At 46.9% G+C, this 144,179-nt stretch overlaps 1 protein-coding gene across 2 annotated transcripts; it reads left to right on the top strand.

Moving 5' to 3' along the window:
* Positions 1–37,245: 37,245 nt before the first annotated feature.
* LOC126540441 (uncharacterized) lies at positions 37,246–88,832 on the top strand. Of its 2 annotated transcripts, none has more exons than XM_050187257.3 (5): positions 37,246–37,787; positions 54,604–54,985; positions 82,675–82,889; positions 86,267–86,603; positions 88,561–88,832. In XM_050187257.3, exons 1-5 carry the CDS (start codon positions 37,730–37,732, stop codon positions 88,787–88,789), a joined length of 1,221 nt encoding a protein of 406 aa, XP_050043214.1. In that variant the 5' UTR covers positions 37,246–37,729; the 3' UTR covers positions 88,790–88,832. The 2 variants fall into 2 exon arrangements, with proteins under 2 accessions (XP_050043214.1, XP_050043215.1); XM_050187258.3 differs by having other exon boundaries at positions 37,249–37,787; positions 54,609–54,985; positions 88,561–88,830.
* The last annotated feature ends 55,347 nt before the right edge of the window (positions 88,833–144,179 follow it).

The following is a 144,179-nucleotide window of genomic DNA, read 5'->3' as shown; positions in this document are numbered from 1 at the left end:
CATTATGTGAATGTTTGTTGGCATTAAGTGTGATTGCAATAAATACTATGAAAGAAAAAAAAGTCATTCGTGGTGTGAGCAGAAATGTGTTCCGTAGTTCGAATCGTGTGTTCGATAAGCTTTCCTGTTCGTTTTATCTAATAGCATAATAACATAATTTTACTCTTTGATTTCTGCAGTAGTTGTTCTTTACCTATACTTCACCCGCAGGTCTGACACGGAGTGTTCCTACTATGGGGAGCGAAGCGACCCGGCGTGAAGCGCGTGTGCAGGGAAGGAGGATGCCGGTTAGGTCGGTGCCGCTTTAGGCGGCCGCCGACCAGTGCATAATGATAAGTTGTTCCGGCAAATTCCTTTTATTGTAAAATATTCATTTGCAAGTTACACTTACGTTATTGTTCATGGCTTGGCGGCGCGTACAGAGAGCGTGCCCATGTGGAATGTACTCCTCCCGTCACCGACGACTGGGTCACTGTCAGAGGGCCGAAGACGCGCTGCGGAGCGGCAAACTTTTTTCTAAGTGCGTCATAGTGACAAGTTTGTCGTCACCCATTGACGATAAGCTGCTCTTCGCCATTACGAACTCTGTATCGGCCGTTATGTTCCCGTTTAGACGGATGTTCAAACGGCGCTTTAGGGGGATCGAGCAAAGCGCGCTGTCCCCTGTAGAACGTAAGCAAACCGGCATTAGAAGCAAGAGACTTCGCTAAAATGTCCCCAGATGTCGCGAATGACTCCAGTTAGAGTCCACCGATGTCCTACTAGCGAATAGCGCATGCACACGACGCTCAGGCAAATAAGAAAAAGAGGCTCTCGTTACCAACGACAACAGCCGCACATGACCTCCTACATATGTGTGTATGCGCTCATCCGTGCGTATGCGTGCGTATGCGCTCATCCACGTGAACAGCGATCCCAGCGTCTTCTGTGCGCAGCCACTGCCGAGCTAGAGGAGGGCACGTACGCTCAACCCCCGCCTCATATAGCCACGCTAGTGCATAGACGCGTAGGCGCTGGCGTCGCTCCTTTACCTGGGCTGCGCCTCACCAAGATCGCCTTCGATCACGTGACCTCCAATATTGAGGGCGCGGTAAGTCGGATCGCGTCAAGTCACTATTACGACGATCACATGGTAGAAACAGGAGGTGGTGAACGATTTCGCATTTTGTGATTGCCCAGTGAATTCCCTCAACGAAGGAAAGAGGGAAATAAACCGGAAAGAAAGCGGATCTGGAGTGCGGTGAAGGTGTGCCGCAGCTTGCAGTGGTGCGAGCCCTAATCAACTCGCACGCCGCATTTGTGTGCGTTCCATCCACCGCGTGTGCGCGTGCAACTAGTACAACTTACGGGTGTTTTCATGACCACCGCGCATGCTCTCTCTCCATGTTCGTCACGTGAACGGTGAACCTTCGAGCGCTTCTTCTAGGCGCCTCTCTCTCCTTTTGTTGGTGTGTGGTGCGCGCACGATCGCAGACGTGCCATGACAGACTTCGCTGCACCAAACAAGCACGCTCCCCGGGCCAGCCACCGACGTTCGTTTAGCGCTACAATAATCGACGTGCCGCTTTTCCTCTGCCTCGGTCTTTGGCGACGCGAAGCCACGGAGGCGAGGTATGCGGAAATAGTGGACGAGTGGGTCGCGAAGCGCGCTGCTGCAGCCAAGGCTACGACGACTGCAGCTGTCGTGCCACCCTAAGACATCCCAACCGCTCCCAGTAATGCTGTTAACCAGCCGGAAGCTCCCACCCAGGACCTCTCGCAAGGCTCGTTACTCTCCTCGCTTCCCCAGCCGCTATGGACTGCTGATCCCCCCGCACCTGCCTCCGCGGAGTTCCACTCGAGCTCTGATGAGGAGGACATCGACTTCTCTTCCACACGGAAACGTGGCCGTGACAGCGATGACGAGGGCCAGGTGCCAGAACGGCTGTTGGGTTCCAGTGCCCTCCCATAGAGCAAGAAGATCATCTTCTTGCGCGAGTGCCTCTGCCTCATAGCTGACGACCAGACTACAGCCCCGACAGCTCCTGCGAGGAGCGGCGCCCGCACCTTCCTTTCCTCCGGAGATGCTGTGACTGCCGGCACAACTGACACACCTGTAGGCAGTCCTGCTGAGCCCACCGCGGCAGCCGGGCTCTCTTATCGGTTTCTCCACGAGTCTCTTATGCAGGCTGCCCCCGGGAAAACACCTGCAGCGAAGACGGCAGGCGGCAAGCCACAACTTGGCGCAGCTGCTTTGTAGAAGGGCGCTCCAGCGCCTCCAACAAAGCGCCTTGCTTCAAAGAAGAAGAAGGAAAGGGGTGGCGACGCATCCTAACGGGAAACGCGCAGGCCGTGGCTCGTACAGCGAGCACCTCCTCTGCTCCTCCAGTTGCACCATAGGGAGAAGCAGCCGATGTCAACACCACCACTCGTAAGGCCCTGCCCATGGATCCTGCACCATCTGAGAGCAGCGACCCAGCCATAGACGGCTTCATGGTGGTCTGCTCCAAGAACGCCCACCGGCGTGCCAGGGCTCTTGAGGAGGCCACGGTCATCCCGTCTGTTCCCGGAGCCGTGGTGACGGCCCTGTTCCGTCCAACTGCACGGGGCGGCGCCTTCCAGTGTGGGTCCCGCCTGGCGCTGGCCTCTGCGCTCTCTGCACGGACAGGTGTTGCGACTGTACGAGTCATCACCGTACGGAACACTGTGGCTGCAGATACGACATCACAGGCATGCTTGGAGGAGCTCCTCACCATCACCGAGCCCAAGGACATGGAGCTGCTCAAGGCAGTCGGGTCCAGCGTTCCTCTGCCGTCTGCATCCCGTTCGGGCAGCACGGTGACGCTTCGCTTCGCCGGCAAGTTTCCCCCAGAGCATGCGACCATTCAAAAGCAGCAGTTCTGGATGCGAGCTGCGAGACCGCGACCGCTGCAGTGCCAGCAGTGTGTCCGGTACGGGCATGTGACTGCCACTTGTTGCAGGCCCACCAGCTGCCTGCACTGTGACAGGTCCCCACCAGGAGGGGGAGAGCTGACCCAACACGCATCACTGTGTCAACTGTCGTGGCAACCACCCTGCAAACACTCTTGCTTGCCCCAAATGGCAGGAGGAACGCAGAAAGGCCGCCTTCATGGCATCAGCCCCTCTTCCACTGTTTCGCCATACAGTCCCGACATCAGTCCGCGAAGAGACACAGCAGACGCGTGCCTCTCCACAGGTCTCGTACGCACAGATCCTAACCGGCCGCTCACAAGAGAACTAGCAGTCGGCGATGGTCCCTCCTGGCCAGCCACCCAGGCCAGCCCCACGGACCCTTCGAGCCCGACCACCTGCTGCCTACTACCACCACGGAGGCACCACCCACACCAACTGTGCAGGCCTCTCCAGACCACCCCGACCAACCGATCACGAGCCTGCAGTTGATGCTGAAGGCCATCGAAGAGATGCTGCCGTCTGATAGCCCACTCTGAGCCCTCTGCCTCCAGGCGGGAGGCGTGCCATCAGCCCAACACCACCGTGGCTCGTATTGTGGGCATTAAAATCGGCAATCACTATGAAGGGCTTAGGCAACTCCGATATCAAGCTTTAAAAAAACGATCCTATTCAATACGTAATCAGGTGGAATATATAACAAACAGAGTGTCACGACCTTATTAAGCAATGTCACGCCGATTGTCACAGCCTCAAGCGGAGTCTAATGTCGCCTCTTGACAGGCGATCGACCTATCAGTAATTACCGCAATGCCTCCTGATGATGGAAGAGTACTATCACGATATTTTCTAAAAATTACGAGATGTTTAAGAAAATTATATGATGAATTCAGATGTGTTTCTTGTACACAATGCATTATTGGCTGAGAGTGACAGATCAGTTCTTTGATGCCATCTAGGTTGATAAGACCTCTGACGTCCCATTGCAAGCTTTGCAGAGCCATAATAACTGAAAGTAAAATGAATACTCTCTGTACAAAACAAGAGATTTAACCTATACAGCTGGCTTTTTCGTGGAGCAGTGATTTGAAATTTGCTATTTTGGCGCGCTCAAGTGAGCCATGGCGTTCCCTCTGTGCAAAAGGCGAAGAGGCACCAGGAGAGATATCCATCACCTCTTCCATGTCTGGGTTTGCCCTTCCCCGGAACACGTAGGAGAGTTTGTCAGGCCTGACTGCTTGGGTTGGGGCCTAGGAGGCAACAGGCTCGCAGACCTGCAGGCCCTTCTTAGGCGAGGGTGGAGCAGCGGCAGCTACCGCCACCGAGGAAGCAAAAGTAGCTGCTGCCGGCACACTGTGCGTGCCGGCAGCCACGCGCGCCGTATGGGCGTAATGTTGCATAAGAGAAAGTCGCTTCCTTGCTTCATTAAATGAAAGGTTCTCTTTCACTTTTAGAGACACGATCTTCGCTTTCTTCGACGCAGGGCAAGAGCACGAATACGCAGGATTATATCCATCACAATTTGACCAATGCTGATCAGATGTGCAATTTTCAGCTGCGCGTACATTTTGCGCAGGACAATCGGAAATAGCAGCTCTGTGAGCTATGATCCAACATTTGGCACTAGAAGCACTTGTGATATTAGGAATAGAAGGTCTGACGTATATTTATGTAGCCTGCTTGGATAGATTGTGCGGCTATACTGGAGCCAATTGTAGCGATTAAGTTATTTGTCGGTATTTCCTAGTCCTTGCGCATTATCTTGATTCGCTGAACTTGGACAACATTTTGATCTTTCCATCCACCAAGAAGTTCATTTTTGGTGCGATTCAAGTCTGTCAGATACAACGCCATTAACTGTGTTCAAGGTGCGGTCTGTGGTTGCGGTTATAGGTGGACTGCTAAGGAATACGAGGGTGTTCAGCTTTACTGAGCCTTGTTTTGACCTACTAGGAGAAGGTCTCCGCTAGCCATTTTCGTGCCTTTGTAACCTGGTCCAATTGCGTCCATAAGAAACTTCGAAACGAGGAAAGGTTAGACTAATCTTACTGTCATTTGAAGCCATTCAGTGTGGAACCGTGCAACCGTGGAACCGTGGAAAATTGGCCATGTTTGGAACCGTGGAAAATTGGCCATGTTTTTTGCAGGAAACTAGAAGGTTTCATTGGTAAGCCCTCTTTTAGAAACAACACGATCGGGGAGGCATTGGAACGATGTCGAAGCCATAAAGGATTAAATATTATTTGATTTTGGTAGAGACACCAGCCGCTCACCACCGAGCGCAACAAGGGGACGCTACGAGACCCGGAGGAATCGCTCACGCCAGCTGTACGCAACAACTATCACCCAATATAGCACACCCACGGTTGGATACCATACACTTGCCCCTTGCGGTCTTAGAAATTCGAAGTAAAAGGAAGTGCGAAGACAGGAAATATTAAACAGGAGAAACAAATACGAAGGTTGGAAAGAGACGAGAAGGACAGGAAAACGCAACTACGAGTTTCTCCTGGATGGGTAAGTCCAGTGCTGCCGTCTAAGTGAAGGGGTGGCCAAAGAAGTGTCTTGCCTCCGCCGTCGATCAGAAAGGTCCAAATACTCGGCATCGCCTCAACCCCCAGGATCTTCTCCTTCCCGGACACGGCTAAGCCGTGCACGTATAAGCGCGGGAGGGTCCAACCCTTGTGTGCTCGGGTCCGTGGTGTCGCAACCACCAAACGCGTGTTGACGCAGACACCCCTGTGGTGGCTGAACACACACGCTACTTAACCCCAGCTGCCTTCATATAGGTGGCCATTCAACAGCATATATCAATGATTCACAAACATCAGTGACATTCACGCTGGCGATAGTACTCAACAAAGGCTCGTAACTATCTAACATCCTAACTATCTAACATGCATCTTCCAACTTGCACGTCTGTAGAATGTTCAGGTTGCACATACATCATGCTTTCAATTTCAAACTCGTGCAGCCGCTGTTGTAAAAGAGAGACTGAAAAGTGTTCACACAACGAGCTCTTATGATTATCGGTACGCTCCTACTGTCCGCTTCCATTTTCTTCAGCACCAGCCTGAATCAAGCTTTCAGCCTCCTAAAGCCGTTATCGACAATCCTCCCGGACCTTGATAAATTATAGGTATAGTGCCTCTGCCAATCGTTCTCTCACAAGCTCTTGAAGCAGGGGCGTAGGCAGGAGGGGGGGGGGGGGCATTATGAGGCTCTAGCCCACCCCCACCCCCTCGAAATTTTTCGTGCTGTCATGCATCGCCGACCAAAACCCCGGGCGCCGAAAATTATTCTGGCTTTTGTCTAAAATGTCTTATTCACGCTCGAAAAGAAATTTCAGCAGGAACATTGCAAACTCGGGCTGGATTTCGTGGTAGCTCCCACGCACCGGGAATCGAATAACGCAAACAGCCCCATCCTGGCACAAAGTTTCAAAGGAGTTTTGATGGCAAGCAGGCTCGTCTTGGCATCTCGCAGAGACAGCGGAATCTACGGAGCGCATGGATTTCAATTCCGAAGCATTGTAGGTGTAATGTTCTCATAAACGTTTGATGCGAAAGGCGCCTCAACATTTCCAATGTCGTGCTTTAGATTTTCTGGGTCTGGGTCTGGGTTTAATGCTGTTATAAACATTTGACACGAAAGGTGCATTAACATTTCTAAAGTCATACATCGGACCATACAAGGGGTAAAGGCAAAGCAACACACTATCAGACAAGTTAACAAAGCACGCAGTGAGATTCGATCACACGAAGCGTCGTGGCTGTTCATTTGTGCCGTCATGTCACAGAAAAGAATATCAACCTTTCACCTACGTCAAAGCATCCATGTCAAGATACTAAAGCCAGCAAAGGTAACTTCGTTCTTACTTATTTTTCTACTTTGACTTTTATTAGTGAGGACGTATTGACCCTTTTCACTTCTCATGTTCTCGCTACCCGCGGGCTGCCAAAGCCAGCCAGAGCGCATGCGTTTTTCTCGTGTTGCCCCGACCACCGGGAGACGCCTTTCGGTGCGCTTTCGTTTTTGCCTGGCCGGGTGTATTTTTGCCTGGCAGAGTTATGGACACTTTCTGAATATCATACGAGCAAGCGAAACAATGGTCACTCGCTGCTATCGATGTGGGGACTCAACGAATTGTAACGCGTTCGCTTGAGCGTAAATCTCCGGAATTTCTTGTGTCGTCAGTGTAGGATACCTAGCAGTATGCGTATGGTTTTTTATGGACCAAGCCTTTCGCGTTTTCTTCGATATTCCTTAGGTAGCCACAGTAGGCGCCCAAAGTAGCCATTCGATTGTGACCTACGTACTTTCTTTCACGTTTCTTTTTTATTTCAGTGCTCCGGCCCCACAAAAGAAAAATATATTGTTTCGGCGAGGCGAATTGCCGCATGGTGAAATTTCGATTTCGTTACTTGTTCTTTTGCGAAAAATAATGGGCCACGACACGCTCCAGTTGCCGGATGCTATTAATATATTATTGCAATAGCAATTATATGTACACTCCAGACGCATTCCTGCCGTAGCCGTCGCCCTCATGTTCCGTATAAAGTCCAAGGGCAATAACATCATGACTGTGCGCCGCATGCTGCATGTGCGAGTGAAAGCGTGGGGAGGGGGGGGGGGGGCGGCATGGGTGAGCCGACGTTGGTGGCTCGGCCTTGTGTGCACGAGGTAGAAGAGCGGGGAGGAAGGCGCGACGCCTTCCGTCGCGCTCGGTACAACTCGGGAAGTGGAGGTATAGGGGGCGGGCCTTAGTATTTCGTGATCTGTGATTGCCTAACATGTTTATTTGCCTTGTTTGACGCATTATATACAGTGACTTTGTCCTAAATATGTAGATTTATTGGACACTTATACGTATATTTAAATATCTTGTTGCGAGGTTTTGTGTACATGTGCATGGAACTTTGTTTTCAGTGACACTTCTTTGTCCTTTATCAAGTTGTATCTTCGAAGTTGTATATTCCATTGTATCTTCACATTTCTCATGTACGAGGGTGAGTAAAATGAAAGTTAGCCAACTCACCCCGCGCAATAATGGCTCGGTTCATTATCTGCGAGGCATGCGCCCAGCACACAGGCATCTCTCATTTACAAAAGTGGCACGCAGGTGTGAGGATAAACGTTATTTATTGCTCTTATACACTGGATTGAACGTGGTTGCGTGACATAATGGACGCTCCAAAAGTTGAACAGCGTGGTGTCGTGAGGTTTTTGACAGCTGAAGGTGCCCCCCCCCCCCCCCCCCCGAAAAAAAAATTGTCGCCGTGTTGCTGCCGTGTACGTTGAACAATGCATTTCATTGGCCACTGCAAAGCGTTGGAGCAAGCGGTTCAAAGAAGGACGTGTAGATTGCAAAGACGATCCAACATCGGGCCAAAGCCACCTTGCAATCACCCCCAACACATTTGCAAAGGTTGATGAGCTCATGAGACAAAAACGGAGGATACGCATCGATGAACTGGCAGAGCGTGTGAACATCAGTCACGGTTCCGTTAACACCATAATTTATGAACCTCTCGGCTTTCGGCTCTTGTGTGCGCAATGAATGCCCAATATTTTGAACCACCGCCAGAAGACAGAGCTTCGGCGCTGCCTTGACTCATCTGATCCGGTATGACAATGTGGGTGACGAGTTATCTGCAGTTTTCACCGCGGACGAATTATGGTGCCAGTATTACGAGCCTGAAACACGACGGCAACACTTACAGCGAAAACATTAGAATTAACCACCCCCAAAGAAATCAAAGGCCATCATTTCCGCCGGAAAGGTGTTGTGATCTTTTCTTTCCATCGTCAGGGGCCATTACTGATCGAATTTGCTAAAGCTGGAAAGACTATCGATCGTTTCCGATATTGCGAAGCGCCAGTTCGGCTGCGTGTCGCAATCAAGAACAAACGACGGGGAAAATTGAAGGATGGGGTCATCTTGCTGAACAACAATGCCTGTTCCTACGTCGTTGATGTTGATACAAAACTGGTTCAACGATTCAAGTGGGACACGTTGCAACATCCGCCATACAGCCCGGAACTGTCGACTTGCGAGTTCCTCATGTTGGGGCAACTGAAAAAAACAGCGCAAGGGAACGAGACTCGTCGAACCATGGCGTGAAATAGTCAGTTACAGACATTTTGAAGCAGCAACCCAAGGAGTTTTTTTGAGACGAGAATCACGCCACCCGTTAGTGAGTGGGAGAAAGGAAGGAAGGAAGGAAAGAGAAAAGTAGAAGGCAGGGAGGTTAACCAGAATAACGTCCGTTTGGCTACCCTACACCGGGGGTAGCCAACCGGTGTAGGGTGTAGTGTAGGGGGGGCTGGGTGAGGCGTCGGCTACTCCCGCAGTGAGTGGGAGAAATGTCTAAATGCTCATGGAGGCTACTCTTAAATAAAGTGCCCCGTTCGTCATATATTCGCATTGGCTCACTTTCAGTTCACTCACCCTGGTATACATTTCCGAACTCCTGCTTTTCATATGTGCGCTCTGTTGCGACTATAATTTCGGTGCAACTACTCACAATACCCGACCGGTGACAGCTGCGCCTGCGCAATACATAGAAACAAAGGACAGCGTCATTGAGATTTTTCCCTGGCCGTTGCATATGTACAAAAATGTAAACAAGGTTCTTGAACGAAAACGTTTCAATAAAATATTTGTCCTCATCTTGTTCATTTCACGGCCTTTACATTTTTCATATCAGCGGCATGCACGGATTTCGTGGTTTCGAACTGATATAGTTCCAAAGTTCGTGTGATATTTTCTTTACTGATTGACAAAAAGCATAGAAGCATTGATATCAGTTACTTCGAGCATATTTGCAAATTACAATGCAGTTATTATTCATGTATTTGATCCCTCGAGAAATTCACTAAGGAGGAAGCCGAGCTGCAACGCGAACCATTCTTCGTAGCGACGACAGGCCCTGGCCAGTCGCCGAACTGCGCGCGCGATGAAGCGAAGGCCGCAAGCAAGCAGTTGTTGGCAGTGAGACGCCGCCGTATATCTCTCCCCTTTTAACGCGACAGCGTTAAGGGCCCCATATCGCACAAAATCCAGCGTCGGACGTAGCTTCGGCTCAAGTAATTTCGAACCACTCGTACCCAACCACGCAGGCCCTCGATGTGGCGCAAGGAAATTACTGAACTAATTGAATATCTCTAGATAAAATACGTACAAAAATCGTAAAGTTCGACTTACAACCTGTAGACATCGTAACGTCGAATTGTACCTTGAATATACGAGAAAGCATAATTCTGTTATGTGAAAACTCAGAAACAAACCTCTTTTAACGCGATGGCATTCTCCAGCTGCCGTTTGATGTCTGTCTTAATAGGAGTGCCGCGGCCCCCATGGTTCCTTATGCACTATCAAAAAAAAAAAAAAACCACAAAGCTCGTCTTCGTGCACAGCGTTCGCCGCCAGCGTTTCCCGGTTAACATTACGGCTACATAAGCTACCGTCAGTTAATGTTATCTAATTAATACCAAATAATTAAACACTAATCATTGCTAACAAATTAATGTAATTATTGCTATCGCGTTCCACTCTTAAAGGCGAAGCTTAAGCGTCCTCCAAATTTTTTTTATTTTGCCTCGACGTCTATTTCTAGCAATGAGACTGCAACAATTACCAGTGCTCATCGTTGTCACTCACCTTCACAATCGCTGCTTTTAGAAAACAAGCTGAGTACACCAACCAAAGCAACTTAAACAAAGGCAACAACGAATTATCGACGCCAACCTGCGCCAATACGCGGTGTACGAAGCTGCACGCATGGTGGCCATCTTTGCAATACATATTTCGGTATTTGTTAAGGTAACGTAATTACAACGCTTACATTTTTTATGCGTCAATCTATTAGAATAAATCGATGCCGTTTTTCTGCAATATTTCTTCTTCCTAAGAGACATTCGGGGCGACATCCTTATTGAATTTTGAGGCGATGGCAGCGCTAAGGATACGTTGCGGTTTCTGTTGAAAACCTCAACGCAGACCATCTGGAGACCGCGTACTACTGACACATATGCCTTGAAATAATGTTCCTTTGAAAGCTATGTGCTCCTTAACTTCAAAGGACCTTTGGCATGCCGGTGTGACTGGAATGTTACACAGCCGTTTTCACGACATTGAAGGTGTTCTATTGGGATGAAAGATTTTTTAACAATTCCTGAAAAAACAAATTTTCGCACAACGACCCCCTTTAGACAGACTTCACTATAGGCCAGTTATTGCGACAAGGAATGGCATACGGCACAGTAACCTTTTTAAAGTTACGCTATGTGCCACTGCACAGCGCTGAGCTTCTCTTCTTGCATACCATTCAAAACTGGTATAGCGCAACATAGAAAGGAAGAAACAAACCGAGCCGGCCAGATAAAGGAACAGAGCGCTGACTTCCAACTGGTTTATTGGCAAATTGCACGAAATATACAGCTACAAGAAAGCATCAGGACATGTCGTCACAACACTTAACAAAGCGCCACACCGATAGAAGACTATACCATCATGAGTCACAGATCGCGCAATTCTATCATGCAAGGTTGGACTGATTAAGAAATCTTACTTCCTGTGGAGATATGCACTAAGACGGCGCGCTAACGCCCGCACTGCTAGCCCTTGCTATGAGATCAGCTTCAATAATCTCCCGCGTAAGTTGTGATCGGTGACTATTTTAGCACTTCATACCGATAAAAATTCGGCTTACATCCACAGTCGCGACAGTGAATTCATAAGTGTCCTTCTATAGGTCAGTGCACATTGTATTCATGTTCTTTTAGCCTTTCATTAAGGTAGCGACCAGTTTGGCCTATATATCTCTTACCGTATGATAGTGGCATTTAATAAACAACCCCAACATTCCAAGACCCAAAACGCTTCTTGTGCACAGTCGAACAGACAGTAGTGCAAGTATGGCGCGCATTTACGACACTAAAGAGCCTGCTAAGCGTGACCGGTGCAGAAAACACTACTTCCACGTTACCCTTGCGGCCAATCTTTTTTAATCTGAGACAGACATTATGCAAATATGATATGACTACCGGCCTCTTTAGTTCGAATTATTTCTTTTTTGGGCTTCCGTGTCACCGTCCTTCTTTACCTGCTTTAATAGCTTTTGAGCTATGGCCGACAGTAGTGTGGCCGGCTACCCGGCACACAACAGTCGATCAAACTGACCTGCAAAACTGCGCTGCATCGTATGATGACAGGATTTCCTGAGAGTATTTCCTGAGGGTATTTCCTGAGGATTTCCTGGGGGATTTCCTGAGGTAAGACAAAGATTAGTGATGCTTCTCTTAACGAGCTTGGTTTGTACATCCAGCATACATGGTCACGTGAAAGAAGCAAAGGGAGGTCTAAAAATCATAAGCTGTTGTCAGTGGGCATCCCATGGGTGAGCACAAGCGGATTAAAACAAATGTTAAGAGGAAGCTTTAGCTCGGGGGCTCCAATCTAAATACATGAATTACATGTAAATACATGTAATTCGTTTTTCTCGGCAACCTCTGCACCAAACATGACGAGGTGTGTCGCATTTAAAAGAAAAAAGTAAGATCTAGTGACTGTTGGTTTCCAATGTTTGATTTAGATCGTAAATTTTTTATTCAAAATTGGCTAAAATCTGAAATTTTCAGGAAAGGAAACTATCAAGTTTACGACTCCGTAACTCAGCAACAAAAAATGATAATACTATTCTGTGAATCGCATCTAATAGTACATTTAAACGGACAAAATTTATATGTTATACATAAATCTCAAAAATTTAGTAATGCAGAAATACAGGTTTTGCAGAAGCCTTGTAACAACGTGACAAATTCACGGAAGATGTAAAATTACATATCAAATTTGTCCACTTTCAATGTTCTAATGGATGCCATTTGCAGAAATGCGATATCTATTTTTGATGCAGAGCTATGAATCTGTAAACTTCGTGCTTCTATCTTTTAAACTTTCGAATTTTTGAAACTCGTTCTAACAAAATAAAGCCCTAAATGAAAATTCCGCTTCCAACAGTCACTATAATTTAACTTTCTCTCTCAAATGCAACACATTTCATTAAAATCAGTCCAGGGATAATCTCAGAAAAATGTTTTTGCGTTTTACATGTATTTGAATAGGCCGCGTTGGAGTTGGGTCCGAGATGAAGCTTCCTCTTAAAGGTTTTCACGATTTCGTCTCATGTGGGCTGGAAAGCAGCGTTGTCGCAATCTACAAGGACCAAAAAATCATCTACAAAACGGCATACTTTGACGATACTTCATTTATCTAGCATGCTCAAAAGCAGCCGGCCATGCTGAGCAAGGTAGATGTCACTTAGGAGAGGGGCCGGGCACGAGCCAATGCACATATCACTGTTTTGAATGTATGTCCGGTCATTAAAAGACACAAAAGTCTATTCTAGGTAAAACGATAAAAGTTCAGTGAGGCTGCTGTTATGAATACCAGTGCGATTCTGGAAAGCTATTGCACCAAAGGAATTAATGGCGTCCTCATTACACTGCAACAACTTGTCATGCGGTAAAAAAATAATATAAATATTTTATGTCTACTGAAAAACCTTGTAAATCCTTGTTATTCTCTTTGAGAAAGTTTGTCAAGGCGTCCGATTTCCTTATTAAAATAGGGTCACCAACACTAACGAATTTGTTTCTCTTGTAAAAACAGCGCCACAGATCTTTGCCACGTCCCTCTTTCTGTCACAATAACCACCAAGGGCCAGTCAATTTTATGTGTCTTCGCCGTGAAAAACATGTAAAGACTCAGTTTCTTGAACTTGTGGACTGCTTTGGGCGGTTTTTCGAAACCCAACGCGTTGCACAGCTTTTTGGCTGCGGATTTAACTTTGGGCAACGAAATGGCCACCACGGGTCGAAATACAGAATCGACGGCAGTGCTAGTTTTCGTGAGGAATAAAGAATTAGACAGAACCACACATCCACCTTCTTTGTCTTAAAGTAAAAGAGCACTCTAAAAAACTTTTTAAAGCAACCCGCAACGCTCTTGATTGGAAGCTTTTTGCAGCAGCAAAAATAATCACTAGCTGCAATTTCACTTCGGCTGGAAGTATCTTGACTTGGATATAGTGCGCGAAAGACCGCGCACGACACACAGCGAGGGCTATTAGGTTAGCAATTAAAGATGCACTTGAAGAAGCAGGAAGGAAGGAGCCCGATGTACAAGAAATTAAGTTCACTAGGGTTGAGGAGTGGGCGAGTTGGTATTGCATTCTAAAACTGGTACAGCGCAACATAGAAAGTAAGAAACAAACCGAGTGGCCAAATAAAGGAAGAGAGCGCTGACTTCCAATTGGTATATTGGCAAGTTACACGAAATAGAGAGCTACAAGAAAGCATCAAGACATGTCACAACACTTCACAAAGCGTCACATCGATCGAAGGCTACATCATCATGAGCCACAGAACGCGCAATTCTGTCATGCAAGGTTAAACTGATCAAGAAATCTTACTTCCTGTGGAGATTTACTCCTGTGGAGTAAATTGAGGTCTAAAAATCGTAAGCTTTTCTCAGTGGGCATCTCATGGGTGAACACAAGCGGGTGAAAGTAACTGTTAAAAGTTTTCCCGATTTTGTCGGATGTGCGCTGGAAAGCAGCGTATACCATAGTATGCTTACAAAGAACGAAGGGGCAACGATGTAAGAAATCCTGCCCTGGAGTACATTACGTGCAGCCACATTACCATCAACGATACTGGTGTAAACCATAGATAGACGGAAAGGTTACAGAGCTGTAAATTTCCTATAATTTCGCTTGTGCCTAAAGTAATTGGTTTTTACTATCTTTCATCAAACGGATAATATCATCACTTCCTGAGTACGACTTTTCGATATTACACGACTGTTAGCTTTCATGGACAGTTTACCTGGCTTCGCTTTTTTGTTTTTTTTGAGCGAGCTAAAGGCATTTTGTAAAGTGAACATTTTCATAAAAGCACACTCATGAGCATTTGTGGCGACTTCGTGCAGGCTGCCAACTTATTCTCTCAGCTGATTTCTAATGATGTTTTTGGTGCGAAGTGATTATTGTGCACGCGGCACGCCATTTCATTGTTGGAAAAACCGGTTGTCAATGTAACAGAAGCAGTACCCGTCAACGTTACGCCAACACGATCACTCAGTTCATTTGTCGCAACACCCTTAGCGCATATATTAATTGATTATTCAACAAAATCAAACATTCAGGAAACCATAAAGACTACAGTACATAGCGACCTCCAAAAACTAAGCTATATTACTCGTAGAAATGAAGCAACTGCTACATCAGGGCCTTATAAACATGTACTATCTCAAGTAAAACAAATACGGATGATGCTAAAGTATTCCTATGTTCGTTTCTATGCTATTTGCTCTTCTGTACTCTATATTAAGACACCTGATTAGACATTTCATTCAAGACAAATGATGTAACTAGCAAATGCCATTAGATGATAAGTGGAAAGCATATACAAGCTTCCTATGTATATATCCACACATATATCTGACTGGGAAACGACCAACGCCAAAGCGCGGGGACGCGGCAGAAAAAGGCTTTCTTTACAAGAAAATAAGAGAGCATGGTTAGAAGGTTGACGCTTCACTTTGACATCGCCTCGCCAGGCTCCTAGCATTGGAGCTAGTGTAACTATGCGCCCCCCCCCTCCCGAATCGGCATCTGCGCTGTCCGCTAAATGTATTTCCACAGACCCTTTTCGGCCAATTAAAACATACTTACCGACAAAAAATATCCTACAGGCTTCGTTTGCGGTTGCAAACGAAACAAGTACTTTGTTGCGACGTGCTCAGCAGCGGCTCTTGCTCGAACAGGTGCCCCTGGGTTTTGTCATATGTGCACTTCGAGCCCTGCTATCTGAATATCGGCACAGATTTCCCCTCCGGGAACATGTGCTTTGTTTCTTTGTCAGTTAACGTCGTACGGCTGTTTAGTGGGTGCGGTGCAGCGCCAGAGCAGATTACCATATTTGATTTCTCGTTGAGCTGAATGAATGAATGTTTGATGTCTAATGGCGCAAGAGCCAGGTATAACCAAAGAGCGCCATGCTAGTGTTAATGAGTTCGTAGTGGTCTATTAGGTTCTGTGAAGCTAATGGGAAGGGGCTGTAAAGAGGCCTAGAATAGTTGCTGCAAATTGCTTAAAATATACGCGTAGTAAAATTATGGCAATGATTAATGACGTTTACTATTTATACTAATAAAATGCATTGGGAAAGAATGGTGCGATATACAAAATATGTGAGATGCTAAAAGTGCCTAGAGCACTACTGCCTCGCCAGAGACCTTGAAACACAAAGGCCTAGAGGCATGTGCTATACGAAACAACTATCACAGCGGCATCCTATGAAGAGAGGAGGTGCTATGAATGTATGGGGCTAATAACATGTAACACAACATCTTTAGGGAAACCTAGGACTGCGTTGGTGTTAAAGAGCGGCTCTGGGCCGAGTAACATTACAGGATTAAGGGGGATGTGCTGCCGGTAAGGTAAGGGGAAATGTTTCTTTCTCTCAGATTCGGCTTCTCGACACTCCAGGAGAACGTGGAGGACGGTCAGCCTCTACTCGAATCCACCGCAGGTTGGAGACTCATTTCCAGTAAGTAAAAAGTTATCGGTGACAAATCTGTGTCCTATTCTTAGACGACAGAATATGACATCTGTTGGCGTGATTTTCTTACAGAAGGCCAGAAACCTAATTGTGGCTTTATTACGTGCAGCTTATTATTTGTTTCCGTGTCCCACAAGCGTTGAAAGTAGTTTCACAGTTTCCTTCGTAAGAAGGGCTTCGGAAATGTGACAGGGACTGCAGCGGTAGAATTAACAGCAGGCGATTCAATTGATGTAGCCACCTGCTCCGCTAGGACATTACCCTCGATGCCTCTATGGCCAGGCACCCAGCATATAATCGCATGCTGGTTAGATATATACGCTTTACACAGGACGGAAAAGAGTTCATTAATCACTGGATTTTTGTGCTTACAGAATAGCATCAAGGCCTTCACAACACTTAGGGGGTCCGTATTTTTGGAGTTTTGATTTTCTTATATGCTTCACAGCCGACAATAGTGCATAGGCCTCAGCCGTAAAGATACTTGTTTCCGGATGAAGTGCATCAGATTGCGAGAAGGATGGACCGACGGCAGCATAGGAGACCCCGTCGTGTCACTTCGATGCATCTGTGTACAACTCCGTGCAGGAGTGCTTGTGCTGGAGTTCCAAGAAATGCGTTTGGATTTCATACTCTGGAGCGTGCTTTGTAACTTGCAGGCAATATATATCACATTGTATCAGCTGCCACTCCCAACGAGGTAACAGCGTAGCTGGAGGCATTAAGCTATGTTTGAGGAGTGCGACATCGATTTCAATGCTAAGCTCCCTCACACGCAGTGAAAAGGGCTGTCTTACAGAGGGACGATTACGAAAGAATGTAGCATACGTCATATCGCTAATGGTATTAAAACACGGATGAAGATGATTAGAGCGAACTTTCAGAAAATATGTTTGACTGATGCATGTTCCCTACAGATGGAGCGACCACTCATTTGATTCTACATATAAACTTTCAATGGGACTTGTTCTGAAAGCGCCAGTGGCCAGTCGGATCCCTAGATGGTGGACCGGATCTAGCATTTTTAGCGTGCTCAGGGCGGCAGAATGGTAGATCACGGCACCATACTTCAATCGTGATCGAATCAGGCTCTTATAAAGATTCATTGAACACTTCATATCGCTGCCCCATGTTGTGTGGGATAACATTTTCAGTAAGTTCATTGTTTTTAAGCATTTCACCTTTAGATACTTCATGTGTGGAATAAAAGTTAGTTTAGAGTCAAGTATGATGCCTAAGAACTTGTGGTCTGTGATCACAGGCATTTACTGACCATACATTTCGATATTGGGATCTACAAGAGCCCTTTGTTTCTTATGAAAAGTACACAGGAACTTTAGTTGGGGTTCACTTGTATGGATATTACGAACATGTTTTTACAGATCGTTCTGTGACACAGACCTCTTCCGCGGCGGCCTACACGGTGCCAGGAATGGGGATCGCACAACGGTTCAAGATAGGACACAGGACGTCGTCTACAGCAGCTGAGTTGACCGGAGTTCGAGAAGCAGTTCGCTGCATACTGCAACAGAGTCTCGAGAAGTAGACAGTGTTCTGTTACTCAAAACCAGCGCTGCAACTGATCAGCAATTATATGAGTAACAGAACCGCATATAGTCCTCTGGTTTATGACATCATGTCTCTGCTTGCTGAGGCGTCTCATTCCGGGCATACCATCGTGCTGCAGTGGATTCCTGGCCATTGTGGAATAGCTGGAAACGAACAGGCTGACGCGGAAGCAAGAAAGGCGCACACTGACGGAACCATTATAAGAATTCATTTTTCCAGGTATGACATTAACGCCTTGCTCCATACCTCCATTGAAACTTCTACGGCGCGACATTGGGACAACCCAGAACATCGACAAGAGCGCCTCCATACACTTGACACTGGATTACAATTCCGGCTTCCACTTCGGTTGCGTAGAAGCCGGGAAACACTCATTCATCGATTATGGCTGGGTGTGGCATACACCCACCGGTACCTTCACAAGATTGGACAAGCACGGGACCCTGAATGTAGCGTCTGTCACACTCTCGAGACAAAAGCTCATGTACTTTGCCTGTGCCCTCAATATGCGGCCGAACGAAGAACACTCAAATCTACTGTTGACAGCTTGGACTCCCGCCCCTTTTCAGAAGAAAAGCTTTTGGGCGCGTGGAGAAGTGTTCACTGTGCCCAACGTGCCACAAAATCACCTTTGAACTTTTTAAGTGAGACTGGTTTAGACGATTGTCTCTAGAAGCTGTGAAACGTGCAGTCAGTGCGAAATGTGTTTGCGCAATAACTTTTTGTGACAAGATTACTCTTACGTGTATTGTGTCTACAGTGCGCATCCGCATATTGGACAACGTGTGTATAGTATCTCATTGTACCCTAACATAATCACCCGCCAACTACATTTTCCTGTATTTCCCACGTCCCGTTTCCCCAGTAAGGAGTAGCAGGCTAGAGACACGCTCTCCAGGCCGACCTCTCCTCCTTTCTTTTCATTAAAATCTACTCTACTACACTTTAAATCCGTTTTCGTCTGCCCATTTGGATACTTTGTTCAAGCCCTGTTGTACTTGCCTCTCACACACTGCAAGGTTGCAGGATTTGAAACCTATTTGTATGTCGCCTACGTAAACAGAACAAAAATGGCTGGCGGTAATGAAGCACGAAGCGTGCTCATCTTCACGATAAAGAGTGTGCAGCTAAGCACACCTCCTTGGGGTACACCAGTTTCTTGTATAAAAGGTCGCGACAATACATTGCCGATTTACACGCGGAAGGTAGGTTTGGACAAATAGCTTTCTAGTATGTTGAACATATTTCCACGAATGCCCATTCCCAAGAAGTCTCGCAAGATCCCGTATCGCCACGTTGTGTCATACGCCTCCTCCATATCGATGAATATTGATAAGAAGAACTGTTTATGTACAAATGCATCACGGATATTTCCTTCAATGTGCATAAGATGATCAGTCGTGGACCTCCCTTCTCTGAAGCAACACTGACATGGATCAAGCATATTGTTCAGTTCAAGAAAATTTATTATTCTACGATAAAGGATTTTTTCAAATCGCTTACACAGACAACTTGTAAGAGCTATCAGGCGATAACTTGCCGCCAAGGAAGGGTCTTTACCCAGCTTTAAGACGGGAATAGCAATAGTTTCCTTCCATGAGAATGGCCGGTATCCGGCAGCCCAGATAGAGTTCAAAAGTGCCAGAAATGGCATTTGTGTGTCTTTTTGAAAGCTTTTAATCATGTCATACATGATTCTATCAGCTCCCAGTGCAGCGCTTCTACATGTGCTCAATGCAGCTTTAAGTCCAGCAATATTAACAGGACGGTTGTATGGTTCATCCGAACGGAATTTACGATCCAGTGCCTTAAATTCAGCTAATTGTTTATATTTGAGGAATGATTTTGTGTAATGTGTGGAGCTTGATACATGTTCGAAGTGTTCGCCCAGAGTGTTGGCCTGGTCTTCCAAGGTAGTCCCTTGGTCGTCCACTAAGAGCAAGGGGTGGATTTGTCCCGTTTAGGTTTCTTACGCCATTCCATGCTTTGAACTGTTGGGTGTAGGAAGTGATGCCCGAGAGAAACCTCTCTCAGCTAGCTATCCTTGCCTGTCTCCGTGTGCGCCTTCCTTGTGATTTTACCCGTTTAAATTCTAGGAGGTTTTCTGCAGTCCGGGAGCGATACAGTTAACCCCACGCTTTGTTTTGTTTCTTTCATGCCAGTCCGCAGTGTTCATTCCACCAGGGGACCCGTCTTTTACATGAGAGTCCTCGTGTTTGTGGAATGAATTTTTCTGCTGCGTCGAGTATAAAACAAGTAAAATGCGCGACTGCATCTGTGCTAAAATCGGTGATAACATGTCGTGATAAGTAAGTTGACTCTTTAAAATTATTCCATTCGGCGGAGGCTAGTTTCCACCGGGGGTATGTGGGGGGAATTCGTGTTGACGTACTGAATTTAACATTTCAGGGAAGTGGTCACTTCCATAGGGATTTTTGATTACATGCCATTCCAAGGCCGGGAAAATTGAAGTAGAGCCAATCGACAGGTCTATTGATGAATATGAATTATGATGAACATTATAATACGTTGGCTCCTTCTTGTTGAAGAGGCACGCACCGGAGTTCACAAGCAAAATTTAAAATGAAACGACATCTCGCGTCACACCGCGAGTCTCCTCACATGGTGCTGTGGGCAATAAAATCGCCTACGATTATGTAGGGGTCCGGAAGCTGATCAATTAGGTTATAAAAATGGCTTTTTCCGAGATGATAATTAGGGTATTAGCTAACATACAGACATCAATTTATTATAAGCGATTACCCGAATTGACACTGCTTTAAGGGGCTTCTGAAGGGCGACATGATGACAAGCTACAAACTTGTCCACAACTATTGCTACACCGCCACACGAGGTGTTCGCTTCGTTGCGGTTTATACGATAGCTGGTGTACTGACGAAGACAGTTTGTGTAGATTTAAGATGTGTCTCCTGAACACAGAGCACCTTCGGGTTATATTTGTGTAATATTTCTTTACTGTCATCGAGGTTGTGGATAAGACCTCTAACGTTTTAATGTATTATTTGTGTAGCCATATTGTTCGTGTTCTTATGCTGTGTGCGAAGAGAAGTCAAGTTGGAGAAATGACTTATGGAGCCTTTTCCGGCCCCGTGATTCGGGTTTTGTCTTTCTTGGAGGGGTCGCGAGATTCGCGCCGCTCCCGAGGCGCTGGATGCGCCGTCTGGTTCGGGGTTGTGTCCATCGACTCTTGGGAGCTGCTGGACTACCGCTCAGACGAGCGGGGTGCTTTCACCGTAGGACTTGCCTCGAAAAGCAGGGCCTTGGAGGCCACCAACCCAGAGGTGGATGGGCCCTCCTTCAGGGACGGCGTAGCAGCGCTGGCTGCTAACGCCAAGGGGGCTGGTGGCATGGCCGCAACCACACTCTTTGTGGGCCGGGCTGGAACCGGAGTCTGCTGCGACGTTGCCCCCTTGCGCGCCGCATCAGCATACCCTGAGGTATGGAAAAACGAAACAAGTTTCCACGCTTTTTGAAATGAGATGTTCTCTTTGATTTTCATTGTGATTATGTCTTTTTTTTTTCACGTGGGGCAAGTTCAAGAGTATGCTACGTGTCCACCGTCACAGTTGGGACAGCGGAGTGAAGTGAAGTGAAGTGAAGTGAAGTTTATTTCCAACACCGAGTCGGAGGTTCCTGGGCGAAAAGATGTCGCAGACATCTTGAGAGTGCCCAAGGACCCATTAAACAGCAGCAGACAGATTGCAAAAATAATCATCTGAAACGCTGTACAAAAATATAGGCATGAAATATAATACACGCAACGCAACACTTTTAGTGCACAACATAATTGCATATAATACAGATGTCACAAAATCCTTATAAGCACTTGTGCAAAGGCAAAAAATAAATTTTATACATCAATATGAAATAGCAAAAATAAACATGTTCGAATGGCTCTTACATGTTTAAAAGCATATTTCGCACATGTTTCTTGAATTTATATTCTGGTAGTTCGAATTTGGTACAAGTTAAGAATTTGTTCAGTATTGCTGGTATCTGGTATTGAAGAAGACATTCTCCGTAGCTTGTACGGGAAAAAGGAACTGGTAAGGGTTGATTACGGCGAGAGTATCGGGGGGAGCTATCAAATGAATGCTCATAAAGCTTCTTCTTTTTTGGATAAAGTAGTAGTTTATATGTATAAAGATCACTTGCTCTAGTAATATCGTGCTTTATGAACAGCTGATGAGTACGCAGTTCGCGAGGGTGCCCATAGAAATTTTCAAATATTCTGAGAACCTTCTTCTGCAACACTTCGAGTCTGTTTAGGTTTTGAGCAGTCGTTTTTGCCCATACTAGCGCGCAGTAAGACAAGCGAGAGTAGAAGTAGCCGTAATATATAGCTTTCTTTAGCCATAATGGAACTAGGTTTGATAACCTGTACAGACAGCCTACAGTTTTGCCCAATTCAGAAGCAAGCCTGGAGACATGGGTATTCCACGACATGTTTTCCTCGAACCAAACACCAAGAAATTTTTGCTTGCGAACGCACTCTAATGTTGTGCCTTGAAATGAGAGTTTCAGATGAATACATGGTTTGTTCGTAGGCCTAAAAATAACGTATTTTGTTTTACGTGCGTTTAATGCAAGTTTGTTTTCATTTAGCCACACTTCCAAATGCCTTAAATAATTTGTTACAGTAACAGTTCGCCACATTTTGCAATTTGTTACAGTAACAGTTCGCCACATTTTGCAATTTGTTACAGTAACAGTTCGCCACATTTTGCACAGGTCAGTCGGCCACGGTAGCTTTGCGAACCATGGCCATATCTCTGACACTTGAAGCATCTTCGGGAATTTGGGATGTAAGGTCTGACTCGAATTTCGGTATATACCGTTTCTAGGGTTTCCGGTAGCACGCTTGACGCAAAAGTGAGGATGAGATGCTTAGTTGGAATATCTTGGTTGTCTCGCTTGCTCTTTATTCTTTGCACTCGAATCACGTTGTGTTCTTTCCAGCTCTCCAGGAGCTCTTCCTCGCTCAGGCTCAAGAGATCTTCACCAGATATGACTATTTTATATGTGTTCAATGATCGATGGGGGGTAACAGTGATTGCCATATTACGGAATGCTAAGAGACGGAAGAGTTTGCCATGCTGTTGAGCGTCGCGGACTTCAAGAAGAAGGTCGCCACTGACAATTTCGTCACTCTCTAGCCAACACCTAGAATGTCCGTAAGACATGTAGCTACGATGAAAGGTGAAATAGTTCTGACTATCTTTTCGGGATCTTGACTGTGTATCACATGGAAGCGGGGGAAAGTTTCTTTGCGCTGCCTGAATAGCAGGAAAGTTTCTTCGGTGAGCCCTCTTTTGGAAAGTGGACGATGGGAAAGAGGGGGGAACGACTCTTATCCATACAGAATACAATTTCCGTCGCTACGCCGGCTACCTACCAACGAGCCCAACAACCGGACGGCAGGAGTCCGGGAGGAAACGCAGACGCTAGCTGTACGTAGCTACTATAAGCTAATGTAAGATACCCAAGGTTGGATACATACACCAGGTTGACCCTTGCCGCCTAGAAATTTGCAAGTGAGAAGAAGCGATAAGGAGACAGGGAAGAAGAGACAGCGAGAGGGCAAGCAAAAGATTGAATAGAGGGACAGGAAAAGGCGACTGCCGATTTACTCCAGATGGGTCAATCTGGAGGTGCCGTCTATGTGAAGCAGAGGCCGAAGAGGTGTGTTGCCTCCGCCGGGGGCCCTTGAAAGTCAAAACACCCAGCATCGGCTCAACCCCAAGATCCCCCTTTCCCGAGACACGGCTAAGCCGCCCACGGTTACACGCGGGAGGCTCCAATCCTCGTGTGCCAGGGTATGTGGCGTCGCAACTCACCAAACGCCTGCTGCCGCAGACGCCCCTGCGGGGTCTCGTTGAGCTGCTGCAGGAGGTACCAGAAGCACGAATTTTGGCTAGAATATCTGGCATATACGCACCGCTGGTTTCAATCCCACGGAGCTACCATCTCGCGGCGCAAACATGCTGAGGGGAACACATTGGGGTATACATGGCATCATAGAGTATCATACAATTACGAGAGGGAAATGTGGCGCTAGTGTCTACGGGAGCTGCAAGTGGGGCGGCTGACCCAGCATGGGAATAGTGAGTAGTACATAGATTTCCGGAAACTTCGTCCTTCTGGCTTTATACGGCTTCGTGACTTTGGAAGCTCCTCATCGTCAACGAGGCACGGCGTAAGAAATAAATAAAGAAACATTATTAAAATTGTCCGACCGCAGGATTCGAACACACAATTTCTAGCACAGAGGCCCGATGTTGAAACCATTAGGACACGAACACATACATGAACAAGCGGCATAGGACGCCTTTATAATGTTCTCGTCGGCAAGCCGCCGCGATGAGACGCTTGGCGTGTTTCGAGTTAACCACCTCGACAGGCTGAACCGCTGCAATAGTAGCAATTTTCCGTGTTCGCAGAGCCTTCTCCATGTAGAAATACATAGAGCGGTTTGAAATTTAAGCCAATGAACGCAGACAAGGCGTAATAAACAGGCACGCGAAAGTCCGAATCGACAAGCATGAAGATCACGCAAATCCATGCACTTCCCATCATTCTCATTCTGTCTGAACGATTGTAACACCAGAGTTCGCTTTAGAAATTATTGCAGGGAAGTGTGCTTGGCATGTGTCCACTAAGCACCCGTATGCGAGCTTCACCTAAACCAATTTGTACAGCGTGTGGGACCATATAAGTATTTTTTTCTCCGTTTCGTTTCTTATTTATATAGGAGCTTTAGAAATGAAACCCACCTACAGCTTATTTTGGAGCTATGTTGTAATATTTTTTTTTTGCGTCTTTGGCTAAGTCGGGAATATTGTTGTGTCCTCCAGTGACAACTTGGCCATCCCCCCTTTTTTCTTCCTCAGCACTTCCCCCTTCAGAAAGCTGCGTGTCAGCAGAAAGAATACGTGTTGAAAATCGTTAACGGTGACTCAAAAGTGACACAGGACAACGAGAAATGAACCACGTAGTGGCGTGTGTCTCTTCTTTCACTCTTTTGTTTCTGTCCCATGTCAACATTACGTCAGCCCTACATGGCCACTGCCCCTGCAACTAATCACACAGTCAACTCAACTTAATTGCGCACAATCTTCATCAACAAATCGACTGGTCAAGCGGGATTGCTTCACGACGCATGCGTTCACAGAGATAGAAAGAAAGAAAGCTTCCGGTCAAGTGACCTTACTCTCTACAAAAGCGTCGGGCCCGATTAGCGTATAGCGCGTGTTGAGTGCTACGACATCGTGAGCGTCAGATTGTTGCCGTATGTTGCGGCTACTACGGCTAAGTATAGCGCGTGCGTGCATCGCTGCAGCTGCGAAAAGCGGTGCTACGTGCTCGAACGCAGACACATGCGGTCACAGGCGATTGCGAAAGAAAGCCTTGAGAGACGTTCGAAAGGCCGGGTCCTACACAACGCCGCCGGACTAGCAGCACCAGCTGCCACAGGCGCAATATTCTATACGGCGCCCGCGTGAGCAGCAGCTGCGCGGTTTTGTCTCGCTGAGAGAAAACAGATGTGGACGGCGATCGCTTGTCCCCTGCTTTCACAAAGTCCCTTTGAGTCCTGTACCGCTGTGCGCAGACAGCTCAAAGCAGCTGCGGACCTTCGCCAAGCGAGGCCGGCTCGCTGTTGCTCTGTGATTAAGCATTTGCTAACGCAGCGCCTAGGCCGCGTTTCGCGTACAAAGTGGTACCCCGAGATGTCAGCGCTCTCGAAAGGTCGTTTGGAAATACTCCTTGCGAGACGGTTTTTAAGATTACGTAAATTCAGCTGTGATTAAGCACCTCCGATAAAGTCAATCGAACACTTATCGCATGAAAAAGGTAGAACGCTTTGCGGTAGTGTCGCTGCTTTGTCACACGACAACCAAATGCGTTCCACTTTGTTTGTCCCTGGGGGGAAACCTAAATAACGGCACCTCATTAACTAGTTAAATACGACTCAAACTACTCCTGCGATTAGAAAAGCCGTAGTTTAAACTTGCGCCTCAGTTTTGACCACCTGAAGTCCATTGTAATACCTGACTTAAGAGTTAGATACTAACAGCTAATAAAGTCTGTTTACTGCATATCTTGCGTCGCTTGTCGCTGCTACCATACTACGTGCCACGAAAATGGTTCTCTCCAACATCCGAATTTTCTACTTTTCTTTAAATAAATCGCAAGTTGTCAATTGCCAAGGTTGCGACAGTTCGCACAGAAAAAGCCCAAGAAACGTCTGCTCATATTCGGACAAATAGCAAACTTGTTTCACGTAGAATATGAAAGGGTAATAATTTAGCGCATCTACGTAAGCGCCACGCCGCTGAGGAGCCGACAATCAGCGGAAAAGTGCTACGTGAGCCATGCGCTTGAGTTGTAAGAAAATAATACCATGACGTCAATCGCCGAGCCCCAAATATTCATCTGTCAACACGTTGCTCGAACTTTCGGACAGGAAGACATACAAAAAGCATGGAAGGTTTCTTTAGAGCTGGGCCGTCGTTTAAAAGCCGCCGAGAGGCAAGAACTCTTCACCGTAACCTCGGCGGGTGCCCCAGCCCACGAACTCGCCGGACACGAATCGTTCTGATTCGAAATCAAGTTTTCTCACTCACTCACTCCTTCAGAGTCCTTTACTGTTACTGCGGCATCGCCCGATATGAAACTTTTCTAAGCTCCTATAGGTTAAAACATTTGTGGTTGAAATTAGCATTTTAGGAAAGCGGCTGGAGCTGTCGAGTTGTCGCCCTTTCTTAATTCTGTAGGAAGTTTACTGAAAGCTGACAACCCTCTAGAAAGCGCGCGTAGAGTGTTCGATGTCGTTTGAAAAACGACAGTGCCTCACGACTGACATGCTTTTAGAAGGTGACAATATGCACCTAGCTGTGACGGATCCGGAGTTCGTTAACATTCAATGCTAAAGGGGAGTCCTCTTCTGCTACACCGAAAAATTGATTGCATTACTGTAGGAAGCACGCATCGAAGGGCACTGTTTTATAAAGGGTGTTTTTTAGTTACGACAAAGTTTTTAAAAAAATCGCCTGTGGATATAATTTTACCCCTTGACCTATACATATATCTTTGCTTGATTTGATTCTCAGACAAAGTCTAAAAGGCAGCGGATGTTACTAATAATTGGTATTGCCCAATAATACTCGTAATTGTATTGTTACCAATAATTGCTCAGGAAATCGGAATTCTTATTAAAATAATGAAAAAGCACCTTTATTCATCCGATTTCTAACTATTATATTATGTTACAGCACATACTACAGTTTAAGATGGTAGCCCGTGAGTTCGCAAGGCGCAATACCTTGCAATCAATTCTGATGATGCCATGAGTTTCGAGACATTCATTGTCAAACTTTGCAACATAATACTGGGGCGTTCCGGTTATCATTGTGCTTGTTTGCATAAAAATGCGTTTTTTTTAAACATGTAACTGGATCAACAGCAGCTTTTTACCACAAGTTTGGCTACGTTTATTTCAAAACTGTTGCGAGTGTCAAAACTCGTCCGAATGTAGATGTTCTTTTGTAGTTTACAGGCTTTCATTCGACAATTGCAATGTGTGCATTCAGGTAATTAGCTATTTTGTGAGATTTTAGTATTTCATTAATTTTTAATTTTGATATTTTGTTGGGGATTGGTGAATATTCATTATTGAATAGTCAATCGAACATTCCTCTATTGGTTATTCGCTTCAAACCTCAAGTTCACTATTTGCCCATCCCTACTTTTTGTACAATATCCACCTCTTCGAATAATCCAGCTCAAGAAGCAGATCCGTACTCGTCGGTTTTCGCGTGCGGTGAAGCCTGGAATTCGTGCCGATATCAGTCTTACTGATTCTAGTGGCATTCCTATCACCGATTCAGATTGCACTCAACTTCTTAATGATCCATTTGTAACAACTATCACTCATGAAACGTTCACTCATTGCTTACATTAAGGGCATTAGTAGGAATCACTATGCACGAGGTAGTAACCAGTGAGCTTGGTGTTTTATCTCTACTAACCATCTCAAAACGCTACCTAGTGCCGATCATCTAGGCTTCAAAAACAAATTTTAAAGAATATATCGCACAATATTTGTTCCATGTTAGCCGCTCTATTTTCCCAGTAACTATTAACTGGCTGCATTCCTAATGACTGGCGCATGGCTAAAATAATACCCATTATCAAATCAGGTTATCGTGATTCTCCGCTTAATTCCCGTCCCATTTCCTTAGCCAGCACTATTAGTAAATTGCTCGAACATATCATATACTGTTGAGTCTTAAACTTCCTCGAAGACCATAACATTATTTTCAAGCATCAGCACGGTTGTCGCAAGGGCTACTCACGCGACACCCGACTTGCCAGATTTATATACGACATACACGCACTAATAAACACTGGGCATCAAGTTGACCAATGCTTTTAGATTTTTCTAAGCCGTTTGACCGAGTTCTACCCCACAGGTTGTTACTTAAACTTTATCAACTTAACATTCACCTTTATGTAATTGCATGGATCACCCATTTTCTCCCATCTAGAATTCAGTTTACATTAGTTAACAATTCTAACTCATGTTATGCTGATGTTGCGTCTGGAGTTCCACAAGGTAGCGTACTTGGACCTTTACTCTTTCTAATCTATCTTAATGGTTTACGCGGTTGCGTGAGGTCAAAAATCAGCTTATTTGCAGATAATTGTGTGCTTTATCGATGTGTACCAAGTAGCACTGATATCCACTTACTACAAGCTGACCTAAAGGCGATATGTAGATGGTGTTGTAATTGGTTAATGCCATTAAATATTTACAAAACTAAACTGATGTCTTTCACCAATAGCCCACAAATTCCAGCCGCCTACTCTTTTCATAACAATGTAGTAAAGCTCAACACAACTTACAAGTACCTCGGTATCAATGTTCAGTCCAAGTTATCGTGGAGCAATAATATTAAGCTTACCCTTGCCTCCACTAAGCGTACTCTCGGACTTCTTAAACATAACCTTAAGGAAGCACGAATGCATATTAAACAGCTAGCGTACACAGCATTAATCCGTCCCGAAATAGAATACGCGTCTGCCATTTGAGATCGCGAACAAAGTTACATCATCAGTTGCACTGAAGCATTGCAAAACCGTGCTGCGCAATTTTTTTTTTCACATTCTTCACCTTACAATAGGCGCTGTTGTAACGTGGTTATCTCATGACCTCATTAAGGAATGAACCTCATTAAATAATAAAGCTGAGTTGGACAACCTAATAATTCACCGTAAAATTTCCCGGCTATCACTTTTCCATGAGCTTTATCACAATTAGTCACTTCATGATAATTTCTATCAGTCACCGCCCGTTATCTTTACACGTCGTGACCATCGACATAAAGTGAAACACATAAACTGCTAGTCATCCGATTATACATCCACATTTTTAGCGCGCATAATAACTGAATGAAACACTTTACCATCAAATATTACCACGGAACCCGACTTAACGAAGTTTCAAGATCTTATTCGCTCACAACTTGTCACCTAATCTTACTATTATTATTATTTTGGCACTATACAGCGTTTCTTCTTTCTCTCTTGTGATGCCTGTTGCTGCTTGCATTTCATTGCAGTTAACTTATGTTCTAATATGTACTAATGTTTTCTCTGCAACATTTATGATTCACCATGTCAATTACCTATGTTATCACTCCATTATTATTTTGTGCTTTGCTATTTTTTTTCTTTGTGTGTTTTAGTACAATATATAGGTACAATCTGTGGCTGATGCCAATGCCTGTGCCTTCCCCCCCCCCCCCCCCATGTAATACCCTCGTAATTAGGACCTTTGGGGATATCCTGAAAACAATTAATGAAAGTATAGTCTTATTGAGCACGTTTCAAAGCCGTTTGTCAGTAGAACCGAATCGAATGACCTACGCATGTGTAACCGAGATACTGAAGCGCTTGTCGCATCTGACACTGTAGCGTCTGGACAGAGCTATGTTCGACACAATGAGTTTGGCGCAATGTGCGGAAGACATTGGAACACACGAATTCTGAGGAACGTCAGTGCGCCTGGCGCGTCACTTCAGCGTGAAAGACGACAGTTCGCGTTTAATGAACGAAAAATATTGAGCCCACCGGCCACTAAGCAACCTGTGGCCAGCAAATGGCCACATGGAAATGAAAAAGCTTGCTTAATAGTTGTGAGACTGGAACAGCTGTCTTAAGTACATGCTTTCTCAAAACCTATACCGATCTGAGTTGCTAGGGGAAACCATGACGGAAACGTGAAGAAGTGTTATTATTTATTATTATTTATTTTATTTCGATCTTTTACTACAGACGGGTTTTTTGTCTCTGGCAACGGATGCAACGGAAAATATGTAATCGCTTGATATTTTCACGTAGTAGTGACGGTGAATAATACAGCGACAAAACTGTGAATGACGAAACTAACTTTTTATTGGGCGAACTTGTGCCCACAATAGCAAATTACACTCACAGGACAGCGATAGCGGCGAACAAGGTGGGCGATCGTGAAATCTGATCAGCGGGTCAAGCACGTCGGCTTTTGTACATGAGTCATGGATGGCTCCGGAGTAATCGCTGGTGCCCGCGTGTAAAGGCCGATCCAGACGAGGGACCAAGTCTGCGGGCCTATCGGTCACGTGATGCGACGTCACGGCCCGCCGCGGTCCGGTCCGGCGCAGAGCACATCCACACGGCGGACCACCATAGCAGACGGTGGAGCAGACCAACCAGCTATACTCTCGGCCAGAGGGTTATCATTGTTATCATTACGGCTCCAGTCTCACAAAGCCGGGAACTGCTCAACGAGGGATACAAAATAATAAAACCTCCTCGTCACTTCAAAAGGATACGGTGTTTAAAAAATATATCTGCTGCACGCACGCGTAGGCGGAACGGCGGACATGAAACGACTGGCTTGACTGGCTTTTGCTGAGCCGAAAACTAGATTGGATTTGGCTGAAGACACTCTGTTGCCGGACAACACTCGTTGGCTACGCCAATATCGCTGCCGTTTGCATGCGGTCCGCCGCCAAAACTGAAGCGGGAAAAGCCTCGGCGATTTGTTGGACCGCGAGGGCCGCGGTCTTGCGCGTGCCAACAGCGGTACGCACGAACTGGTGACGTCCTATCACGTGATGCGCGGACCGCGGTCCAAAAGAGCAATTTGGTCCGTCGTGTGGATCGGCCTTAAGATACTAAGCAATTCGCGTCACTCACACAATCAGATTCCACACGCTTGGGTAACTACAGACAACGGATAGAACCTTCGATAACATTCGAGAAACTTCCGATACATGCAGGCACGTCCTGCGCTTTGCTATAACGGTTAACATTTGTTATCCGCTGAAAAGCGGTCACCCGAAAAAGATACACAAGTACAAGCGTCGATATGGTGGCTCCTGGTTCGCCTAGGTCTGCCCGTTTCAGGCCTATTGAGTAGCCGTGTCTAACCCACTTGCCTTCACGGAACGTGCGGTAGAACATCGCTACGTTTATTTCACCTCGCCAGCAAATTTCAGCTGCTATCTAAGCGGCGCATTCTCGAGATTGGTTCTCCATGTGGAGGCATAAAGGCCTAGCCCCTGGTAATAGTATAGTGAGCTAGCTAGCTCACTATATTATGGCCATAGCTGGCTCCTTGTAGTCATACAAAGGCAGCTGGCGACTTCAGTGCAATGTGATGGTGGCGTCCTCGGTTACCGCGACGACAAAAAGACGGCGAAACACTCCATGGAGTTAGAGATGATGCCTCCGCTTCGCTGCAGGAAAATAGGCATATTTTCTTTTAGCCGCGTCACCGCAGACGACATGCATTTGCCATTGTCTTGTATTGACGTTGCTTCAGGCAGCGTGCGCCACCATACATGCTCCTGTCACTCGTTTATCAACGCTGGGACGTGTCAGTGCGGTTTCGTAAATATGTCATGAAGTTCACAAGTATTCCTGAATGGGCAAGTTGGTGCATCATATTCTTGTCTTGCTTTATCGCAACTCAGCGCTCGTGCTGTCACCTGTCCCTGTTCCTTCATATTCAAACTGAGTTGCGCTAAAGCAAGACAAGAATTTCATGACGCCTTACGGCATCTACATGAGTGAGCTTGTCTTTGGTAAATTTCACTTTATGCTTCAGCGATGTAAGTGATAACCCTGCACGCCTCCCTTAGAAGCGGTGCTGCAGCGACGGCAAAGAATTCAACGAATCTCCCACCCTCTGCTCTAACCTAGCTTAGTTCAGAAATCAAATATTCATTTTTTTTTTTTCAGGATGAGACACATATTGCGTTGTTTTCCGCAGGGGAAGTATACTACTTTCACATTAATGGCGCAATACAGTGCCCATGAAACACCATGTTTTAAACGTCTAGGCTTCTGTTGAAGTATAGCTACCCCGTTGTAGATATGCTTTGAACCCTCTCAAGTAAAAGCCTTTGATGTGCGGAACGACAAACATTCCTCACTGAGCTCGTTATGCAGCTGATTTTTAAATAAAAGACCTAATGCCACTTTTTTTTAATGTCGCATGTGGAAAAGACTCTTTTCAGACTGTCTACACCGCGGCACCCCGAAAGCCTCTGCAGAAAATATTGTCGGCACTTGTCCACAATTTGACTAACATGAAGAGACACTTCCTCATCTTCTGGACGCCTTAGATAGATGTACCTTTTCTGTAAGAAAATTTCTTGGTCCCGGCTGCTGTCTTCATGACACTGTAAAAGCCTTGCGTGATTTTCTTGTGGACAGTGATCTCATTAGTTACTTGTGAATAGTGCGATTAGGTGGCATAAACTATGCCTCCCAACAACACCATGATAAATTTCTCGTGCTTATTGACATTTCGTGCGCGTTCATGTGCTTATACCGCACCACGGACTTCTTGCACACTCCGATTTTAACTGAATCATTAAATCATCAGCACAGTAATTGTGTGTGTCACAGGTCGTACACTGATTCTGTGGTACGGATGCATATGTTTGCAGCTTTTATCAGGAACTTCTTATATTTTTGAGGTGCGTGTATAGGCAGTTTCACTCCGCGCGACTGTGAAAGCTTTTGAGTGTGTTCTTGTTTTTCTGCTTGTACTGCTTGCTCGTGTAGTCGTTCATATATTTAAGTGTTAGCTATGATATCAGGATAGCGGGCTCATTAGTATCCAAAGTTCCTATATAGTCGCATTTAATAAACAACAGCATGTTGTTATACGTCATAGGGAATTCTGTACAAATTGCAGCCTCTACGTCTATGTCGATCACGTACTGCATGGTAGACGTGTGAGACTGGTAAGTCATTTATTATCATGCGTAATTTTTGCTTTGGTCTGTGGAGCGTTTATGTGAACGTGGCGGATTAGACAGAGTCCTCATTAACTTTCCTCTAAAGATGCGTGACCGCGGCTTGAACTGCGTCCTGTGTGCATGCAGCCCAAGCAATAACAAACCTAGTAGATTTTTCTGACAAGTTACAGTGACTTGAACTTCCGCACATGTTTGTCTCACGAGTGTGAGTCATCTACCCCGGGGGCCAACCGCCGCGTCTCCCGTATAGGTCAACGCACTACCACAGCAGAAGTTCAGTGATCTCAAAGCCAGTTCCACGCTTAACAGCAGCTTTGTTCCGATAACGATGGCATAGCTAAGTCTTCATTAGGAGTCCATTAAAGGAGCTCGTGATTACGTTTTCGAAAATAATTCTTGCCGGCCGTCACACGAAATAATGTCACGCAGGTAATTTAAACTTTGCTTGTTCGTCAAAAGCATTGTGATCGAGGGACTTTACCGTGCGTCATCCACAGCTGGCACATTTGTCAAGCTGGATTTCTGGCAACCGCCGTACCAGCGCGAACATAGCGCAAGTGACTAGCGCAATCGGAGCTACGTTTTCTAGCGGACCTGCTTGTCCCTACTAGAGTCGAGTCACAAGCACATGGCGTCGGGAGGCGCCACAGTAGCCTTCCTGTGACCGCCCACAAAGCCCTCTGTCGCCCCTGAACTCGGAACAATCTGAACCGCTGTGCGCTTCTTCACCGCGACAGAGATTTCACAAGTCCGCTGCGAGTTAGACCTAGAAGAGCCTTTGCCCCTGCAATTCTCCTGCTCGGTCGGCCGCTACCTGGTTAGCCTTGCACAGCGGCTGTGCGTTCCCGATCGGTCTTGCTTGTGATTTTGAGTGTAGACCGTGACTGTCGCGTTGCTGTGTACCCTGCGTTAATCACCGCCATACACGCTAATACATCCACATTTTTGGTGATTTCAGTCGGTGTCTGAGAGTCGACTAATTCATCCGTAGCATCGCTCTTGCGCTTCGTAGTGGCCAGAATAAGAGATGCCATTACATTGAGAAAAGACGGTACTTCGACTCGTGTGCTGACGTCCCTTATTGATCAGCTCATGTTTCTACTATTGTTCAGCGAGAGAAGTACTGGTAAATGATGCAGGACTGCAGGATATAGCCCGCTGGACAGTGATGCTCGCAGGTGGGTATTAGCCATACAGCCACCTGAGAAGAAAATATTTCGCGCTTCACATCAAAGAAATTGGTTGTTTCTTAAGGCGAAAGCCTTAAGTGGCTCGTTAGAATGGCCCATACCCGAAAAAAGCGCCACCTAGTGAAGTGGTTCAAAAAATATGATCATCAGTAATGGCTCATATCCAAAAAAAAATAACATTGCTATATATATTGGCTCATGCCCCCGTAAGCAAGCAATAATGCAATGGTTGAATATGAAAGAAGAATGAAAACCAGAAAGAACGGAAGAAGGAAGGAAAGAAAGCAAGAAAGAGAGAATGAAAGAACGAAAAAGTTACATAAGGAAAAAGAAAGACGGTAAGAAAGAAAGAACGAACTAAAGGACAAAATAACCTTTATATAATACATTTCGCGTTTTTTGCGGAGATACTGCATACGTATTTTCTTCTCCCGCAATTGACAACGCTGCAGCGACTGCAATGCTATCCGTTCGTAATAATCAACACTGTCCCCCTCGCAAAAACATGTAGGCGAGCTCTAGCGTGGGCCCCGTAATGTGCATGGCTTGCCTACACTTTTTGGACGTCTTTCAACGTTTCGTACCTTCAAAAACCTTACTGCGTCCAGCAACATACGCGGTTGTAAACAGATACAGGTGGGGCACTAGTCGTGCTCCACCCACACGTGCACGGTGCAGCATTTTGGTCGTTTATTTTTTTTTTGGGGATGTGACGCCTTGTTCATATATTAGCTGCATCGACGACCATGGCTTCATCTTAAATCGTGCCTATTCTGTGCCACTAATCGATTTGGGGTGGAACGTGCGGAGACAAGAATAGCAATGTAGACTCTTGGTGTGGCACCCTCAAACACCACACCGTCGTCTGGTTTCCCGCCTACCTGGGTCGGATCCCGGGCGCCCGCCCAACCTCAACGAGACAGCCCACGACGCTGCGCGCGCGCTTACCGACCGCGCCGTCACCCCCAACCACGTCTCGATGAGTTGGAGGCGAACAGGGACGCCCCAATAACCTACAATGAAATAACCAAACACTTTTACTTGGGACGACGTCTCTTTCCGCCCCCGCACCCCAAACTAAACAGGCCACAGGCGCTAACGCTACGCTTATTACAGACAGATACCTATCCGAACCCCGCCACCTTACACATCATCTACCCGGACGTCTACCCAGACGATGCGTGCCCCTCGTGCGGGGTCACGGCGACACTCGCACACGTGCTCTGGGAGTGCAGAAACGCTCCGCCGACTCTACCTCCGACAAGTGGGAGAAAAACGATACGAAGCCCGCTCCTACAAGATCAGCAATGCGCCGTCCAGCAGGCTCGCGCAGCGGCCGCCAGGTACTCCCTGTCGGTCCCTGCGTGGGAGACGCCCACTGCGCGCTGACGTGCGTCCTGCAGGACTTCTATTAAAGTTTTTCCAATCCAATCTTGGTGTGGCATTTTCATCTGAGTATTTTAGCGCGACTAAGAAGGGAGACAAGAAGACACACAGGATCAGTTCAAAACTCAGATCAAGAAACATGTGGAGGTTACCCACTTTCGGACTATTGCAAAGATTGAAAGGCACAGACCGTGTGGAGCTTCGCACTCACTCCGCGGTCATTGAAAAAACTGAACCGATAAACTGCAGGTCCTCCTGTGGCCGCACATTGTACAGCAAACACAATGACGGATTTGTTGCCAAGGACACGTGATCTTGTACAATGTTTACGCGAGAGTCGTTTGAGTCTGCGGAGTTAGCCATGCAACGCTATAGCTTAGTCGGATGTAAATTTTGCTTGCACTGGTAATTGTTTCATGGGCCATAATAACCATTAACATGAAAGCAAATTCTCCAAAGTGCCTTAGAGACAAAGTGAGTATGTTCATTCCTCGAAGCTTTTTGCACCACAAATCTCTGCTATCCATAGACGCAGAGGAATCGGTCTTCCGCATATAGTAGATATTTCTTAGGTTAGCATCGCCGTGATCATATATAATGCATTGTGACTGATGCACACACGGTAAATCGGCTAGCAGTAGCCGAAGAAGGCGTTCTGAAGACGTCGAGCGTCGAGGGCGGCCCTTACCTTCATGACTGGTGGAGTCTTTTGTAAGCCGTTAAGTCGGTACCTGCGTTTTAAAGGAAGCCCGCTTATCCACCATAGAAGAATAGGGCAATGCATGTTGAAATGGAAGGCATATTCTTTGGAGGATCGGGCGACATCTTAACCACTTAACGAAGCCATGCAGATGTATATATGCTTCTTCGCTCGACGGACTAACCTAAAGGCGACATTTGAGTCAAGCATTCCTCGGCGCACGCTGATGAACACATTCTTAGTAGCTTCGGCGTTATGGTACTCACTGCAATATAAAGACTATTGTCGTTTCTATTCGTGCTATTTGTTCCACGCCAACGTCCTTTTTTTTTCTACGAGGGGAAGGGGCTTGCTAGAAAAAACTTGCTCGATATGGAACGCATAGCATGATACAACGGCTACATCATGCGTGGTGCATCTACAAACAAATACGTATGTCCTAAAGGACTCACGCGTTGAATTCTGATCTATTCAGCCACGGAAATACCTGGTTGCTACGCGGAAAATACGTGAGCATGGCACATTTCTTTTTTTTCCACTCTAGCAACAGTGCAATCTGTCAAAAGATTCGATGCTTCACATCGTATTCCATTGTTCAAGGAGAGAACTAAAAGTCCGGCTTTCATTTTTTTTTTCCGACTACGCATAATACTTGAAAGGGTCACACAAAACACTTGAAAAAACGGCTGAAAGCACAAAAGAAAATTTATTAGTCCATTCATTTCCCATATGCTTATGACGTCGCTTCCTGACTATAGGCTTGCTTCTGTTTCCAACCTTTAAAAAAACTTGTCCCTTCTAAGTTGGAATAAAGGTAAGACGGTTAACAATCTGAGTTGACCGTATCAAAACGTGAGACGCCATTCCAGTTTTCTTTTGTTTTTTTTCTTGCTGCTTACCGCGGTTAAAGGAAAGTCGATGTAGAAATGGCCTGCTACAGTAGGCTCCGATGCTTCGACATTCAGCTGTAGACGCGAAAGAGAAGGAAACCTGCACTCAAGAAAACAGCCATGAAGAGGGCAATTTTACTTTTCGCTCTTGTTGCCTGCCACACCAAAGCGTTCAGTGGTGCGTATGTTAACTCAGAGTGTTTCGAAATCGCATACTCGCATGTTATTACTAGCACTGGCCTTCTTAACTACGAATCAGTATTGCAAAACATTCTTTTATAGCGTCATTGAACTTTCATCAATGAACAATCTCAAGCATTAACTTTCAACGATACGCGTCGTAATGCACAGTTTCATGAGCTCCAAATTTTATGCAATGCCTCCGGGCCTTTATGGCGAAAATAAGTGAATTTAGATAAGAAAGATGCCACGGATACATAAATTCTATTCATTGCGGACTCTCCATACATTAGCCCTTGGCTCCATTTCGACCACTTCCTTAACGTCTTGAGTTCCTGCGCACACAAATTTCTGAAACTGAGACCTTGTTAACTGTGAGACCTTGTTTACAGGTTGTTTATCTTTACCTCTCTAAACTTTCTCTGTAGGCGAGGGTTCAGCAATTGTTATTAGATGATAACCACTCATAGACCTGTGGGAAACAGATGCCAGGAATATTTAGGTCCTTAAATTTTGAGTACCTTATATGCAGGTCGTGGAAATTCTACTTTCCTTCAATGTCATTGCAACAGCTTTTGCCGTTTCAGTAGTTTTCAACCAGGCAATGAAAAAAATCGCAAAAGGCGTTGAAAAGCGATATGGTACGGTGGCTAATCAAGCACTTGACAACGAGTGTCTAAGCGCGTGTCACCGCTACACTAACATGCCTTATGTGACTCGGGCGCCGCGAAGCCGCACTACACGCGCGGCTTGTGAGTTGCTTCACGCTTGCACTTGAGACCCCTAGCAGCACGACCCATTACTGCTACCGTAGGAGATGTTCGTTAATAAATGTAAGGGAACAGAAAGCCGCAATATAATGGGCACGTACAGTTTATATGCGCGTGTAACTTAGCAAAATGTAATTATGAAAGAAGCAGTAGTAGGTGGTGTCCGCTCTGCCTTGCCAGAACGAAAAAGAAAAGCTGGTGGGTTTTGTCACATGCCCGTTCTCTCTCAACACAAGTGTCATCAGGGCGCCAAGGTAAAAAGGCCATTGGTTCTTGTTCATTTAGCGGCGGAATTGATTGCAGAGTGTCTAAGAGCCTTAGTAGATCTGAAGGTCTTTCACTTCATATACAATAACAGAAACTGGAAATAGTTGCTCATTTGCCTTTGTGATAGAAAAGATGACACTAGCCAAAGTGAAGGGTCGTTGTGTGGCTCATTTGTTTTAAATATAACGCGGAGTACGGTAGTGACCACGTATTCACGGCGAACCGAATGTATCATAACCTTTCTACATGTTATATGACGTCAGAGCTATTTATTATGCACTAATAATTTCTCCCTGAGGGTCAGACATTCGCCTAGAACAAAGGTTCCGTGGAAGTTCATTGGCTAAATGCTGATACTTTTGTTTGTTGCCGCACGTGATCACAATACTGACACGTTTACTCACGTAAAAAATATAAAAACAAAAATAACTGAAAAACACTTCTTGATTCTGTGGACATTCGTTATAGTATCCGCTACACCTTGATCTTGCGTTAAGAAGGCCGAATTCTAAACAAGGCTATAAAAATGAAAAATGAGAATAAAGCATCAGCGCCTCTGTAGCACAGCATATCGTACGGGGTTGTGGATCTGCCTTCAGGAACTCTTCCTTTCTTAGATTTTCACTCACTCACATGCTATGCAGCTGGTGACGCAAGTTACTCTGTGCACTTTTTTATGAACATCGATAGCAGATCGAGCCGTCCAGACGTTTGCGTAAAACAATACCTCACTTATCACAGACTTTCCTTGAGTAAACGTCTTTGAGTGGCATGAACTGGACAAGGTTTAAAAGACTGTCTCATAGTTTCACGCGGGATGTGGGGCAATAAGACATTGTTTCACTTGACATGTCCTTTTCGTTTTGTTTTAATCTATCTACGTGCAGGATTTTTTTCTCGCGTTCGAAAACTAAGGCTCACAAGCTTTTAGGACGCAGCTCTTAGGCGCCCGTTCCTGCGGCGAGCGTAGGAGTCGTACCTCGTAACCGAATGCACCGAAGGATGAAAGCGAACGCGGCGCTCAGCAGGAGTTGAAAGTCAGCGATAGCGAACCGAGCGCAAGGAGGAAAGTGGAGGAGGAGGGTAAGGCGAAATCGTGAGAAGAAAAGCGTAGCGCAGCTCAAGACAGGCTCTGCGGCCCCGGTGGCTACGAGAAGGTGCCAGAGTAGCGCGCGTTGCCTGTACGGAAACAAAGCACTGCATGAGCGGAGGTCTGTCTGCGGAGGCTGCTGGGAATCGCGCCCACGCGTCACCCACGCGCTGCCTCAAGTGGTCGCCCAATTAGCGAGGCAGTAGCGCCACACTTCGCTCAGTTAGCAACGTGCTGCACGAGACAGATTGTCCGCGCCAGCCAATATATCAAAACACGTATAGAGCCGCCCTCAAATTTCGCATTAGGGAGTACCGGAATTATCGGTGAATTTTTACCGGGCCACTCTACGGTTGTAATGTATGGAATTGCATGAGCATTTGGCACGTTCACTTATGTTTTTCTAAACTTACATCTCAGTCAGTGTTTGTCTTATTGAGCTTTGTGTAGCGAGTGTTGCCTGGGAAGGAGCCATTCGTACTGAGCGCACGCACCATGTGGCACTACGGCGCCTTCACACTGCTTGCGCGTATCGAACAATTTTCATGCTCCAACAAATCAATGACATACGTGTTTGAGCTCGCCATTAATCCCATAACCAAAGCTGGCGCTATTTTTAGCTTCACTGAAAAGGAGCTAAATAGCCGAAGCAGTGGAAAACTCAAGAATGACCACTACTTTTTATAAATAAAAGTGCCTTCAGCAATACGATGTCGACGTCATCGCGAGATGGGTTCTGCCGGAATTTTTTTCTTGCGGTGGCACAGGATGTCCAGGTCGGATTTTAAAGTGCCATGATGAGTGGCCTATACTTTATGTCTACAGCAGGACGAAGGCCTCTCCCAACGATCTCCAATCGCCCCTGTCTTGCGCTAGCTCATTCCAAGTTGTGATTGCAAATTCCCTAATTTCATCCGTGCACCTAATTTTCTGCCCTCCTCGACTGCGCTTGCCTTCTGTTGGTACCCATTCTGTAACTCCAATGGTCCACCGGTTATCCGCCATACGCATTACATGGCTTGCCAAGGACCATTTTTACGTCCTAATATCAACTAGAATATCGGCTAGCCCAGTTTACTCCCTGACCAACTCCGCTCTCTTCCCGTCTCTTAACGATATAGCTAACATTTTTCATTTCATCGCTCGTTCTGCGGTCCCAAATTTGTTCTCAAACTTCTTTTTTAAACTCCGTGTTTCTGCTTCTTAAGTTAGTATCGGTAGAGTGCAATTATTTGTGAAGTGTAATTGACGCACGACCTAAGACGTACCTGCCACTATGGTGCAATGGCTATTTTCTTTTCTGTGCAAGAGTTCACAGGTTCGTCTTCCCGATGCGGGAATGCACGGTAGCTAATGCACGGTACTTTGTGCGTGTGTTATAGGATTCTAGATAGCTAAAATTGTTTTAACAGGTGTAACAGGTGTGCTAACAGGTGTACTTCTCGAGCGCGCCTTTCTGCATACTTCAAGAGCTGCATTGTTTTGCAAGCGATAGCGGCCTTACGATGGGCCTTGAAAAAGGTATTTATTTATATTCATAAAATAAAACAGAGTTGTTTTCCTCCACTTGTGGCGCACATACAAAATTGATTAGGAATATTATTTTCGTTGGATGAATATAACTGTGGCTCGCTTTAATTAAAAAAAAACGTTTTTTTTTTTTCCTTTTCAATGTTTGTTCCCTCCAAACATAGTCGCGCTTGAATTGCTGCTCCCATACCCGCCCTTGCTGATGTCGGTGGCAATTTGTTCTGAATTGCTTTTCGTCAGAAGCTTCGCGGCCTATTTGAATCGACCTTGGAACACGCCCCGCACGCCTGCTAGCCTTAGAGTTAGTATGCTTCTACCTGCTCCGTGCGTTGCGCCCACGCCGTTGCCAACCTGATATTCTTTTATTGCGAAGCATCTCTCCCCGAGTCAAGCCGGTTTTCCGTACCAGGGTGTCTACGTGCAGTGTATCGATACCGTGTGTGTCCGCTCGGAAGTGAGGAACGCATTAAGGCAGTCATGTTCCGTACCTTGCAGCAGAATTACCATTCCGAAACACGAAAATTCCCTATTTGCGACAATTTTCTTTGCATTATTCCCAAATACACCAGCAAATTTCACTGTACATACATACATACATACATACATACATACATACATACATACATACATACATACATACATACATACATACATACATTATACGTAGGCGCTGACTACGGGAGGAGGGCGCTCCGGGGCAAGAGCCCCCTGCGGTGTTTTTCGGAGGGGGGAGGAGGGGGAGGGCAGCGCGCCCATTCCCGGCGATGCCGAAGGCTACGCCCCCCCCCCCCCCCCCCCCACACACACTCCTAAAATGTCATACCCAAAGTTTGTCATCCACATCATTTGAGGTTTCTTTTGCCTTGCCTCTAGCTTTTCGCCTAAAATTTTATTGGGGCTAATACCTTATTGCATAATTGTTAGCGTGGACGTGGAGGGCTTTTAATGCATACTTTCGCCTTATTTCTGCATATCCTGGCAGCAGAAGGATAAGCACATTACAAGCACCAGCGGCGCGGGCCATGTCTGTATTTTCTCACTTCAACATTGTTTTAAATTTACACTGTAAACACTATGCACATACACAATATATTTAAATATATACACAGGACAAATTTCATTACATTTTTGCAAGAGGGTAGCCAAATAACTAGCACTTATATGTGGAGGTCACAAATATATACAGGGTGTCCCCATTTACTATGATGCACGAAGGTTTAAAAAAATAAGAGAAATTGAGTTACTCGAAGAAAACCTAGTGCTTATTGTGTCCAGAACAGTACAGTAACCACCAGTAATGTTTTTGATTACTGAGAGTTATTAAGGTATAATTGTAATGAATTATCTAACTCGAGACGTACTCTCCTAATTATCAAAGTGTCAATGAGGCATTCGCAGGCACAGCCAAGGGACATCCAACTGCGGTATTTCGCAGCGACGTACTAATTGCGTACTAAGTTTTTTCGACATATAAATAAACCCCGCGAAATGTGAAAAATACCGCGTGACTGCGCTCCCACCCGCACATAAATCAACGCCATCGAACAGGCTCTCTCCATGTTATTCAGAACCAAATAAAGAAAATAAAGAAAAATATTGTGATCGAGCCTGATCGGCCGAGCCCCGGCCGAAGGAAGACGTCGCGTTTGGTGTTAGTTGGCAACAAGCTGGTGTCTTAGCGTAGATAAAGTGCACGGATGTTTTTTTTTTTTTCTATACTTTTTGGCACAAAACCTATCACCACAAAAGCGAATTGACAACGTCAGTGCAAAGGCTTAAAGGTGCATTTTGTTCCTTCGCAGTCACCACGTCTTTTCTAATGAGCAGAAGGAAAACATGATCCTTGCCTTGGAAGCTGCAAATGGCAACAAGAGGAAGGCCGCAAATATATTTGTCATTGAAGTGTGGCGGTAGACCAACGCATCGACTATCATTAGAGATTATGAAAACCTGAGACAAACCGGCAGCTTTAAGAAACAGCGGCGGAGGACTCCACCTTTGAGTCCCAGTCTACGCACGGATGTTCTAGCATTTATGTCCTCAAACCCTCATGCTAGCGCGCGGAACGCGGCCGCCCAGGTACCAATTTCCATGTCATCAGTTTGGAGGATTCTAAATCACTCGGCTTTTCACACGTACCACCTTAACCAGCAAGAATCGTGGAACACACGGACCTGCAGAATCGTCTTGATTTCTTGAATTGGTTCCTCACAAAAGCCGATGAGTCACCGGACGTCTTGAGCAACATCATGTGCACAGATGAAGCCAATTTTTGCACAAGCGGACAGGTAAATTTCCGTAATGCACACATTGGAGTGACTCCAATCCACACTTGGTAAATCCCACTCGACACAGTATCAGCGGTAATTCAATGTGGAATGCGGAAATTACGCCGGTGCAATAATCTGTTCCATCTTCTTCGATCACGCACTGACTGGATAGCGTTATGCGGACTAAATACTTAAAGGAGTGGTGGATGAGTTTCTCAGCGAAGTCTCGCTGTCAAGTCTTCTACTTCTGTGGTATCAGCAGGGTGGGTTGCCAGCACACAGCATCCACCGAGCACGAAACTGGCTGTATGCGACTTTTTACGCACAATAGATTGGTAGGCACTGGCCTGTAAATTGGCCGGCTAGGTCACCTGACCTCTCCCCACTTGATTTCTTTCTTTGAGGTTATGTGAAATATTGTGTTTACATGATCGAGACGATGACGTCATATGAGCTCAAGGCAAGGATAATGGATGTCTGCCATAGAATTCCAGCGCCGGTCATCAACCTTTGACATTTCAAGCATCTCGGGGCGTTTGGCATGTATGGCCTGACACAGATTTTCATATAGCCTGCTTCGATACTTTCAGGACACACATTTAAGAGGAAGCTTTAGCTCGGGCCCAACTCCGACGCGGCCTATTCAAACACATGTAAAAGGCAAAAACGTTTTTCTGAGATAACCTCTGAACTGATTTTAATGAAATTTATTCCATTTGAGAGACAAATTTAACTTCTAGTGACTGTTGGAAGCATAATGTCGATTTAGGTCCTGAATTTTGTAACAAGAATTTTCAAAAATTCGAAAGTTCGAAAAAAAGTAGAAGCACGAAGTTTACAAATTCATATCTCTGCATAAAGAACAGATAGCGCGGTTCTGTAAACGGCATCCATTAGATCATTGAAAGCGTACAAATCCTTATGTCATTTTATATCTTACGTGAATTCGTTACGTTGATTACAAGGTTTCTGCAAAAGCTGTATTTTCATATTACTGAACTTTTTGAATTTCATAATAACATCAATTTTGTCCGCTTTAGATGTGGTATTAAATGCAATTCACATAATTGTATTATCATATTTTGTTGCTGAATTACGGAGCTGTGAACTTGATAGTTTCGTTTTTTGAAAATTTTTATCTTTGCCAATTTTTAATAAAAAATTGATGACCTAAATAAAAAATCTGAAACCAACATTCCATAGATCTTAAGTTTTTCTTTTAAATACAACAAATATTGTCAAATTTGGTGCAGTGGTTGCCGAGAAAAACGAATTCTCCTTTTGCATCTATTTAGATAGGAGCACCCGAGCTAAAGCTTCCTCTTAAGAGGAAGCTTTAGCTCGGACCCAACTCTGACACGGCCTATTGAAATACATGTAAAAACGCAAAAACGTTTTTCTGAGATAACCCCTGGACCGATTTTAATGAAATTTGTTGTATTTGAGAGAGGGAGTTAAATTCTAGTGACTGTTGGAAGCGGGATTTCAATTTATTTCCCGAATATTGTTAAAACGATTTTCAAATATTCGGCTGTTTGAAAAAATAGAAGCACGAAGTTTACAAATCCATAGCTCTGTATTAAGAACAGATATCGCGTTTCTGTAAACGGCCTCCATTAGATCATTCAAAGCGGACAAATTCTGCATGTCAATTTATATCTTACGTGAATTCGTTATGTTGTGTACAAGGGTTCTGCAAAAGCTTTATTTTCATATTACCACGTTTTTCGAGATTCATGTGTAACATATCGATTTTGTCCGCTTTAGATGTATTATTAGATACAATTCACAGAATTGTGATATCGTTTTTCGTTGCTGAGTTACAAAGTTGTAAACTTGATAGTTTCGATTTCTGAAAATTTGCGATTTTTGCGTATTTTGAATTAAAATTTGACAAGCTAAATAAAAAATTCCAAACCAACAGTCACTAGATTTTAAGTTTTTCTTTTAAATGCAACAAACCTAGTCAAATTTGGTGCAGTGGTTGCAGAGAAAAACGAATTCTCCTTTTACATGCATTTAGATAGGAGCACCCGAGCTAAAGCTTCCTCTTAAGCCTTAGGTTAGAATAATGCGCTTTGTTGAGTTTTTTTTTTTTTTTTTACATCCCGCCTCAACTTGATTCCCTTGACATGGATCCCATTATGGTCGCTCCAGCCCTCTAGAGAGAAAGATAGAACTTTATTATGTCCTTGATGGGGTCCAGGGGTGGCGCGTATCGGCAGACTAACCCCCAATCCCCCTCTTCCTCAGACGGCGGCCAGTCCTTGCTTTCTGGCGGCGGTTTCGGCCATCCGGACGGCCCAGAGCTGCTCCTCTGGGCCCAAGTTGAGCAGCAAAGTCTCCCACTGCTCGGCCGTAGTTATGATGCGTGTAGTGTTAGTGCGGTAGGTGTTGGTGGGTGAGGCTTTGAGGCACTGCCGGATAATGTGATCGAGGTCAGCGCGGGCCTCGCACGGTTTGCAGAGTGGGGAGTATGCATCGGGATAAATGCGGTTGTATAGCAGAGGGTTCAGGAAAGTCCGCGTCTGAAGTAATCGCCAAAGGGTGGATTGAGATTTATTCAGTGTTTTGTGTGCTGGGGGGTAGCGTAAGCGCCGCTCTCTGCGGTAGTGGAGGAGGATTTCTCTGAACGTGACCATTCGGTCCCGCGCGTGACCGCGACGCAGAACAGAAGGCTGGGCAAGATCGGAAGACTCAGGAGAAGGATGATGCACCCGGTGTGCGAGAGCTCGGGCGGCATCGTGGGTGGCTTCGCTTCCAGCCAGACCCGAGTGACCAGGGGCCCAGATGATCTGGACGCGGCGTCGCCTTGAGGGAGGAGTGCCAGAGAATATCTTTTGCGCTTGGGGCGCTATCAGTCCTCTTGTGTAATTGCGAATTGTGTAATTGCCGTTTTTGAATCACTGATGATGCAGTGTGCACTAGGTAGCCGCGTAGGCCAATGCGATGGCCGTTTCTTCTCCTTCTTCGGTTTGCTTGGTGAGTATTGATGCGGCCGCGGCAAGGCGGTACTGCAAGCCCGCGACTGCTTGTTGGAGCTTGTCAGTTGTATTGAGGCTAAGGTACAGGGCGACATAGGTGATCCTGCTCAGGGCGTACGTGGTTACCAGGCGTAAAGGTTGTTTTCTTTCATGCCGTTATGTCGACTTGCGATGCGTGCAATGAGGCGAGTGGTTTGGTGTACATGAGTATCTAGTTGCTTGAGTATCTCCGGGTTTCTGCAGTTTTGTTGGATGCGCTAGCCAAGGATACGGATGCTAGGTACAGTAGGTATGCGTTGCTAATGCACGTGGAGTAATATCTCGGCGGGGATGAGGGTCTGGGCGTCGACCTCCCCAATTAGGCTTGTACAGAAGGAGCTCCGATTTCTGTGTGGAGCACTCCAGGCCGCGCCGTTCTACGTATGCAACGATCTCGTTGATGGCTTGCTGCAGCCTGTCTTGGATATCCCCGTCGCTGCCCCCGGTGACCCACAGGGTGATATCGCCGGCGTATAGGCTATGCTTGAGGTTGGGGATGCTAGCTAATCCAGGCGGTAGTCCGAGCAAGGCCACGTTAAACAGAAAAGGGGACAGAACCGATCCTTGCGGCGTGCCTTTGCTGCCGAAGTGAATAGTTGGCGACTGCAGCAATCCAACGGTAATGGTGGTCATGCGACCTGTAAGGAAATTTTTCACGTAGTTGTATGTTCGATGTCCAACCTGGAGTTGGTCCAGTTAGTTCAGTATGGCCTCATGCGTTACGTTATCGAAGGCGTTGGTTAGATCTAGCCCCAAGATGGCTTTGGTGTCCAGCCTGGAGCTTTTATCGCCATTGATAATTTGGTGCTTGGGCTGAATCATGATATGTTGAGCAGAAAGTTTCGGGCGGAAGCCAACCGTGGTACTGGGGAAGAGGTCGTTGTCGTTCATATGTCTGTGTAAGCGTGTGAGGATGACGTATTCGAGGACCTTTCCGACACATGAAGTAAGGGAGATAGGGTGGATGTTTTCGAGTAGGAGGCGCTACCCTGCTTTGGGAATCATAGAAGGTCCATATAGAAGTTCCGTCTCGGTGAGTTCCAGCAAGCGATCGTCCGAAATGACACCGCGGGTGGTGTTCAATGTTTGGTATGTGGTAATAGTCAACGGAATTTCCCCAAAGGAGACTATATTTAGCAGCTTTTCGTGTTGCTTCTTATCGCGGAGTTCCAAGATGAGGTCACCGCTAGCCAGTTTCGTAATTTTATAACCCGGACCAATGGCATATGTGAAACATTTCGCCACAAGGGATGGTGAGATGACTCTGACTCTTTTTTTTTTTGCTTGTTTTTCACTACAAATTGCATGATAGCGCGGGAAAATATGTGTTTGGTTTCCAAAAATACTTGAAGACTTCTTCCGTGCGCCTCCTTTTCTGGAGCTAACAGGGAGTAGTGGAAAGTTGCTAGCTATACGTGGACGGCGTACTTTTAGGCAGTAACGCCAGCCACCCACCATTGAGCCCAACAAGGGGACATCGCAAAACGTCTAAAACAAGTACTGCAAATGCCGGCTGTATGTCAGTGATATAGCCTAACGGTATTTAATCTAGGTTGTTTATATCACACACAGTTAACCTTCTCCGTCCGGAAGGTCGGAAGCAAGAAGAAATGAAGAGTATACAGGAAAGGTTGAAAGTTAGAGAAAAAGACTAAGACTGAAGAGGAGGACATGAAAAGGCGACTGCCGGCTTGCTCCAAATAGGTTAGTCTGGAAGTGCCGCTATATGAGGTAAACGCCAAAGAGGTGTGTTGCCTCGGCATCACTTCAACCCCCCAGGTCCCCTTTTCCCCAGACACAGCTACACACGGAGGGTCCAGCCCTCATGTGTTTGGCTGCGTGCTGTTGCAACAAACCTCACGCCTTTTTACGCAGACGCACCTGAGGGAGAGGGGAGGCGTCACTCCTCTGCCCACAACAAAAGGAAACGAAAAATAGGAAAGGCACTCTATGGCGGCTGATTGTGCTTTATTACGAAACTCGGACACATTGAGTATAGCATCTCGCACTTCGGCAAATAAAGCGCGTTAAACGCAAGCAGATTGGATTTGGCTTGGATTGGGGGACGTCGCCAAACGTGGAATTAAACAAGGAAATCGGGATATATGCAAATAGGTTAACCCAACAAAAGTGGGAAGCCACGTGCGACTTGATGGAAAGGCAGATAGGAATGTCCAAGACCTGGAACATTCTCTGATGCCTCTTGGACCCCGGCAGTACAAAAACCCTACAAAGACACAATCTACAGATGGTTATACACAGCTACGATGGTACAGAAGAAGAGCTCTTTCGGGAGCTCCAAGAAATGTACCTTGGGGAAGGGGGTAGAGAACAACTCCCGGATTACCTAGGTAACCAGAATCCTGATCTTGATACCCCTATCACGGAGGCAGAAGTCAGATTTGAACTTACCAGGCTCAACCCGAAATCTGCACCAGGACCTGATGGGATAAGCAACAACACACTCAGGAACCTCGACGATGTATCCATCCGAGCTCTAACGAACTACATGAATAACTGCTGGGAGCAAGGTGGCATTCCAAGTCAATGGAAATCAGCCCAAATCATTTTTGTACCGAAGCCTGGAAAGGAACTACAACTGGCGAACTTAAGGCCCATATCGCTAACATCCTGCGTCGGTAAACTCATGTAATATGTGGTTCTCACACGCCTCACAAAGATACGTGGATGATGGAGGACTTTACCCACATACCATGGTTGGATTTCGACCCAAGTTATCGACGCAGGATATTGTGGTCAAACTAAAACATCAGGTCATAGATGCGGGTGAGAAAATTCTAGACACCACGGCAATACTTGGTCTCGATCTAAAGCCTTTGACACCGTCACGCACAAGGCAATACTACAAAATCTCCAAAAGCTGGATGTAGGACGTAAACATACGCGTACAACAAAGACTTCTTGACGGATCGTACCACAAATATTTCAATTGGAGAATCCAAATCGGAGGCGCTAAAGCTAGGTAATAGGGGTACTCCGCAGGGTTCAGTCCTATCTCCCTTTCTATTCAACGTGGCAATGATCGGTCTTCCTGCGAGACTCGAAAAGAGAGAAAGACTCGGACACACCTTATACGCGGACATCACCCTTTTGGTGGCGAGTGGAAGCGATGGGCATGTGTAAGAGATCCTTCAAACAGCAGTAAACACGGTCGAAGACTACATCGGAGACAAGGGACTGAGATGCTCCTCGCAAAAATCAGAACTTCTGCTCTATAGACCCCCATGCCGGGGTCGAAAAAGCATTAGGGAAACTACGGGCATTGTGGTCACAGTAGGAGGCACCACGATACCGATAGTGGAGATCCTGAGAATACTGGGACTCCGCATATCCGAAAACGGCCATAACGGAGAAAACATTAGACTACTTTACAATAGTGTTCAAAAAACAATCAGACTAATAAAGCGGATATCCAACAGGCACTACGGTATGAAAGGGCACAATCTAATACGATAATTAGAAACATTCGTAATCAGTCGTATTGTATATGTGGTCCCTTACCTCAAGTTCTACGTTGTGGAGAAAGCCAAGATATAATGCATTATTAGAAGGGTGTATAAGCAAGCCTTGGGACTTCCGGCAAATACGTCAAACGAGAAATTCTTGGCGCCCGGCGTGCACAACACACTAGACGAACTTATTGAGGCCCAGAGTAGCGTAGTCTGAAAGGCTTACACAGAGTTTGATGGGGAGACACATCTTAGATGACATCGGAATAACCTACGAAGCACAGCACCGAGTGCGGAGAGACATCCCAAGGAAAATAAAAGAACATCTACCAATACTCCCAATCCCCAGAAACATGCACCCGGAGTTTCACCAAGATCGAAGAAACGCAAGAGCGACTCCACAAGATTCCGTAGTGCCGGCGACGTGGTCGATGTGGACGCGGCGGAGTACTCAAATAGATAAGAGTATGTCGATAGTTGCTACGAGTCTAGAGGGTGACTGCAGAGTTAGTGGGACGGTAACAACAGTGAAGGCGGATGTGGCGGAGGAGGCTGCCTCAACACTGGCAATAGCCTCCACGGAAGCAAACATCGTAGTAAACGACTGCAAGACAGCCGTCAAGAATTATGCGAAAAGAAGAATATCGCCGCAAGCGCTGATAATTTTTAACAACTTCACATTATATGGGCACCCGCACACTCCTCCCTTCCCGGGAACGAAATAGTGCAAAACCTGGCTCGAGAACTGGCAGGCCGAGCAGGCGACACGCAACAAATGCTGGGAACGGAGAGAGCCCGAATGAGCAGCTTTAAAGAGATCACCAAACAATATAAATTGGGAAGGGCCCATTTCCCCCCGGTACACTCCTCGCTGAGTAGACGGCAAGCGACGGCATGGCGCCTCTTACAAACAGATACATATCCGAACCCGGTGGCCTAACACCGCTACTACCCGGACCTTTACACGGATAGATGTAGATTCTAAGAAAGGGCGGACGTACAACATATGGTTTGGGCTTGTCCTCGGACACCCACACAGAATAAAATAAACAAGACCAGAGAGCAGTGGCAGACCGCGTTGCTGAGCTGTGCACCGTAAGACCAACTCAAGGCAATCCAGCAGGCCGAAGATGCTGCGAGGGCCCAAGGGCTCTAGGCCGTCATCTAGGTAGAGAGACCTAGGTCTCAAATCTGCTGTGCACAAATAAATTTTGTGCCTCCTCCTCCTTCTCTAATTACGTTTCAACAGGTAAAATTCCTGTGTGAAGCTTGAAGAAAAATGTTTTAACGTTTGCCAGTATCCACATATTTTTAGCCCTTTTAAGTACGTCTTGCCCAGGCCCTTGAAACATTAACCGATACAATGGTACAAGGAAGACACTCTCAATAAGATCCTTCATAAGACGCTTTCTTTTTCCATAGGTGAGGCACTCAAGGGAATATCTTGCCCTAAGGAACCGCTGAGCCGTCAAAACTTCGCACAAGAACCGTGAAATTGTCTAATGAGGGCCAATGGCTGAAGAAAAAAAAAATCACACATAGACACTGTTAACATCGTTTGAAAAAAAAAAAAACACAGAACGGGTCATTCGTTATGAAACGTGATACAACTTGCTGAAGAAACAAGTGGCACTCCGAGAGACCACCTTTCTTTACTCGACGAAACAAAATTTTCCTTGATGTTCGCGCCCACGTGGAACCCCAGATAAACGTGGCAAATATTCGGTGAAATTTTTAATGTGCTTATGTGTGCCATACATTGCTTGCAGAAGATGCATAATTTTCGGAGCGAGAAAAACGTTACGAATAGTGGCACGTGCAAAAATCGACGATTCACGGCCACTCCATGCTTCGACCATCGCACGCATTTCATCCGTTTTTTCGAGCCAGAGTGACTGGTTCACACGATACCTATCCAAAGGTACCCCCAGGTATGTGCTAGGTGTCCTGAGCCGCTGGATATATTCAAAAAACACCGGGAGTGACATTCCAATGGCCATGCCAGAGACCAATACCATTTTGCTTATTGATTTGACTGCCGCTTTGCTCGGAAGACCTTTCAGTATTTCTTAATAATGCGCTAACACTCTCCCTATCTGCCGCAAATAGGGCAACGTCATTGGCATAAGCTAGAACACGTACTTTGCGCGACTGTATCTTAAACCCCCTGATTTCTGTACTGTTAACTATTTTTCTACAGAGCGGCAACAAAAATACAGCAAAAAGTAAGAGACTTAACGGACAACCCTGTAGAACGAAAAAGAGTAATTGTATGCATTGTGAAAGTTCACCATTAACAATTAAATTGGTACATGAGGTTTCATATGCCATTTGGTGCGTTTACACATGACAGAACCAAGTCCTACACAAACAATTAACAAAAACAGAGACTATGAGGTACCATGTCAAAAGCCTTACCCAGATCTATTTGCATGATCGCTACCTACCTTGAGGAGAGTGCTATCGCAATATTCTAAAATGCTTCTAGCTACATGAATATCTGTAAGCATTTTCCTACCCCTGATGCCATATGTCTGTTGCGGCCCAACTTCCGCATAACGCCCTGCAGCCTTGCTGCAAAAACTTTCACCAAAACCTTGTAATCAACATTTGTCAACGTAGTTCGCCTGTATCCCGTTACTTTACGTAATATATTTCTACATTTGCTTTTGGGATTAGTACTGTGTGCGCACGATTGAGCGCTGCAGGTAATGTCACCCGCTCGAGTGAGTGCCTCTCAAAATACCTCATACAATGCTGTTGCCACATCCGTCTTGAACGCCTTCTAAACTGGTGCGGTAATCCCATCCGGACCAGGAGATTTGCCAGAGCTTAGTGCCTCAATAGCCCTCTCGCGCCACGTACCCATGCATCGAGAAGCGGCATAGAATGCCCTTATGAATTTCTTGCGGGTCCGCTAACGTCTTAAGACGCTTCGCGCGTTTCAGTTGGGACACCTAGCAATGTTGAGCAGCTATTAGTAGTGATTGGGCGTGTTCTTAAGAGTATTCTGCAGACGCGGAAGGGAAAAGCCCCAAAATAACGAAACCTTTACACTCAGTGGCGTGTTTTATCTTCTATTGCGATAGCAATTATATGCACACTTAAAGCGCATTTCCGCCGTCGGCGTCGCCATCGCCGTGAGGTTCTGTATGAAGTCCAAGAGCGATAACGCCATCGCCGGGCGCGAGTGAAGGCGTGCGAGGGGTAGCCGACGATCGCGGCTGAATCTCGCCCGCGTGAAAGAGACGAAAGCGAGGAGGAAGCGCACCGACCTTACGTCGTGCGCGAGGCACCCAATGTTGCGAGCGACCGGGGGAAGGGGGAGGAGAGGGACGGAGTTCTACTCCGGCTGCAATTGGGCATGTGGCGCCTGCGCGCGGCCGTATCTTGAGAGCGATCGGCCGCTTGTAGCTTTGTGCGCGCTTTGAGTTCTCGGCGCTCACTTTGAGTTGAAGCGATAGACAGTACAAATGTCACTTCGATCGCTGCCGCGTTTCTGCGCGTCAGCGTTTTGACAGCGAGTTTCCGCGATCATCGAGTCAGATGTGCTCACTTTTGCTCGTGCGCACTTGACACCATGCTTGCTAATTCAGTTAGTGTGCCTATATTTACAAAATGATGATGATAATGATGATTTACAAGTTTATGCGGCCAATAAATCTACTATAGTTACTTCGCATAGCTGTCAACTATTTTCCTATCGCAATCGATGCTTCGCTTTTTGGGCGAAACCGACTTTTTTTTACATCTGCGCTGGCAGCCCACATTGACAGAGTGGAATGGCTGCGAAATTTTTACAGCTCCGCTGGTAGCCCACATTATAGAGTGGAATGGTAGCAAAATTTTTTTTTTACGCTTGCATGTTCAAATAAATGTCTTCAAGCGAGGCGCACCGTAACTTCCCGAAAGGGGCTTGTGTTTCACGTAAGGTAGGGAACGCTAATATAAAACGGTTTGTTGGTGAATTGCGCCTTTTTTGGCACTCCAAAATCCGCCAGACGTTGTAGGTCGTCGCTTCTTTAGGGCTCAAAGGACCTGTAGGTTCTCCTAATATGCTTTTTTTTACGAATCGATCTTTAACATCATTGTTGCACTGCGGACTTTGTCTGGTGACGGCAGTAATAGAAAGCGCAATAAGAACTATGGACGCGTTCGTGCATTGCAACTTTCTTAAAGAAGTGGATATTCACTTCATATTGCTGCAAACCATGCTGTATTCGTGCTTTTTGACGCCACTGTGCTCACTAAAGCTGCAGCCTTCTTGCTGCTATTACTAGCAGTGTTTTATCGCGGTTGATTAAAGAGGCCTCCGAAAAGCCTATCGGGATTATTGACTGAATATGCTAATATTTCCTGTTGAATAACAATCTTCTTCTTAATTTCCTCGCCAGCGCAGAATCAAGAGAGGTGTTCCAAGGGGCAGGGACCAACGGACGGAGATTTGGTTCTTGACAAAGCCATGAAGAAATACTTCATGTCCGAACGTTTCAAAGCCATATCTCTTCCGAAATTCAATTACACCGTCCGTGTGGCCTTGTGGAATTTACCGATCGAGTTTTACAATGGAACTATCTTTGGTTTGAGTGCCGTTGAAAGATTGGGCGTCAACTACATGGAAGCTGAAACTAACAAATCTATGCGAATTCGCGTGGCCTTGAAACTGGAAGGATTGAACATTTCAGTTGCCGCACGGACCAAGAGGTTCATTGGGTACACTTACTTTGAAGCAGACGTCTTCGCACCTGCAACTACATTCGTCGCGGAAATAAAAGAGTAAGTTTGCTAACGACATGCTTTGGACGGGTAGCGTAAGAGAAAAAAACCGCTCACGAACAACTTCGGCCATAAGAGAAAGCCACTGTATGTTCTCACATCAAACTTGAAATTTGGCGCCACAAACAGGCGAGTTACAATAATATATCTTACAGAGTAGTTAAGGGAAGTGCAAAAAAAAACACAAAATAAGGGCAAACAACTATAGAAAGCGTAAGAAGAACATTGTATAAAGATATATTGATGTGCAGTGCTCAGCAAATGAAACACGATACTCAGAGCGCATGGCCGCCGTAAAGCCCCTTGATAATTTGAAAGTAGCGACACTCTCCTCCTCACGGCGCTTTCCTCCTCGATTCTCCTCGCCCGCCGGCTGCGCACGGCACGCTATTCCTCCTCGGCTCCCGCGGACGGGCCGCAGGATTCTATGGAGGTGTGTTATTTTGGGCCAGTTGCGCGTCCCAGTGGGGTTGAAAATTTTGAGAAATGCTAATAACAGCATCGATAATGCTGGAGGCAACGTTTATGAGGAGGTTGGTTTTTTTCTTAAAGCCGTATTAGCGGGGTATACTGGTTTAAAGGGAGTTTTGAGGTGAGTTCTATACTCCAGACAATTTTTCTGCCACACGATCAGACGCTTTACTTCGTGCGTCTGATCTAGTATTGCGTGTGACACATCCCTTTGTGTGTGGCTTATTAAGCGAAAGCCTTAGACCTCTGTTTCAAGGCCCCGTTGTGAGCTACATAAAATATCACGTGACCGAAGGAAGGCGGGAGGCGAACCGAAGCATATGCAGCCGCGTATAAGAGATGATTAATGATTACCAAAGTAATGATTGATTAGTGATTGGATTAAGATGAATTCGCGTGAATTAAGGATGATTCAGGTGGATTAAACTCGATGAAGGTGCATTAGGGTGAATGAAGGTGGATTAAGGTGCATAAAGGAGGACTAGGTTGGATTAAGGTCGATGAGGTTAATTAGGGTAGATGAAGGTGCGTTGATGTGCATTGAGGACGATCATAGTGGATTATGGTGGATTAAAGTGCACAAAGAAGGATAAGGGTGAATTAAGAGGAATTAAGGTGTATTAAAGAAGATTATGGTGGGCTAGGGTGTATCAAAGTTAATGAGGAAGCATTGATCACGGAGGATTGATCAAGGAGGATTAAAGTGCATTAAGGAAGGTTAGAGTAGATTAAGGTCGATGAAGGTGGATTAGGGTGCATTAAGGAGGACTTTCATGGATTACGGTGGATTAAAGTGAATGAAGGAGGATTGAGGTCGATGAATGTGCATTAGGAGGATTGTGGTAGACTAAGCGGTCTTAATACTCAATGAACCCCTATTCACCTTAGTCCACCCTAATCCACCTTAATGCTCCTTCATCCACCTTAATACTCCCAATCCACCTTAATCAACCTACATCGCCCCCAATGCAACTTAGCCTACCCTATGCGGTCTTAATCCTCCTTTATCAACCGTTATCCATCATAATCCGCCTTAATCCTCCTTCATCCACCTTAATCCTTATTCACGCACTTTTTTCCCACTCAATCCTGCTTAATGGTCCCAATCTACCATAATACACCCTAATCCGTCTCTATCAAGCCTAATCCAGCTCCATTGTCCCTAATCCACATTAATCTACCCTAGTCCATCGAAATCGGTCTTAATCCTCCTTTATCAACCCCAATTCACCTTAATCGACCTTAATCTTCCTTTATCCACCTTAATCCTCCCTCATCCTTGTTCATGCACCCTAATCCACCCCAATCGGTCTTGAAGGTTGAAGGTTTATTTCCGCAACTGGTGTTGCGAGGACAGCCAGGGAAAAAGCTGTATAGACAGCTTGAGAGGTCCTGGCTTCCTCTTCAAGACCGAGCGTCTTAATACCCTTTCATCAACACTTCACCTTAATCCACCATTATCCGACTTAATCCTCCTCCACGCACCTTAACCTTTATTCATGCATCTTAATCCTTCGTAATGCACTCTAATCCACCTTAATCTTCTTTAATACACTCTAACCAACCTTAATCCTCCCTAATCCACCTTATGTCAACCACTAATGATTCATTAATTAACTTGGGTAATCATTCTCTTATACAGGGGTGGACATGCTTTGGATCACCTCTGGCCTTCCTTGGGTCACGTGATACTTCCAGTTTACAACGCAACCTTGAAAGATAAAGATCTAAAGGCTTTCGCCTTAAAACTTAAAAAAAGCTCCATTTTGACTAGTTAACGCTCATCACCTGCAATACTACGGGCATACTTGCCACTAATTTTTTCAGGGGGCAAAGCAGAATCAATAATACTGCACTTCCGACTGAATAACAACAGTTAGCGACGTGCGAAGTGATGGAGCCGCCCCAGAATATTGAGCATACTGAGGACAACCGCAACAAAAACGCTGATGAGCAGGCCGGAAGAGCGAAAAAATAATGCCGCATTACGGGATGCTTTGCTACGAGCTATAAGAAAGACTCATCAGCTCGCAAACAACGTTGTTCTTTATCGGAACAAAGTTCTTTCGGCCAATGCCATGCAGCCACTGCTTCCTACGCACGCCGTCACGCGTTCATTGTGGTATCATAAGAACGGCATAACCATCTTCAGGCTTCTTGCAGCAGTAATATGCGCAACAGCCCGGCATAGCGCTAGCACATAGACCAGAAACACAGCGTACAACGTTCGCCACGCCGAGCTAAAGCGCCGAGCCAGCCGTGCTCAGGAGGAAAATGGCGCGAACGAAAAAGAAAAACACGCAAAACTCAAGATCCGCGCGTTTCCAAGGGCAACGGCAGGGAGACCAATCGTCGTGCAGAAAAACGGGGGCAAAACTGGTTGCCGCGGGGGAACGCGCAAGGGGCGAGTAGGAGGCGAGGAGGTCGCGCGGCGGCGGCAGAGTTCAAAGAGTGTCGCTACTTTAAAATTATCAAGGGATTTTAGGCCGCCGGCACTTGTTGCGTCACCGGTGAGCGCTCTTGAAGGCAAGCTGGTGCATTGTGGGATACGCTTGGAGCGAGAGGGTTGGTGACGCATGAAGGCTGCATCTGGTCGACAGTCGTTTGGTCTGTGTTTCGCGGTGGCACCGCCGGAGCGCTGCAAGCTGTGGTTTCTTAAAGCCCCTCAATCTTTCAAAAGTAGCGCCATTCTTAGATCTTTCCGCCACCCCGCTCACCCTGGCGCGTCCTCCTCCACGCTTCCTGTCGCCCCATCCTCCTCCGCTCCCCCATTGGCCAATCTGTGTCACGTGGAAGCGGGCGCCGCGCTTTTGTATATTTTTTTCTTTCCAGCGTAGAGCAGGCGCCGCGCTTTTGTATATTTTTTCTTTCCAGCGCGCGCCGACCTCCATTGTTGGGCCTGCGCGACGAAAGTACGGCAGGCGGACTGACGGAGTGCGTTAGCGTAATAGAATGTGCAGGGCCGAGAACTTAATTGCGATGCCATGCTGCTGCACCTTCGGTTGCCACAACAGACACAGCGAGGGCAAAAAGCTTTTTGCTTTGCCGTCCGGCGGGCGCAACGCAAAAAGAAGTGTGGATTCGCAGGATCGGGCGGGCTGATTTCGAGGAAGTGGCAAAGAGCGCACGGCTTAGTGAAGTAAGGGCCACGGCTACTCACAACCTCTTATTTTGAGCCTAGTTCACGCCTTCCGCTTCCAAAAAGTGGGTGTTCATGCTCTGCGTGGTTTTTAGCGCGTTGTTTGACTTTCTTTTTTCGAATGTGCTCTCTTTGTTTCATGTAGTATCGTCTTGCGGTGAAATGCACGCATCTGCAGCTGGCCTGTGACATAAAAGCGACTTTATTCAGGGTGTGTTTTGATCTCCACCAAAAGTTAGCACATTCTCAAGGCTATTGCAAGGCTCACTATTACTTACGATGCAGTCTTTTAGCTTCGAATGTACGCCCGCATGTATTGATTTGGTTTGTGGTGATTAATGTTTTTAACGTTCCGAAGCGACTAAAGCTAGGATGGAGGTCGTAGTGGATGGCTCCGGATAACTATCTAGCTCGCCTGGGGATGTTTAACGTGCACTTCGATCGTAGAGTCGTACGTGGGCCGGTAAATTCCTCGTTGGCGTTTCATAATACTCGTGCGCTAGTGCTGCTTTAGAAGTTGGCGCCTCGGCGCGATTGTATTTCTTCAATAAATTTTATTTACTAGTGTAACAACTTGTCATTATTTCGTGTTATTGACGGCGCCGTCAGGGCACCAAAGCGGCAACGGCAACACCAAAGCTAGAACCAGCGCTAGATGGGGCTCGCCGAAGCCTGTGCATGCCACGGGGGTATAAGATCGCGGACAGCCAATTTTGTATGCGAACACTCCCTGCGACGTCTGCATTAGTGTAATGTTACGTGCTCTTCAGAGGCTTCCGTTAGCCATTACATGTGCCCTCCTGGAGCAGTACTTGCAAAAAAAAAAACAAGATATCGTCACGATTACCAAAGCACCCCGCAATGAAAAAACGGCCCTGTTGCCAGGCATTGCTGACCGCACACAGCCGGAATCTCTCACGCGGCGACCGAACAAAAGTGTCCTGCAGGTACGTGAATGAACCTACGAAACCACGTACGCATACTTTCACGCTGTCAACACCTGAAACATTGGTAATTACGCGCGTGTTTGAGTACACCGCGTGCTTGCGTCGTGTTTCAGCAACACGAACTCTCAACGTCGCGCGCTTTACGCCTTAAGTACGCCTTGAATAATGGTAATTTTCTCTATTTCCTCCGCAATTCTAACACGAAATTCTAAAGGCCAGTTACCGACTGACGAAGAAAGATCTCGATTGAAAAAACTGCTCCGCAGGGCTCGAACGAACTTTTCTGCGGATTTCCTCCCGTAGCGTGTTAGCCGTCGTCTGCTACGGCAGGCCCACCACCGGCGGCGCCACCGTCGAGGCCGCGCCGAGCGGAGGAGGAGGGAAGCGAATGGCGCTACTTTGGGAGATTGAGGGGCTTTATGGTTTCTACACCGCGTCCTCTTGCCGCGGTGGCACTTTCGCTGGGCCCTGGTTGCGCGCTTCACAGACGATTTTAATTCGCTTTTTCGCAACGTTCTAGCTTGACGTAATGTTTTGGAGTAGAGTTAGCGTGCTCGCAGCATATTGCGTGCTCAGCAAAACGAATAGAATGGGCGTAGAGAACCATTTAAATGACCTACTACAGAAGAAGGAAGGAAAGAAAACGCAGGATAAAATTAAAAAGAATAACAAGAGACTCCGAGCGCTTTCAGCATTGGCCCCTTTGGATACGGTTCTGTAGATTGGGACTCTATGCGTAGCCGAATACTTCATTATATCGACTCAAGTGGCCACGACGGGCAACATCTGTAGGAGCAGGTCTTTAAACAGGAAAGCTGCTGAAGTCGGAGGCTATCGCGGTGCGCCGCTGAGCTCGAGGTTCCCTCCCCATTTCCCAAATGACGCTGTGCCGTCTCACAAATTTATGGAAAAGTTAGAGCGAGAAATTATACCTTTATCATGACTGAGGACTTTATATGCAAATTGTACTTCAGGTTCCCTTCTGTATTCTTCATTGTGGACACTGCGAAATTATTGAAAATATAATAATTTGAGCCATGTTTTCGACGCACGTGTTTTGTTGTACGGTTTTGCTGTTCCATCACACGTTTTAATTGTATCCTTGCAACATTTTACTATCTGCAATATGTGAAATGTGTCCGATAAGCATGAGCGATCAATAAACAATCCTTGGTGAGCAAGATTTATGCTCGTTTCTTGTACTCGCCTTAACGTCTGTGCGGGCGTAACAAGACGCCATACATCCTGATAAGTAGATCGTTATCTTGCACATAAAGACTCGCGATACATTCATCGATTCACTAAACGTCTTCGCGCAACCGAAGCCGGCTAATTGACGCCATCATATGAACGGCCATCGGTCTACCGTTCGATAAAGAAGACTTCAGCGAACAGCCAATGAAAAACACTGAGGAGAAAGGCGTTGTCCACGAGATCACCATTTTCGCCAGAGTAAAATCGGCCTAGAGGTTTACCAAGCCGCACAAGCCGTTCTTTAATACGCCCCCCACTTATTGTGCTTACGGCACATGACATGTTGCTGCTGCCAATCGATAACGTTATGATTCGAGCCTCTGCGGCGAAAAGTTCTGACAACGACCGAATATTACCCGTCTTATTTAATAATTACGTTCGGCCACAAACGACACCCACCCTTAAAAATCTCTTATAAGTGGACAGAACCGTTCATGCGAGATTTCATACTAGATCAGCCGTACCAGCTATATCTTTGGCAGAGCGCATTCAAATAGTTACCATGTATGATAGGAATGTCGCAGTATCAAATTCCTACAGTTCCAGACCACGTGTGTTCGTCAGTAGGCAGGACTGTTAATGCATACCGCCATGAAGGCCACCTAGAAGACCTGCCTTGAGGATCCCGACCGAGAGCAACGACGTCTGACGAAGACGAACGCATCCTGAATGCTGAAAACTACGACCCAGTTTTGATCACGCAGGAAATCAGAAATGACCTCGGCCTTTGCGCGAGCACAAGCTCGGTGAGACGGCGTGTTGATGAAGGTGGCCTCCGCAGCTGCGTGTCGGCTAGCAAACCTCTGCTCTCTAGCGTGAACGAAGCCCAACGGCTAGTATTTAACCGGGAGCACCAGACATGAACTGCACAGGACTGTAGTTATGTCGTGTTCTCGTATGAGTCTACATTCACGACCTCGTGGGACTAGCAACACAAGGTATGATCGCTGGCCTCACATTTTTCTAGAACTTAAACTCCAGAATGCGATACTGATGTAGTCAGTAATCTCTAAGCTACGGTATAGTCCCTACCTATGCATTGCTTTGTATAGTCGCTCTACGCATGCATTGCTTTCCTTGGATAACTTCTCGCCTATACAAAGGGAGGCATTTGAGCAGACGCAAGAAAACTGCGCATCAGTTAGCATTTCCTGTTTCTCTGTTGTAGAAGATATCATTCAGCCGGACTTCAGTGAGAGGCTGCTCGAGCACATCGTCGATGCAGCGCTATCGACCGCCGAAACACAGTGATGCTCATTTGCGCGCTCGGTCATTCGAATGCTCTATAATACGCAGCCAACGCTTTCATTGTGCACCACTGTATTCGCAATTTGTGTTTGCATATCGCGTCCTAATAAGAACGTATTAGTGACAAACATTCCTTTATTTTCACAGATCTCAAGGAAGAAATTCTGAGCCAGTGGCCAGTAGCGGACGCTGCTCCGTCAGCATCTGGGGACCATGTCAAATGACGGTTTAGGGTGCTTGGTGCATCTCCAAGGCCCATTCAATGCTGCCGCATACAGAGATTCCCTAGACAGCACCGTGCTGCCCAAGTTTTGGACGGACCCTTTCCGGATGCCTTCTTTTACTACCAGCAAGACAGGAGCCTTGTCCACATGGCAGTGTCGATGACTCGGTTTCTAGAGCAAAGAGGCGTTACGGTGCTTCAGTGACCATTGCAAGAAGCCGACATGAATATAATGGAAAATGTCTGTGGTGCCATAAAGCCGTCCATGTCTCGTTGACCGCTTCACAGAGCCTCGGTCGATCGACTGTGGGGCGGGCGTGGAGGTCGAGTGGAATCATCCGGTGCATACCGACCTCGCCGCCGGCCTGTTCAACAACCTGCCCCGCCCGATGGCGGCTGTCACGCTTGCTCGAGGCAACATGACCAAGTAAAAGCACAATAGGAGGCCAAAGCCAAGTGGACAGATACAGCGCGCAAGTCATGAGCAAGGGAAGCGTTTTAACGCGATAGCCTTAAAGTCTCCGTGTCGAAGAAAATCCCGCGTCGGCGTCCCGAGTCTAGCGTCCGACGAAATGTATTGCGCACCACGAATACCCAGGGCTTTCACTTTCACTTTTTTCACTTTATTTCCTTAAAGACCCCTCTTCGGGGTATTACATAAGGGGTTGGTTACAAAGAATATGTGAAACAAAGAATATCAAGATGTTACAAGGCATAATACGAGGCAATTTCTTCTATGAAGGCAGATGAGCTAGGTATGTTGCGCGAGGCAGTTACTGAAATAATTGAATTTCTCAAGTGAAAATACGCAGAAAAATCGTAGAGTACGACTTACACACAACCTACAGAGATCATTGCGTCGTATTGTAATTTGAATATGCGCCACGTCCCAATTCCTATTTCTAGAACTGACGCAGCACGGAAGCTCCGCCTACTTGCTCGGCAGTGCACCACGTCGCAATGGAATGAGCCACATTTAAGAAATACGCGAGTTCACTCACTTGATCAAAGTCTTCGAGCGCCATCACAGCTTCGCCGTAGAGACGCCACGCTTTAATATCGACTTTGGTTGCGCGTTGCCTTTACCAAAGCCTATGCATTCCGCATAGGGACGACCGACAGCCCAACCTGTGACCACTGCGGCCATGAAAAATCAATTGGCCATATTCTGTGCGCCTGCCCGCAGTACAGTCCACAGAGGGCATGCCTTCGCCATGAACTTGACTAACTAGACGACCAACCGCTATTCGAAACAAGAATTCTACAACATCGAAAGGACCTACAGTCACAGAAGAAGGCCGTGCAAGCGCTAATGCGCTTTTTGCGATATACCGGCCTGAGCGAACGACTTTAACTGGAATGCCTTTTGTGTGTGTGTCTCCACGTGTGCGCGTTTTTTTTTAGAGCGCAGCTCTTTGGCGTCCGTTCCTGGGTTTCGCGTCGTCGTCGGCGTTGTCGTCGGCCTCGTAACCAGCTCCGCCCCCCTTTCATCCCCCCAGCGCTAGCAGCGACCGACTGATACCGCTGGATGCCGCTGACGCCGCTAGAGAGTCAAGATAACGTGACTGCATAGAACACCGTCGCCGCCATGCAGAAAGAGGAGGAAAGGGTCCCCCCCCCCCCCTGTTCTTGTGTGGCGGATAGGGTGCTCTTCAGTTGCCGACGCGCCGGTTATTTCACGTAGGCCCCGGCACGTCGACGAATACGTGACCACCTTCCCACGGCTAGACCTGGTTCTTAGCGCTGCGGAAGCGAGGGTATCATATTGTTTGTATCGGCATCGGCGGCGTTGTCCCTGAAACCAACTCCGCAGCTGGGGTTGACTCACTATCGGCGTCAGCGGCATCAGTCAGTCGCTGCTATCTCTTCCCTCCTCCCTTTATCGTGTTGTCCGCTTGCTGCGCGCGCTTCTGCCCCCATCGTTTGCCGCTGGGTGTACACGCCGCCCCCCTCCCCCCTCTTCCTGCGAGTCTCCGGTTGTCAAAGCGCCGGCTCGAACTTAATTCCTTTCTTCGCTCCTCCTCCAATGCAACCCCTGTGCGGTGGCAATCAGAGAGCCAGATCGGTGGCGGCGGATCTGTATATGTGCACCGCCCGAGCCGAAATTGCCGCTGCCGTTCGCCCTGTGCGGTGGCAATCAGAGAGCCAGATCGGTGGCGGCGGATCTGTATATGTGCACCACCCGAGCCGAAATTGCCGCTGCCGTTCGCCACTGCGAAATTATCTGCCAGTTCTTTCTGAGCCATGAGCGAGACGACCGATGGAAGTCCTCCGTCTGCTGCTGCTGCTGCTGCTGCTAAACGAGCTGCCAGAGCAGAGGCCCAGCGCCGTCGCCGTCAGAATCCAGAGGTGCGTGCCGCCGAAGCAGAAGCTTACCGTCGCCGCCGTCGAGATGATCCAGGAGTACGCGTCGCCGAAGCAGAGGCTAAGCGCCGCCGCCGAGAAGACCCTGCCGTTCGCGCCGCCGAAGCGGAGGCTCATCGCCGCCGTCGAGAGCAACCAGCAGTAAGCGAGGCTGAAGCAGAAGCTCATCGCCGCCGCCGAGAAGACCCTGCAGTTCGCGCCGCCGAAGCGGAGGCTCATCGCCGCCGTCGAGACTTATTTGCTGCGCTCAAATTTCGCATTAGGAAGTAACGTAATCGTCGGTAATTTTTTTTTCTTTTCTTTTTTTTTGCGTTTTCCTCTGTGTAATCTTTCTAACCCCTATCCCCCATCCCCAGTGTAGGGTAGCAAACCGGAGACTCATATCTGGTTAACCTCCCTGCCTTTCCTCTTCATTCTTTCTCTCTCTGAATATGCGAGCAAACATAATTCTGTTACGCGATAACTCAAACAAACCCCTTTTCCAGCGTTTATACCATACATAGACCGGCCATAGCGTACGGTATTTGTGCGCTCCAGCGCGCGAAAATCTTTGAGGCCACGCAGCGGCGCGCCCGGTTCCTTGCAACACCCCCACATGGCGCTCGCCTCCGCCGCATCGCGGCTCACGTAAGCGACCGCGTTTCTACCAAAGAGCCTGCCTTCGTGCATAGCGCTCGCCGCCAGCGTTTTGCGGTAAACATTACGGTTACATACGCTGCAGTTTCCGGGAAGCGTGAGAAGCAGTCAGGGGTCTTTCAATACTATCGCATTCCACTCTTAAAGGCGAAGCTTAAGCGTCCTCCAATTTTTTTTTTCCTGGGGTACATATATTTTTAAGAACAAAAGTTAATATTTATTCCTTCTGCGTTTATTCGTCTCTCTGTTTTAGTGAGTGCGCAGTATGCCTCAAGCACCTTGGCCCTATTCCGAAACCATGAGCCATGCTAGCACATCGCGAAAGAATACTAATTCAAGTGCTGCGAAACACGGCCGTTGTCAGTTCCTGCCACCACGTGAGCGCGGTGCTGAAACCACGGCTTGCAGCGCTCCGGTGGCGCCACCGCGAAACACATGCCGAAATCTGTCGGCCTGACGCAGCCTCCATGCGTGGCCAACCTTCTCGCCCTCAGCGTTATAGCACAGTCCACCAGTTCGCTCTCACGAGAGCCCACGGGTGGCGCAAGAAGGGCGGGCGGTCACGCGCTCCGAGTACCGCGTTTCCTTCGCTGAGCACTGTACATTAATTTATCAAACATCTATGCGGCTGAGCATTGAGAAACATCAATAAATTGCTGAAAAAGGAATCCGTAAATGGAGGAACAAACAACCAGTGTAAGGTTGTTAACGTTATACTTTTGAAGAGTAGCGTAAGGTGCGAAAAACTCTTACAGAGAAGTGTGCCCCTTCTTACTGAACTGCACTCTTCATTCCCACATCAAATTTCAGGTTCGCCGTCACAAACATGCGTTAAAGGTTCTCAGCAAAGCATTCCTTGGGGCATGTCAGTATACGAACATCCTAGTAGTGTTTCAACAATAACCAAAACAGCACGAAAACGCTCAAGCAGAAAAAAGGCTTAGTGAAAGTACACTATTTTCTCCATTAGAGATTAACAAAAATATCTGTATTGTAAGAAGTTCACATATCTAGTCTATACGTGTAGACAAGATGAGTGTTTTTTTTTACAGTTGAATTCACCTGCTGAATAAATTGTACGTATCTGTCCACGATTACGTCGAGAAAGTGTGTGTTCTAGTGCTATGATTGTGTGATTGCTGTATTTTGTATCAGAGTGCTGCGAAACATTTCCTTTGTGCCAATGAAACATGATGAGTACTGTCTTAATGTGGGTTAAGCCATACATGGTTTGATGTGCACCATCTGTGTACGTTATTTAACGTAATAATAGCTTAACAAACCAGCGCATTTCGGTCCTGACATGCAACCAATATAGTTGTGTCATCCGCATACAGTACCGGCTTATCATTAACTGTGATAGTGAACCATTTAAATCGAATAAAAAAACCAATGATGCGAGCACTTAGCTTTGGGTTACACCTATATTAACATACTTTCTACTCGAACTGGTACTATTCACATGAACAATATGAGGTCGACCTTAAGTGTAGCTTTCAGTTAAAAAGAAAAGTGTGCCTTTGATGCCACAATGACGTAGCTTCCTCAAAATAATTGTATGATTTGATGAACCCAGCGCCTTCACAACGTCCATGAATATTCCTGCTACACGCGAACCTGAGTCCACCAACTTTCTGACGTAATCCATAAACATCAGTATCGCTTGTGGGAGATACGGGGGTTCTCCTCCGTACTCTTGGGACAAAGGAACGACAACACAGTAGTGCAAACAATCACAAGGGCATTTATTGCACCTTTCATAGATCAATGCCTGCTAGCCGAGTTGCTATCCCCAAAACATGCCGATGGGCGCGCGACAAATCTAGAAGCCCGACTTACCGCGACCGCATTGCGAGCGAATATGTTCGCCCCATGCTGGATCCCAACGCCTGGTCGTTCGCGTGTTCGGTCACGCCAACGGTCGTGCGTTCGAAGGCGGCCACGCGAGGCGGTCTCGCAGAAGCATGGTCGCAGCGCGCGCGGAATGTCCACGCTGTTCGCCGGCCCGCCGGGAAAGAGGCAGCGCCTTGTCCCTCGGCGCCCGAGTAACCCCGCCGCGGCGCGACGGTCGCGCCATCTCTCGCACCGCGCTTGTACCACTCCGAGCGCCGCGGGCGCCAGGCCACGCGAGCCGTGCGGGAAAACAGCATATCAGGGGATGCGTGAGAGTCGCGCATCGCCACACGCTGCACTTACTGAAACTGATATGTGGTTACTATGCTATAGGTTTCTGGATACCCATTGAAAGGCTCCACAAGGAGCGTTTAAACAACTTTACTAAGAACTGGCAGAATATCAATCGCCTAGTAATCTTATACGCGATATTTACCTTTTATCGTATCAAGTGATATTATTTTCGCTATTTCAAGTCTCCCTAGAAATTCCCCTGTTAAAAAGATGGGTTTGTCATGCGGCTGCGTACTGCAGTAATACGATATTTCAGGAAGTTTGAGAAGGTGAGCAAAAGTTTGTCTATTCCACACGCTATAATCATGGATAGTGAAGCATGTACACGGTGTTTCACTTAAGTTTAGCCAAACTTTAAAAGTATGCAAATGCCACATAGCTGGACAGAACTAAGGTAATGCTGTCTGCTGTCGTCTGGTGATACTCAGATTATTTTTGCGTTCCGCCTAATTAAATGAGATGTCTTAATTAATCAACTTCACAATTATTATAATTCCATGAAAAGTGTCAGTGAAAAAGTTGCGGTGCATCAGGAAAAACTCCCAATACAGCTTTCTGTTGCTCAATACGTGCAACATAAAAGTATTTTTCCGGGCGTTAAAGAAAACCGCGAAGACGCCCAAATTGCCTCGACCGGCCACTCGCGCGACAATTTTTCGTGTGTTCACGAGCTTTTTCACGCTCGGAAAAACAGCTTTATGTAGCACCTGTTGATCCTTAAGTATCAGAATGCATGTGGTATCAAGAGCTTTTAGAGCGCTTAAGGTTTTGCATGCTTTCCACTTTCATCAGCATGGAGGATACGCTTTTTGTACAAAAGAAAGGTGTGTGCATCGGTTCATGTATTGCCCCTGTTTTAAGTGACATTTTATTGGCCAGCTATGACCGCAATCTTAAAGCTAAGCTCAGCTATACGAGTACTGTAAACGTGATGCGATACGTTGATGCCTTCTTAATTTTTTTTAATACTAACACTCCTGACACGCAGCCTGCTGCTGCAGTAATATAGGACGTGTTCTGCATAGTTTTAGATTCCTTCGAATTGACCACGGAGCACCCGTCAGACAATAAGCTGCGTTTCTTAGGCTTGGAGCTCTCGTTCTCAACCAACTATGTATGTTGGGGCTATGTTCCTCGGTCTCATAAGAACCTCCTTCCCTTTTCCTCCGCGCACTCAACGATAAGCGCGGTATTGCAACATATTGCGTGAAGGCGGCCCTCATCAGGTCTTGTGACCACCGAGTAGATGAAAGCTTCGAATTGCAAGTAGCCAGGCTTAAGCTCGCAGGTTTCCCGTTACCGCTTTTAATAAAAGAAAGTAATCGGCAGCTGCTGAATCTGAGAATAACTCACGGCAAATGGATGTGGCTATCCCATATGTACACCAGGTTCCGCATAATCCGAAAAAGGTTGTCAGAAGGGCAGGCGTTAGGTTGCGTTCACTGTCAGAAATGAGTTCGGTAGCCTGTGCCACCAAGTCCATCCGGTGACCGAAAACAACAAAAAAGCAGTAAAAAGCAGCACAGGCCGAGGTTTGTTGTTGACTATGGTGAATGTATGGTTTATAAGATTCCTGGTTCATGCAAGCGTTTCTATATCGGTCAAATGGTGCAGTGCATCAATCACCGCATGCGCGAACATTCAAACAAGGTTCAAAAACAAGCTAGAGATAGTTAACTATCCCTGCATCGCAATGAATGCGGCTGCAAGCCGTCTTTTAAGAAATGTGACCTATTTGTCAAAATACCGCTATGACTGCGCACGTCTTATTTCCGAAGCCTTTCACATTCACAACAGCGGCGAAGCATGTGTTACCCTCCCCTCCATTTCTCTCCTTACGAATGAGAGAGCCTTCCCATCTCATTGATTGCAATTTATTGCTCCAGCGCATGCTAAATTTCTGTTTCTTTTGTGCTTTGATATAGCAGTAGAGTACATAGTATGCTGGCTGAAAGAATAAAGACACTTGGTTGTTAGCGCTGTGGTCTTTGTCCCTCTCTTGGTCCTGTTGTTTAGCTCCGTTGGCTGCTCGTAATCACGGACCAACAAGCCGAAATGCGTACTCTTCTGCCAAGGAATGGTGCTTTTGTCAAGCATGAGGTCACTTCTTCCAGTTATGCCACAGCTGTTGCATTCCATATCGGCTATAGGCAAAGCAAAAAACTTTAGTACTAATTACCACACTTCGCCGGCGGTTACATAAGCTTCGGGGCGTCGCCCACGGGCGCCTTGCGCACTTGCTATCGGTATTGGCGCATGCGTACCGCGACATATATCCGTGTCAAAGGCGAGGCCTGCGCACCTCAGGGGTCATTGCCGAGCACTCGAGCAGCACGAGGAAACACCCTTGTTCGAATTGAGGATACTGGTCTGTCTGTATGCACGGCTGCGGACGGGTACAGCAAGCGAACTCTACAAGGCCTGCATTAATGCACTGAAAAGCCGAAGCGAATGTTTTTCCAGCAATAAGTGCGTTAGTTAACAGCATGAAACTGACCGTTATTCGTTACAATGCATGCCTATGAATGGCGACATAGGTGGAACATCACTGTATGCACGGAGCGCTGTCATAATCCTAACAAATCGTTAGCAGTGTTTTTCACGCCGAATGTTTCAGGCTGGTCACGGGGATTTGAAAGTAGAGAATTTGCCCTAATTCATCAATATATACTAGGGAACAATCTGTTAATCTATCCCACTATTCTACTGTGCTTATTCTTGAGAATCAGTGCAAGAGGTCGACGTTGTGGAGGTTGAACTTAACCACCTAAGATTAATGTTTACTGTGGAGTCACTCGGTTTTCGTTGCAATGTCCGAGCTTAAGAATAAAGCAAACAAGTTTCCGTTGTACTGCCCACGCACTCGACCTATATCACCGAGAAGTATTTCTCTTCATCTTGATGCTTCCTTCAGTTCTTTTGTGAACAAACGCTATCAGTGCCCGAAAATTGTCAACTCAAATTTTTTGGCCATTTTATTAGTGCAAGAAAAGGAGGGAAGTGGAGGAGGAAGTTGCAGCGGAACCACGAGGCGGAAAGTGAAGAAGGAGGGCATGGCGAAAGAGTGAGAAGAAAAGCGTAGTGCCGCGCAAGATGGTCTTTGCTGCGACGGTGGCTACGAGATGGCGCCAGAATAGCGCGCGTAGTCTGCTAACCAATGACGCAGCCGATATCATACACGGAAACAAAGCACTGCATGAGAGGAGGTCTGTCTGCGATGACTGCTGCGAATCGCGCCCACGTGTCACCCAAACGCTGCCTGTCGCGATCGCTCGACCAGCGAGGCAGTCGCGCCACACTTCGCTCTGTTTGCAACGTGCCGCACCAAAGAGATTGTCCGCGCCAACCCATATATAGCGAAATGAAAACAGGTATAGAGTTGCGCTCATATTTCGTGTTAGACAGTATCGTAATCATCGGTGCACTTTTTTCTTGTTTCAATCCAAGCACTATAGCATACCGTACACAAACATCAGAGATGAGAACAACCGAAGATGCATAAAAAAAGACACGTCTCTCAATGCACTTCTTAACTTTAGATGATAGTATACAACTCACCTGCGGGAGAAAAACAAAGCAAGAATATCAGGAGTAGAACAAAACGAAGTATCAGTTTAATTAACAATAAGATCATTAGTAACCTATGTAGCCTGGAGCGCAGTTATTGCAATCCGTAGTTAAGGCGCGATTTTTGGTATGTACCAATGCTCTGGCTCTCTTGTATTGTAGGGAGCTTCGTGTTGCTTAGAGTAAGCCATCTAATTATTGTAACTTATGCTTCTTTTCTGCCAATTTTTATACACATGTACTCAACGATACTTTAAATGGGCCTTTAGTTTCGGTACCTTAAGGTCATGAATTAAAGATTCTGAAGAGAAATTATATGGTTTGTTGCGAATAGCCCGTAGAGCCTTCTTTTAAAGTGTGTACAATGTGTTCATATTAGTTTCAGAAGTCGCACCCCAGAGAAGAAAACATTAAATTCAATGGCCAGTAAAAGTGAATTTTAATAAGTATTTAATAGAACAAGGAAGGTAGTTTGCGGAATAAAATATTCCAGTGGTTTGTGAAAGCTGAAAAACAAGAAAATGTATGAGCGTATACCAGGTGATCGTATGATCAGAAAGTACACATATATATCTTACCAAATTTGCAAGTTCAATTTTAGCGTTGTTCATTAATAAATCTTCCTTGAAAGTAATTTGCACGTTCTTAGGGCGAAATAACACAAGTTTAGCCCTTCTAAACAAAGTGAAACTGTTATCAAGTCACCATATGTGCAGTTTATTCAGAATTGGATTACCCCTTGTAACGAATTCGGTAGAGCGTATCAACATCAATGTTTACTAGATAATTAACAAAAACATTAAAAATAAAGTGCCCTGAAATACTGATCTACGGTACACCTACATCTACCCACGGAGCTTGAGACTGAGAACTACTTGTACAAACTGCTTCTTGTGACCTAAATGTGACCTAATCAAGTCAAGTGCGATGCCGCGTATAGCGTAGTGGTTTAACTTACTCAGCCAGAGACTTTTTTATATGATCAAATGCTTCTGAGAAGTCTACAAATACTCACAATGTTAGCAAATGCTGCTGAAAGTTGATTACAATAAGTTCTTTTTGTTCAAGGAAGGCAAGTTGTGTTGACAACTTTTTACGGAAAGAGTAACGATCTTTGGTTATCAAGTCGTGCTTGTTGAGAAAGTCACATATTATATAAAATATAAATTTTTCCTGACTTTTCGAAAACATACCGAGAACAGACACAGGTCTACAATTAGATAGGGCAGTTTTGTCAGCTTTTTAAAACAGTTCAATCCCCTTTCGCCATCTGTATTCTATATGGAAACATACCTGTAGAAAGGCAGAGATTGTAACTATGGGTTAGCACTGGAGTGACTATGTCTATTACAAATTTTACAGGCTTGATTTTATTGTTATGAGCATCGCAGGTGTTTCTGTTACTTAGTGCGGAAAAAAACTAAAATTACTTCTCAATTTACTGCAGGACGCAAAATAATTGAATGCGCACAGTTCGTTGTAATGAAACGCTATGCTTCCCCGTTCAGATTGCATGAAGGTAGATTAGTAAAATAATTGTTAAACTTGTCGGCCAGCTTCTCGTAGTGTGTGTTCACTCCATCATAAATCATGCGCAACTTTGCCGCTGGATTGGGCACTCTATTCAGCAAAGAATTAAGCCAGTGCCATATATTTTTGCTATCACGGCTGCAGAGTGCACACGATCTTTCATAAAATGCAGTTTTCGCAGCATGCAATTTTTTAGTGAAGTCATTTCGAAACGATTTAGGCACTCTTAGGTTATCAGGATACCGGGACGTGATGACTTTATTGAAAAACCTTCCCTTTTATTGTATAACTGCTACCCAGGGTTTACATATCCCCGATGGAACGGATGCTTTAGGGCAGGAAGAAAAACGTCTATCATAATAAGGAATGAATGTTTTCACCAAAGCGTCGTAAGTGCGATCAGCACGTGTAGCAGTAAGAACACTAACCCAAGAAACGTGACGAAACTCACCGCGAAAACATACAAGCCCGTCATTCGTAATAATTTGTGAGAAGCAATCTCATTCTGGTGCCAACTTTCTGTTTGACAATGAAGAGTATACAGACATGCAGTCCCTCAAGCTGTACGAAATAGTACCACATTTAACACTATTTTATCCATTCTTAGTAATAAAGAAATCAAGGCATGTAGACGTATCACAGATAATTCCCGTAGGAGTATTGATAACACTGAAACACCCAGAAGGTTTTATCAGCAATTCAAAACCACGTGTGGCATTGCAGTCAACAAGTATGCTTACATTGAAATAGCCACTACCACTAAATTTATATTGAGATTCAACATTATACTGTAAAGCATTTTTGAAAAGTAGAAAAAAAAGTCTTGCACATCACCTCGCGGTGGTCTGTACACAACAGAATAAACAGTGCGCGCATGGAAAACAGACAATACCTCGTAGTCTTCGGTAACAGAAAGAATTCTTGTACACAGTACGCATTAAATTAATCGCACGCAAGTAAGCTAACCTAGTCCAGGGTTCGATGGAACGTCGTCTGGCGAGGGGCATAAGTTTTCTTCTTGACAGAGAAGAAATACTCGCCAAAGTTTGAACGAAGAAGTCTCAGCTTAGCCCGAAAGGCGATGTATCGATTGCGAGAGCAAATTACCAGACAGTTATATGAAGTAAGGATAATAGTTGTATCTACTGTACGAAAGCAGTTCTTTTTTTGACGTTTCGCGTCCCCTACGGGTCCCTTGTCATATAAAAGCAAGACAAGTTGGGCCGTGCTTTATATGTAGATGGCGCAACGATCTCGTGTATATATCTGGTAGATTTCCAGGTGACCGATGAAGTGTAAGAGGCGTTGAATGTATTAATAATAATTCCGAAAGAAGGCGGGATAATAGCGATTTTTCTGTGTCGATGACAGTCGTAGAATTCCAATGAACATCGATTGGAACATTGATTTTCCCATCGCCAAGTCTTCTTGTAGTCTTTCCTTTTAGACCTGTAAGTGTTCTCAGAAACTTCAAAGCGTGTAGTTCCAATGCAATAATAAGCTGAACAATCAGAACTCTCCATGAACTCGCTCTCGTGCTAAAACTTACAATGTTTGCTGCACTCTGACTAACGTGACGGACCCACGACGACCGATAGCAATCCGTAAATACAGAAATGCAAGCAAGGTATGGCACAAGTTTCGATGACAGAATTGTTCAATGGCGGCGGCGGCGGTGGCGGCGGCGGCGGCGGCGGCAGCAGCAGCAGCAGCAGCAGCAGCAGCAGCAGCAGCAGCAGCAGCAGCAAGAATAATACATCCTAAGCGTATGCAGTTAAAAGAGGCCATCTGTAAGACGCACGTGCCAGTAAAGGTTTGCAGGACGGCGTTAGATCGCCGTCTGTACTCCGCTGCCACTGCTGCCAAAGTACCAGGAAATCACAGCGCAACCCGTATTAGTAGCAGAAGTGACCCTTGTGATTTGTCTACAAGATGCACGTTGTCTACAGGATGCACGCATCGGTGAAGGCTAAGCCAGGCGCAGGCGGCGGACGGATGAACCAGTTGTTAGGCACGGAGAGTAGTAGGATACCGTGCGCATGCGCTTTTCATCCATGTGGTCAGGTAGTCGTATATTCCGCGCGAGACGATGGCACGCAGCAAAGGAAAATATGTGCAGGGTTGCAGAGAGGCGTTAGATAGTCGTCTGTACTCCACTGCCGCTGCTGCCAATATTTTGCTCTCCTCTGCTGCAGTACTGAGTATTTCGCAGTAAAATGTCAAAACCTGTGGTGTCTAGATTTATTTGTAGGCCGGATAGGCCACAGAATAACGAATCGCAAGGCACAGCGTTATTATTGGGGGCGAGGACTTACAGAGTCGCCATCTGTCGGAAGCGCCTCCCTAGCGTAGTATTAGGATCACGCGGCGCGCTCCTCGTAGGTTTCGCTTACAGCGCTCAGTAAAAACACCACGCGGCAGTCCTCCTGGACATTTATGTAAGTACTCTCAAAACGAGGGAAGCTTTTGACTGTCGATGTAATAATCTGGGGCAAACTGAAAGCACAGAATCGTTTACAGACGCAATCTACCGAATACGTACAGTGAACGCCACTGAGCGCGGTCGCCGCGATGGAGTATCCCGAACCGGCTTCTTGTGTGAAAGGTAGGCAAACGTTGAGAGTAAACTATGTGAAATATGTTGTTATAATGAGTTGTCTGTATAACCAAATGGAGCATAACAGAATGAAGCCTAAATGCAGTGATCTCACGGGTTCGCAGCAACCGACTGCGCGTCTGCATGCATGTCCGCGCACAATGTTTTGCTTTCGCTGTGAGCGCGTTTTCGCACCCTGCCGTGAGCTTTACGATGTAGCATATGAGCATCTGACAGTGCACAAGCAACCATTGTTGCGTTGACGCTATCATCGCTCTTCAAAAGTAATTTCGTTATAGAGACTTCAACGCCTACGGCAACTGTGATTTGCCGTCGCGACGATTCAATCTTCTTTTATCTTCTAAATTCTTGGATATTTCAATATTATTTCTCAAGTTGCGTCTTCTCAGCGTGCGATTTTCCTCTGCTTCCTTTTCGTAATCCACGTGCAATAATTCATAACACAAACATGACCATATGCCATGCCTTTCTTTAATGTCCGTCTTACCGCTCCCTCTCCGTTCCAATGAACTTGCCAGTTTCTAGCATCAACAAGTTCGTAGACCAAAATCGTCCTGACATTAGCCGGGCAGCGGGTGCGGGTGAGCGTTTTAGTGCCCGTTTTCTGCTACTCGCAGAACATCGCAGTCCCGGCGCCGTAGCAAAAATCTTCCCCGCATCTCTGCATGCTGCATACCCGAATTTTACCCGATGGCTGTCTGCCGGTTCTAAGCTCCGCGAGCCAAGCTTCACGCAGCTCCTTGTCCTGCGGCTACTTATGAGTACGGCTGACACCGTGCTCCGTTGCGTACGTCCGACACTGCGGCACCTAGCAGTAGCCTACCATGCTCCACGCCTCCAAAGGCAGCCACTGCCTATTATAGTACTTTCAAATGTTGTCAAGCAGACACCCAAGGCGGTGAAGCCTCGCCACTTAATCAGAACCGCAGTGCAGCTGGGACTTTAAACTTTCGTTTTCAACTCGCTTCGGCGCTTCCGAAGCAGCTGACGCGGCCGGTGTGTCCACGTGATCCCTCAAGCCATGTCACGCCGACGGTGGCGCCAGGTTTTCCACTGGTGGAGGTCGCCCCCAATACTTTAATTCAGAAACATTTATTTCGCTTACATTTTTTTTTCTCGCGTGTTCTGCAAATTCCTGAATGCCTTGAAGTCTCAAAATACGTGTGTGTGCACCCGCCGTGGTACCTTCGTTGCTGTGGCATTGGGCAGCTAAGCACGAAGTCGCAAGATCGAAGCACGGCCACGGTAACCGAATTTCGATGTGGGAGAAATGCAAAAGCGCCCCTGGACCGCGTATTGAGTGCACGTTAAGGAAATCGACGTGATCAAAATTAATCCGGAGTCCCCCATTGCTGCGTGCCTCATAATCATATCGTGGTTTCGGCGCGCAAAACCCAAGAATTTAAATTACAGCACGTGTTTACAGACGTACTAAAAAGACGTCTATATTTTTTCAAAGCGCCAATTGTGTTCCTGCGCAAGACCCTTTGCAAGGCATCTTTAGAAAAGCGAAAGGTTGATTTGTTTGTACCTCTTCTACTGCTGACGCAAGACATTGATGTCATTGCTTCACGTCGAAGAAATGTAAGACTATTTATAGCAGTTCAAGTAGATGACGAATATGTTGTGAGAACGGTGCATCAGTGGTTCCCTAATACTTCAAGCCCTTCAATGTTGCATGACCGGGCAACAATAAATTCATCGCTCAATCAAAGCCACAATGCGCTACGCTTCTACGTCAAAAAAAAAAAAAAAAAAAACAGCGGCGGCCTTCGCAGAACTGCGACCGAGATACGAGAGAAGTGGCCGAATGTTCCGTCCTCTCTAAGCAGCGGCAGAGCCACCGTATTTGAGAGAATCGCTGACTTGTAGCCACACATAAAAACAAGCTATGAGCGATACTTTCAGCAGCGATGAAGGCGTTCATCGTGCTTTGTGAAACATTCTTGCAGCAAATCTGCCTCAAGTATAAGCAAAAAGCGAGTGGAAACGTGGATTACAGGAACTTTCGCGTCCTAGCATAATAAGAAAAAAATAAATTATGGGTTTTTACGTGCCAAAACCACTTTCTGGTTATGAGGCACGCCGTAGTGGGGGCTCCGGAAATTTGGACCACCTGGGGTTCTTTAACGTGCACCTAAATCTAAGTACACGGCTGTTTTCGCATTTCGCCACCATCGAAATGCGGCCGCCGTGGAGCATAATAAGAGAACGAGCGATAGAAGCAAGGTTTACACCCTTTTCGAGGGAAAGGTCCAAGCAAGCTCTTCTGGCCCGGTCAAGCTGTTCTGACGTGTTGTGTGAAGCCCGCGTTCCTTTTCTCCAACTATATATATATATCTATAGCGTTGACAGATAATGCGTGCACCAACGCCATGACCTCCATTGAGGTGTTTTGCAACTCTTCGCACGTGGCCACCTGGCTTATAGCGCAGGTAAAACAATAATGAGCAGGAAGTACAAAACATGTGTTCTGTTTTACCTATTCAACAATAGAGCAACTGTTCAGAGTTACCACTAGTACTACCAGTAATTTGCAACAAATGCTTTATTCGAAAACGATCGTGGCATAAAATACACACTAATGGCACCTGTGTGCTATCGCAGATGTCATGATGAATATATCACGCCTCCAATAGATACTTGCATCCCCTGAAAAAGAAAATAAAGACCATGCCCGCAGCCAGTCTAATTTAGGAAATGACAACGCTGTTGCTGATGTATAGAAGAGCTGTAATTGAGACATGGACTCACTCAGGACACGACCTTCAAATCTTTGGTTCTCGAGCTGTGTTTGTTACATCTTTAACCAAGCAAAGCAGCTCTGCCCAAACGCTTCTCATCCACAGGCTCTACACTGTAGTACAAGACATGCATTCACAGGATTACAATACTCTCCTTATTTGTCGCTCGGCCCAGCAGAGTGCGAGGACTCAAAAAGCATGCATCTCTGAAACAAATGATTAATCGAAATTTGCAAACCACGTAGTGCGCTATTTCTTGCAGTCCTACGTGTATGTATAATTTATATTCAGATACACTGGCCAGTAGTTTTTTTTATATGTCTCCCTTTCGCACGGCGTCGCCAGAAAAAAAATAGCATTGATTATTAACATTGACAGGGTCGTCCATCTTTCGATCACTATTGTTGATCATTATTTCTGATTAATATGGCATATTTGGTTATGAATCACTCCTCAGCCTTGCTAAACGAAGTGACGCAATCACAAACCGCAGCTATAGGTTGCTGATATATTATCCGTGCGTTTAATCGTCAGCAATGGCGAATCGAAGATGTTATAGTCGAACACCTTTGGCAATTACTATTAAGCGTGGTCTCACACTGCTACTTATCTGTTTGCCAAAGCTGGTATTAAAGGAACTGGCGAAAGCATGAACGAAAGAGCGCGAACTGGGTAGCCCTAACTTCGTCAGGTTTCGATTGTCTACGATGTAAGGGCGGCGAATTACAGCGGAAAATTAGTCTCACCTTGCCTCACGGCATCATTGGCCGGATGAATTGCTTTATTGCGATAGTCATATCATAAGAAGCCAACAAACACTGACACCAAAGACAACATAGGGAAAATTACTTGTACTTAATAAATGAAAAAAAGAAACGATAAATTAATGGAAATTAAAGTGGATGAAAAAACAACTTGCCGCAGATGGGAACCGAACCCACAACCTTCGCATTTCGCGTGCGATGCTCTACCAATTGAGCTACTGCGGCGCTGTTTCCCCGTCCCCTCGTGGGTACTTATGTGTCCTAGTAGAACCCTGGGAGTGTTAGCCCACCTGCGGCAAGTTATTTTTTTCTTCCACTTTAATTTCGATTAATTTATCGTTTCCTTATTTCATTTATTAAGCACAAGTAATTTCCCCTATGTTGTCGTTGGTGTCAGTGTTTGTTGGCTTCTTATGATATGACTAATAAAAATCGGGCCCCTCGGTGAACCCCCATTCTTCTTCGTAATCGCCTCTTCGTAATCAATCAAAGTTGCATATACGGAAAGGTGTGTTTTGTCGAATTCCCCAATCACCTTCAAAATGGCAAATCGCCAATTATTAACCATGGTTCACCATCGTAAAAGTAATCGCTATGCATATAAATAATGAAACGAGCCCATCCTAATCGTATTGTTCGTACGTTCAAAATGTTTAAGCAAGTTCCTAGCCAAGGCGATCACTGCCGACTTTTCTTGAAGGGACGATTTTATATGCACAGTGTAAGCACTCGATTCGAGGACCTCAAACTGCGCTCACTTTATTTATTAATTAATTTACAGAAATTATAATAATTAACAAATAATTTAATATTTGCCACTTAAGTGCTCCAATTCCAAGCACGAGTTCATCCTATAACGGGTCGAGATTGCGCGTCAAGAGAATCGGGCAGGTGTTTCTCTCTATTAAATGCGAAGCATTTTCTGGCGAACATTTTACAATTTGACAGTATCTATCTAGCCGCCAAAGTTTTGGCGCTCACATGGTTGTTTCATTAACTTAGTATGTACCTAAATTGGCATAGTACTTATGACAAGAATGCATGACAAACATAAGTGAGAGGTCGTGGCAGGAATTTGTGACGCGCATGTCATGAAGGTCATGAAACCACCGCCTATGTCTTGGTGCTCTCACAGTCGTTTCGCTAACTTCGTAGGCTCCCCGCACACTGCTTCGCATAACATTGATTCCCACAACACGTGGGATCTGCCAGTTTTGTTCTACTGGCAGGTTAAACTTAGACAAGAAATATCGAGACAGTGATTCAGAGATTGTGGCAGCTGTTGTAGGTCAAACACTATACAAAACAACACGCGCTATTTTGAATAACAATAGGCACTAAATGTAGAGCGTGCATTTTATACACGCACTCTGGAAAGTAACGCCCTTTCTGCACTCCTACCTTTCTTGAACATTTCGCAAGTGGCTGTAGTGGTTAGAAAAACATCCCTCGTTATTCTGAGGGTGCGAAAAGATGTTATGTGTGAAACACATACATTTCAGAATTTAGGAATGCTAAGGCACTTGCAACATCTCAAATAGGTAAAACGCTGCACGGGTTTCTTTCCGTGCGGTTCGCGCTAAGTCGGTACTCGAGCACGTCATGTGGTCACAGTGGGCTACGGATGCCATTCTAGGGACCTGTAACGTAAAGATATTCCGATCAATTTTTATTCTATTCTCGTGACAACAAATTTACCTAAACGCTGACGCAAGCGTGGGGAAGTGACCCGCAGCGTTCTTGAACTGCCCAGTCAAACGCTCTCATAGTTTGCAGGAGGTCCGATTTGTTTGCTTTGAAAGCGAATAGCATTGCCGATTGTGGTAGGTTTATTCTGTCTGATTGGCTGACAAGGTGCGAGCAGTGCGCAGGCGTGGATATGGCCACGTAAAAATCTTCTATTATCCGCAACTAAATAAGCTTTTTCTTGTATTTTCAAGTAGCCAGTGCCAGAGCGATCGGTAAGCACACATCTTCTATCACATTCAAAACGGGGCACTCTCCGGCTGTCCCGGAAAGAAATCACTTTTGTTCGGCATAACAATGCATAATGCGTACACGCCACTTTGACATGGTGAGTTTTCGCAGTCTTTTGATGTCGCGTGACAAACAGGCGAAGTGGGCGCCGCCCGAAATATTTCCGGAATAGCGGAGGGCTAATGGCGAAAAAGGTGTGGAAACGCAAATAAATATGTTCTTTCATTCTGTATACTCAAGCTTGACCAGTGTATATCAAATGGAGAGCCCCCGCGACTTTTGTGACGTCGCGTGAGAGACAGGTGAAGTGAAGGTAGCCCGCAAAGTTTTCGGCCAATCACGGAGGGCTGGTTGCAGAAATGGAATAACATTTATGAGCAAGCTTTGCGCTATGGCGCCGCAGCTCAAAGTATATTACATCCCTGGTGGGGAAGGCCCACGGACAGTGCTTCGAAGCAGTGTCCGTTTATTTATTATTTCCTATCCTACATATCGTTTTTACCATTGGCCGCGTTGAATTTGGTTTAGCATGGCGTTATATTATAGATCCGCTGCCAAGCGTCAGCGAATCTTATCGCGTAGACCAGTGTAGTTCTTCAGGTGTGTGTTCTTTCTGGCGTCGCAACGGCGGCGGTGCAATATTATGCACAGTCAGCCTTGCACTAGTCCATGCAGAATCGATTGGAGTAAACATCTGCAGATTCGTTGAGGAGCAACCTATGGCCAGTAAAAACATAGCACTTGTTGTGGAGGTGGCACAGCCCCAGTCGTAAAGTTAATTAATTAATTATGGGGTTTTACGTGCCAAAACCACTTTCTGATTATGAGGCACGCCGTAGTGGAGGACTCCGGAAATTTAGACCACCTGGGGATCTTTAACGTGCACCTAAATCTAAGTACACGGGTGTTTTCGCATTTCGCCCCCATCGAAATGCGGCCGCCGTGGCCGTAAAGTGTCGAGACACTACCTTTAAATCTTAAGGCTAAAGCTTCGCTTAAATTTTCTGCAGTGTGCCCCGGTCGAATTGCGAAAACTGCATATGCTAGGTTTTTAAACTGCATTGCTGCTCCAGTCACCCTCATACTACTTCCTATGCTTTGTCTGTTTGGGAAACTAAGATATCCTCTGTATTTCTTTTACTTTTCTTGCTGTATGTTGCATGTTATTGCAATTGCCGCTGCTGACTGTTCTGTACGAAGGTAGCTGCGGGCCTTTCTCAAGCTGCCTCTACGGAGAGCAGCTTTTATTACAGCTTTCTTCATCAGTGCGGTTATGAAACACATTATTATTATTATTATTATTATTATTATTATTATTATTATTATTATTATTATTATTATTATTATTATTATTATTATTATTAGAAATTGTTTCACCTTGACGCTACTTTATAGACAAACATAACAGCATAGCACCAGAGTATCATAGCAGCCAGAGGTGTTACTACAATATTTATGGGCTTTAATATTACCTGTAGTAATGACTCTTTACATAACTCTTTACATACATAATAATACATAATAACTCTTTACATGTCCTAGTGGCAATCTAAAGTACGAAAGTTCGAATCCAAGCGGGTTATCTTATTTATTTATTTAAACATACTGCAGGCCCTTTTCGGGCCCATGCAGGAGCGTTTAGGAGGATTATTCTGTTAAAAACAAGAATAAAGAAAATAAGGTCGGTATTTTCACATCTATATAAAATATTATATTTTTATAGGCGCCTCAAAAAACATTTCTAGATTACTTCGTTGAATACCCAAAAGACTAGAGTAACAATGGAAAAGCAGATATCGCTTTAAAAAAGAAAGCTTAATGCGTATTCTGGTGAAACGCACATTAAGGAAAAGGGTGCTACTCGAAAAATATCACCCACGTATTAGTTCACTCAAACACTCTTCTACGAAGGTGTAAAGTAGTGAGTTCTAGACACAGGAAAACACCCTTAGAGGTGGAAGTTTTCCTTGGTGTGCGCCATGAAACACCCTAATTTCCCTTCTCTCTCTTTTATTCTCAAGGATCAACAACACGCTCATGTTGAAGCGGCTCGAGATGAACGATACCAGCGAGGTGAAAGTCCACTTTCGCTTCCTAAGCCCAATACTACGTTTACTGAACAAGCTTACGCCGCTTCAGAGATATATCAACAAGAAGATAAACGAGCATCTGGAAGCTGAACTCTTCTACGCTGTTGACGAAGCGGTTCATGCGCTGGGAGGGCGGCGTGCAGAGCGTAAGTATATATATTTGCACACCTGCAAATCAAACTTTGGCACGAGTTATCATAGCGTTATTAACAAATAAGCAGAGCCCCACACGAAAAGGAAAGCATGCGTGTGTACAAAGGGGTAGACTACATCGAGTCACAATACAGGGTTCACTGCCACGCATGCGGTCTAAGTAATGGCACGATGAACTAGAAAAAAAAAAGACCGCACACATTATATCAACATTCCATGTCCTACCAGCTATACACGTAAATGTCGGTGTCGAACCTGAGTCTCTGAACAGAATAAAGAAGAAGAAAAAACTCACAGGACGGGAATGTTTGCGTTAGCTGTGGTGCAGGCTAGGCGTTTTCACTCATGAGCCCGAGCTAGCCCAATCACTTCTGATGTTCTGAAGGTCCTGTTTCGTCCACGACATTTTAGTGTAAATGACATTTTGTAGAGCTCTCGTTAACACTGTTACGCTCTTCTCCAATGATCGAGTTTTCGCCGGTTTTCTTAGCATACAGTGGCGCAACCGAAAGCGCTGTGACGACAACGGCTTGACAACATTGGTATGATGATTCTGAAATGAGGACGATGGTATAACGGCGACATTGTGACGACGACAGCACGAGGGCAATGGGATGACGAGTGTATATGACGATATGAGGAGAATGACGACGACGATATGAGGACAATGGGATGACGAAGAGAGAATGACAACGATGGAACAACCATGAGTTAGGCGCCATCATCATCGTCAGCCTGTTCGGTGTCCGTTGCAGAAGGAATGCCCCTCCCTTCGATCGTCAACTAACCCTGTCACGTGCTAGCCGATTCCAAGTTGCGCCTGCATATTTCCTAATTTCATCACCCCACCTAGTTTTCCGGCAGCCTCGACTGTGCTTCCCTTCGCTTCGCACCCATTCTGTAAATCTAATGGCCCACCGGTTATCTATCCTACGCATTAGATGGCCTGCCGAGCTCCATCTTTCCCTCTTTGTCAAGTAGATTATCGGCTATCCCCGTTCGCTCTCTGATACACAGCGCTCTTTTCCTGTCTCTTAACGATAGGCTTAACATTTCTTGTGACATCGCTCTTTGCGCCGTCCTCAGCTTGTTCTCGGGCTTCTTTGTTAACCTCCAAGTGCCTTTCTGTCCCATATTTTAGCACCAGTAGAAGACAATGATTGTACATTTTTCTTTGCAACGACAGTGGTAAGCTCTCAGACAGGACTTGGTAATGCCTACCGTGTGCACTCAAACCATTTTTATTGTGCTGTAAATTTCCGCAGGAGTCATGAAGGAGGCAGCAGGCGAATACTGCACCAGGGAGGCCAATTCCTATTCTGGTCAGAGAGTGTCATTGTTCAATATTAGTGGGCCTTCCTGATTTGGTTGCACCTGCACTAGTATAGCCCCACTGGCTCTCAGTCGTTTCTTTTCTTTCTTTCTTTTTTTTGCCGATGCCACGAGTCACTCGTAGCCTGAAAATGTAGTGAATTGGATGAGCATTCGAGCTTACAACCTCCAAATAAGAGGCCCGGTGTTCTCCCTCCTGATCCACGCCACCTCCCCAACGACTTAATCACGACGACTGTATGACAACGAATGCGCAACGATGACTATGTGACGACGATGGCATAACGAGGGTGTCATAATCACGCATAAATTACGACAGCATGATAACGATGGAGTGACGAAGAACGAATGTTGTCGGTGGAACTACGACGGGTGCAATTGATGGGTTTCGCCACCCGCAATGGCAGAGCACCGTTACCGAAGTTCCCTCTCTCATTTGTGCAAGGGCACGCCTCGTCGCGTGGTGTGCGGCTGCGTCAGCGCCGAACTCGACAAGGCGGCGTCGAGTGCGCTTTCTTTCTTTTTTTTTTTTTCATCTTTCTCGGCCACCTCTCCCGCAGTTGAGGGAACTGCAGTTTCGCGCCGCTCAGGAGCAAGGAGCGGTGAAAAGCTAAGGCTTTAAATTTTAATTACATTTATTTAATTCAATCTGCCACAGGCGATTTTTGGAAAAACTTCAGACAACTTAAATATAATCACCCCGTATAACAGTCAAACTGCTTGTTGATATGCTTAGCCTAAACATAAAAACTCCCCATTGGTGGTTCTACAATGTCACAAAGTAATATTAACCTGAACAAATGGCGCTTGTACCACCAGCAGCGTCTACAGTGACTTCTAGGATGCGGAAATACCGTCGCGGTAGGGCTTCAGTATATTATTCATGACATCAATTGGCGTGCAAGGCTCAAGTGTCTGTTATACACACCCTAGAGGCATACCTCCGAACGACCAAAACGATATTGAAGTAACACGTAATGAATTAAGGGTATTCAAGCAGCGGGGCTGTAACGTAAAGCTATTCCGCTATTCCGATCGCTTTCTAGTTCATTTTTGCCAGTAGCCATCCACGATTGGTTAAAAGCTTTTCGGTCCACCTCCACTACGACTTTCTGTCGTGTAAGAGCTCTTGATCTAATATGACGTGTACGTACTGATTAAGCATGATTAGGTCGAGCGAAAGGAAGACAATTCTTTACGATTCTACGCCTGTTTCGCCGTTAGCCATCCGCTACTGGTCTTCGGTCTGCGTCCGCTTCGCTTGTTTGTCACGCCACGTCACTAAACCGCAAAAACTCCCGACGTTAATTCGACGTGCTCGCACTAACATGCAAAAAAAAACAACTAAATTCCTATAGAATAGCCGGTGACTGGCTCGTTTCGAAAGAAATAAAAAATTGCTGCTCGGCCGGCAGCTGTTACATCGACTAACCAGCAGGCTGGGAGAATGGATTTAAGTTTAAAGAAAATGTTTCGCGTGGCCACATAACGTTGACGAGAACTTTCGGCACACGTACTTTAATCTGCCAACTCTCCTGCGGTAGGGATACCTTCTAGCGGCATTTTTATCTTTCCGTTACACGCAGCCCCACTTTTTGAGCAGCTACTGCAAGATAAGCAAGAGGGAGAGGACCAATCGCTTTCACCGCGCTAGCTCAGGGCCACCGAAAGGCTCTCCACTTGTGTGTATTGCTCGCCTCTTGTAGGCCAGTTCGACAAAAAAAGCCTTTAAATGTAGGCAATGGTGTTTGCTTTCAAAGCAAACGAAAGTGATCTCCTATAGCCTATAGGAGAGCGTTTGATTGGGCGGTTCAAACAAAGCTACGGGTACCATCCGACGCTTGCATTGGCGGTTACGTAAAATTTAAGTCAGAAGATCGGAATTAGATAAGAATATATTAGTTTTACGTCACAGGACCCCAGTACTGCAAAGGCTAGACACACATGAAGCTCATCTGTGACCTCGACAATTTCTTTCACGTATTCTATAGAAAATTGTATCAGCTTACACGCCTAAATTTACGTCCTTCATTTGCAGTGCAATGCACGAGATGCACGACGTTCGAAGTGGTCCTCCGAAATGCGCTAACCTCGTACAAGCTCGACCCGAGCCCGCTACCAGCGCTGACGACAGACATGTTCGCCAAACTCGCTCGGGTCAAAGTCAGCAACGGAACCATTCGAGGCCTGTCCAGGCTGCGCCAGTCGGGTGACGTCGTCGCCCGCATTGATGAATGCGGCGCGTACGTTTACGCCGACGTTACGGTGCGAAACCTAACCGTCACGCTTGCCGTGAATGTGAGGACGTTCATGGCCGACTTCAGAGCGATAGTGAGCGCCAACATTTCAGCGAGGGTCATCATCGAGGTTGTCGAGTGAGTATAAGATTGATACTCGAGAGCAAACACAAAAGATCCGGATAAGTCACTGAACTTGACGTGTCATTCTAGAGCCTCCGCGATTTTTTAGATTATTTTTACAGATTGCCCTGGTGAGATTCCGCAGGTGTTTCTGGCTAAGTTCAGTGCAAAGTCCCATTTCACTGCGGGTGTTATCCTTTGGCATAAATGTGGATTTCATCCCAATAATTCCAAGGATATTCCACGGACAAAATAATTTTTAGTTCGAGGGCCCACGTCCATTTCCCCTGTTCCTAAGACATAGCGAAGGCCTCATTAGTAAGCCATCTGGGTACAGCAAAGAAAATTTTATTGGCAAAGCACAATGATGTGATACTCTTCCAGAAAACAGGAGCTATCCGGCCGTTTAAAAAAAAAAAAAACATTCAATTCTGGGGTTTTACGTGCCAAAACGACGTAGTGGGGTACTCCGGACTAATTTTAACTACCTCAGTTTCTTTAACGTGCCCCCAATGCACGGAATACAGGGGCGCCGCTACGTCAACAAAGCGTGTAATTCGACGTTCCATTCAGAATCCGACGTTCGAACCACCACTGCAAGAGGTATACTTAAATATATCGTTTAGAAAATACCGAGAAACCCGTGCGGCATCAATAAAGTATAAAAAAGAATTTACGCAGAACAAGTCATCCTCATCACTTAGCAACCGTTGTCAAGATGTAGGATAATTTCGGGCCGCGACTTGTGGAAGAAAGGGTTATCAACACGGCTCGGGGCAGAAGACGACTGTTGTTTATGTCTTAAACGCACACATGCACCTTATACTGATGTGAACGCAGCGCCGACGTGAGGAGAGGGTTAACGATTAATAAATAGGATACACACTGGTGCATGCCAGTCATTTTTGAATGAAGCAAAAATAAACAGCAAAGATAACGGCAAACACGTGCGTCATCTAATACAAGACGAAATGATTCATCGATTAGGCAAGCAGTGTTAGTTCGGAGTACGTTTTATTGTCTAATAAAGAACCCGAATTTCTCGAATCAAGCTTCAGGCGCTGATGACAAACTGTTAAGCTGCATACATGTGTAAACTGAATACGAAACATGGACATGTGTATCGACGAAACGCTTTCCAATGGAGTTGTAAGCTCAGTGCTCTGGTGTCTTGTTTGTCTCGGTTCTCGTTGCTGTCTGTTCGCTGGTTTCTTGTTATTGTAATACGTAATCTGTCTATTATTCATTCACTCACAAGCCCAGGATGTAGGGGTCTGAATAAATTAAATTTGAATTCAAGGGTTTTACGTGCCAAAACCATGATCTCATATTCAGGAATGCCGTAGCGGGGGACTCTGAGCTAATTTTGCCCCCATCGAAATGCGCCCACCTGGCGTGGAGCAGCGCAATTAACGCATACGCCACTAAGGAACCACGGCGGGCAGTTGCCTCATCAACTACTATAATTATCGCAAAAGGCGAGCACTGTTTGTCGAGAGCGCCGTTTGCATTCCCTTGGTTCGCTGGAAACAGAACAACAAGTTCATTTCAACGAATACAGTAGAGCTTCCTCGTGAACACTTTTCTTTGTGGTTAATATCTATTTTATGCATACTGAAAAAGACAATAATAATCCTCGCCCAGTTCAGGAAAAGCAAACAAAAAATACTCTTTATGTTAAGCTTGATTCGTTAGTAACTGTTTCGTGGCTAATATGAAAACGCAAATCGCCCATCCTACTTTCTTTTTGTTAAAGCTTCAGCGAAGTATTCGGGAAATTCTGTCAATTTCTTTATTAAAAAACACAACGGGTAGAAAGGGACATCAGAGTTCAGCTATTATGTTTACCCAAAAAGATGTTTTATTGGACGACAACATCTGCCCGAGTCTATAAGAATTAGTCCAGACTACATCATGTTTAGCGGTCATTTCTAACGCAACCTGTTTCGATACCCCCTTTCTTTCTTCGCAGGCAAAACGCCACTTTCCTGCTGAAAACGGTCGTCGTCAACACGACCGACCGAGTATACGCCACTGTTACGCCAATTGGAGCTGTCAGTTCACTCGCAGCTTTATTCCTGCCGGCTAGATTTATTGCTGAAATGACAAAAAGAGAGCTACAGCCGCTCACAAGGAGTACGATACAAGGCAGTCTTTATGCATTACACGACTTCGCTCACGGAAATGCCAGAAAAGGCTAATAAAAGTTTGATACACAAAAAGCCTGACCCCAAGGCTGATAAGGACGCGCATGGTAGCGAATGTGCTGCCTGCCCTCTTATGTCTGACGTTCCGTACTGTCTTGCAGCTATATCTCGCCTTAAGATAATATACATGTTCTATGCGCAGCGGCTACGTAGAGGAGTTATTCATTTACTTGCGTGTAGTGGTTATTATGCTACTGTTTATTTACTTACCTGTCTGTCTGAAGGATCGTGGACCTCAGAACTATTTTCTAACACTGCTTAATGGACTTTGTTGAAGAGAACAGCGGAGAGGTCTTTACAGTGGGCTACGCAAAACAGTGGGGCAACCTATCTCAAGATGACTGTCGACAGTAATTCGTTTGGCATCGACTCTTTGTAGCGACACAACATTTTGTCACTGACGCAGCGAGTTATGTACGAGGCGTCTGCTGCAGCCGGATTCCTCTTACGCGCTTCCCGAAGGATACTCGGTGCCATCTAGCGCCCCCACCGCGAACCCTACGCGTGGACCGTGAAATGCGCGCCGCGCACGTGCGTGCGAACCCTAACAAACGCGCAATGCAGCAAGCAAGCTTTTCTTTCGCGCTTCTTTCTGGACACGCAGCGCCATCTAGTGGCGCCGCCCAGAAGTCAGCTCACGGCCTATAGGTGACGAGAAGCGTGGCGCGCCGGCGCCTGCGAAAGCTGAGGATTGTTCCCTCGCTTCCGGCACACTCAGTGGAGTGACCAAAGTTGGCGAGAGGTTCATCGAAGAGCGGCACATACCCAGTGCATTCATGGCGCAGATCGCTAAAGCGCTGGCGTGAAAGGCGTTCATTTAAAGCGATACATGCCCAGTGCTTATGTGGCACAGCCTCCTGCTGCGTTGGGTTGCTGTCCTTGAGGAATCCTTGTGACGTGGCTTTGATTCCGCTCGGCACTGGAGAAACTTGGGGGATCTTTTTTTGTCATTGTAGATCGGCACATTCCCAGTGGCACATACCTAGTTCCTTAGGTTGACGTCAAAGGCATTCATTAAAGAAAGGCGCACACCTTGTAGCACGTACCCAGTTACCCAAGTTGGCATCAAAGAGGTTCATTGAAGACCAGCACAGACCGAGTGGCACATACACCCAGTGCTCCAAGTCGGTGTTAAAGAGTTTCTGCGAACAGCGATGTCTGCCCAGTCGCGCATCTACAGTGACCCATGTCGGCGTAAAGGCTGGTCGTTGATTAGCGGCACGTACGTACATACTGGCACATACTTAGTGATCCAAGTTGGTCGGATGGTTGGTTTAGCGCTCTCGTACATCAGCACAACAGCCCTACACGCTAACCACTCTATTACGCACTACCAGTGAACCAGGTAGGCGGAAAGACGGTTACGTGCATAGATAGATAGATAGATAGATAGATAGATAGATAGATAGATAGATAGATAGATAGATAGATAGATAGATAGATAGATAGATAGATAGATAGATAGATAGATAGATAGATAGATAGATAGATAGATAGATAGATAGATAGATAGATAGATAGATAGATAGATAGATAGATAGATAGATAGATAGATAGATAGATAGATAGATAGATAGATAGATAGATAGATAGATAGATAGATAGATAGATAGATAGATAGATAGATAGATAGATAGATAGATAGATAGATAGATAGATAGATAGATAGATAGATAGATAGATAGATAGATAGATAGATAGATAGATAGATAGATAGATAGATAGATAGATAGATAGATAGATAGATAGATAGATAGATAGATAGATAGATAGATAGATAGATAGATAGATAGATAGATAGATAGATAGATAGATAGATAGATAGATAGATAGATAGATAGATAGATAGATAGATAGATAGATAGATAGATAGATAAGCAGCCAGCCAGCCCCCGGTAAGTACGGCAAGTACCCAAAAAAAGCTAATACATTAAAACGTAAACTGAGACTTGCTCAACGCTTCTCATGAAGAAAATGGCGCTGCCGAGCGTAAGAACAATGCAGGCCGCGGTTATTTGTTATACAAGGATACTGCAAGCCTAAAAAACGCCGTTCTAAGAGCATAAAGTAGCCGAAACATCACTACATCAGAATAAAAAACACTAGCGAGCTGGGATAGCTTTACAAAGCTAATAAGCAAACTAAGATTTCATAAAAACGGGAGGAAACACTGATTCTTGAGCAACGATCAGTACAACAAGGGATAACCTTCTAGCTCGATGCAAAAGCCCTTTCGCAGTGACAAGTTAAGACTGAATTTGCATAGTACAAGTCGATGCTATGTATTTTTTTCAGAGGTAAAATTGCGTTCAGAGATCGTGCGAGGGAAGAATTCACATTTTAAAAAAAATTGGTTTCGCTGCTGAAAAGGCGCAACGATGCAACATGGCTGTGTCATGTTAGGCGCTACCTCAATGGTGTTCGATATGATTCAGGGCGAAAGGACGATTTTCTTATATTTAAGTGAAATAAACATACTAATAAGCGCTTCTTTTTTTTTCTACGCTTCGCAAGCAGTTGCATTTTTTGCATTTCTCCACTCGTGCTTACGAACTTACTGTGACCTACGGTTCAGACTCGTCCTTTCCCACTACGTGCCAGAGCTGGGCAGTATCTGAGATACCTCTTAGATATTAACTCAAGATACTGTTCGGCTATGTGTACAACACATACACGTACGTTGGACAAGATGTGCATAATAAAAACCTGCATTTTCGATACGTTATTTGAAGTATCCCGTTTCTTAATATACAAAATACACGTAACACAAAATTCATGAAGAAGACACTCTGAGTCATTTAAGGCTAGTGGATGACGGCAAGTAAATATATTCGAGGAGGCTAGAATTATATCTTTTCCTATGTCTAATAACAAAACACGAAAAGAAAAATAAACAAAACAACACAGTGTCACCTAGAAGCTTCACACTTTTCAACTTGGCGAGTGCCAGTACGCCTCAATTATGTAGAATAAAGATGAGGATGCGCTGTATTGGTATACCAAGAACAAGGGGCGGGGTGGACCTGAAGTAAAAGCGATCGTCATTATTTTAAAGCGGAGAACACGATCAATCAGCTTAAGTAAAATGAGGCCAAAACAATCAGTACCTAAACATTCAACAAGTAATTTTTTTCATTATTATTCCAAGGAGCGTGTTGTAATTTCAGACATGAAGTCAACATATCTTTTCGCATAGAACATCGTGTCGCTTGTGCGTACAAGCAGTTCCAAGAAATGCGAAGTGAAAAGGTGTTGTAAAGCGCATATTAGTTCCAAAGAACAGTTGCTTTTACCGCTATCTTGGAAGTCACATAATCTAAAAAAGGACCTGTCAAATTATCGCCCGCTGCTTGGGCCAAGCTTGGTGAAACGTTAACCATCTTATTGATTGGTATATCATGATTCAAAATTCCTACATTCAAATTACTACTACATGATTAGCCAACAGCGTAAGAGGTACGGAGACGCTCGACTCCCGCGCGTCCCCTGTTACATTCCCTGCATAGAGCAAGCGTCTCCTGTAATCCGGCTTCTCCGCGCGGTTAAGCTTTCGGTGGCGATCGGTCTGGTTGCGAATTACTAGAGATGGCGCGAGTGCTGCGGTGCTGACGCTACCTAATGACGCTGTTACTCGAGCACAAAATGGAGTAGACTGTTCCTCTTTGGCTTCGGGTCGGCGAATGGCGCGGACTCTTCGCACATGTGTCGACGCGCTTTGCGGGACCGTCTCGAGAAAGGCTCCAGAGTAGGGCACCGGGATGGATAAACTCTATCATTCGAACGCAACACCGTTAGCGTGATTGCACACGCAAACGCTTAGGCGTTGGTGCCCAGTATGGGAGCAAACATATCCGATCGCTATCCGGTTGCGATAAGTCGGACTTCCGCGATTTGTCGCGCGCCAATCGGGATGTTCCATGGGCATGGTAAATCGGCTAGCAGGCATTAGTGTGCGCAAGGTGCAATAAATGCCCTTGCGATTGTTTGTACTACTATGTCGTGTCGTCGTTCCTTTGTCCCAAAAGCACGTTTGACCCCACATCTTGCTGCTCAAGCTGGGGCTCTTGTGGGAACAGACACATCTGGCTGCCCAATGACATCTGAGGCATCGATACAACCTTTGTTTAAACCGAAGCATAGGCCTATCGTGGAACATGATCGCTATCGAAGGCAGCGTGCTTTCCCGGGCGAGGCGACGGTTGTTGTAGCAAGTTCGAACTTTTCAACACAAGCCTTTTCGCAAGTGTTTTTGAAGAGCTTTCATCAGTACGAGAGCAACATGGTCTGCATCCTGGCAGAGTAAGGCCTAGCCCCAGCGGAGCGTTGTCAAGTTTGAAGTGAGTGAGTACGGGAGGCTCGTGGGTTGTCCAAGTTTCTGATCTAAATGACTTCTGTCTCTTTGACTCTGGAAATCGCGCATTTGGGAGCCGAAGGGCCGCGAGGCAAGAGCTCCGCTGTACTGGCCGTCTCGTATTGCGGTCTGGCGTAGGGCTCTCCGACACCGTCTGGAACGATGGGCGCCGTCTACTGCGATGCTAGGAACAACTCAGCTGACGTCTCCTCGCGGCTGACTGTCTTGCGCCCATATTGTGTGTTGTTTTTCGACGCCGGTCGTTGTCAGGTTAGCGACTATTAGTTCTAAAGCTTTACGAAGGGCCTGTCGCACGTGGAGGGACATAACCCAGTGGACCGTGGCGTTGAGGTGTCACACATTGCGTGCCTAATTCTATATAGTTCTGGTTCAACTCGAGAAATCGATCTTTCTTCGCGTGAACTTCGCATCCGATTAGCCACCTAATCTTTTGCTAGTTGAAATAAACATCGCACCACGGTGGTCGATACGCATGCAAAAGTTCTTTCCCGTGCACCACTTCAGTGTTTATAGCGGGGTCATCATTGGTTTGCTGTCACCTGCATATTGCCTGCACTTCTGCCCCGGAATACGATCGAGCGATCCCAAGCAATTGGAATACCTGTGGCCAGTTCCGCGCAGCAACTTCAGCGGCCGCCTCTGTCAGGGCTGGCAACCCTGGTGAGATGGGAAAAGAGGCTCCAGTCACCAAGGACGACTGCGGCTCCCGCCAGCATGGTGCGCGAACACAAGCGGCGCTTCCTCACGCCGTCTAGTACGTCGCTGTTTTCAGGAACCTAGCCTGGAGTCGCGCCGTCGAGTCTGCGGAGCTACTCCTGTGACCAACGGACTCCAGCCGTGTACTCTAGAGACATTTCAGGGCGCATGTTGTGGACAGTGCGTGGACATATCCTCGGCGCGGCCACTGCCGCATTTACTACCTCTTGTTCGCGAAGCACGTGTTGATGTTAGACCGTATGGCACGTTTCGGCACCGCATGTAGCGATCTATAGTTGGAAGAATATGGGGACGCACGCCTCACGCGTCCCCTGATGTTTTCCCTGCATGACTCTCGCGTCTCCTGTAATCCGGCTTCTACGTGTAGCTGAACGCCAGTGGCCCTCGGTTTGGTTGCGGTTTAGTAAGAGAGATGGCGCGAGTGTTGCGCTGGTAAAGCCACCTAACGGCGGGGTTACGAGGACGCAAAATGGAGTAGACTGTTCCTCTTTGACCTGCGGCGCACAGGTTTCGCGCGTGCGCCGACACGCTTCGCGGGATCCTTCCGAGAAAGGCTTGAAGCGAAGCACCGGGATGGACGAACTCGATCGTTCGAACACCACACCATTCGCGTGACTGTACACGCGAACGATTAGGCGTTTGTGCCCAGCATGGGAGCCGCCCCTTTACGGCTGCGACCAACCGGTTGGTCGCAACGTCCCAGCGATCGCTGCGATTTTCCGTCTGCGCTGGTAGCTATATCGCGGTTTGTTTTTGGAAATGGCGTCTCGCTCAACAAGTGCAATGCGCAGAGACGTGGATCGCCGAATCCAGTACGTACGCGAATGGAGAATGAAAAACTTCTATCACAGATTCCATTCTCCCATTTCTTCGCGTTCGTTGACACGCGATGTAACAAATGAAGGGCATTCAGTATAGACACACCTTTGCGAGTTGTCAATACTACGAGGTGTTCGATCCGCGCGGGATGGCATGGCCTATTGGGGTCGTCACAATTTTCTTTTGTTGAGTAGCATACAAGAATCGCACGCATCGAGCAGTTTAAATAATAGCAACCGCGGCAATCGCAACTGACAAGAAAGGAAAGAAAGCGAATTTTCAAAGTTGCGCTGAACGCGCGACCGTTTAGTTGCATTCTTTTCCTGTCGGTTCTCACGCGTAAAATTTCCGGTGCCTTTTGGAAGGTTATCTTACCTCACTTGCTTATCAAATTTTAGCTGCCAAACGCGCAGGATATCGTAATGCATTTTCTACGATACCATATTTAACTCTAGCTTGAATAAAAGCGTCGTCAATTTGTTTTCGAATATTTCATGCACGTTAAGTTGCATCTCTTCTCTGATGGAGCATATATTTTTTTTTTGTATTTTCCTGCACAGAAACCAAAAATTGGCAGTCACACTAGCATACACCAAAGAGGGTGAAGGCGAAAGCTTGCGCACACAAGACGCATCCATTAAATTACTTGACATTCTCACTCGAATGCGTCGTTACTTATTACTTATTTTCTCCCACTAATGGTCGTGCGTTCGAGTGGCCTAAATAAAGCTACGTTTATTAACTATTCCTTAACCAACTTCGCCCTAAATAGCACGAAAGGTCGTGGGTTTGACTCCCACCAAAGGTCGTTGGCTCGAGTGCCATAATATAATTTTTAATAATTAACTGTGCCTTTTTGAGCAGGATTAGCGGCATCGATGTGGAAGACGATGAACGGGCGAGGAGTGGCACGAGTGCTCCGATTTCCTTTACCTCAAAACGCGACCTTGAAACATAAGAGATATGAGTCTCTCGTCTCGAAGGGACACTAAAGGTTAATGTTAAGTCAACGTGAACTGTTGAAATACCATCCCAGAAACCTCGAAGCGCTTGTTTCATGCGAAGAAGAGACTTATTTTAAGAGAAAATGCGTTCTGAAACATCTGCGTGCCTCTAGCGCAGTTGAAGTCGCCCGCCCTCCGATCGAGGAGTGGTGACGTCATGGTCTCATAGTGACGTTGCGCCGTCGGTGAGTAAAACGTCGCCCGCAGACGGCGCTGCGGCTTTCCTGCGCAAAACACAAACGCGCGGCCAGAATCAGAGCCAAGACAGAGCCGACAGCAGCGCGAAAGCGCAACTATGGTGGCTAGCGGAAGGGAAAGCGCGCGACGATAAGCTGTTTCTTCATTTTATGACGCCAACTTTGACGCTCGTTGCAATGGACGGCCCTGACAACGACACATTGGCTCGCGATGCTGGGCTCAACTTCAGCGATTTAAACACTGATGAACGTGACCTGCTGCTGAGGGCTGGCGCTGCCGGCGTCGTTGCCTACTACTGCGACGGCAACTGTATGTCATGACTGTACATATTCGCACATTTGTAGCTTTTCCTTCGTGAAAACCGTATCAACCCTTGCTTCGTGAAAGCTGTATCAACCCTTGCCTTGAACGGTAAGTAGCTATACAGTTACACAACATCATTGGCTTGTTATAGTGGCGCAGTGACAGCGCACCCTCGTGCACCGTCATGTAAAACTCGTGCAACAATGCGAAAAAGAGGCAAACAGCCTATTCTTACGTAGATGAGACAGTCAAAGACGACATGTTAAAGAAAAGTAAATCAAAAGTGTGTAGTGAAATCAGGCAGTTGTATACCTTCCTACGAATGATTCCATCTTTTAAGCATAAATGGTTCTTGCACGTCCACAGCTAATCAATTGTGCAGAAACATTCATGTCTAACATGCTCTTAATAAGCTTCTAATAAGGTCGTGATCGCATTTATTAGTGTGTCAAACCATATAACGATATCCTATGCCATTATTACCTTTATAAGTACTAATGTACCATGCGTTCGGAAGACGACGAAGCTAAGTTGCCTTCTCATCACTCCTGTGAAAAATCTCGCCGTCCGCGTAAATGCGTTCCATACTTCAAAAGATTTGACCGAAAGCCATGCGAGCACGCTGCGGACGCTCATACGCTGTCTGGTTTCCTAGCATTCAGCGAGTCCTCCTCCATCATCCCTGCAGCTGAATTGTGCACCGGAACTACACCTAGTGCCTCCGGTGACGCGCTGGCAGCGGCAGAGTCGCCGGCGCCGCTCGTAACGACGGCATTACCCGCCGCACAATTGACACCTGAGTCTGGATGCCAGCTCCTGATTCCTGCTCCAAGTCCTTCGGCTACAGCCCAAAATGCACATCAGACCGTGCATGATCTGCGCTCAAGGCGGAGCCTGGCGATAGCTCCCCAGCCACCAATTGGGAATGGGGCTCCAGTTGTTGTGCCCAAGGAACCGAGTACTCCTACGGACTTGTCCTCTGCGCTAAAATTTGTGCCGCTGGCCCCCCGTGGTTCTCAGAAGCGTCCTTCGGGACACTCTGCACCAGTTTCGTCTTTGGCCAACAGCGGTGCCCAAGGCAAGAGTTCCTGCAAATTATGAGGTTTTACGTGCCAAAACCACTTTCTGATTATGAGGCACGCCGTAGTGGAGGGCTCCGGAAATTTCCACCACCTGGGGATCTTTAACGTGCACCTAAATCTAAGTACACGGGTGTTATCGCATTTCGCCCCCATAGAAATGCGGCCGCCATGGCCGGGATTCGATCCCGCGACCTCGTGCTCAGCAGCCCAACACCATAGCCACTGAGCAACCACGGCGGGTGGCAAGAGTTCCTGTCTAACGACTGAACACCCAGTTGTGTCGACACCGGGCTCGGTTTGCTATAAAGCAAGCATTAAAGCTATGGCCCCGACAAGCCTCACGGAGATTCCGAACAGGATTATTCAGGCGAACGTGGACGCGTTTCGTGGCACCACAGGCTTCCGCAGCTTCACGGCTCGGAAGACCGCCGTCGCCAGCTGGTTACGCACAAGCAGAGCATGCCGGAGGAACATCCGCGTGATGATATGACAGCAGTTGACAATCAAATCGTCCGCCTTTTAGTGGAGGTTTCCAAGCTACGCCAACACCGAGAACTACTTGCGCGTCGCAGACGAGCAGTGGAATCTCACACCACCACAAATATCGATTCCGCTGCATCATCGTCTATGTCGCGCCATCCTGTATCGTTCACTGATTCTACCACGTCTTCTGCTCCGTTGCCGGATAACTCCACAACATCCCTTCTGCGCTTCATGGTCAGCCAGTTATCCAACCTGACATCTGTGATTTCACAACGACTGGACTCGTAATCAAAATGGCGAGTACATGTTCTTGTAGTGTGCTGCAGTCGAACTGTAGACGCCTCTTCACGAAAGTGGGGGATCTTAAATCCCGTCTTCGCATGAACAAACTGCAGGTGTTACTGCAGGAGACCAACGCCTTGCCTGCCATTCCAGGCTTCAGTGGATACGTCTCTCCTTCGATGAGCGACCGTGGCGTGCACAGGGCTAGCGCCCCAGGAAAGGCGGCAGTGTATATTGATACGCGTTTTCCTCAGGCCCACCTTCTCTTTAAAACTGGTGTAACTCATATCAGCAGATAGTGTCTGTAAGCCCCGCTACGGGCGGCGCCAAAACAAACCCAAAAGGACGGCGTGGGCCATCTGGGCAGGGGGCATGCGTCTCGACGAGATTGTTTGCACACTGACTAATGGCTGTTAACGGTTGACACAGAGCGGGGCCTTGCAAGCAGGCAGAGTAACCACACTGTCGGCACCCATGGCTGCCGCACAGTTCGGGGAGCGGAGAGGACCACCAGCGCCACATTAGCGGTCGCGCATCACAGCAAAAAAGGGAGCTTCGGACGCCCGTCGCATTGCGCTTCCTGGGAATCCCCGCAGGCGTTTTCCTTGCGCGCGGCCGGCTGGCGGGGGTAAACTCCTTCCCAGCTGGGGTCTCCCCGACTGGGGCGTCAAACGCCGTAACGGGCGGGCGCGTCTGACTTCCGCGGTGCTCTGATGGGTGCCCTCGAAGAGTGCTTGGTTCGGGTCTGGCCGCGGGCAACGGAGATCGCGCGGCCTCAAGCAGGCGCGCCAGCCTCATTACTTTTTATGGCTTTGCACCGCGCGCTGACCGGCGTAGGGATTCTTTGAGCCGCAAAAGAGCCTGCGGTTTTGGCTCGGTTCCGAGGCGCCGTGGGAACGTCTTCTTCGGCTTACGGCCCGGACACGAGGCCGACCTCGGCGGGTGGACAATTATCCCGGGCTCCTCTGTGACAGTTTGGCTTGCAAACAATTGCTTGTTTATGGCGCAGCATGGCCTGCGGGTTCTTGGAATCCGGTCGCGTCGCGCACGTGTTCGAGCACTGAAAACATGGTCCCGACGTTCCCAGGCTTTAGGGTTTTGGGAATGTATTTTGTTGGTCAGTGCTTGTTGCGCCGGCTGTGCTCGTGAGCCGTTGCTCGGAACTTGCTGTGTGTACAGCTGGCATGACCCTCACCCCTTTGTTGTTGTATGTTGTGTATTTCGGGTGAGGGTTCTACACTGTGAACTGTACTAAAAAAAAGATGTTCTTTGACTTTTGGTTGTTCGACTGGCCAATCCCGCACGCAAGTTCTGCTGAACGCAGTGATTGGTGAATGGATTGTCCAGTTGAGACGCAACCCGGCGGCAATTCGCCAGCAAAGATTGTGGGCGGAGCGTTGCGTCTACAAAATGCGGCCGCGGCGCTCCGAAGGGCAGTTCTGGACCTGGCTTTGGTGTTAAGCACCATCGGCTCTGCCGAAATAGGGTCGCCCTATGTGGTCCAAACCAGTGTAACCATTTGTAACCGATGTACTGTTGAAACTATGCACTTTTGTAACCAAACTTTGTAATCTTATCTGTAAATACAAGTTGTTGTTCGTTGTTACTGCAGCGCATTTGTCTTTCGAGCCTAAGTCACCCATTGAGCCACCTGTGCAGACCGTCTCAGACGGTGCGTCTCGGACGTCGACGGTGGGGGTGAATTTCAACGAACCATTCGATCGATCGTTTGGCATCGAATTCTTACTGGCGCAGTCGACAGGATAGGTTCGGAAGACAAGCTAAACGCTATCAAGACAGCGGTACATCTGCTAGAGCGGCATCCCAAGAGAAAGCAGCACCTCCGGTGTCTGCAATTGGCTGAAGCCTTGGAGGAGGAAGCCCAACAGCGAGACATCGCTAGGCGACACACCTCAGCGAGTAAGACGTCGAGGCGCCGACTGAACCCCGGCAAGGAAGCAGCCCGAGCGAGAACGACGCAGGGAAATCTGGACCCTCGTCCACCAGCGATCCTCGTCTGAGACGTGAGTTTCCTTTCCTCTTACTGTTCAGTCACTGCGGGGCTTCGAAGCTAATCATGATGCAGAACGGCAGGGACGATGAGGATGGTCAGAGGGAGAGGGGTAGCAGTGATAGTGAAAGCGAGCCCTTTCTGTCTGAGCGGGTGATGGAGTTTAGACTAAAAATGGCTCAGGAACGTCGCCAGAGTCTTGCCCTTGAACTGGAGCTCGCCAGGGCACGTACAGCGTCACCGTCGAGTGGTCGGGACGGCAGTGGCAGAGCGCTTGAGAATGACAGAAACGCGGAATGGCGTAAATATTCAAAATTATTAGTTGGTGCTTTTCCCAAGTTTCCCACAGACGCCGAAGTTCCCATTTGGTTCGAATCTGTAGAGCACTCCAAGGTGTGCCTACGAGGTGCCGCGAAGCTGTTGGGGTCAGATAGTTTTTCCGCTCCTAGCGGAGCGCATTGAGTACCTGTCAACACGTCTGACCCCCGCACAGCACCGTGATTATGAAGCTTTAAAGGAAGTCGTCCTTGATGAGCTGCAGTTGTCTCCCCTTGAATATCAAAAAAGGTTTTTCGGGGTACGAAAGCGGAAGACCGAGACGTGGAAGAGTTTCACGACTCGTCTTGCCAGTTACCTAAATTTTTATGTGGCATCTAGGGACGTGTCCAATTTTGCGGAGCTGCTAGAACTCTTGGTGGCCGACCAGCTGAAGACAGTGTTGTCGGAAGAGGCGCTCAGGTACGTCAGGCTGCGAGAAGGTGCAGGGTGGTACAAGGCGTCCGAAATTGCTAGACTTTTGCAAACTTTTGAGGACGCTCACGGCCGCGTGGACCTACCTAAGGGGCAACCCCGGTGCGGCAGCAGTAAGGGCCCAGAAATTACACCTGAGAACCGCAGCAGCAGTGGTTGGGTTTCGAACCAAGGACAGAGGACAAAACCAAAATCCCCGTGTCCACCCGCAGGACAGCAGAGGCCAACAATTTGCTTTGAGTGCGGGTCGGCCGGGCACATTAGACCAAATTGTCCGCGCATCCGCGAAAGGCTGGCGCAGACGGACTCCCAGCAGGAACAGCCAGAGAGGCTCGCCGCTCGGGTCTCGCTAGAGAACCGATCCGCGGGTGACCGCTTGTTGTCTGTAGCTCTCAATTGTAGGGACCGAACAATCAAGGCAATAGTGGACACGGGCGCAGAGATAACGGTAATTCGCGAAAGCGTTGTACCACAGGAATTAACACAGTCGCACGGTAGTGTAAACCTCCGTGCAGCATTTGGTGAACGGGTCGAAGCCAAACTCGTAGCGCTACCGCTGACGCTAAAACAGGGCCAACCCGCGTTTTCCAATGTGAAGAAGGCGACACCAGTATTGTGCGCGCTCACTGATAGGCTGAGCGTGAGCGCGGACTGCCTGCTCTCAGCGGAAGATTGGAGCGTGCTCCAGAAGGGTCGGGACGAGGCTTGCGAGCCGCCCCCCAACAAACTCCCGCAGAGCAGCAGCGCAGATCTGTTTACAGCCGTAGGACTAGATGGGGAACGGGTTAATCCCGAACAGCCGGATACCGGTGCGAGCAGGGGCGATGCGCTGCATCCGAACGAGGAAACGGCAGAGGAAGAATCCCGCAGTAGCTCCGATAAAGTAAGGGGTGATGCCAGGATGTTAGGGGAGGAACAAAAAAGTGACGCGATGGTCAGCAGGGTTCTCGGCAGTAGGGCCCTCCCGCCCGCAGAGAGTATATCACATTTCGAACCACCGGAGCGAGCGTTAGTGAACGAGGTGTTTGGGACACGTGCCGCCTTGTTTACCACCGAAATGGGGATAGCGCGAGTGAGCGAGCGCCGCATAGAACTGATGGAAGGAGCCGCGCCAAAGCGTTGCCACCCCAATCGCATTCCGTCGTCTCCTGAGGCCAGCGAGGCATTCGAAGGTCTCGAGAGTGCTCTGTGCGGTGCCGTCGAGCTAGCGACTCCAGACTCAAGCAAGCCGTTTTGGTTATTCACCGATTCCTCTACAATTGCTGGGGGCGCATGTCTAGTTCAGATGACCGACAATGGCACAGAGTGCCACATGGCTTTTGCCAGCCACCGCTTCACGCCCACACAGATGCTGTGGTCTACGATTGAACGCGAGGCTTTTGGCGTCATTTCGGCTCTCAAAAAGTTCGACATGTGGGTCTTTGGCATGAAAATATTGATATCCGACCATAATCCTGTGACGCACATCACTCAGTCCACGCCTCAGAAAGCAAAATTGACACGCTGGGCTTTAGCGATGCAGCGCTATGATATAGTGGTGCGACACAGAAGGGGAATCATACATACTAACGCCGACGCACTTTCGCGTCTGACGAACCATTGTTGGGAAAAGGATGTAAAAGACAGGGAACCCGCAGTGACGGACAGTGGAGGCGAGGGAACAAGTGTGGTGTGATGTGATATGACTGCGGTAACCACACAGACGACCTTGGACGATGAACTCATGCTTCCGTATTTCTGTGTGTACCTTGTTCTTTTAGTGTGTTTGTTTTGGCGAGTGTCGTCGTCTAAGCTCAGTGCTGTATGTTTGCATGTTTTCATCCAAAACTAGAGGCTGACAGTGTCCTTCCGGCTCATATTTGTACGATACTGCATATTATAGTTTCACGAGTCGAGCCCTGTTGCATCAGGGAAGCCTCACTATTTGTTTCGTTTGTGTATTTGCTTTGTGTGTGTCTTGGTTGTACTTTTTTCACGATGAAACTTATTCTTGTGTTAACACTTTCTACGGAATGTGCCACATACAGCGCCCGTCATAACGCGCTGGCATTTAGTTGTGTTGCTTCAGTAAGCGAGCCAGCGCTGTACATTGTTCTTCGTTGCTTACTCTCATGAGCAAGGCACGGCTCACACATTTCCTACGTGTGCGAACTGAGACCATCGTTAAAACGCGCTGCCTAAGCTTCGCTGGTAACTTTTATTTGTCATGTCCAGATGCGGCGTATGTAAAAGTTTACACGCAGCATGTTTTGGTTTTGGTTTCTGCTTCGACAACACTGTAAGCGAGTTGTTGTCTCGTCTTGGGTGGGGGGTGTAAGCCCCGCTACGGGCGGCGCCAAAACAAACCCAAAAGGACGGCGCGGGCCATCTGGGCAGGGGGCATGCGTCTCGACGAGATTGTTTGCACACTGACTAATGGCTGTTAACGGTTGACACAGAGCGGGGCCTTGCAAGCAGGCAGACTAACCACACTGTCGGCACCCATGGCTGCCGCACAGTTCGGGGAGCGGAGAGGACCACCAGCGCCACATTAGCGGTCGCGCATCACAGCAAAAAAGGGAGCTTCGGACGCCCGTCGCATTGCGCTTCCTGGGAATCCCCGCAGGCGTTTTCCTTGCGCGCGGCCGGCTGGCGGGGGTAAACTCCTTCCCAGCTGGGGTCTCCCCGACTGGGGCGTCAAACGCCGTAACGGGCGGGCGCGTCTGACTTCCGCGGTGCTCTGATGGGTGCCCTCGAAGAGTGCTTGGTTCGGGTCTGGCCGCGGGCAACGGAGATCGCGCGGCCTCAAGCAGGCGCGCCAGCCTCATTACTTTTTATGGCTTTGCACCGCGCGCTGACCGGCGTAGGGATTCTTTGAGCCGCAAAAGAGCCTGCGCTTTTGGCTCGGTTCCGAGGCGCCGTGGGAACGTCTTCTTCGGCTTACGGCCCGGACACGAGGCCGACCTCGGCGGGTGGACAATTATCCCGGGCTCCTCTGTGACAGTTTGGCTTGCAAACAATTGCTTGTTTATGGCGCAGCATGGCCTGCGGGTTCTTGGAATCCGGTCGCGTCGCGCACGTGTTCGAGCACTGAAAACATGGTCCCGACGTTCCCAGGCTTTAGGGTTTTGGGAATGTATTTTGTTGGTCAGTGCTTGTTGCGCCGGCTGTGCTCGTGAGCCGTTGCTCGGAACTTGCTGTGTGTACAGCTGGCATGACCCTCACCCCTTTGTTGTTGTATGTTGTGTATTTCGGGTGAGGGTTCTACACTGTGAACTGTACTAAAAAAAAAGATGTTCTTTGACTTTTGGTTGTTCGACTGGCCAATCCCGCGCGCAAGTTCTGCTGAACGCAGTGATTGGTGAATGGATTGTCCAGTTGAGACGCAACCCGGCGGCAATTCGCCAGCAAAGATTGTGGGCGGAGCGTTGCGTCTACAAAATGCGGCCGCGGCGCTCCGAAGGGCAGTTCTGGACCTGGCTTTGGTGTTAAGCACCATCGGCTCTGCCGAAATAGGGTCGCCCTATGTGGTCCAAACCAGTGTAACCATTTGTAACCGATGTACTGTTGAAACTATGCACTTTTGTAACCAAACTTTGTAATCTTATCTGTAAATACAAGTTGTTGTTCGTTGTTACTGCAGCGCATTTGTCTTTCGAGCCTAAGTCACCCATTGAGCCACCTGTGCAGACCGTCTCAGACGGTGCGTCTCGGACGTCGACGGTGGGGGTGAATTTCAACGAACCATTCGATCGATCGTTTGGCATCGAATTCTTACTGTGTCAGTAGCTGTCAACTTACCCAAGGCAATTGTGGTGGCAGTGTCAAACTACGTAAGACCAGCAGGTGTCTCTTCATGCATTAGTCTGGGCTGGCTAGTGAATCTCCGTCGACAATACCCAGGGTGTCCTATTTTAGTTCGTGGTGACTTCAACGCCCCTCACCCAGATTGCGGTAGCTCCACTTTGTGTGCGGGCGCCTTCGCAGATGCCTTGTTTGTTCTACTGAACCATCCCGATTCAGCAACGCGGGCTGTGCCTCAAGCTCGACGTGCAACACATGCACCGCATCATACGTGCTGGCCGCGTCCCAGCACTCCCACTTGGCACCTGGAGCCCGACTGCTGCCGTAGTGACCTCCACCCTATCATCGTCGGCCTTTATCTATCGCAGGCCCGCTGATCGGGCAGCAGATTTACTGTGGTCAAATGGGACACCTTTCGCTCCATTCTCCAAGACACCTCTGTGGACTCGTCACCGCTATTTGTTGACCGCATACAAAGCGCGCTCAAAGAAGCTACAACCATCAACTGGGTAGACGTCGATCGACTGGCAACGGAATATCGGCCTGCTCAGCTTGTGGGCTCCTCGCAGACAAGCTGCGCTGGCAGCATCCCGAGATCCCACTCATGCACAAACACGCACACGACTGAATTTTCTTGCTGCTGAGGCCCAAAGATATGAACGCGGCCTCTCGTGATAGCACTGGAATACGTGGTGTGAGCGGTTTTCATCCGAGACATACAATGCTTCTCTCTAGCGAACGTTCCGTGCCATGGAACACGGTTGCCGCTGTCCCGAAGCGACGGCCGTAGCCTGCTTTACTGCTGACTTATCGCCGGATGATTTCGCCAGAGAAGCAGCCCGAAATAAATTTTCTCCCAGTACGAAGTGTTGCCTCATGCATACAAGGGTGCTTCCTTGGCAGGCATTGCAGCACATAACGACAAGCTACCATCTACGGCAGACGCCGAGGTAATTGCCTCTCTCACCATGCCTGAGTTGCTTGCAGCGGTAGATGGTGTCAATCGGAAGACAGTACCCGGTCCAGACGCTATAACTTATGAGGTTTACAAGAACCTGAGTTGCGCTGTACTGCAACTCCTCGGCACCATTAACAAGGTATGGCTAGATGGCATTGTCCATCCGGGCTGGAAATCGGCTATTGTGATCCCGATTCCGAAACCAGGCAAGCCGCCGACCGACGTTGGCAACTTCCGACCCATTTCCCTAACATCAGCAATGTGCAAGCTTGCTGAGAAAACGCTAGCCACACGACTGTCGTATTGGCTAGGGCACTACGGTTTCTATCACCCTTCTCAAATTGGCTTCCGTCCATGCGTAAGTACTGAACATGGGCTGGATGCCTTGGCATCCTCAGTTTTATCATCAACTCGCAGCCACACCGTCCGTGCTATCCTCGACATGGACGTCGAAAAGACGTACGATAACATTAATCATGCTGCCATCTGGCTTCAATTGACATGCTGCATTTTCCCCCTAGAGTACGGCATTTTGTCAAATCTTTCCTTGAAGACCGACATCTCGCAGTCCTCCTCCATGGTGACGCCGTCGGCTCATTTGTCCCTCTTCGCGGCATACTCTAGGGATCGGTATTGTCACGCAGATTATTCAACATTGCGTTCATCTCCTTGGATGGCGCTTACACGATGTGCCTTACATAAAGTTCTTGTACGCTGATGACATCACGGTTTGGAGCACTCATCGTGACGTGCAGACTCAAGCCGCTGCCCTTCAATCGGCTTTAGTTATTAAGTCTGCTTACGCTTCTTCGGTCGGCCTTAAGCTTTCAGTCAGCAAATCTCCTTACATGTTAGTCACCAACCGCTGGGGCCGGCTTAAATTCTCTGCAACACCCATTCGTCTTCATCTATCCGGAACCCCACTTCAAGAATGTTCCACTATAAAAAATCTGGGTTTAACGGTCCACGAATCGGGAACTGGGACTGCTTGGCTCTCCAGTGCTACAAAGCAGGCGATTGAGACGTTGCGTCTGATTAGACGCATTGCTCCTAAAACGGGCGCTGCCCGCTGATATGTTGCGCGATATTTGATGAAGGCGATAGTGCAACTACGCCTTGTTTATCGATCCCAGTTCCTGCATTTGACGAAGGAACAATGGGGTAGCCTTGAAGCTGTTAATCTGGTGGCACTTGCTTTCCCCGCATCAGCCCGATCGTGCTGCTCCAAGGGAACGCACAGCTGAACACACTAGATGAGCTGGTGCAGCAGCGACGTGATGCTCACAGGCTTAAGGCCAGCCTTTCGCATGATGTTCAACGCTATGATGTTCAAATACTGTTCTCCGCACCGCAAAAACTAAAAGGCATGTACAAGAAGGTGAACGCAGGATCCAAAGAGGGCAATCAAAGCGCTACATTCTGTAAGACTAAGCATCTGAAAAAATACGTGGAATGTGCTAGTTCAATGGTTTACCAAATCCCACTAGATTGCGGGAAAGTGTACATTGGGCAAACTGTACGCTGTCTAAATGATAGGTTACGGGAGCACAAATACACCTGCCAGCTTCTGACAGCACCTAGCAACTTGGCTGCGCACTGCAAACAATGCAAATGCTCTCCGCTACTAGAAAGCACCAGAATCATTGGCGCATCAAAAACAAAAACGGAGCGAGAAATATGGGAGGCACTTGCGATAGCAAAACAAAAAGAGATGTGCATAAGCACTCCGTCCATCGCGCTTATCGAAGCTGAGGTCGAGTTTGCCAGGGCGAACGGGTGCACGCGAACGATGTATTTCCGGCCCAAAGTATCACCACATGCCGTCACCTTGTCATATCTTTTTATATCCCCCTCCCAGCGCCACACCTTCTTGTATATAAGCGCGTTCTTTGGCAGTATTGAACAGTTGTTAGTTTGCGCTACGTACGTCCGTGTCCTGTCCTTTATGTTCGTCAGTGTAACACTAAGCGCAATATAATCATGAACATATCGAAAACAAGGAGCGCTTTAGACGCAACCTAATCGGCTTTAGACAGGCGTTGTCCACCCAGGACGCTATGCTTTTGCTTAAGAGAGCCACCTTTGATAACCCTACTCGCGACGTGCGAGGGATTCTCACACTAGACCTCTCCAAGGGCTTCGACAGGGTCGCGCATAAACACATCCTGACGGAGATTTCCTCTATTAACCTGAGTCAGCGGTTTCATGATTACACCAAATCTTTGCTCGCGAGTAGCAAGGCACACCTCCGACTAGGCACGATCTCAGGAGTACCCTATGAGCTAGGCACCTGCGACACCCCGCGGGGCTCGGTCCTCTCCCCACTCTTATTCAATATAGCCATGCACAAACTCTCCACTCGCCTTGCTGCAATCGCGAACGTGGCTCACGCCATTTATGCGGACGACATCACGATATGGGTGCCGGGCGGATCGCTAGCCATGCTCGAACACTCGTCACAAAGCGCGTTGGAGGCTGCGGAAGGCTTTCTTTCAAACACGGGCCGTGAACTCCCCCCGCTAGATGAGAGCTACTGTTATACCGCCAGTCTAGACAAGGGGTTAGAAACCTCGTACCTCTGGAAACTCTTCCGATAAAATTCGAGCTAGGAATGGACATCCCATACTGAGGATGGAGACGGTCAATATTCTAGGTTTCCTCATTGATGCCAAGGGCTGTAACGCGACGGCCCTCAACAGGCTCACTGTACAGGGTAGTAATGTCCTAGGACTCGTAGCTCGCGTCTCGAATCGAAGAGGCGGTCTCAAAGAAGACAAATTGCTCAGAGCTTATCAGGCATTCTTCCTGTGTCATGTTATCTACATCACGCCGTACCTTAATTGGGGTGTAAAGCGGAAAAGGTCAAACTCTACTCCCTAATCAGAACCGGCCTTAAGCGCGTGCTCGGCCTTCCGCAGTCCACAAGCACTGAGAAACTGCTGGAGCTAGGACTCCACAACACCATCGATGAGCTAATAGAAGCTCACACAGCGGGTCAAATAATGAGACTTTCATCCACTAAGCCTGGGATCAAGATTGTAGAAGAAGCGGGTATCCAACCCAGACATGAACCGGCGACCAAGTTAGCTTGACCCGGGAAACCAAAACTCGCATCATGGTTGACCCCGTCCCAAGAAACATCCACCCAGTGAATAACAAGGGTAGAAGATTCGCGATAGCCAAGTCCATCTTTAAAAAGATCAGTCAGCAGAAACTAGATGCCCTCTTTGTCGATGCTGCCAGATATGGCAGTGGGGATAAGTTCGCTGTCTCGGTAGTAGACGCGATGGGCCTACTGGTCAATGCAGCCTCTGTTTATACGAAGTTTGTCCATGTGGCGGAGGAAGCGGAGATCCCTCTGGCTTTTCACAGCTCAAAAGTTCTTCCTATCTTCTTCTCGGATTCGCGCATGGCGGTCAGATCCTTCTCGTCCGCTCTCGTGTCTGAACAGGCGACCAGTATTGTGAAGAAAGTACTTCAAGGAACCACGGAGAGCAGCGAAGGAGGATACCACATCTCGTGGTTCCCAGCCCATCTAGATGGCTCAATTAACCCGCTTGGATGTAATCCTAACGAGCAGGCCCACCATAAAGCCCGCGATTTCACGTACCGCGCTGTCGCGGGTAGCCACGCATGGAACGAGGTCAACATCTACAAAGATCCGTTGTGCACATTGCACGAAACTGTTCCCATTATCGACTGGCCAGGAGGACATTTCGACCTCCTCACCCAAAATTGAACAAACCTCAGGCTAGCAGACTCAGACTTCTGCAAAACCGTTCGTCTCCCACTCCTCGGTTCCTTAACAGGATAGGCACTGACCACTCACTGTCGTTCCCGAAATGTGGTCATGACTAATCCTCTTTTGAACACATCCTCTGGCTCTGCCTAGCTCTTAGCGCCTCTCGACCCATCACGAAATAACAATGACAGGAATCCCTCAAGAGCAGCAACCTGCACATTCAACTCTAGGCTGTCCATAGGGCCCAAAACATTGCGGCGGGATTTCATCTCCCGGTCCCATGGTGGGAGGAGCCACCGACTTGATCTTCGGGAGCCTTCGACTTTGGCTCCCCGAGATCTTAGTCCCTCAGGACTCAAATAAAGTTCATGTCATGTCATCAAACAGAGATATACGGGTACTGACTGATAGGTCTCGACACAAAACTGACCGATGCCGTAGGCTATATGGGTAAACAATTAGGCCGGGAGACTATATGCAACTGCTAAGCACACAGAGGAAGTTGCTAATCATACCACTCCAGGTCATCCTACAGCCAGAGAAGCTGAACTGAAAGCGCACATGCAGTGCATATTTGCAGACTACAACATCCTTCATGGCTGAATGAATTCACCAGAAACTGTCAGGTCCTGCACATCACACAGGATTGTCAAGGGAATCGGGAGACTGATACGCGACATATAAGCACATGGCCACGAAATTAAATTACAGGATACATAGCCATGCAGATATTCCAGGACACAAGCGGGCTCATGAACCCGACATAAGAACTAGAAACTGTGCGAGTTGGCGTGTATTCATAATTAATTGCAGTGCAACAGATAGGAAACGGACAAAACTGCATTCCGGAATGATCGATGGTACGGTTGCGCCAGGTTTCAATTAACAGGTTTATTTCTAACCAAAAGTTACATCATACAAATATTCTAAATATTATGTCAGCTCACAGGTATCCTCAAAGTGCACAAACGTTAATATTTTCCATTATTTCCTTGAATTTCTTATGTTTAACCTAGCGCAATCTTAGGCCACTATTATGTGCCACCGTGACACATGGGCAGACTTAAGCCTTTTTATGCTTTTGAAAGCCTTGTTCGTTCGCCGGTTTTTATCATTAATCTTTGTATAGCTTTATGCTTTGTTATCTTTTTTCTTTTAATCCTGTTCTACTTCTGTTTGCAAGTCTTATTCAGTCAGTGAGTCAGTTAATTAGTCCATCAATCAATCAATTTTATTTATCAGAAACAGATATAACTGGAGGGACACGTGGGCAAAAAGATGCAGCAGTTTGACGGAGGCCCAGTATTACTAACAGAAACATGGCTTCACTCGCAAATACGGGACCATGAAATTTTCGCACTCGCATATCGTTTTTCGGTTTACCGCTGCGACCTACATCACGAAAAGGAGGCGGTGTACTTCTAGCCATTTCCAAAGATTTCCTGTCGCAGTACAACTATGTTTCCAGCAAAGTAGAACGAGTGTGGACTACTATTGACCTTAACCAGCAAAAAATAATAATTGGCATCTGCTGCCCACCCTCAATAGTCTAATTTCTGTTAATCTACTGCACGACGTAACCGACATGGTACAGTGTTACCACCTACGTTTCCTGCTTTATTTACTGGGCGACTTTAATGTTCCTAATATGAAGTTGAATTCTGAACCACCTAAAATAAATCCCTTTTCTGCTGTAGCAAAAGAATTTACTTACATGTGCTCGCTCTTTTCTCTTTCTCATATAATCACACAATCCACTAGAATAAATTAATTAGTCCAAAATACTCTGGATCTTGTTCTAACAACAAGCTCTGATCTTGTATCACCCATAACTTGTTTATCAGGTTTGCGTGAACATTCTCTCTTTTCCTTTCAGATTAATTTATCAGAACTTACCGTTTAAGAACAAGAGAAAACCCACTCGTCACTATTCGTCGGCTGATTTCATTGTCATTAACAATGAACTCACTGCATTTCTTGAAGATTCCTTTCATGATTTCGATCTCCGTACGGCAAAAGCTAATTGGAAATTCTTCTTGGCTAAAGTTAATGATTTAACGAGCCAATGTAGATCTCGCACTGTTATTGCTGATCACAAGGCCAATTGGTACAATCGCAACGTTAAAGGTTTATCCAACAAAAAGAAACGCGTATTCAAATTCGCCTTGTTATCTTCAAATAATGCTCAATGGAATGCGCACAAACTTGCTTTGGTCGAATATATTCCTCCATTAAGGAAAAAACTATTTATGGCAAAATGAGCTCCCATCAATGCTAACAACTGATTCAAGAAAGCTTCGGCGTGTCATGAAGCCCAAAGCACATGATTTAATACACCTGGTTGACAGTTGGGGAAATGCCATCCCTGCTGAAGAGTGCTTAGCTGCATTACATGAAGTTCATTTTTCTAATTTTTCTGCAATTTCGACTACGTGACCGCCAGAAGCGCACTGTTGTGACCACTTTCCAATGTCACCAATTTTCACTGACCCAAGTGGCGTGGAAAACATAATCGGAAAGGTAAAACCCCACTCATGCCCTGGCTCTGATTTAATTAACACCCAATGTTCAAAAACCACGTCTTTATTCCTCAGTACAACTAACGAAGATCTTACAACAGTGACAACGGCTTGACCTGACGATTGGATGGTGGGGAAGGTGAGTCCACGACATAAATCAGGTAACACGCACTCGCCACTCAATTACCGGCCCATTTGACTCTTCAAGGGGTGTACGGTAGCGCGATTAAAAGGCGGGAAAAAAGAAGACACACAGCGACACACACAGCGCTAACTTCCAACAATGTTTATTATCGAAAGCCAGGTCGTACTTATACACTCAGACAACATGAGTCACAGCCACGCCTGTTAATCGCGCTACCGTACACCCCTTAAAGATGTGTTACCAACAAGCCCACATTGCAACCCCCCTGAACCATTTGACTCACTAGTATTCCGTGCAAGATCCTTGAACATATCTTGTTTTCAGATTTGAACAGGTTTAAAGAATGCAAATTGTTTTTCACACATTCACTGCGCCGCTTCTTTAAAATCTACTCCAGTGAAACACAGCTCATATTATTCACGCACAAAGTTAACATGCTAATTGACCGTGGTTCCTTCGCCGATTGTACTTCCTAGGTTTTCCTAAAGCTTTCGACACGGTGAGTCGTCAATTATTACTCTCTAAATTGCATTTACTTAAGACAGACACCAAACTTATCGCCTGGCTAAAATGTTTCTCGCTAAAGCGTTCCAAATTCGTTTCCGCTAACAATTTTAACTCCTCATGAACTCCCATCAACTCCGGCGCGCCACAAGGTACTGTACTTGACCCCTTCCGTTTTCTTAATTATGTATACTAATTTACAAAGTTGTGTGTCATCTCATATTCAATATTGTTGAAGTCTGTTATCTTTCAAGAAAACGGTCACACTAGCGACATAAGGCATCTCCAATCTGATCTTAAGGCTGTTTCTAATTGGTGCAAAACTTGGTGCATGGAACTGAACACTGATAAATGTAAATCAATGCGCGTAACCCAATCCGCCTGCGAATTGCAAACTTATTGCCTTAATCACACCCGCTTGGAAATAGTGCCTCCGTACAAATACTTAGGCGCTCACATTACGACCGACCTCACCTGGACAGCTAAAATTGTGTATGACACTAACAATGGTAAAAAAGCTCTGGAATATTTTCGAAGGAACATTTCCCACGCGCCCTTGAGACCAAAATGCTTGTGTTACATATCGCTAACTCGAAAAATTAGAATACACCAAATCGGTTTGAAACCCCAGCCACCATGACAAATTAAAAAACTCTTTAGAAATAATTCAAAACAACTCCAACCGTTTTATCCTATCCAATTGTAACAGAACTCTCAGTATAAACAGCGTGAAGTCTAGCTTCGACCTACCGTTATTAACACATTGCCGTAAAGTTGCCCGCCTGTGTTTTTGTCATCACATCTTTCGTCAACCTTCTCTGCGCGAACAACTCTTTTTGCCTCCCCAATATGCGTCATCTAGGTTAGACTATCGTCACAAGGTTGGAATTCGATCATGCAAAAAAAAAAAACACGCAGCCCTGAGGGCATAATAAATAAATAAATAAATAAATAAATAAATAAAAAATAAATATAATTTCTCTACTAATAAAAGATGTCGTGAGTAATAGCGCTTCTTATGATTTTGAAACGAGACCAATTTACTTGGTAGAGGAAATCAATTTCTTTGATTATAAATTTACTTGGCTTTAAAAAGACAAATAATTACGACACGCAAGGTGCACCACTTGAACGCTATAAAACAAATCTAGAAAACCTGATACCTTCCTATTACCAAAGTGTACAAATTATGGCTTCGCGATGTTTACATACCTGTATACTGCCAAAATTCTTCCAACGTGTCGACCTGTGAGCATTTCAGAACTGTGTTCTTTTCCGCAATTCGTGACCTTTACTGTAAATAGCATTATTCTACAGTCTAGTGCCTGTGCTATTGCATCGTTTTGTACGTGTATACGTTTAGAAATGAAGTTTTTGTTTAAATATTTGAATAAATTGATTAGTACGTGGTGCAACCTGTGATCAACAAAAACGGTGAATGCTTGATTTCGTGATTTATTAGCAGAAAAGGCTATACACGTATGGAGGAATACAGCTTGTTGTCATTCACAATAACAGCGTCCCATAGCTGTGCACTGATGAGGACGCTTGTATAGGTACAGAAGGCAGTTTGCGGGATGCCGTTGAGTTCATCGTTAACATTGCGTTTTATGCCAGTAAAATTCCTAAAGCCGTTGTCCATTTAAGTGATCCTTCAAGCGAGATAAATTGAAGAAAATTATACGCAGAGTCTCCTGTGGTAGTTACCTAAATTATGCGTAAGCATTTGCTACAAGTGACCTGCTGTTTCGTCCTCGTATGCTGCTGTGTTTGGTATAATTGCGAGACAGCGTGAGAAAGAATCGTGAAACGGAGAAACGCAGATGCAACAACGAAATGTGAACTGAGACCAGCGTGAGACTACGAAGAAGCGGCGAGTAGTTGCAATGATCACTGTTATATGGTGAGTGCATGACGCTGCTGCTTTGTGGAAGATAAGCACTGGCCGATGCGTGCTGTACTACGTGACGCAATTGCACAGTATCACGTTTGGTAGACCTCGTGGGCAGACGTGGTCGGTGACAGTGCCTCCTCTCGATGCGAACTATTACCAACCGTGAACAACCATAGTCCGGCGGCGGCTATGTATGACGCGGACGCACGGGCCCTGTCTTGATAGCGATCTGTGATGGGAATAGAGTGCGCCGACTGCTGATAGCCTCGTGTGCGCTGTGTTCTCGCCGCTTAGTTCGCGTTCACGCGAGCGGCAGCACGATTTTCGATTCGCTCGCTGCTGCGGGCCCCTATTTTGAAAGCTATCTCGTCTTACGTTACGAACGGCCGGAAGGGGAAAGAGACGGGCTTCCTAGTCGGGTAAGGCATAAAAATGCTTACGCACTTAATAATCGACATGGCACAGGTTTGGTGAATATGGGGCCGATGGAGCACAACAAATGTTTACGTGTCAGGAACAGCTGAAGCAGAATTTCGCGTACGTACGTTGCTCCCATTCATCCGTAACAGCGTCGCTACTATGCAGCTTACTGCACGTCTCGACAATTGCGCTCCTGAACAATTGCTCGGCTTCGCCAAGGACGAGTGACAGACCATGGGGGTAGGAGGCTAGTCAAGCCGTGGTTAATACTACTTTTTTTCTCGCCAGCCTTGGTTTCTTCGCTGAAACGGTAACGAAACATTAACTGAACTGATCCGAATCAAAGGCAGCAGTATCTCCTAAACACCCCATCTTGGAAAAAGTAGGAACCTATTCGCATGTCTCTTATTCGTCCTCGTCTCTTTCCTGCTTTTCTTGGCATTACTTAAATGAAGAACGAAGCCAAGCTGCCAGGATTGCGAACGAGCATTAACTGATCGTTCAATGTCATCACAAGCGTGTCCTTGCTATATTAAACTAGAAATTCAAGTAGGGAGGCATGCAAGCCTGGCCGCCACACTTTTTTCTTGTTGTTCCAGTCTCGACGGATTTGATGAAACGACAAGCTTCATTGTCTTCACTTCAAGAGCAGCACAAAGGCAGAGCTTGCAAAAAATCTTATTTCTTTATTTCGTGTCTTACTGTACCGTGCCTGCGCTGCCATAATGGCCATTATCATTCGCCCAATGCCCAACTGCTGTACGTCTAGACTCTATTACACCCCTTACGTGGGGCTTTTCCTTGTCCTAACGACTTCTCATAGGGGCCGCGTTTTTTTTTTTTTGTCATTGTCTCCTCTTGCTTGTCAGTTGTGATACATCAGCAATGTCTGTCTGAACTGTCATCATGGCGATAACAAAGTATGTAATAAAGTTTGAAAAAGAAAATTGTTTTTTAGGCTAGTTGGTTCACGTACGAGAAAGACGACAACATCGCAACTGACACGATCGTAGAAATAACAAAGAACGACCTGTAGCGCAGGCGAAGTATATATACTATTGACACGTGTACTTGTTTATCTTTCTACGTAGGGTTGGTAACATCGACGAATGATTAATCGAATAAATGTATCCCACAAAGCAAATGATCTTCATCGATGCCCGCGTTTTATTTACCCGATTTAATTAATAATACCTGTTAGATTAAGCGTTTCCGAAAGTTTGACAGGAGCAGCGCGAAAATTTGGAAATTGTACTGACATGGCGGCGCCTAGCAATGACTGTGCGGCTGTGGTATAGCGACTGTGCCCACTGTTTTTCCGAATGATGGCGCCCTGAGCGCTTCCCCTCTCACGCCGCCCGAAGCCGGAGCCTGGAATTGCCCTCTCAATTCAGTGCACAGTAAAGCAAACCCAGTCGTTGATCGTCGTGCCATTCCGAGTCCACTAAAGACGTGCCACAGCATGCGCTTCGGTTAGGAGCATGTATTTGGCATAGCGATGGAGTTCGCGTCGATTCCAGCCAATACATAGCGTGCGAGCATCGATTCTCGCATGCTGGGTGCATGTCCATTCAAAGAAGGTGTCAGTTTCACCCAAGCATCCCAGTGAACTGACATTCCTTCGCTCTGTGAAGAGAGCATGTGGTTGCAAATCATAAACTACTAAATTTGTTTTCCCCTGTGCATATTGATATTTATTGCATATTTAACTGGACTTCACCGTTCACTTTTGCCATTTTCCTCATTTCTTGTTTGACTAATGTGCAGGAATTCACTAGTGCTATGCATGTTATCCATATTCTACACTAAGTGCCACTTTATAAAATATATTGTTTATCTAACGATCATCCTTTATCAAACTTTTATACCCTTGTGTTTCAAACTTGGTTTAACCTCTCAAACCTTAATATAGGGTCCTACAAAAGTAGGTAACTGTGTTTCAACCTTTCTTTAGGAGTGCCCGGTAAAATTTTCGATTAATCAATCAATCACTGAAAAACTTTGCATCGAAAGCGATAAATCAGTTGAAGGATAGAATAATGAGCCATTAGTCGTTAATCGAATAAGAGAATTACTCGACCATCCCTATTTCTAAGGTGACCGCTTTTCACCGGCTAACAAATGGTAAACGTTATCGCTCGGCGAAGGACGCTCCTGCATGCATCGCAAGTTTCTCTAGTATTATCGATGCTTTTATCCGTTGTCTGTTGTAGCCGAACATTGTGTAATCTGATAGTATGCGCCGTGCGAATTGTGTAGTTTTTCCTGAAAGGCACGACGCCACCAGCAATTACTCTGGAAGCTTCGTCGATACCTGTATAGAAGGCAACGTGCTTGACCCACAGATTACATTTTCGACGATCGTCGTCTGTGTTCGCAGCTATCCTTGTGCTTTGAATGTTACTTGCTTTTAGGGGCACTAGTTCGCCCAATAAAGAGTTAGTTTCGTCATTCACAGTTTTGCTACTATTTTCCTGAGGGTCACTACAACGTGACATTATTAAGTGTCGCTACTTAATTAGTCTTTTTCTTGATCATACTTATCAAATGGCTGAAAAGAAACCTAAGGCTCACAAACATTCTTTTTGATCAAAACATTGTCATAAGAGGTGAGTAAACCTAAGATATAGGTAGCGCTCACGATCATCACTGTCTCCATGTAGTTTAGTACGCCTTCTGGCACATGAATAGCATCGAATACTACAATGCACAGACTAAGTATCTGAGACAGACAGTGGTACACTTTCACCCGCAATCATTCGATTCGGCATCCAGCACTTTGATCAATTTCGCCCAACAAGAGATCCGTAAAGAACACGCGCCGAGCCTCGTATTGTCTACAAAGCGTTCGCGCAAGCACGCTCAACAATGCACTAGGCGAACGCAATAATTGTTGCCCACATACGTAACGACGATAGCGATGACAATGATTTATTGGGATCCCCCTTGAAACGGGGCGGTGACAAAGTTACCTAGACTGGTTGAGTTAATCAGGTACGCTATACAGGCTTTTCATTGTAGCATTCTTGTATACGTCTCCTTAATCTTCTTTTTTTCTCTTCCTCAAAACTTATCTACCTTATACCGCTACCTATGCCTGTAACAGATGCTGTCGTATTAATTCATTTCTATGTTTGTTTGCTTTTTTCACAACTACTATAAAGACTTTTGCTTATCTCGACTGCGGACTGGTTGGTGCTTCCGTCCACTTTATATCCAAGCACCTCTAGAAAATGCTTGTTGCCTACGAGTCTGACTTGGTGAATCCCTTCAACTGCCATTAGGATGCGCTGAGTGGTCTCCGGATTTTTGCTGCTGCAGACATATGCCTCATCTTGTGAATAATTGCGCTGGTATATTTTTTTTTGTCCTGAGGCAGCTAGCTAGATTATCAAATAGCAAGGCACTGTCCTTAGTGTTATCGTACAGATCTAATTTCATACAGATCCCTTCTAATTTATTTCTTCCCATTCTTATAAATCACCATGCTCATTTTCGTTTCCATTTCTTGCATCTAATTCACTGTGTCTGCTTCTCTCACTTTCTCTTGATGACTCATAGTTGTCTATTTGCACTTTCCATTTGCTATGCTATGCTATTTCCCAAGATGAAAGGGCAGTCGACGGATAACTGACGCACGAGCTATCAAACTTACCCATGAAATCTGCCTCAATGATTTCACGTGTCAGCTGTGAACTTGGTTTAGCCAGCACTTCGCTTTTTTCCAAGTAGGCCTTACACCCGTTATCGAGGAAATGAATACGGGGATGGCCCTGTACCGTGTTGTGCACATTGTTATGGTGTTCCCCGAAACGTTCATTTAAGCATCTGCCTGACTGTCCCACGTACTTTTTTCCACAAGAGGGAGGAATCACATACACCACGCCAGTAATTCAGGGCACTAAACCCGTCCTGTGTTTCACAGAACAACGACCACGCCTGGCTTGGGAAGCAAACATGCAAAGCTTCGCTAGTTTTTCAGGAGCGGTAAAAAAAACCACTGCAACACCAGCACGTTGCCCTACCCTCTTCAGTTTGTGGGACACATCATGCATATACGAAAGTACTGTAAGTTTTTTTTTTTTCTTTTCCACTGGCGGACCTGGCGCTCGATCTTCGTCCCGCTTGATTTACTTAAAAAGCTTTTCCGCTACAGCTGATACAGCCTTCGTGTATCCAGCAGATAACAAACGGTAAAGCTGAGCATCAAAACTTTTTGCATAGACTGCAGACATGACCTTCTGAGGGCACTGACGAGGCACACATGAACCATTCCTCTTTTGACTAATTTTGAATGCGCTAACTGGTAAGACAGAAGCGGTTTCCCGCTCATCGGTTCGAATGACCAGTACAAATGTCTACTGGACGTGCTCAGCTTGACGCCGAAGAAGCTTACGCAATTACTTTCAGGCAGCTAATGCGTCACCTCTAACGCATGCAGTTTTTTTTTTCTGAATATACATAACAGTTTTCCTGCAGCCTGCTCAAACACCTCCTCCGGACATTCAATGAGAACTTAAAAATCGTCTACGTGTCTGCACACCTTAGCAAGTAGGATCATGTCAAGAAAAGTTCAAATAGTGCGGTCTTTATGTGCCAGCGAAATATCCCTGAGGACAGGCGCAAGACATGAAGCTATGCAAATGCCACTTTATGAATGTACTGGCATTCCTCCAAGGAAAAAAAATGCAGATTTAATATAAAATGTCAACAATTCTAAAAACCCACTAACCGCTATCCTTGTCTCGTTCTCGAATGCCATCCATCTAAAGTTGTCAATGCATCTATCTACAGATTTCTGTCTAGTCCCTTTTTCGGTTATAATTAGTCGTAGAGAGTAGTCATTCTTGTTAGTTTTAGCGGTGAAAAGAAAGTCGGAACTCAGCTTTGCTGGTTTTTCGACCGACTTTGTTAGTTTGTCAAGGCTTAGGGTATTGCAAAGCCTCTTGATTTCGGGTTTTACTTGAGTAAGCGAACTATCGTCCTCTCAATGAAAAGCGGAATCAATAGTTCGAGTGGCCTTGGTGTAGAAGCTACCGGAAGGCAAAACATCCAGCTACCTTTTTTTCTCAGAACGTAAAAGGACTAGGGATCACGTCTTCAAGAAGGAAGCTACATGTTTAATCGGCAAAGCATTACAAGGGGGTTTTTGCCTGGACGAACTGTTACACCTTCAAAGACACACCTCTTTGAATCTTCTTCCCTCGTCGTGTTTGAATCGGCTTTTAATCGCTGTCACATTAGCTGTCGTCACGTGAAATAATACAGGCAGATTTCATCAGGAAGTTTCATAACTATTGCGTCAGTACTCCTTCGATTGCACTTTCATCCACGGAAATAGCATATCTAAACAGGCTGCGAATGGCAAACATTCCGCGTGTACTGTCAGAATGTGGCTATCAGCATCAGCATTGGAAATGATGCTCCAGTTTTTTGCTGTATATTCACATTTTGCACACGTTAGCACCCTATGTATTTAATCCTTCATGCTTTCATGAACAAACTGTCGTAAGTCAGCGCTGTGTCCGTGTCGCTCTCTCGTGTTGCTGTCTTTTTTTGCGCTGTGTCCTTTTTTCCAATTAATCACCAACAAGCCCATGCTTCCACGCTAAGCCAACTAAGATGGCGGTTGAGCAGGACGCTTGGAAACTCAACGAGAAGGTCGTCTGGGCACAATAAAACGTAGACACCTTTTCCTATGCCCTTAATGTAAGTCACGTCGTGTTTTTCAAGTGGAAAGGCACAAATATTTAAAATGCAGAAATATTGTGCGCTTCTCTCAACCTTTTCTAGTCGCCGCGAGGTGGCGTCACGTCACAGAAGCGTCGTCCACACGGTTCGAACAGCGTTCCATTACTTATCCTCGAAACGGTCTCGGCTGTCCCCTTAGCTGTGTACGTAGACTGTTTTCGATGCTAGCTTGAATTTGAGCGCACCCTAGGTATGTGCTCCTGGTCGAGATGCCGTCGTGGTCGCTCCATTGTAGTCATTCTTGGTTCGTTATCTTGCTGTCGTCATGCCGTTGTCGTCGCTTCTTCTACCAAGTCCCTTGGCCAAAATTGCCTAATACCTTGTACCAGTCGGTACGAGCTCGTGGTTGTGTACCGTCGTGGCCATTGCCTTGCCGTCATTTCAGGTTTGTCATACCGTCGTCGTCACTTCATTGTCGTATACAGTTATGGTCATCTCATTGTCCTCATGTCGTGGCGTTGGCGCCGTTATAATATCGTCATAATTTATCGCCATCTCATTGTCGTCATGCCGTCGTTATGATAAGCCTTTTTCGTCCCATCGATATCATTCCTTCAGCGACGTACCAACTACGTTTATGTTTTAACGAAACCCAGTTGTCTTAACCCACATCACTAACTGGTAAGTCTCATTGTTTTGGTACCTATATATTTTACGCCATTTACAGCGACAGGTTTTAGGCCGGTTTACAGCCTTATCACGTCTACCATAAGTAATTCACTGTCTACGCCATCTACAATTAACCGATAACATAACCATTTGTCATGACGCTTTTTGGACATACCCGGCCTTGCACCATAAAGCAGCACATATTAAATATATATATATATATATATATATATATATATATATATATATATATATATATATATATATATATATATATATATATATAATTGAAAGTTACTATGAAATTAAGGTAAAAAGACAGTCAATGCGTCAGTTCACTTTACATTTACCACCCATACACGCAATCATCGATCCCACATGGTGACCCATGGTGGACAACGCATTATTTGTATATGTTCTCTCAAATTATGCAACATCCCTACATGATGCAGTGATAAAAGGCAATTAGTACCTGACAGAAGTCCCAGACCCCACACAGTAGCAGCAGCACCGCACTTATAGAAACATACATTTGCTACAATTTTCACAATTCCACTAATAATACTATTGCTCTATAATTCACCAGTATAAGGTTATTGCTACTTGAAGCAATTGTCAAGGTTATACACATCAAAGTAGTCAACATAAAAGACTTACAATATCCATGAGCAAAAAAAAAAGAGAGAACGTCAGCCAGATGCTTCCAAATTACTAATTTGATGATGATGATATGTGGTGTTTAATGGCGCAATGGCCAGGTTTGGCCAAAGAGCGCCATGACAAGTGGTGATGTTGACGATGTATTATGGAGATGTGACTTGGACGTTGAAGAAAGAACACAGTAGCAATACTGTGAACAAGAAAAGTAACTTTTATTGGGCGAACCTGTGCCCACAAAACAGGCTACACTTATAGCGCAACGATAGCGGCGAACACGCTCGGCGATCGTCGAAAATCTGCTCAGCGGGTCAAGCGCGTCGGCTTTTATAGAGCAGTCGTCGAATGTTCCAGACTAATCGTTTGGACCCGCGTGCTTTCCACAAAGTTCTACACCATTCGCGCTACGCGATGAAATCAGATAACACAAGGTTCGGCGACAACAGACAGCCGGGTAGAAGCATCGATAACTTTCCAGAAACGTCGGATACATGCAGGCGCGTCCCGCGCTGTGCGATTGCATTTGTTAAGCGGCGAAACGTGGTCGCCCGATAAAGATAAGTACACGTATCAATACCCCCCTCTTAAAAAGCATCGACCCGATGCTGCAAACAAACGAAGGTAATAAACAAAAGCACTCGTAGCAAAGAAAAGAACAAAATGACGAAGTTCGTCAGCGTCCGTAAAAGGGTTTAAGGCGCACCACGTGGACCACTTCAGATCGTGCGCGGCGCCGCTGTGAATGCGAAATGCCGTCTGGCACGACCTCATAGTCCAGAGCGCCAATACGTCGGATGACCTTGTAGGGTCCGAAATAGCGTCGGAGTAGTTTCTCACTGAGTCCTCGTCGGCGTATCGGGGTCCAAACCCAAACACGGTCGCCGGGCTGGTACTCAACAAAGCGTCGTCGGAGGTTGTAGTGTCGGCTGTCGGTCCTCTGTTGGTTCTTGATCCGTAGGCGGGCGAGCTGTCGGGCTTCTTCGGCTCGCTGGAGATAGCTAGCGACGTCAACATTCTCTTCGTCAGTGACGTGGGGCAGCATGGCGTCGAGCGTCGTCGTCGGGTTCCTGCCGTAAACCAGCTTAAACGGCGTGATCTGTGTTGTTTCTTGCACCGCCGTGTTGTAAGCGAATGTTACGTACGGCAGGACGGCATCCCAGGTCTTGTGTTCGACGTCGACGTACATCGCTAGCATGTCGGCGAGGGTCTTATTCAGCCGCTCCGTAAGACCATTCGTCTGCGGGTGGTAGGCCGTGGTTCTCCTGTGCCTTGTCTGACTGTATTTCAGAATGGCTTGGGTGAGCTCCGCTGTAAAGGCCGTTCCTCTGTCGGTGATGAGGACTTCTGGGGCGCCATGTCGAAGCAGGATGTTTTCGACAAAGAATTTCGCCACTTCGGCTGCGCTACCTTTCGGCAGTGCTTTAGTTTCAGCGAAGCGGGTGAGGTAGTCTGTCGCCACGACGATCCACTTATTTCCGGTTGTTGACGTCGGAAAGGGTCCCAGCAAGTCCATCCCGATCTGCTGGAATGGTCGGCAAGGAGGCTCGATTGGCTGTAGTAATCCGGCTGGCCTTGTCGGCGGTGTCTTGCGTCGCTGACAGTCTCGGCATGTTCTGACATAACGGGCGACGTCGGCGGTCAGGCGCGGCCAATAATACTTTTCTTGTATCCTCGATAGTGTCCGGGAAAAACCGAGGTGTCCAGCGGTCGGATCGTCATGTAGGGCGTGCAATACTTCTGGACGAAGTCCTGACGGGACAACAAGAAGGTAGTTGGCGCGGACTGGTGAAAAGTTCTTCTTCACGAGGAGATTGTTTTGAAGCGTGAAGGAAGATAATCCGCGCTTAAATGCCCTGGGGACAACGTCGGTGTGCCCTTCCAAATATTCCACCAGGCCTTTTAGCTCCGGGTCTGCCCGTTGCTGTTCAGCGAAGTCTTCCGCGCTTATCATGCCAAGGAAGGCGTCATCTTCGTCATCTTGCGGCGGCGGGTCAATGGGGGCGCGTGATAGGCAATCGGCATCGGAGTGTTTTCGTCCTGACTTGTAGGTTACAGTGATGTCGTATTCTTGTAGTCTGAGGCTCCACCGTGCCAGTCGTCCTGAAGGATCCTTTATACTCGCTAGCCAACACAACGCGTGATGGTCACTGACGACTTTGAATGGCCTGCCATAAAGATAAGGGCGAAATTTAGCTGTAGCCCAAACGATGGCGAGGCATTCCTTTTCGGTTGTAGAATAGTTGCCTTCCGCTTTTGACAGAGACCGGCTAGCGTAAGCTATCACCTGTTCGGCTCCGTTTCTCCTCTGGACTAGAACGGCACCGAGGCCTAGGCTACTGGCGTCAGTATGGATTTCTGTATCGGCGTACTCGTCGAAGTGCGCAAGTACCGGCGGCGACTGCATGCGTCGTTTGAGTTCTTCAAATGCGTCGGCCTGCGGCGTTTCCCACTTGAACTCAACATCACATTTAGTTAGACGTGTCAACGGCTCGGCGATGCGTGAAAAGTCCTTGACAAAGCGCCTGTAGTAGGCACACATGCCAAGGAATCTACGCACTGCCTTCTTGTCGGTGGGCTGCGGGAACTTTGCGATGGCAGCTGTTTTCTGGGGGTCGGGGCGTACTCCGGATTTACTGATGACGTGGCCTAGGAACAGAAGCTCGTCGTAAGCGAAGCGGCATTTTTCTGGCTTCAGAGTGAGCCCTGATGACTTGATGGCCTCTAGTACTGTGGCAAGCCGCCTAAGGTGATCGTCGAAATTTCCGGCGAATACAACGACGTCATCCAAGTAAACGAGACAGGTCTGCCATTTCAATCCCGCTAAAACCGTGTCCATCACGCGCTGGAACGTTGCAGGCGCCGAGCACAGTCCAAATGGCATAACTTTGAACTCGTAGAGGCCGTCTGGGGTGATGAAGGCGGTCTTTTCGCGATCTCTTTCGTCGACTTCTATTTGCCAATAGCCAGACTTGAGGTCCATCGAGGAGAAGTACTTAGCGTTGCAGAGCCGATCCAATGCGTCGTCTATCCGTGGAAGGGGGTATACGTCCTTCTTCGTGATCTTGTTCAGACGACGATAATCGACGCAGAAACGTAGGGTTCCGTCCTTTTTCTTCACCAGGACAACAGGGGATGCCCATGGGCTTTTCGACGGCTGGATGATGTCGTCGCGCAGCATTTCGTCGACTTGTTCTCTTATAGCTTCGCGTTCTCGCGGCGAAACTCGGTAAGGGCTTTGGCGGAGTGGTCGAGCGTACTCCTCGGTGATTATGCGATGCTTGGCGACTGGTGTTTGTCGAATCCTCGATGTCGTCGAAAAGCAGCTTTTGTATCGTCGGAGCAGACTTCTGAGCTGCTGTTGCTTAATCACTGGGAGACTTGGATTAATGTCGTAGTCTGGTTCGGGAACCATGGTCGTCGGGGTAGATGCGGCGGAATCCGAGAGGACAAACGCATCACTTGTTTCCAGAATTTCCTCGATGTACGCGATCGTCGTGCCCTTGTTGAGGTGCTTGAACTCCTGGCTGAAGTTTGTCAGCAACACTTCAGTTTTCCCTCCATGCAGTCGAGCGATCCCTCTTGCGACGCAAATTTCACGGTCTAGCAGTAGACGTTGGTCGCCTTCTATGACGCCTTCTACGTCAGCGGGTATTTCGGTGCCGACCGAAATAACAATGCTGGAGCGGGGCGGGATGCTCACTTGGTCTTCGAGCACATTCAAGGCGTGGTGACTACGAGGGCTCTCCGGCGGTATCGCTTTATCTTCCGACAGCGTTATTGACTTCGACTTCAGGTTGATGATTGCGCCGTGTTGGTCCAGGAAGTCCATACCGAGAATGACGTCTCGTGAACACTGTTGGAGGATAACGAAGGTGACAGGGTAAGTCCGGTCGTGAATGGTAATTCTTGCCGTGCACATTCCTGTCGGCGTAATCAGGTGTCCTCCAGCGGTCCGAATTTGAGGGCCTTCCCATGCAGTCTTAACCTTCTTCATCTGGACGGCGATGTGTCCACTCATGACTGAGTAATCGGCGCCTGTGTCGATTAAGGCGGTGACTGCGTGGCCGTCTAGAAGCACGTGGAGGTCGGTGGTTCTTTGTCTTGCGTTGCAGTTGGGTCTTGGCGTCGGATCACGGCTGCGTCGTGTTGAATTGAAGCTAGTACGTCGCGTCGTGAAGTCGTCTTTCGTCGGTGCAGTCTTGGCTTCCTGACTTCCTCGGGACGGCGGCGCGTCGTCATTATGTCGTCGAGATGGTTTCTTCGGCGCTTTCGTCGGCGGCGGAGGATCTTCGTCAGTTCGACGAACAGCAACCGCACCTCCATCGGTTGCTGCTTTTAGTTTTCCGGATATGGGCTCGCTGACCGGCCCCGGGCTGGGCCACTGTATGGTCGGCGCTGCGGCGACAGGTAGCGGCCTGGTGATGGCGAACGCGACGGTCGTCGAGGGCTCCATTGAGTAGCGGCGAGGTAGTCGGCGATGTCACGTGGGCGCTCTCCAAGCTGTGGACGCGGCGCGTTAACGGCGAAACCTCGCAGTCCCATCTCTCGGTATGGGCATCGTCGGTAGACGTGACCTGCCTCTCCGCAGTGGTAGCAGAGCGGGCGGTGGTCAGGAGCGCGCCAAACGTCAGTCTTCCTCGGGTAGCTGCGCTGGGCGACGGGTGGGCGGGCTGGCGGCGGCGGTGGTGGTCGACGGAATTGCGGCGTTACGGGGCCCTGGCGCGGTAGTGGAAAGGGACCTTGACGGCGGGCGACGGCGGCGTAGCTCATCGCTTGCGGCTGAGGCTGCGGTGGTTCTGGTTGCACCTCAGGAACTCCAAGCGATCGGTGGACCTCTTCTTTTACGATGTCGGCGATCGAAGCCACTTGAGGCTGCGACGAAGGCAAGACCTTGCGCAGTTCTTCGCGCACAATGGCCCTGATGGTCTCGCGCAGATCGTCCGTGGCCAGTGATTGAATTCCTGCGTAGGGGGTAGAGCTTGCACGGCGGTTGAATTGCCGGTTCCGCATTTCGAGTGTCTTCTCGATGTTCGTCGCCTCACGAAGAAACTCTTCGACGGTCTTCGGTGGGCTTCTTACCATCCCGGCGAAAAGTTCCTCCTTCACACCACGCATGAGTAGGCGAACTTTCTTTTCCTCGGCCATATCCGGGTCGGCGTGGCGGAACAGACGGGTCATTTCTTCCGTAAAGATGGCAACGTTCTCGTTTGGTAGCTGCACTCGGGCGTCCAGCATAGCTTCGGCCCTTTCCTTGCGCACGACACTTGTAAAGGTGCACAGGAAGCCGCTACGGAACAGGTCCCACGTAGTCAAGGTCGACTCCCTGTTCTCAAACCACGTTCTGGCGGCGTCTTCTAAGGCGAAGTAGACATGCCGCAGCTTGTCGTCGGAGTCCCAGTTGTTGAATGTCGCGATTCGCTCGTAGGTCTCCAGCCAAGATTCCGGGTCTTCAGTCGCTGCTCCATGGAAGGTCGGTGGGTCCCGGGGTTGTTGTAGGATAACGGGGGACGCTGGGGCAGCCATTGAGGTTGTCTTCACCACGATCTTCTTTGTCGCCTCAGGTAGAAGTCCGTGCTCTGGGGGCAGGCCTTGCAGTCTGCGGCTAGCACGCTGGTCTTGGGCGGTGTCGGTTTTGTCCTCGGGCTTCGGGCTTAGATCGCGGCTTTGCGGGGGCGTTCGGTACATGAACGCACAAGCACCTCCACCAGATGTCACGTGGTGGTGACGTTGAAGAAAGAACACAGTAGCAATACTGTGAACAAGAAAAGTAACTTTTATTGGGCGAACCTGTGCCCACAAAACAGGCTACACTTATAGCGCAACGATAGCGGCGAACACGCTCGGCGATCGTCGAAAATCTGCTCAGCGGGTCAAGCGCGTCGGCTTTTATAGAGCAGTCGTCGAATGTTCCAGACTAATCGTTTGGACCCGCGTGCTTTCCACAAAGTTCTACACCATTCGCGCTACGCGATGAAATCAGATAACACAAGGTTCGGCGACAACAGACAGCCGGGTAGAAGCATCGATAACTTTCCAGAAACGTCGGATACATGCAGGCGCGTCCCGCGCTGTGCGATTGCATTTGTTAAGCGGCGAAACGTGGTCGCCCGATAAAGATAAGTACACGTATCAATATCGTCATAATTTATCGCCATCTCATTGTCGTCATGCCGTCGTTATGATAAGCCTTTTTCGTCCCATCGATATCATTCCTTCAGCGACGTACCAACTACGTTTATGTTTTAACGAAACCCAGTTGTCTTAACCCACATCACTAACTGGTAAGTCTCATTGTTTTGGTACCTATATATTTTACGCCATTTACAGCGACAGGTTTTAGGCCGGTTTACAGCCTTATCACGTCTACCATAAGTAATTCACTGTCTACGCCATCTACAATTAACCGATAACATAACCATTTGTCATGACGCTTTTTGGACATACCCGGCCTTGCACCATAAAGCAGCACATATTAAATATATATATATATATATATATATATATATATATATATATATATATATATATATATATATATAATTGAAAGTTACTATGAAATTAAGGTAAAAAGACAGTCAATGCGTCAGTTCACTTTACATTTACCACCCATACACGCAATCATCGATCCCACATGGTGACCCATGGTGGACAACGCATTATTTGTATATGTTCTCTCAAATTATGCAACATCCCTACATGATGCAGTGATAAAAGGCAATTAGTACCTGACAGAAGTCCCAGACCCCACACAGTAGCAGCAGCACCGCACTTATAGAAACATACATTTGCTACAATTTTCACAATTCCACTAATAATACTATTGCTCTATAATTCACCAGTATAAGGTTATTGCTACTTGAAGCAATTGTCAAGGTTATACACATCAAAGTAGTCAACATAAAAGACTTACAATATCCATGAGCAAAAAAAAAAAGAGAGAACGTCAGCCAGATGCTTCCAAATTACTAATTTGATGATGATGATATGTGGTGTTTAATGGCGCAATGGCCAGGTTTGGCCAAAGAGCGCCATGACAAGTGGTGATGTTGACGATGTATTATGGAGATGTGACTTGGCTGTAAACTGGCCTAAAAATTGTCGCTGTAAAGTGCGTAATATCTACGTGCTATAAAATTATGGCGATGACTAATGACGAGTGCTATGAACATTAAAACCCATCGTAAAAGAATGATGCAGAATAGAAGATATATGAGATAGTAAAATTACCTGGAGCACTGCTGCCTCACCGGAGCCCTTGAAACACAAGGGCCTAGAGGCATGTGCTATACCAAACAGCTGTCACAGCGGCATCCTCTGAGGAGAGGACCCGCTATGAACATGTGGGGCTAACAACATGCAGGACAACATCTTTCAGGAAACTTAGGACTGCGTTGGTATCAAATAGCGGTTCCGGGCCGAGTAACATTGCGGGATTAAGGGGGATCTGCTGCCGGTATGCTAGGGGAAAATGCTTCTTTCTCTCAGATTCGGCTGCCCGACACTCCAGGAGGACGTGGAGGACGGTCAGCCTCTCTCCGCATCTACCGCAGGTTGGAGGATCGTTTTCAGTGAGTAAAAAGTTATGTGTGCCAAATGTGTGTCCTATTCTGAGGCGACAGAATAGGACATCTGTTCGCCGTGATTTTGTTACGGAGGGCCAAGAACCTAATTGTGGCTTTATCACGTGCAGTTTGTTATGTACTTCTGCGTCCCACTTACTTTGCCAGTGCTTTCGCAGTTTCCTTCTTAAAAAGGGCTTCAGGTCTGTGACAGGGACCGAAGAAGTTGGATTAGCTGCATGCAACGAAATTGATGTGGCCATCTGGTCTGATAGAACGTTACCCTCGATGCCCCTATGTCCGGGCACCCAGCATATAATGACATGCTGGTTGGACATGTACGCTCTACAGAGAATGGAATAGAGCTCAGTTATTACGGGGTTTCTGTGTTTACAGTGTGACTTCAAGGCTTTCACGACGCTTAAGGAGTCTGTAAATAAAATTGTTTTTTGAATATTTGATTTTCTGATATGTTTCACAGCCGACAATAGTGCATGGGCCTCAGCCGTATATATACTTGTTTCAGGGTGCAGTACACCAGATTCCGAGAAGGATGGACCAATGGCTGCGTAGGACACCCCGGCATGCGACTTAGAAGCGTCTGTGTAAAACTCTGTGCAAGAGTACTTGTACTGGAGCTCCAAGAAATGCATTTTGATATGTTTCTCTGGCGCATGTTTAGTGACCTCTACAAAGGATGTGTCACACTCTATCAGCTGCCACTCCCAGGGCGGTACTAGCTTAGCTGGAGGCATTAGGCGTTGTTCGAGAACTGGGACGTCCATTTCCGAGCTAAGTTCTCTTGCACGCAGTGAGAAAGGAAGTCTCATAGAGGGTCTGTTTTGAAAAAGTGTTTCACACGTCAAGTCGTTAGCGGTTGTGAAACACGGATGTTCCTTATTAGAGCGAACCTTGAGAAAATACGTTAAGCTGATGTTTGTTCTCTGAAGATGGAGTGGCCACTCATCCGACTCTACATATAGACTTTCAACAGGGCTTGTCCTAAATGCGCCAGTGGCCAGACGGATACCCAGATGGTGAGCGGGGTCTAACATCTTAAGCGCGCTCGGTGCGGCAGAGTGGTATACTACGGCACCGTAATCTAACCGTGATCGAACTAGGCTCCTGTAAAGATTCAGCAGGCACCTCCTGTCGCTACCCCATGTAGTGTGGGATAGAACTTTAAGTAAGTTCATGGTTTTTAGACATTTTGCTTTAAGACATTTTATGTGCGAAATGAAGGTAAGCCTGGAGTCAAGGATAACAACTAGAAATTTGTGTTCTTTGTTAACAGGAATTTGTTGTCCACCCAGTTCTACACAGGGATCAGGTACCAAGCCTCTCTTTCTTGTGAAGAGAACACAAGAACTTTTGTGCGGGTTGATTTTAAATCCATTTTGATCTGCCCACTTGGACACCTTGTTTAAGCCCTGCTGTACCTGTCTTTCACATACTGTAAGGTTGCATGATTTGAAAGCTATCTGTATATCGTCTACGTAGACGGAGTAGAAAATAGCTGGTGGTAAAGATGCACGACGCGTGTTCATTTTGACGACAAAGAGCGTGCAGCTGAGTACGCCACCCTGGGGTACCCCAGTTTCCTGTATGAATGTACGCGACAGTGCAGGACCTATTTTCACTCGAAATGTACGGTTCTCTAGGTAGCTCTCTATAATATTTAACATATTGCCGCGGATACCTAGCGCGGAAAGATCGCGCAGGATTCCGTACCGCCAGGCTGTGTCGTAAGCTTTTTCCATATCCAGAAATACAGATAGGAAAGATTGCTTGTGCACGAAGGCATCGCGAATGCTCGCTTCGATGCGCACAAGATGGTCGGTTGTAGATCGCCCTTCCCGAAAACCACACTGAAATGGGTCAAGCATTTTACTGGACTCTAGGAGATGCACGAGACGGCGATTGATCATTTTTTCAAATACCTTACAAAGGCAACTTGTCAGGGCTATCGGGCGGTAACTTGCCACTGAGGAAGGATCTTTGCCTTGTTTCAAAACCGGGATCACAATGGCTTCTTTCCACGCAGTCGGGAGGTATCCCGCAGACCAAATGGTGTTGTAAATTGTGACTAGTGTAACTTGGGTGTCTTTATGTAAGTTTTTGATCATTTCATACATGATCCTGTCAGATCCCGGTGCAGAGCTCTTGCATGCGCTCAAGGCAGCTCTCAACTCAGCAATGCTAAAAGGGCAGTTGTATGGTTCATACTGTTGACATTTTCTCATGAGTGGCTTACATTCTTCTATATGTTTATATTTCAGAAAGGATTGTGAGTAATGGTTGGCACTTGACACACTCTCAAAGTGCTCCCCAAGTGAGTCCGCCTGATCTTGTAGGGTATCGCCTTCTGTGTTTACCAAAGGGAGTGCATATGCTTGTCGCCCTCTTATCCTATTGACCCTGTTCCAGGCTTTGGCCTCATCTCTGAACGAGTTAATACTCGATAGGAACTTCTGCCAACTTTCTCGTCTGGCCTGTCGGCGGGTTCGCCTGCCTTGGGATTTTACTTTTTTAAAATTGCTAAGATTCTCCGCAGTGGGAGAAGCGCGTAGCAACCCCCACGCCCTGTTCTGATTTTTACGAGCGATCCTACAATCGTCGTTCCACCACGGGACACGCCGTTTGCACGCCAAGCCACTTACTTCACGTATGCATTTAGATGCGGCATCTATAATGAAGGCTGTAAAGTAATCCACAGCAGCATCAATTTCTAACGAGGACATGTCATCGCATGTTATGCTAGTTAGGGTTCGGAATTTCTCCCAGTCTGCTGTGTCAATCCTCCACCTAGGAGCCTGTGGTGGGTATTCGTTTTGTTTAGGTGTTCTTAATAGTATGGGGAAGTGGTCGCTTCCGTAAGGATTGTTAGTAACTTCCCATTCGAGTTCAGGCAGTATGGACGGGGAAACTATGCTCAGATCAATTGAAGAAAAGGTTTTGTTGGCAAGACAGTAATATGTGGGTGCCTTCTTATTAAGCAGACACGCACCGGAAGAAAAAAGGAGCTGTTCAACGAGACGACCTCGCGCATCTATACGACAGTCACCCCACAGGGAGCTGTGCGCATTGAGATCGCCAAGAACAACATAAGGTTCTGGCAATTCGTCTATAAATGACTGGAATTCATGTTTGTTTAATTTGTAGTGTGGGGGTACGTAAAGCGAGCTAATGGTGATGAGTTTGTTTAGGAGGACAGCTCGAACTGCCACTGGTTAAAGAGGCGTTTGGAGCTGTAAATGTTGACACGCAATGCTTTTGTGGATAACTATAGCTACACCTCCCGATGATGCGATAGCATCATCGCGATCTTTGCGAAAAGTTATATACTGTTGGAGAAAGTTTGTGTGTTTTGATTTTAGGTGTGTTTCCTGTAAACACAGCACTTTTGGATTGTGTTTGTGTATGAGTTCTTGTACGTCATCCAGGTTTCTAAGAAGACCTCTGACGTTCCATTGGATAATTTGTGTATCCATATTTATTTTAAATAAGTACTGTGTCTACGGAAAGGGAGGTGATGCCTTAGGTTACAGAGCTCTTTCGAGGCCCTGTAACCGGGGTTTTGTTTTTTCTGGAGCACTCGAGGGAACCTCGCCGCTCCTTAGGCGCTTGCTGCGCCGTAGGTATAGGTGTTGTGTCCATTGCCTCTTGTGAGGCGCCGGACACGCGCTCTTGCGAGCGAGAAGTTTTTCGTGAGAGTCTCACCTCGGAAGGCAAGACCCCTGCGCCCACCAGCCCTGAGGTCGATGGGGCTCCCTGTGGGATTTGGCTGCGCCGGCTGTTGCCAGCGCTGGGAGGGGCCGGGGAGATCGAGGCAGCCTCAGCTGCGCCTACCTTCGTGGCCGTTATCGGTCCTGCGGGATCGCTGCGTGCAGCGCAGGTTGCCGCAGATAACTCTTGTGGGACCGGCAACCCAAGGGTAGCCGGGCCTGGTTGCTGGTTGGATGGAGTAGGCTTACCTACTTCCACCCTGGGGGCAGGAGCCAAAGGTGCCTGCTCGCTGCACGCGGGCAGGGCACTCGGCGATTGCCGCTGCGACGCTGCCCCCCGACGCGCCGCATCAGCATAAGGTGTGTTGTGGAATGGAGAGCACCTTTTACGGGCTTCCTTAAACGAAATGTTTTCTTTGACTTTGAGGGTAATTATTTCTTTTTCCTTCTTCCAGTTCGGACAGGAGCGTGAGTAGGCTGGATGGTCACCACTGCAGTTCACACAGCGAGGTGTGCCACTGCAGTTGTCGGAGGGGTGGCCCTGGACTCCACACTTTGCACAAGTTGTCTGACCACGGCAGCTCTGCGAGCCATGGCCGAACCTCTGACATTGGAAACACCTTCTAGGGTTGGGGATAAATGGTCGAACATTTAACCTGATGTATCCTGTTTCGATGGTTTCTGGCAGTACGCTGGATGAAAATGTTAGGATAAGATGCTTTGTGGGGATTTCCTTATTGTCCCGTCTAATTATAATACGCTTTACATCGGTCACATTTTGATCTTTCCATCCTTCCAGCAGTTCAGCTTCTGTCAAATCCTGAAGGTCTGCCTCTGAGACGACTCCGCGTGAGCTGTTCATTGATCGGTGTGGCGTAACAGAAACTGGAATGTTGCCAAAGGTCACCAGACTGTCTAGCTTTTCGTATTGATTTTTCTGTGGGAAGAAGAAGATCTCCACTTGCCATTTTCGTCACCTTGTAACCTGACCCTAAGGCTTCGGTCAAAGATTTTGAGACTATGAATGGTGAAATGAGTCTGGCCTGTTTTGCAGCATTCTCACTATGTACAACATGGTATTTCGGGTAGTTCTCTTTAGTGCGGGTCAAACATGTGCTGAAGTCTTCGGTGCGTCCCCTCTTCTGAGGGTGACGATCAAGTAGGCGGGGAAATGCGGGTGTTCCCATGGTATTTTGGTTTGTGTTCGGCAGCAATGGCGGCCACCCACCACGGAGCCCAACATGGGGACGCTGCAGGCCTTAACGCGTAATGCTGCAGGCGCCAGCCGTACATTGCTACTATAACCCAATATATTATACCCAAGGGAGGGCAGATACACAAGGTTAACCCTTGCCGCCATGGAGAAAGGAAGTAATAAGAAGTGAAGAGAAGACAGGAAAGATGTAAAAGTGGAACAGAAAGACGAAGAGTGGAGAGGAGGACAGGAAGAGGCGACTGCCGATTTCCCCCGGGTGGGTCAGTCCGGGGGTGCCGTCTACGTGAAGCAGAGGCCAAAGAGGTGTGTTGCCTCCGCCGGGGGGCCTTAACGGTCCGAAAGCCCGGCATCGGCTCAACCTCCAGGATCCCCCTTTCCCCGGACACGGCTAAGCCGCGCACGGCTACACGCGGGAGGGTCCAACCCTCGTGTGCTCGGGTACGTGGTGTCGCCACACACCAAACGCCTGCTCACGCAGACGCCCCTGCGGGGAATTACTAATTTCCAGCGAAGCTGTTTCTTTCAAGGTGTCGAAATAAGAGTTAGTTCCCTGTAGTGGCACCTTAAAAGATTACTCTGTTCCGTTTGAAACTTTGCCCGCATGTTAGGCTTTCGAGCACTTTCTGTTAGGAACATTGACCATAGCTGATGGCATAGCATCCCTTCTAATTTTGATGGATCTTATCTCGCTTAATTTCCAAGATCTCCAAGAGCAGCGAGATAAATCCCGCTTTGTTCGTAAAACACCTTAATAAAGCTCTGGATCACTTGCATGCGTGACTTACAGCGAATTCGCAATTTGTCTGCTCTCTTTCAACTTAGCCTACACATTACCATAACGCGCCCATTACTTTCGCCAAATATAACCAAGGTACCTTGATTAGTTCACCTAGGACCTCGCAGAAACCAACTATGAACGTCTTACGGCGCTTCAAAATAGGATGAAAGAAAACGAGGTTCGGTAATTACTTGCAAGGATTCCAAGTACACCATGAATGCAAAGACGCTGTCAGACATGGGACTTGACGTGACTACGTCTTCCATCTCCACGAAATATAAACATGCTGTGATTTACAGCATTGACGGCATTCACTGAGGACAGCAGGCGAACGCCACACGTATCACGCATAAAAAAAGAACCAACGAGGTTTCAATAATTATTCGTAACACTCCTATGTAGGCCAGAAACGTTAGAAGTTCACGACATATTCCACTTAAGCTGTGCCTATTCCGGCTAAATAGTTTGTGAAATGCAGTGCAATGCCTCTAGCACACTGTCATTCCATATGCTAAGTCCTCCAGGTCAGCGAAGCTGTTATCTCGTTCATAGAACAAAGAGCCATTCGTACATTGCTACCTTGTCATCAAATTCTCAAGACAGGTTCTTTTGATTCGCCTTCAATGCACTGCGCATTTTCCATAAATCCATTGAAGGCCGGCGCCTAGTGCGTGTATTCCTATGCTGGCGTCTCGCTCGCAATTGATGGAAACAATAAATCTTGGAAGTAGCGGGGAGAATGTAATTTTAAATATTATGTACAAAAGCCACTTATTCATTTTACGGCTACACATTTAGGTAAAGTCTGCTTAATGACCTATATTGGCACGCAAATTGATATGGAAAACTCTTCAGACATATCTGCAGCACGCATGGAGTGGGGGAAGTGCTCTCTCAACCGCGACATTGGTGATATTCCGCGACTATCTTCTGCAAGGCTCCTACAACGCCGACTTTGAAATTACCAATTCTACTCTGGTAAAATGATGCAATGCGTGGCTGCATCCCCCCCACACCCGCGGCCCTTGATGCACATAGACACCACACATCCTACAAATATAAGTGATGACAAAAGATACGCAGCAACGAAGTCAAGGGGTTTCTGGGCAGCTAGCGTCTGAGTCGAAGCTACCCACCATCGCATTCCCATTCAGTACGGCCACGCTGTTATGCCGCATCTACTGATGATTCAGTAGATCCACATATATCTTGGCGCGTTCGAGATGAATCACTGTGGAATAGACAAGCATATCTTTTTATGGGGAAGTAAGTTTGGCAGAAAACTTAACAGTGCATATTTACATCTGCATAAAAAAGCACTGGTTAATATGGAAGCGTGTTCACATAAAGTGAGGCACATCGACATCTCCAGTTTATGCCGTGGCCGCTATCTTCTTCGAGTATCAGGTAGTACGACCGCAGGCAGCCAAACCTCCGTTCCGGCATGTCTACAGAGCAGCAACAGAGGAATGGTGTTACATTATAGTCGCGAAACGTAGATGAAGTCATGGGACTACGGGATAGTAGGTCTAGTGGGACTTGCTGGCGCGATATCGTCGGTGACGTCAGTCACTATTAGGGGATCGGCATGGGCCTGTGTACTGAGAAAATAGTTTTTCAGCAAGCCCCACACTTCGAGATAGGAACCTAAAAAGCATGACGGCACCCAAGCATAACGTTAGTCGCGGTACCAGTGGTCGTAACGGCGCTTTTAGTTGTCCGGCGAAGCAGCAAGCTGACTACAAGCAAGCTGCCATGCATGACGAGCACGGATGACAGCTTCGCGTGCATATTCGCTGGACGAGGCAGCATCAGAAGAAACGAACTTATCGAACGGTGAACTTGGTTGACATTCGAACATAGAAATAAAGAAAGAAAAAAGGGGAGGGGGTATCTAACATTACCGTGTCGGAAAGAATTGTAGGCGAATGACACATTTTGTTGTGCTGTCGAGAACAATAAAAATGGAAAGGCACGATACGGAGAGCATAGACGCTCTGTCCTGTCCGCATCCTTTCCTTCCGCCTTTATTCCTCAACGAACCAACATGATTTAGTAACTGGCCAAACAGTCAGCAATTCTGAACGTCAAATTGGTAACGCGAGGTCCAAATCACGGTGGTACTCTGACACGTACTTTAAAAGTATGTCATTGAGGGTCGCGTTCAAGCGATCGTCGAGCGCGTTGGTTTAGGGATTAGGCACGTACCCAGGATGCTTCTTCCGGGGGGCCCAAGCCAAGGTAATTTTTCTATGCAAATGAGGGGGGGGGGGGGTACCTTTACTAGTACAAATGTGAATAATGCCCACCATTCGCCATAAAAACGCATAAACCCACAAAAGACAAATGAAATAAAGTGTATTTTACAGGTACGCCTGTGCGATACACCTCTCCTTTACTTGGAAAACAAAGAACCACGCCAAATAGACCCACGCAGGAAGAACACTGCCAAGAACAAGTAAAGAAGGGAAAGTGTAAACTAAGGATTACTTTAGTAAAATATAACTTTAAGAAAAGTAGTTGGCAACAAAGGCACAGGGACCGCGCGGAGCTGTGTTACTCCGCCAGCAAATGACAGAAGCAAACAAAGTCGTCGTCATGCGGCCTCTTCAATATGGCGTCGTACTTGATACCTCCGGAGCGTCTGCTGTTCTTCAAAAGTCTTTTCATCGGCGGGAACAATGAGGTGTGCAACAGACATGGACAAAATGTATCGAGTCTGAGCATTTCACTCTTCAAAAGCTTGCTGTGCAGTTCATTTCACTGCTGAACCCGTTTTACTCATGAAACTTCACTGCCAACTGAAGTGAAACTTCACAACAAATAGTTGTAGCGAATCAAGCATGTTATTTCAGTTCAATAATGAATTAGGCATTCGCCATTCCACTATAATAAGCGAGGGGAAAGTTATAAAATTACGCGCTAATAATTTTATTTTTGTAGTTACCACCTTATTTGGGTAACAGAAGAGGTTTGAAGTACGAATTATTTGAAGCCTCGCGGAGAAGCAGTGGCTGGCGGTTATGAGGACGTGGGCGGGGCTAAATTGCAGACTTGAAGCTTTAGCTCGGGTGCTCCTATCTAAATGCATGTAACAGAAGAATTCGTTTTTCTCAGCAATGCCTGCACCAAATTTGACGAGGTTTGTTGCATTTAAAAGCAAAATTAAGCTCTGGTGACTGTTGGTTTCGAATTTTTGCTTTATATTGTTATTTTGTATTAAAAATTATCAAAAATCGAAAATTCTCAGAAAACGAGACTATCAGGTTTACAACTCTGTTTTTCGGCAAGAAAAAATTATATCACAATTCTGTGAATTCCATCTAATAGTACATTTAAAGCGGACAAAAGTGATATGTAACATATGAATCTCAAAGAAGTTATTAATACGGAAATACATCTTTTGCAGAACCCTCGTGAACAACGTAACAAATTCACATAAGATGTAAAATGATATATCGAATTTGTCCGCTTTGAATGGTCTAATGGATGCCGTTTACAGAACCACGACATCTGTTCTTGATGCAGAGCTATGGATTTGTAAACTTCGTGCTTCTATTTTTTTCACACTGTCGAATATGTGAAAACCGTTTTAACAAAATTCAGGCACTAAATCGAAATTCCGCTTCAAAAAGTCACTAGAATTTAACTGTCCCTCTCAAATGCAACAAATTTCATCAAAATCGGTCAGGGGTTATCTCAGAAAAATGTTTTTGCGTTTTACGTGTATCTGAATAGGCCGCCTCGGAGTTGGGCCCGAGCTAAAGCTTCCTCTTAAATTGTATCCGACTATAGTAGCGTTTCTTAATTATCTCTGGAAGAAATATACAGAAATATATATTTGCAGAACAATCACAGTTCTTTTGGCTCCCTCGTTTACTGCTCTAACAAGTGCCACAACCGACTCTTATTGTTATTTGGGCAGTTACGTAATGATGCGCTGCCGCCAGTCGCGTACAACCGCGTATGGCGCAGGAAGCTGCGACTCTACACGTACTGCGCCCACCGCGGAAGGTTGGAAAAACATCTACATAAGCACAGCAGAGAAGTGGCAACGTTAGGCGGCTCGAATGGTAACTGTAGAAGCATCATTCAGAACACACGAAATTGTCCTCCACTTGCGGCGGCGTTTTCCCTACTTCCTTTTTAAACAAAAAGATGTTGATCGATGAATATTTTAATAAACAACGGTTACATTTGTTAATTTCGCTTTTCCTTCCTGTTTGTCTGTTGCCTTGGCTCTCTCCCTTCGTAGATCGCTTAATTTCTCAAATCCTGGCGACTCTTGTTTCCAGTTGGCAATATTGCACGAAAATTTAAGAGCTGTACTTTTATGGAAGAACCAGACGAGTTAACAAGTGACAGTCATATTGCCTATGAGTTTCAAGGTTATTGCAGGAATTGATGATGAATGCTATCTCGCATTATTTTATTTTCCACCTTATCTAACCCATATCACGGGTATATGGTTCCAGGATCTGTCAGCGTCGCAGCGAGCCATCACTCGAGGAAATAATGAAACAAAAAGAAAAGTTAAACGCAATTGGCATTTTCTCTGGCCGCAACTCGTTCCACGTGCATATAGACCAGTTGACCACGAACTGAATCCCTTTCCTGGTCCCTGGAGCAGTATAAACGAAGAAGGTTCAACTTACGAAGCAACAACGATGGGCGTGACCGTTCAATAGACGTTAACAGCTGAATGCACCTCGAGTTAATCGCGCGGGCACCGAATTGAAGAGGAAACTGGCCATCACATCCCAGGAGACGCCGATAACTAGCGCCATCCAAAAGGAGTGAAAAAGGCAGCAAAATGTTGACCGCCGAAGAGCTGTCAAGTCTCAACATTGATTTGGCGGCGCTTTAGGAATGTGTGTGAGAAATGGTGCCGGGGGGAGGGGGCGGGGCCGCCGGGCCCCCCCTCGGGTACGTGCCTGATAGGGATAGTACGATGTTGTGAGCTTGTGCTGGGTGGACCAGCAGCGCAGAATGCCATTAGCACTTTGGAAAGGGACATGCGGCCTCGGTTCGTAGGAGTGGCGTCGAAAACGGAGCAATATAGGAGAGCCGTGCGCCGCGGTATCGAACAATGCGTTGACAGGAAGGCCATCTGCGTGGTCTCCAAGAATGTTCCAGCGCGCACGTAATGGCAACACCGCACTTTGGGATAAGGCCGACAGGGCAATTTTACCTCCATAAGTTGCGTGGTGTAACGATCCGACGAAAACTAGAGGCTATAACACGGTATTTCGGTGTGTCGGTAAATGAGATGGACGGAAGTTCCGGACGACTGGGCATAGCGGTCACTGTACTCAACGCTGGCGCACAGAGGACTCGCTGGTGGACGGATAGCGCCGAGCAATAGAGAGGGAACCAGATTAAATGGAAAACGGGCTAGTCATCGGAGAAGGCCACTGGCAGCGACAATAACAAACAATATGAGCAGCACCGCCGCACCGAAAGCCCTTAGGTTTATCGCCAGATGCTCGTCACTCAGATGGATTTCTGAAATGAGGAAGGTGAAACAGGCACCGACGAGGCTGTCCACGGAAACAGGTGCGACATCCGCATGGTTTATTGCATAAATAGTAAATAACAGGCCAGGGTCATGAATTCATGGCGATCAGCCTCCTGGATAAAAGAAACAGCGGGCATCGATCTTTCAAGGAGCACAAGTTTAGAGGCAGCGGGATATGCCTCCAGTTCGTGTGGGCCTGTTGGGAGCTCGGTTTAGAGGAGGTAAGTAGTCAACGTTTTGACAGGTTGAAAACCGGGAGTCGACTGGCTTTATTAAAGAGTAAAAGCAGGTTTACCGAGTGCCAGTGGTGGTGCATCTGCTGGACAGCCGCTTCAGTTCGAGCAGGGGGCAAGGAACCCCACGGCGGGGGCAATGAAGGGACGGGCGGCCACTACAAGCCCCCCCCCCCCCCCCTATAATGTCGGAGGCTTAGGTGTGAATGGCAGAAGGAGTGGAAAGTTAATGTTAAAGATAGGTTGATTTCACGCGGTCGCACGACACTCGCAAAACCACAAGAAAGGGGCCTTATAGGAAGGAGTCAATGGTGGCTTGATAAGGTCGCGGCGCAGAAAGACGTGCGTAGTTGGGTCCATTGTCCGGAAACTAAACACAGGTAGCCTGCAAGCGATACGTGGGTCTGTAGGTCTAAGCTGGCCGAGCCAGGAATGTAGCGTAAGTGCTGTGCAGCCGCTGGCGGAGTTCCTTACTGGGTTGCTGATCCATAGAGCATCTCGGCTGCGCTGACTCAGAGGTCATCCTTAATTGTTCGCAGCCCCAGTAGTACTAGGGGTAGCCTTTCCACCCAGTGCTGTCTCCCGAGCGTGGCGGTCAATGACGCCTTCAGTTGACGGTGGAGACGATCGACCATGCCGTTCATCTGTGGGTGGTAAGCCGCGGTGTTATGAAGGCACGTGCCGAGCAGTCTCGCGAGAGCAGAAAAAAAGCGAAGTTTGGGATCCCCGGCCTCTGTCAGCAGAAATTCGCATGTAAAGGATGTCCGCAGAAAACTCGGAGATAAAAAAGCTTGCCGAAGCTCACGTTCTGAATTCGAGGAACTGTTGTTTTTAAAGAACGAAGGTTAACGGCTTGTTGTCGGTCAGAGTATAAAAGCTATAGCCTTCAAGAAAAAACGGAAATCCTTCACAGCGCGAAAGATGGCCAACATTTCCCTCCCGAAGGTGCTGTAACGAGCTTCTGTAGGTTTGAAGCGCTTGAGAAGATGCCTAGCGGCCTCCAGTCTGTGCCATCGTGCTACTGCATTACTGCACCTACAGCCGTGGTCGACGCGTCTACCATAAGTCGAGTTGGCGCGTCGGGTAACAGATTAATCAGCAACACTGCAGTCTATTCGTGCTCCGAGGACTCCGAGAATCGACGCCGTAGTTGCCAGTTGCTCGTTCACTAGCCTACTTTTTCCACACTTTTGCATTGAAGTAGCCCATTACTACAGTATACTGAGTTTGCGCTTTTCTCATCGCTAATTCAACATCTTCCTTAAACTGGTCTACTTCCTCATCATCGTGACTAGACGTTAGAGCCTAGGCTTGTACTACTTTTATTCTATACCTCTTATTAAGATTGATTGCGATTACTGCTACCATCTCATTAATGCTGTAGAATTCGTCAATATTGCCCGCTATGTCCGTTAGATTAGGAATGCCACCCCGTACTACTTCTTATCTGGGAGACCTCTATAGCAGAGTACATTGCCGCTATTCAGCAATGTATAAGCCTCACCAGTTCTTTTAATCTCACTAAGGCCGATGATATCCCAAACAGTGTCTGATAGTTCCTCAAAGAGTCCTGCTAAGCTAGCCTCACTCGACAGATTTCGGCCTTTAAAGGTTGACAAAGTCAGTTTCCAGTGGCGGCCTGTCCGGACCAAGAGATTCTTAACACCCTCGGCGGCGCTACAGGTCTGACCGCCGCCTTGGTCAGGTGCTCCGCAGCTGCTGGGGATTGAGGGCCATATCTTAATTGTAGGAATCATCAGAGACATAGTGGCCGAAAACTGCACCAGGGAGGCCAATTCCTGTTCTGGTGAGGGAGTGTCTTGGTGAAGCTTAACTGGGCCTTCCAAATTTGGTTGTACCTGGATTAGTATAGCCTCACTCGGTCTCGGCATCTCTTGCAGCTGTCAGGCGTCAGTCCAAGCCTGCAGGTCTGCACTCTAGGAGGTGAAATTTAAGCTCACCATCGTCAGATTTTAAAAAATCTTATAAAAGGATTCGAACTTCCGACTATGTCAACCGAGCATCCGACACAAGTCAGTCAGATAATCCTCTAAGCGGCGAGGTTACCTTATCGCCAACAAGTACAACCCAGAGGGCGCTGCATGCCTAAAAACTTTTGATTTATCCGTAATACACTACTTTAGGCGGTTCTGACCTTGTAGTTCCGGAATTCTTGCGTGCGCAGGCGGCCGTGACCTCGGCTAGGCAAATTATACAGTCGTTCCCGAAGGCCTCGGACAGCACTTAAAACGAATAGGGGTCAAGATAATGGTGGAAGTGGTCGCTTCTCTCAACCGAAAGGCGACGATACACGGGGTATTTCTATCTTGTGCTGCGTCGAAAGGCCGAGTCGCCGAGAGTGGATAGCTGCACTGTCATATACACATACGCACATATACGCAGAAACTTTCGCTCCCGAAGGAATCGGAAGACTCCGCCACCGGGTTCTCTGCGACACAGAGCTCATGCTTCTACTGGCATTTAAAATAATAACGTGCACGATGCGCTCGCTTCGATCACAAAAAGGGGGGCATCTCAATGGGCACGTATCAGCACCTCGCTTCGGAAATTCCTGCAACCCATTTCGTAAACATTACATGCCTAAAAACATCTTTCCTTTATCCGCGATAGGTGTGTTTTGCTGATCGCGAGGGGTAACTCAATAAAGAACGACGTCTAAGCGCTTCTGGCCTTGTAGTTCTGGAATTCTCGTGTGGGGTGGCGGCCTTGACCTAGGCTGGGCAAACTATACAGGCGTTCCGAAGTCCTCGGACGGCACTTAAAATAATAATAATAATAAGAAGAAGAAGAATAAAGTATCAGGGGCTCCATCCATGAAGTTTTTCTTAAGTTCTCTTCGCTATTGGCCAGTCACCTTCTCTCTTGGTATGTCCTCATTAACATTGGCTGACATTTGCTCTGAGAGCCTGTTCTAACGTAAGAGAGCACTTTGTGAATATGGGCCCAGGTCCTCCTCTTCAGCATTGACCTACGTGAAGAACTGAGGCGGTACTTTTGAGCGACTACTTTCAGTGATACGATCGCTTTCGCAAGATGTCGCGACTGCGCCGGCCACGTCGATTTACAAGGCCGAGAACGTCCATGGCGCGGTGAAAAGCTCGCTTTCATCGCGCATAGCCAGAAACGCTTTTCGTACTGTACTTCGACGTGCTGAATTGAGCTAAATCTCGCAAAAGGAATCGCATCGCCGAAAGTGATCGCTCGAAAATGCCGCCACTGCATTTACAGTGATATCATATTGTGTGAGAGCGACCATATTGGATAAATTTCACATTTAAGCACTAGTCCTTCAATTAGTAAATTTAACGAAAGATTTAGTTCTTTAAATAAT

Source organism: Dermacentor andersoni, chromosome 2 (genome assembly GCF_023375885.2).
Source record: "Dermacentor andersoni chromosome 2, qqDerAnde1_hic_scaffold, whole genome shotgun sequence".
Lineage (NCBI taxonomy): Eukaryota > Metazoa > Arthropoda > Arachnida > Ixodida > Ixodidae > Dermacentor > Dermacentor andersoni.
Note: the sequence above shows the minus strand (reverse complement) of the source record. Positions and strands in the feature narration are given on the sequence as shown.

What these genes read in the sequence shown, in the direction of transcription:
- LOC126540441 (XM_050187257.3), top strand. Translation starts at nt 37,730, where the DNA reads ATGAAGAGGGCAATTTTACTTTTCGCTCTTGTTGCCTGCCACACCAAA. An exon ending in CCACACCAAAGCGTTCAGTG is followed by an intron (nt 37,788 to 54,603) that starts GTGCGTATGTTA and finishes TTTCCTCGCCAG; the next exon opens with CGCAGAATCAAGAGAGGTGT. An exon ending in TTCGTCGCGGAAATAAAAGA is followed by an intron (nt 54,986 to 82,674) that starts GTAAGTTTGCTA and finishes TTTATTCTCAAG; the next exon opens with GATCAACAACACGCTCATGT.